At 43.0% G+C, this 114750-nt stretch overlaps 3 protein-coding genes across 9 annotated transcripts; 2 read left to right on the forward strand and 1 right to left on the reverse strand.

Moving 5' to 3' along the window:
* Positions 1–18966: 18966 nt before the first annotated feature.
* Positions 18967–36926, reverse strand: DNAJB11 (DnaJ heat shock protein family (Hsp40) member B11). Its single transcript, XM_014843343.3, has 10 exons — positions 36575–36926; positions 33791–33947; positions 29642–29739; positions 27763–27895; positions 23832–23974; positions 22972–23054; positions 22271–22328; positions 21054–21165; positions 20429–20588; positions 18967–19422 (listed from the first exon to the last, which is right to left on the reverse strand). The coding sequence occupies exons 1-10, from the start codon at positions 36640–36642 to the stop codon at positions 19358–19360; spliced, it is 1077 nt and encodes a 358-aa protein (XP_014698829.1). The 5' UTR covers positions 36643–36926; the 3' UTR covers positions 18967–19357.
* A 138-nt stretch (positions 36927–37064) lies between these two features.
* On the forward strand, positions 37065–61467 carry TBCCD1 (TBCC domain containing 1). 7 transcript variants are annotated; one of them, XR_011503252.1, is made up of 10 exons: positions 37282–37454; positions 39449–39647; positions 41969–42347; positions 45792–45947; positions 48796–49162; positions 51311–51497; positions 51648–52145; positions 56227–56380; positions 59220–59279; positions 61388–61467. XR_011503252.1 is itself a non-coding variant. In XM_070509262.1 (10 exons), exons 4-9 carry the CDS (start codon positions 42012–42014, stop codon positions 56354–56356), a joined length of 1674 nt encoding a protein of 557 aa, XP_070365363.1. In that variant the 5' UTR covers positions 38854–39027; positions 39187–39263; positions 39449–39647; positions 41969–42011; the 3' UTR covers positions 56357–56380; positions 59220–59972. The 7 variants fall into 7 exon arrangements, 5 of the variants coding, with proteins under 5 accessions (XP_014698827.1, XP_044627191.1, XP_070365365.1 ...); XR_011503251.1 differs by lacking the exon at positions 61388–61467 and adding an exon at positions 59383–59489; XM_070509262.1 differs by lacking the exons at positions 37282–37454; positions 61388–61467 and adding exons at positions 38854–39027; positions 39187–39263 and having other exon boundaries at positions 59220–59972.
* Positions 61388–67444, forward strand: CRYGS (crystallin gamma S). Its single transcript, XM_014843342.3, has 3 exons — positions 61388–61574; positions 66226–66468; positions 66866–67444. Exons 1-3 carry the CDS (start codon positions 61554–61556, stop codon positions 67136–67138), a joined length of 537 nt encoding a protein of 178 aa, XP_014698828.1. The 5' UTR covers positions 61388–61553; the 3' UTR covers positions 67139–67444.
* Positions 67445–114750: the final 47306 nt, after the last annotated feature.

Genomic DNA, 114750 nt, shown 5'->3' on the forward strand with positions numbered 1-114750 from the left:
TGGCACTAGGTCTTCCAAAACCGTCAATAGGCCTCTCCATTAGGGCAGTGATGCATTTGAACCATTCCAAGGCAGAATTCAGTGTTTCTAGTTGCCAGTCAGGAGCCAGGACAAGAAGGATCTCGGCAAGCTCTGCGTCAGAGTTGCTGGGGGTTGGTTCTGTCGGGGCTCTGCCAGTGGACACGGGTCTCGGAGAGAAAGGATAAAGCTGGAAGGGGGTAAGATATCAAGTCAGGCAGTGAGAGCTAGAAACCCAGCCTCTCACAAAACATGACATGAACACATGGACGTCACTAAAAGCCAGAGGAACAATTGGTTTTCACAGGGAGGAAGTGGCAGTGGTTGGTGTTTAAATCTTTTGGGCTGGATTCCTGGCTCTGCCCTTTCTGATACTTAAAGGGCCTAGGCCCCAAGAGGCCGAGAATTAATTTCTGAAAGCTTGGTGCTTATTCATTCATATGGGTATTTATTGAACACCTACTATCTGTGATGTTAGGTGCCTGGACACAGAGTGATGAGAAGACACCGACTTTCGTGAAGGAGCTCACCTTGACTCATGTTGCCCAGCTACATCTGGTCAGCCAAGATCTGTGTGTTACTATAAGAAATTATGATAATGTTTGTCCTGTAAAGACAGATTGGGATTTATTTTTCCAAGGTGAAACATTGGTCAAGGGAATGTAAATCACCCTTGTCCAAGGACCCATCAGGTTTCTTGTGAAGGTAACTTAGCACCAGTTGCCCTGGAAATAATTTGGAAGAGCCCTTTGTACTCAGGGACAATGCACCAAAGTTAAGAGACGTGGGCCTGACCACAGTGGCAAAAATTATTAAACCACAGTGATTGGAAGTGGTTACTCCCTTTCTCTGGGTGGAGAAAGGGCTTGGCAAGCTTTTCCCCAATCCTGCCCGCATAACCGCGACCTGGCTCTGCAAATCCAAACCTTGAAAAGAAACACATTTGAGAGGATAAATGGAGAAGAGTAGGGCCTGGACCAGGGTGGGGCAAGGGAGAGGGTGAAGGTGAAAATTTAAGGAGGTCCTCATCCCCAGGGTCGCACCTCCTTAAATTTTGTGCCTTAGGCCTCTCCTTTCTCACACCTTAGTCCCTGCCTTGAGGAAGAGGCATAGTCTAAACCCAGAATAGAAAAAAAGTTTGTACTTCATCAAATCTTCCTACTTTTTTAAGGAAAGTTCTTTATCATTTGGACTGATGATCCTATGTATGAAACTGGCCTCAAGAATACAATGACCCTTGCAGTAGGCTTTTCATGATCACATAAGAAACGATGGGAAACTTTCCCTTCTCTTTTGTTTGGAAGAAGACTCCTTATTCTATACTGTTCAGTGTGGCTTTGACAACCACCCAATCATTCTATCTCATCAAAGAGAAAATCACTTTAGGGTTAAAGAAAGGATGGGGGGATTTGGGCTTTCTGAGGCTGGAACAGCTCCTCCTCAGGAAAACATCATCATCATAGATAATGTTATTGACTCCTAATTCTATAAAAGGCATTGTGCTTTAATCTTCATGACTCCATGGGATCTGTACCATTCCAGCAGAAGAAGCAGATGCTCAGAGAGGTTCTGGAACTTGACCACACCACACAGTGGTGGAGCCTGGATTTAGTCCAATCACTTTTTCTCTATTAACCGCAAACTGAAAGAATATAGGCCCCAAAGAAAGCTGAGGAGGTTGGTTGCTGGGCACTGCCTAAAAGTGAATAAGTCATTCTTCTTAACAATAGGAAACATGTCTGTGCACTATATTTGAAGAAAAGCAAAAGAAATAGAAAAGTTTATTGAGTTTGGTTAATAGTTAAAAAAATAAAAAAATTAGTTTACCCACATAGCTTCAGTCAGTGGAAAGTACCTAAAAATCAATTTTGGAGAAGAGACTTTGACCTGTTGACTTCAGTGATGACTCAGCTGGTGTTGAAATTATCTCTACTTCAGGTTTAGAAGGTAAATAAAAGGTAAATGATTGCATTATTTCTGGTGAAATGTTTTCCAGGGAGTGATAGTCAATGCAGAGAATCACATCCATCTCTCCTGTTGGTTTCTGTCATCAAATTTTGATATCTTCAAAATGAGGTTAGTGGCACTCTTTAGACAAGAAGGAAGATGAGAGGTGAAGCCATTGTCTTCTAATGAGCCCCAGAGTGTATTATCTGGGACCCTTGGACATAAGGATGTTCAGAAGATCTGTAGCCTTACCATCCAAGAGTTTTATGGTTATAACGAAGCCACTGGAATCGAGTAACTCATTGCACCTTAGTAAATTTGGGCACTGCTTTATCCATCATGTAGATTACTGGGGTTGGAATGGGTCCTTTTAACAGTGAGTCAATATCTTAGAGTCTGTGGATCCATTTACTGACAAGTATTAAGTATTCTCTGGACACATATCCATTAACTTCAAAACTAATTTCTTACACTGTGCTAGGTGCTTAGGATCCACAGATGGAAGGCATAATTCTTCCAGATGCTCACTGTTGGGTCTGGCTCCATGGCACTATGTTTAGCTATTATGAGCACGTGAGAGAAATGTAAGCTGTGGTTCCTGCCCTCATCCTACGTTAAATACAGAGAAACACAACCCCTGAGTTGGAAGGGTTCTCAGAGGATAGCAGTGTCTATGTCATTTTCAATCTTGTATCCCCAGCTCCTGCTTTCTGCTCAGCACAGACCAAGCTCCATACATGATCACTGAGGGGCTCTAGGCCAGCCTTCCACTCAACTATGAGGCTCCCTCCAGTGTCTGGTGTCTGCTTGAGGTTGTTCAGATATAGGACTCTCTCCACCACCCTGGCAACCCATTCTATTGTTGAATCCTTCTAGTAACTAGGAAGTTACTAGTTTCTTTCATGTCGAGTCAACATGTCCCTACCTTGTAATCTCACCAATGGATCCAGATTCTCCTCTCAGGAACTACCTAGACTAAATCAGTTCCCTGGCCTATAGGTTGGGTTTTAGGTAGTTAAGACATCTGTGTGCATCATGCTACCCTCCTCTGACTTCCATTATCTTTGTTCCTTCAGTTACTTCTCAGATGACTTCGGTTTTTTTTTTTTTTTGAGGAAGATTAGCCCTGAGCTAACTACTGCCAATCCTACTCTTTTTTCTGAGGAAGACTAGCCCTGAGCTAACATCCGTGCCCATCTTCCTCTACTTTATACTTGGGACGCCTACCACAGCATAGCGTTTGCCAAGCAGTGCCATTTCCGCACCGGGGATCCGAACCAGCAAACCCCGGGCTGCCAAGAAGCAGAATGTGGGAACTTAACTGCTGCACCACCAGGCTGGCCCCCGCAGATGACTTAGTTTTGAGACCACCTCATCATCTTATTGAATAGGCAAGACTGGCACCAATGGGTAAAAATGGGATGAATCATCTTGTGATTGAGAATCGAACTATATAGCTATCTGAGTGGGTGTGGACTTGTGTGTGCACATGTGTGCGCCAGTGGGGGACAAATCAACAAATACTAGGAAAGGAGGTAGGAAAGGCCAATTGCTACTCATGGGACAAGAGGATTTCTCCAGGTTTCCAGAGATTGATCTGGACTCTCAAAGGATTGACAGTGAAACCAACAAACAGAGAGGCCATTCTCCATACATCATCTAGATCAGACTTCTGGACTGTTGAGAGGGAAAGTGTATGAGGCTAGTGGAAGGCCTGTAAGAGGGGACCAAATCTTCACTCATCTGGAATCTAGCAAGGCTCTCAGCTGGTACCATTTCTTTAGTACTTGTTGTCTGATCTCTAGAAAACACTTAGGGATGTGGAACGTCTGCTTCTGGTGTTCTTAGGACATTAGAAGGTGACAACTTGAAATTGAGAAGGTGCTGTTCGTAGGGCCAGGGCAGGTAATGTGGGCAAGTTTCTCTTTCTGCATTGGAATTTCAGCTAAATCATTTGGTGGGTTAAGCAACAATTGAGCCTCAAGGACTCAGATTCTAATGGAGTCTGAGGCAGTGGGTGGATGGATACTAGTAGGAAGGTGAGGGTGAGTAAGATGGAGAGGGGCCAGACGGGTTGGGGGCAAGGGCATGGGGGCAGCTTAGCTTGATTAGGAGCCCCACATTTAAAGTCAGGACAGACCCTGATGCTACTGTTTACCAGCTATGGGACCTAACTAGAGATTTAATCTTGCTAAGCATTAGTTTCTTCGTTTGTTAAATATGGGCAATAAAACATGGCTAGTAGAGGTGAGCTAAGGATTTAATGAGATAACATTTGCAAAATGCTCAGCGTAGGGCCTGGCCCATGATAAGCTATCAATAAATAGGAGTTCTTAAGAACACCAAGAACACACAAGTACTGAAAGCAAAAAGAGGTACCATCCAGACACAGTGTGACTAAGATGTGGTCTTTGCCTTCAGATAGTCTATACAGTGGGAATACAGGCTAGCGGCTGAGAGGAAGGGCTCCTTAACTTTATCATCTTTGACAAGTTACTTAACCTTGCTGAGGTGGTTTACTCATCTGTAAAAGGCATAATAATAGCAGTGCATACTTCAAAGGATTGTTGAGAACATTAAATGAGATGGCACACTTAACATTCCTGACATCAGGTAAGCATCAATATTACCCCTGAGTCAGAGAGAAGAAATAGAGCAGGTAGAAGAGTATGAGTGCATCTTTTGTACCAACATGCTGCCAAAGAGGCGTCGTATGTTGGCAACTTCTGGTTACAGGAGGGAACAGAAAGAGAAAGGGAGACAGTGGTATTGTGGAAAATATCTGATAGATTCTTCCCTGTTCCTTGTGCTAGTGGCCAACCCATGGAAATCAACAAGGCAGACTCAGGGATCAGGGGCAGTGGGCATAGGTCAGGGTGGCTGGGGTGCTCAAGGAGCAGAGCCCTCACCTATGTGCCAGCGAGGTGGAGAGCCAGGCATATAGGTGCTGGAGTGCTGAAACGGGGCTCAGTAAGGTTCCCTGTGAGGAGATTTGCATGGGCATTTAAGCAGTTGCATTTGCCCAGTGGGCCTCTGTTTCCCCTGGAGTGTCCTAGTGTAGCCATCTGGCCAGCTGACCGGGCATGTGTTAGAAGGGCCCTGCACTTGGTATAATGCTCTGCTGTAGCCATTTTGAAATTCTTAATATTTTTTAACAAGGGGCCCTGCATTTTCATTTTGCATCGAGCCATGAAATCATGTAGCGGATCCTGTTAATCATAAGTGGTACATAGAGGAGCCAAGCACTGTAGGTATCCACGAGACAAGGAGAGAATCATTCCCAGCTGAGGGTGGGCGGGGGAGAGCAAAGAAGGTGGCATAGATGAAGACGCATTTTGAATTTGACCCTGAAGGGTGGGAAGGATTTGGACAGGTAGAAATGAGAGTATGGCTGTCTGATTGGAAGGAATATGTTGGCAAAGTCAAGAGATGGAGAAGTATGGACTGCATTTACGGAATGGTAAGAAATCCTTGTGAACTTAGAGTCCTGAAAGCCGCTGCCATGGGCTCCTTCAGGGCAGCCCACGCTCAGCTGACCTTTCTGGGGCAGCCTTTTTCTCAAGACCTTTCGTAGTCCTTTCCTCCCAGTGTCATTCTGCTAGGTGCCTGTCCAACTAATGTATTAAATCTAGCCACTTTATTCATAGAAACCACAAGCAAGGCAGCGGGTGGGGAAAGGTAGATTTAACAAAGAATCAAATAGAAATTCTTAACTTAAGGGTATGGTTATTGAAATAAAATGAAAAATACTTAAATAGGTCAATATTAGATGACATACAGACCAAGAGAAAATTCACTTGGGAATCCCCATCATCCAACTTCTTCTCTCTCCATCTTATACAAGATGTTCTGTATATGCAAGTTCTGTGTAGGGATTTGCCCAGCAGGCGAGTGGTGAAGGCAGAATTCCAACCAGGTGTACATCCTGTCCTCTGCCCCCTCCCCTACACTGTCATGGCCCCTATTTCATTGCCTATTGGTGGATTTCCCCAAACAGGAGGCTGGAGGAGTCCAGAAAAAAGTGCAAGCATTGGCACTTATAAACTTACCTGTAGCCACACCCTGGCAACACACGAGAGACAGCACAAAAGAAAAAAGGCCTTTTTCTTTTACACATCTCACAATCTCTATCCTCAATCTTACTATCCTAAGATTTGCATTTAAAATTTTATTTCTGTCAACAACATGAATCATGAATGACACACCAATATGCAAGTTGTTGTATTCCTATTTGATTTGCATAAATATTAAACTTCGCCATTTGATCAACATGCTTTGATTTTTCTTTTCCAATATAAATGTCTCATGGCTTCTAAAAGTTGGAGCCCCCTCTCCTAAATTACATGGGACAGAGTTGCACAGAGAGCTAATAGATTTTGTGTAGTCCCAGAGCCGCAGTCTCCTCCTAGGCTGTGGTGCTGTGTGTCTGGGTACTGGTGGGACAGACCACCAGAACAGCATCTGCAGGAGGGGCCAGGAGCCTTCTGGGGCAGACCCCACCTCCTTGCACTAGAACCAAGACCTACAGGCCTGCATAGTCCGGAAGGCTCCTCTGTGGTCAAAGGGAACAACAAAATAGTGTCTGTCACTCAGATTTGTCTCCTGGCCTGGCCCTGCTTTGAACTCATTATCTGAGTCTTATTTCAAGAAAGAACTGCAGAGCGGCTGTCCCCAGAGGACCTCAGGAAGGTCAAGCATTTCTGTTTTGATGCCTGTTGACAGCCTTTAACACAGAAGAGCAAGAAACCGTCTCCCACATCCGGCACGGAATGCAGCAAAGCCCTGGATGCTCCATGGCCGCAGCTGGGGCAGGAGAGGGCAGAGTCCAGCAGTTAGGGTGGTACCCAGGACAAGGACCAGCAGTGCCCAGGGCAGGCAATGGTGCCCTGCGGGAGAGGGTGGTGCTCTCATAGTCCCTGTCATTTGATCACTCTTAGAAAACAATATCCCCTCACGGTCAATAGCTAATATACAGTATATTTTGAGAAGTAAACAGAGAATATGACAGTTAGCCAAAAGAAATTTGGGAGCATCACATTTAAGAAGGAATAGGAAAGTTTAAGCCAACAAGACCACATGTAACCGAGAGATGGTAGAGAGAGGGGGTGGTGGCATTATCTCTTTGTAAAATGTCCAAAACTAACAGTTCAAGGTTGATTTACTTTCTGATGTAATGAAATGTAAGTCCAAAGTCAGTTTGTTATTCCTATATCCTCTGTCCATGAGCTCACAGATAAGTCCAGGGAAAAGTTATTGACCAGAGAACCCGAGGCAAGGGGGCAGGAGGGAGACAGGGTGACCTGGAGTGGATGGCATGGGGTTTAGGCCCTAATTTCCATCAGCACTCCCCTTTCTTGATATGAATGATTGAGGTTTCCTCAGTCTAACAAAAAATGCAACATGAAGGCCATTTTATGACAAGTCAGCTGTTCCCCCCACTACCCCAGTCAGGTTACCCTGAGCCCCACCACTGGGTGGAAATCTTACCCCCCAGGGCCTACACGCCTCTGTTCCACCTCTGCTCTGCCACTCTCTGATGTGTCACTAACACTCTGAGGCCAGGTGTCCCACTGTGGTGAGGGGAACAGCCACAAGCTCCAGGGAGGAGACCATTTCTCTCTCTGTCTCTCTCTCTCACACACACACACACATACACACACACGCACAAACACACACACACACACACACATACCTCTTCCACTTATGAGGGTGGAGCCAAGGAGCTGCTGCTCTGGAAATAGGGCCATAATCATGGAGGCTGTCATTCTTGCAAATATCTCATTGCTTAATTTTTTCCTCAGTAAAGGTAATTTGCTAAATATTTAAATGTCTGATTTAAATTTCACACCATTCTAACACTTTCCATTATCCATGGTGATAAACTCACCAACCTGGAAAAATTCATCTTTCAGAGTACATGTGGCGAATTTACAGCAGTCACAACTTGTCCGCTGCCCCTGACGACACAGGGGCTGTTTGCCATGGCACTTCTGCTCCAGCCTGCTTTTTGTGCTGTGACAGGCAGTGGCAGGTCTAGCTCTGTGCCGTATTACATCAGAGAGGCACACGGTAACATTTTCAAAGAAGAAGGCGTGTGAAGGAGAGAGAAGATGATGGAGGCCATGTTCCAGGAGTGGAGGAAATGGCCCAACTCTGGACCCAGTGTGTCATTAGGAATGGTCTTTCCAATAGGACCGTCTTCAGCAAACACTGGGCCAGGGATGGCCCAAGGTGTCTCCTTGTGTGCCCCTGCCTCAGTAGATTGAAAAGCCCTGCTGGGGCTCTATGTTGGAAAGGAGTCTGAGCGCAGGGGTCAGTGGGCAGGGCGTGGAGGGAACAAGACTGTACCGGGCTGGGCACTGGCTGGGCTTCTCCATGCAGGGCTGGCCTGTGGACATCATGGTTCCCAGGGCCTCCAAAGTTCATGTACATAGTGACTGCTTAATGAATCAATAGAATATATTGTTTTCCTTTTATGTTTCCACTTGAAAAAGTCGGCAATTGCTCCTAATCATTTTTCCATCAAATTTAACCTGTAAAGTCTTCCACAATCGAACTCTCTCTCTCTCTTGATGTAATATTGTCCACTCCTTCTCTACACCAGAGACTGTGGGATTTCCCAGGGTGAAGAGAGTACGCAGCCCCTGCCTGAGTCACATGGGGAAGGGCAGGTGTGCGTGGCCAGTCAGTAAAGCGAGCTAAAATGACTCATGGAACAAACTGGAAACCTGGCAGCTGTCAGTCCAAGTTTCCACACCTGACACCTTAGTCTGCAGAGTGTACATCAGCCCTGTCCCCTCCATGGTAGACAGTGCCCTGTTGTGGAAATACAGAAATCTTCTAAAAAATGTTCTTTGCAGGTGCTGGGACTTCTCTCTGGAGGGTTTTTGCTATCTGTGCCTGCAAGCTCAGGCTGAGACAGCAATCTGAGACCAGCCGGCTGGCTGTTGCCTGCCATCAGTAGTCAGGGCAGACTAGAATTCAGAAATGGAATAATACCACTGTTCACAGAAATAGGTAATACTTTTTATTATGTAAAAGGAAAACACCTGGGCTGGCCCAGTGGCATAGTGGTTAAGTGTGCACGCTCCGCTTCAGTAGCCTGGGGTTTGCAGGTTCGGATCCTGTGTACGGACCTACACACTGCTCATCAAGCCATGCTGTGGCTGCACCCCACATACAAAGTGGAGGAAGATTGGCACAGATGATGCACTGATGGCTCAGTGACAATCTTCCTCACCAAAAAAGAAAAGAAAGAAAATGTGTCTTAAGAAGGTGCCTGGCTCAAGACTCAAAAAATGAATAACCATGCAACAGACAAAAACAGACAAACAGAAGTAAAAAGAGAGTAAAACAAACAAAGGTGGGAGATTTCACCAAGATACATTTAAAACAAATAACTTGAAAGATCTTTTTAAAGGACTTTAAGCCCAGAACCATATAAGTAGCCTATATTCTTAGTAAGTATGAGTGGATAGTTATTAAAATAAATGGGAAACTGTACAACGAAAGACAATTCAATTAAGCTTACATTTTAACCATACAGTCAGTACATATGACAATTCCTTTATCTTCAATGTAAAGGGTGAGATGCATATACAACTTTTACCAAAGAAAATCATTTTCTCCCTGTCCTGTACATAAATGACCAAAGTGGAATGTTGTTTTCAACATGTGCCAATCTGTGAACTGGCTGGGAAGGACCGAGCAGGATCTGGCCTGCCCCTGTGCACACCTCCATAACAGCTGCGCCATGGCCCTGCCCCTCTCGGTCTCCTTGCACATTTCCCGTGGATTTCTCCTTCATGGAACATTCTCAGGACTCGGCCTTGTCCCAGCCCCTCCGGTCCCTTCAGTCATCGCTCTGCACTCACTCAGGGTAGTTATGAAAGACATGAGCTACGGGGGCTTCCGTGCAAGCTGCCCCTTCAGTGCTTTACCTTAGGGTGACCAACCTTGTCTGCCTGAGACTAAGAGGTTTCTGGGGTGTGAGACTTCCAGTGCTAAAACCGGAAACAGACAAGTCTCAGGGAGACAGGGATGAGTTGGTCACCCTTGTGCTGATGGGGTCACACCAAATACTTCGAATCTTGACTGTCAGAGCTCCAGCAGTGAAGGCCTGAGAAATCTGTGGTTTTCTGCTGTCTAAACACCCTGCCAGATGGCACATCACAGGGCCGCTCTGGAAACATCTGTGTTCATTTCTCATAAGGCTCTGGGGTTGGGTTGCCTTTTCCCCTTTTAACGAATAGTACGTGTCCCTCCTAGCAGTTCCTGTCTTTCTGGGCTTGGAGCGGACTGAGAATGTAGTGTCAGTTTCCATCAGAAATCCTTCATCAGGGACATTCCCGTTTTCTTCCAAAGTCTGTGGGGAGGGTGTCACAGAGTCAGAAATCCACACATGTGCAGGCCCATGAAGGTTTTTTCACTGTTTAACATTCGGGAAAGATAACCTGTTTAGTGTTTTTCCAGGATGAAAATTGCTTCAAAAACAGTTTCATCACATTTATTACATAACGATAATAATAAGTGTATTAGTCGGCTCAGGGTAACAAATTGCCATGCACTGGGTGGCTTAAACAGCAGACACTTATTTATCACAGTTATAGAGGTTGGCAAGTCCAAAATCAAGGTGCCAGCGGATGCAGTGTTTGGTGAGGGTATGCTTCTGGGTGCGGGTGGCTGTCTTCTCATTGTCTCCTCACGTGGTAGAGAGAGATCATCTCTCCTGTCTCTCCTTACAAGGGCACCAACCCCACTCATGAGCCCTCCACCCTCATGACCTGATTACCTCCCAAAGACCCCACCTCCGAATACCATCACAGTGGGGATTAGGGCTTCAGCCTATGAATTTGGTGGGTGGGGGGGGGACACACATTCAGTCCATGACAATAACTAACACTTAAAGAGTGCTTGCTACACAGCAGGTACTGTGCTAAGTACTTTAAATACATCATGCTGTTTAATCTTCAGAATATAAGGTAGGTGAGGAGACTGAGGCTCAGAGAGGTTAAGATACTTGTCCAAAGTTACAGAGCTGATAATTGGCAGAGCCAGGATTTGAATCCAGACGGTCTCACTGCAGAGTCAGCACTTGGACTCAGAACAGAAGACCTGGAGCTGAGCACGATCACACTTGTGCAAACCGATGAGAACACTGCAGTTTCACAGATTGCTTTCTGGGCAACTGCAGGGGATAGCAGTCAGGCTGTGTTACCTGAACTGCTACAGACAGTTACCTGTCCGTGTTACAGAACCTGGGTCTGCATTACTGATGGCGCTCTCAGTTTCTAGACTGAGAGTTAAATAAAAGATAAGATATCTGCGCACGAAGGGAACTCAGGAATTGCCCAGAGTTTCGCCAGACAGTCTGAAATTGCATGACCATTCTGGGACTCATATGCTATCACCAAAATTCCAGGGACAACACGCCCATGGCTAGTGGCCCGTGGCTACTTCTCAGCTCAGTTCCTCTTGAAAGTGAGTGACACTGATAAGGCCCAGGATCGAAACTTCAGACACATCCTAAGGTTTGTGCTTCAAAGGCCATTCAAGAAAAAAACCCCTCATGGTATGGTATTTTGACAGTCTGAGTTTGTATGCCCTTCTTTGATCAAATTCTCAACACGCCCACACATGCCTGGGTTAGCTGCATTTTGAGTTCTTCCCTAGAGTTTTGGGTTCTGCATCTTCAAATATCACATCTATGAAAAAGTCTCTTTTTAAAAGTTAATATTATGAGTTTGTTAGAGAACTTAATTCTCAACAGTCTTGATTTGAGTTTTAAAATCCCTTCCATTTTCTAAAATTTAAATCAAAATCAAAGAAATCTTCACATTTTGCTTCAATGTCTTAAAAAATGTCCCCTATAAGGACCGTGACCACAAGTGAAGGAGACACAGCTTTAACCATTGATTCACGGAGCAGACTGGACCTTCAAGGTTCACGGCACAAACCCCATGTGATGAGTGAAGCAGAGAAGCAGGACGTCGCCACGTTCTCTTTTTTTGGACAAACAATTGAAACGTTCTTCTGTCATTGTTTCATCATAGGTGCTCCATCTGTGGTAAAATAACTCAGCTTTCCATATTTCACTAAAACATTTTAAATTTCCTACTGGCCAACGATTAAGACTTTATTAGTCTTGAGTCCTGGCTAATTACTTTTCCTTGTAGTTTTGTTTTGTGTGTGCATGTGTTTTACATTAAAAATCTTGTCTGGCCTTTGTACAGTTTGTGTGTGTTTCCCAAGCTTTCTGCATTGAGTATGAATTATTTGGTTAGGAGGTGGGTGTCAGTGTTGGAAACTTTTGCACTAGAATGTGAGGCCCCCAATGCTAAGAACCACATTCTAGCATCTTACATTCCCTCAGCACCTAGCACAGCGCCTGGCAGCTAGGAGAAATAAATTCAGTGTTCACATTATGTCAAGTTCTATGGCATAGTAGAAGATACAATTGACTTTAAGAGACTTTTCTTGTACTATTCGGTTTAAGAAACAATTAGTTGTCCTCTTTTCCTAGAACTGGATTCTGAGAGATTTCGACAGCTGTAGTGAGAAACCAGATCTGTCCTCTGACGTCCCTCTCAGTATGAGTGGCGACAGGTTCGATCAGCATCCCTCATGTCCTTATTGAAGGTTTCTGAGGTGTAATCCACATTTCCCAGGCCCCCCAGTAGAGAAGGGTATAACCCACAGGCCAGAATGGTGTGACCTTTGGTTCGGGTCCCATCTCCAAAACTCCAGCTCCCAGAACACTCCCTTCCTTGATGGCAGGGGCAGGGGTGTTTCTCACAGACTTGCAAATAGTCACTTCCTTCTTCCTGAGTTCCCCTGCCCTCTTTCATGCTCCATACCATATGGCTCTTCCATTTCTGCTCTGACATTGTCCCCTGGTCACGGGTGCTGCTCTTACAATCGCCTCACGTGATCACCTGGGGCAAATTGTATTTTCCCAAAATGACTACAGCAGTATTTGCACATCCACATAGTCTTTTAGAACCTTGAATTTTCTTTCACCAAAAGGTTGAGTCAAATTCCTCTCGCCTGGAACATGGGTGAGCCTTTGTGGCTGCCTCCATGAATAGAATGCAGCAGAAAGAATGCTGCATGACTTATGAGGCTAGGTTCTAAAAAGACATAAGGCTTTTACTTTGTTCTCTCTTTCTTTGAGGACTTGTGTCTTGGGAGCCCTGAGCCAACGTGTCAGAAGTCCAGCTATGCTGAAACTGCCATGCTGCAGAGACCACAGAGGGATAAAGATTCCCAAAAAGCCGCATCCTTCCAGCCTCCAGGTGATTGAATCCTCCGAAGATCAACTGCCAGACATTTGAGCAGAGATCCTTCAAATGATTCCAGTTCCCAGCCTTTGAGCCGTTCCAGCTGACACCACGTAGTACAAAGGAGCTGTCTTCCTCAAGCCCAGCCCCTACCACAGTTTTGCAAGAAAAATAAATGTTGTTGCTGTTGTAAGCCACTAAGTTTTGGGATAATTTGTTGCATGACAATAGTAACTGGGACCTCATCCTCATGGCATCAGCAGGCTGTTGACCTTGATTCTTGTGAGACCCTAGCTTCTCTTTTGTAGCAGTTGCTGAGTAGGATTAGGGGAAGCTCTCTGCTCCCACCGGTGTCAAAATCTCCTTTACCAAATCACAAAACATAGAGGCATTTCACTGTTACAATGTGAAGTCTTACAGCTTCTTATAATGGCCCTGATGGTATAAACCTTTTATTCAACTGGCTCTTTAGTTTGTTACAGTTACACCACACTCAAAATTTAGTGGAAGTCCCCTTGTGACTGTGTTGGGACACGTCAATTCAAGAGACACCTTGACAGTGTTGCTGCCAAATCCTGCCTCCACATCAGTGCTGCAGATGAGGTTGGGGCCCCCCAACCCTCTCTCACCAGGTTAAGTTGCTTCTGCACCCTAAGCACTGTGCCAGAGTCAGAAGCTTGTCTGCAGCTTTCATGTGAGCTGCCTCTCTCCGGGGGCTTTTTGGACCCCAAAGCACACAAGTGTTGTGAAAACTCTGTGATTTACACACACAGCAAGCACCTGGCATTATAAACTCTGTTCCTGGATGCTCGTCACCAATAAAAGTATTGAACAGATGAGAACCGAAAACGTAGCTCTGCTTGATGTCAACAGAAATTAACCCCCCTTCCAGGTTGACATTGATCCACTAGTCAACAGCATATTCAACCATAATTAGTGAGTTATGAATCCAACTGTATGCCTCCACTTTGTCCCTAAGTATATCACGAAATGAATTATCAAATGCCTTACTGAGATGCTTGTCTATCACATTTCTCGTTCTCCCAGTTTAATGACATGATAGAAGAGGCAGAGACTTTAATTACATGACTTGTTCCTGATCATCTGTCCTGGCTCCTCACAATGATTTCCACAGTGGTTATTAGTTCTCGGAAGCCATCTTTTATCTATTTTTATCTTTATTTTTGGTTAGAGAATTGAGCTCTAAATCAAAATCCAGCCCATGTGAAATCTACTTTCTCTACATTAGGATTAAATCAGGCTAAGGGAGGAGGGCAGACACAGTCAAAGTACATTATCCATTTGAGTTTGTTTTGAAAATTATTATTATTTTTGTTTTACTTAATAGCTTGATTTTTAGTGGTAATACCCAGAAAATAACTTAAAAAAAAAAAAAAGCCTGGAGCCCCAGGGCTGATTTTACAGCTAGCACAGCATTATCTTAGTGCCACCTGGAGACAAACATCATGCATTACAAAGGGAAAGAAAGAAAGAGAAAAAATCATAAACCCTCCAAACTTTAGTTAAGCAACGTAGAGATGCTAACTTGCTCCTTTTGCCAGTCTGTCCCCAAACCAGGCATTCCAGTTGCAACTGTCAAATCATTTGACAGCCCCATGAAATACGTACTCTAATTATTACCATTTTACAGTTGGAGAAATTGAGGCACAGCTAGTAAGTGGTAGAACTCGAATTTGATTCTGAGTAGTTTGATTCTAGAGCATATGCATTTTAACCACTGTGGTATGTAAAACATCCCATTTTGTGTCTATATCCTGTCAAAAAGAATGACATTTGAAATATAAAGGGTAGAATGAACATCAGTAAGAGGAAATGAAAGCCCAAGAGGGAAGAGATGATGATAAGAAACACTTTAACACTTCAAAGGAAATCATGTCTTCTGGCTTGGACAAAATCCCAGAGTCCTGAGCGAGTCTAGAGCAGGTTGCTAAACATATCTGTGGTTTCGAGGCACACACACTCCGTAGAAGAGTGAGAGGCTGAAAGACTGGAGATGGGCAATTTTTCCAAAAGATAAGACCATGACAGCCAACTTAGGCATCAGTCGTAAACACCTAGACATGAAAGTGCTGATCCCTAGGACTCAGTATGGGCTCACTGAGAATAAGTCACATCAGACACACCTCACTTCCTAACAGGCTGTTGTATAATCATATTTCAAAAAGGCCTCTCAGCGTATCAGCCTGGCCATAACAAAAAATATGGCTAGATGCAAAATTAGTTATTTCATGGAGGTTGATATGATTTTACCTGATGTTTTGATGAATGACAATCTGGAGAGAGGCTTTACATGGCAAAATAGAAGGATCGGCTTTCGCTTCTTTGGTGGGCACTTTTATTCACCGTTTGAATGGAAATCTTGAAGTGTCAGCCAATACAGAGGACGAATAACAGCAAATGGAGAGGCAAAGACAAAATAGTGGGTGATTGAGTTGGGATCCCAAAACATCTTAATAGTCTTGACCATTGGGCTGAATTTAATGAGAAGTAATTGAATAGGGATGACCATGAGTCCTTTGATCCCAAAGTACCAGTCAACTTCTCTCATGTTGAGGAGAGACCTGGCAGCAGTGCCATCAATAGAAATATAATGTGAGCTACACGTGTAATATAAAATTTTCTAGTAGCCACATTTTAAAGAGTAAACAACAAAACAACCACCCTCAGGTGAATTTTAATCACGTATTTTATCATTTTAATATTGTATTTTATTAAGTATACCCAGAATACCATCATTTCAACATGTAATCAATATGTAAAATTATTGAGATATTTTACATTTGTTTGGTACAAAGTCTTGAAAACCCAGTGTGTATATTACACTCATAGCACTTCTCAATGCACACTAGCCATATTTCAAGTGCTCAGTAGCCACATGTGGTTACTGTGGTGGACAGTACAGCTCTAAAGGGTTTTCATTGACACTCAGTTCTGTGACCACACTGCCCTCCAGTTATGTCCTTCTCAGGATGGCCGCATTAATAGAGGAAGAATGGCTAAAGTTATAACACCCGTAAGTATTGATTTCTTTTAGTGAAAGAGAAAGGGTCTTAGCACTGACATACAAATCATTGTGGAAGCTGTACTGATGCCCACTGCCTTGACCTGATTTCATCTCTTGATCATGGTATAACTTCAGTCACTGAAAGACTAGAAGTTTTACAAAGTGAACACTTACCAAACTGCTGTTTCTTCTCTGCTTATCTCCTGGAGTCCTTGGATCTGTCTTCCTGTTCGTGGTAGATGTCGTTACTAGAGCTAGTGGCAGCTCATCTTTTGTCAAGGAATAGAATAAACATCCTCCTTCTATTCCCATTTCTAATAACACACAAAGCAACTTCTCAAATTCATTCTAAGTTTCCATATCCTATTCCCTTCTCCAAAAACAGTGATTTCTGAGCACTAACACCTATCTAGGATCCAGGAATCTTGCAACCTAACCAATAGTGAGTGCAGCTGAGGACCAGGAAGTAAAAATAAATAAGTAGAATGTCTGAATAGGCAAAATAGGTTTTAGAAATGAACAAAAGCTCAAGTTCAAAAATATCACCCTTCATTATCCCCATTTTGCAGATGAGAAAACTGAGGTTCAGAGAGGTGAACTGGCTAGACCAGTGTCACAGAGATCAAGTCTGATCCCCAGTCAAGCACCTTTTCTGCTTCATTACACACCTCCCTGGAATGACATTTTTCCTTACAGGACTGAAGATACTATTACCTGTTCTCCTACCATCACTACATAGAATCCTTCGTCCACAGTGTTCATTTTCTCTACTTATGAATTTATGGCAGATGAGAGTATATTCTCTGGAGCAGACTGCTTGGGTTCAAAGGCTGGTCTCACCACTTGTAAGCTGGGAGATGTAATTCAATTTCTTCATCTGTAAATTGAGGATAGCAGTTTCTAATCCATATAAATGAGCTCATCCACATAGAATACTTGAACAGAACCTGGCCCCTATAAGCTCTCAGTAAATATTTTTCACTCAGTAAGAGACCACGTTTTCATAGCTCTACATTTAAAAACTCTGTAATATTGCTGGCTTGAAGGGAACTTACACATTGACTAACACAACTTCCCAAGCCCAGGAACGCCCTCTGCAACATTCATGGAAAGATGGATATCTTCAGTCTACTTGGTCAGGAGCTGGCTGCCTCAGGGTCCACCACTACATTTTTGGATAGCACTAACTTCTGCACCATGGTACAAAAAGCTTCGGCTTCGGAACCTGGTTTTAGGATCTTCCCAGCATCTCCACCACCACCAACCTGGCACTAGGCTTATTACAAGAAAACCCATGGAACTTTGATACAAATCTTCCTACATTATCATGTGCTTTAGATAAAGCACTTAAAGTGAAGTGAAGCTCACACAGAGTCAAATGATGAAAGAATATTCTTTTTTAACTGGTTGAATCACGGCAGTCTGGACCATAGATAAACAGGAATGACAAAGCCCCATTAACACTCTTATTTGTAGCAAGAGCATTATCTCTATGGGGTCTTTCTGGCCAAGACTAGGATCTCTAGCTCTTAGCACGTGACTGACCCTTGGAAAAATCTTGGGAAAAGGGAGATTAGCAAGGGCAAATAATGATCAAGAGCTTTCCTGAGCTAAGATATACAAGGGAAATGTTGATGATTATTTCTAAGAAATGCTCAACTGGGACAATTCAGTACATAATGATTATTAAAGGTACAAAAAGTCCACTAAACTTACATATGCTTTTATGTGGTTTTGTTTCATTTCTAAGATTTTCAGCATTTCAAATAAGCCTTTTAATTTTGTTCTCTTCCTTCACAAGTGAACACACAGTCGGACTACTTGAGTCCAGATAGCGTCTGGATGAGGTTAAAAGGTGTGCTGCTTTTCACCTTGTTCTTACTCTCTGAATTGATGACATTTCCACCTTTCCTTTTTCCACTCATTTTCATAAAACGGGGAAAAATGCAATGAAAAGGCAAATAGCAGCATTTCCTGCTGTACAGCCAAAGGTGGGAATGCGCCCGGAACCATACTGATGGCTGGAAGGCAGCTCCACACACGTGGCAACAGCAATTGTTCAACAGCTTTGAAACATTTCCTAGCTGAGGCACGAAGTCGAAGAGTATACGAAAAGTAGAGTGTGACATGACTGTACAATGCAGAAAAACGGAGGAGGGTCAAAAGGCAAATAGACTCAAGTTGTGTACCATACGAATAGGTGCCACTGGGAGAGGCAAATGTAATTTGCAATTCCACTTTAAATTCACTTTCTAGGGCCAATGGTAATCCTAGTTTCTAACACAAACCAAAGACTTTTTAATCATGAGGTCAACTGAGATTGTATATATGAAAAGTACTTTCTAAACAGTAAAGCATCCATATCAGATTTTATTATTCCCAAATTAAATGAGAGGAAATATATTTTCTCAAGGACAATTAGATCTTTGTGTAACCTTGATTCATCTACCCCAACCTCCAATCTATTCAGTTTCTTCAAGCTCCTTTCTAGCAGATGCCATGTGCGTTTAATTGTGTCTGGGGACTGGATCTTTATCACTCTTTTGCAGGTTTGTGTGTCCATCTTGCTTGATGGGAGGACAACACAACTAGCTCACAGCAGCAGGGAGGGACACTGGCCAGACCAAGGGAAGATGACCAAAACGGAGATGGAAGAGATAACAGTGTAGCTAAACCAACAAGAAACAAGAGTCAAGAAAAAAATAACAACAAATTGTATTTAAAAACAGACTTCTCCAGTTGGCATTTTGAATGAGACAGCTAACAGTTAACTCTAACCCTTTATATTGTGTTTCTTTCACTCCTGGAGTCCTCTTGCGGCTTTAATTCTTGAAACTCAGGCGGCAGCACCAGACATTGAATCCCCAAAGGGAGAGGTATTATTAAACCTTTTGCTGGTCATTTTTTTCTGAATGCAAATGGACAAATTCTTAAGCCCTCTTAATCATTTCATGACGATCATTAGAAGAAAAAAATTAAGCCAAACTTGCATATTGAAAACAAAAACAAAATACACACAAAAAAACCCCTGCAGATAATAAATATCGCTGATTCACTTATTTTAAACAAAGTCCAATTTTATTCACTATTAATATCCTTGCAGTCCATTGTATACCTTCTGCACTGATCCTTGCTTCAGTAGCTGTTTGATACCTGAGGAAAGAATAAACAAATGACTCCATTAATGAAAAGGTGACTTCCCTGGAGTTTAAGGAGCTTGTTTCCTGGGGAGGCTCACAAAAGGCCTTATGACAACCCCGGATGTGAACTGAACAAGTAACTACCAATGTTCTTCATCCACATGGAGACGCCCACACGCGCACATGTACATCCAAGATGATGGCTTGTCTCTTTCTCTCTCTGAGGCACACATACCACACACATCCAACAAAACCTTATCAAACGAGAAATCAGAGAGGCAATCGAAATGGAAAGAAACTCTTCAGCTCTCTTCCCTTCCTCCTGCCTTGTCCTCTTTTCAGTTTTGACCTCTTTCACCATTCTTTCTCTCACTATGTAGGACCCACCAACTGGGCCCTCTTCTCCACAGACTTCACCCCTAAGTCTCGAATCCTTCTAATGTATACCTCATCTTTCCTTTTACAGTTTGGTCCAGCCAGTTTGCTTTAGGTGATTCTGTTTCACACCCACATGACCTATCACTGCCCAGGTTTCAGAGCCCAGTTTACACAGCCTTTTGCAACACAGTGACAGAAGGACTTTTAATACTGCCTTTCCAGAAAGGTGAGTTTATTGCTAGTCTTGTGTTCACTAGTACTAGTGGTTGATGTCTGCTGTCGCTGGAGGTTTTTGTTGTTGTTGTTTTTTGGTGAGGAGAATTGGCCCTGACCTAACACCTATTGCCAATCTTCCTCTTTTTGCTTGAGAAAGAGTGGCCCTGAGCTACCGTCTGTGCTCATCCTTCTCTATTTTGTATGTGGGATGCTGCCACAGCAAGGCTCAGTGAGTGGTGTAGGTCTGCACCCGGGATCTGAACCCATGAACCCTGGGCTACCAAAGTGGAACATGCCAAACTTAACCACCATACCACCAGGCCAGCCATGTTTTTATTGCCTGTTTGTTCTCTTTCACTATCCTGTTTTCCCACTTATGTTTCACACATTCACACACTCTCTCTTCCTCTCATCATACCCCTCACCTTCTCTTGCTTCCTCTGTTAACTGTTCTTTTGGAAAATCCACATCAAATGTGATTATCAAAGAGCCTTTGATGTTGTTATTGTCAAAGCTGGGGAGCCCTTCCCCTTTCTTCCATAGCTTGGCTCCTGGTCTGGTGATCTTATCCCGGGAAATATGTACCTAGAAAGCAAAAGGGAATGGACTGGAGTGGGACTGGTGCTCTCGGAGTACAACATGCAGCCTCCAGTAAGCACTGGTGCCCAAAGCTCACGTCCCAACTCAGCAGAGCAGCAAGGATGGGGGGGGCAAGGGAACCATCAGTAGGACAGTGAGAACCAAAGAAAGAGAAGGTTTTCAAAATAAAAAGAAAAACTATAGCCACAAACAAGTCAAAAAGTAAGGTTTGTGCCAATGGAGACCGTAAAAACAAGACTGCCAAAGGCTGTGCAATTGACTCTGAGGAGCAGGAAGGTCTGTGGCTCATGGGTACTGCTGGCCGTTCAGCAGTAGAGGGAGAGAGGAGGCAGAACAGAGACGAAGAAAGGAGTCCCCGTGGTTCTCAATGACTGAAGCAGCTGAAATAATCGCAAATCATACACATGAAGGCTTTAAAAGGACAGGAAGCAGGAAAACTGGTTTGTTTACCTTGTGACCATCCAAGTGAGTGATATCCATGTCAAAGCCCACCAGGGACTCGACGAGTGAGACTGTCACGTTCGTGTATAAATCATCCCCCCTCCTTTCAAATATTGGGTGCCTAAAAACAGAACAAGGTAAAAATCCTCAACTTCCATCTTTCTTTGGGAAGAGTTCAGAAAGTTTTTAGAAAAATCTTGGAAAAGGATGAATACCATTCTTTCAGACAATAAGCATTTACTAGATACTCCTGTGTTACAGTATTAATGGAGATTATGAAGTTGTGTAAGATTTATCATTCTACTCTTAGGGAGCTTATAATCAGCAGAAGCCAAAGCACATAAGTAAAACTAAAGTAACTAGATTATGGAAAAGACAGAAAGACCTTCTGGCAGTGGGGGCTGAGGGAGATGGGCATCAAGAAGGGATCTGGGGAGGTTTCCAGAGCAGCTCTAGAGATGCAGATGAGATGGGTGCAGGGGAGGATGGGGAGAGGTCGAGAGGAAATTCTGGCAAAGACAAGGACTTGAGAAGGTATCAGGTTTATTCAGGGAAGAACACATGTTCAGTTTCTCTGGCAAGTGATGAGAAAGACAAGGTTGGTAAGGAAAGCTGAGGAAAAGATCTTTGAGATTAAAGAGTGAGAGAAAAGTCCTAGACAGTGGGGCCCATGTCTCCATATTTAGGTGGGACCTTTGTTTCAATGAATCTTTAGAAGCAGAGGTATCGCTGCTTTCCAAAGTGGTAACAAGAGAGAAATACAAAGAAGAAAGCCTGAGTCCCAGGCAAAATTCTTGTCTAAGCGGCACTTCTTGCTGAAGAGAAGCTAACAAAAGAAGAGCTCTCTCTGCACAGCAGCTGCATATTATGTAATAGAAGGTCCTTTCTATGGAAAAGTCTCCCATTCTGATATGGTACCATACTTCCTCAGTTAAATCCCCGATCTCTTTGATTCCCTATTCTTGTTTCCCTCTCCTTTACAACTCTTTACTTGTCTTACCAATTCTTTCCTTTCAACATCCTTTGGGTCTGTGGGCCCTGAGTAAAAAAGTAACTGGGCTCAACCCCGGGCCCCAGGGCAAAATCTTCAGTCACAAATAATCATTTACGGTATTAAGGGGATGAAACAGAAGAAAAAGTCTGGAAATGCCCTGGTGGCTACCCAAAATCTGACTCATCTGAAAAGCAGGGGCTAAAGAGACGGCCTCTAACATGAACTCACTTACTTGACAACTTTGATTCGGAACCGTAAGTCTCCTGGTTCCCCATCCACGTGAGGCTCCCCTGCTCGGAAGAGACCAGACTGTAAGTCACACAAGTGGAACGCTGCAGCAAATCTGTTCAGCAGTTGAGAGAATTTTTTAAAGCCACTCCCTCAGGCGCTGACTATCAAGTCTATCTGTGAGGGCAGTGTTTCTACCCGGTTATATGAAGTTTCAGATTGTTAGTGAAGATTACCTGTGCCTTAGGCACAGCAATAAATAACGTGACCTATTTCCCAAACAAAGAATGATTCACTGATTTCCTGAACTTTTTTTCTTTTAGAGTTTTAAATTTAACCCCAAAGGTAAGGTCTGAAGGCATCTTATTAATGCCAACTAGAAGTACATATCTTCTTTGATTGCTGAGTTAAAATTAATCCATTAAAGTCCAAACACTATAAATTTTGATGTAACTTAGGGTACTTGATAGTAACTTTTGGCTATGATATTCAAAGGATAAACAATAACGTTATTGCTTAAGGTGACGAACCATGATGGTCATAAAAGGCTTTTTGTACCCTAAAACTTACTGAAGAGTGTTGGAAATGATATATGCATTTACTGTGTGGCCAGGAAGATATGGAGTGAGGTAGGGGTGGGAGGTATTCACAAGCAAGCAGAGAGCCGAAAGTTATGACAATAAAACATCAATATCAACATTTCACCTTCTCCAATAAAGGGGTACTCCATGCCATCTCTCACCCCGGGTTCTATTTCTACCTCCAGGGTTCGTTCTTCATTCACTAGTCTGAGACAAAGAGAATTTAAAAAGAAAAAAAATGAAAAAACAAACCACATCCCAGGTACAGACAATTAAAGGTTTATCTGTTCTATCAGAGCTTTTTCTTGGAAGACTATCCTGTAGCTTTAGTTGACACACAGCCATCTGATATCCATTTACGTCTTCTACATGTGAAAAGCCAGGGCAAAGCTACTATGTATTATGTAATCATGCAAGTGCTGCCTCCAAAAGGGCCTGCAGTAGATGATTACTCTGAACTGAGTGATCACTAACAGAGAAAACTACTCACATGCACATAAATCTGCACCTGGAAGGACAAGGTCATGTTTATCAGGAATCCAGCAGGAGAGTTTATCCTATCTGATTTTTTCCTGATCCCACAAATAACTGATCCAGTTTTAATATATATAATTTAAGCTTCAATTAAATAGTTGCTTTTATAACATAATCAGTAAATAGGACTTCTCTAACCTGAAATATTAGCTGGACATAAGACTGTTCTAATATTGCAAGTAGGAAAAATAAACATCAACATTTTTTAAGTATATTCAGAAATAAAGGGCACTGCTTACTAGTTCAGAAACATAAAAGAAGACAGAAGAAATACTTTTGGAAAAACAAACATGTACATTTCTTTGCTCTATCCTCTCATAGAATATGAGACAGAGAGAGAAGGGTGGGGCAAGGGAGGGAAAACAAATCTAGATATGGACCATTAGCACTTTATTAGACTGATGAGATGGTTCAACCGTCTCTTGGTAGAACAAAGGTGCTTTCACTCACTTGACATTGGGGCACTCATCGCAGACCACCTCCTGGGTCATTTGGAAGCGCCCTGGGCCCAGCTGGGTGGTCCGCATCTCTTGCCGACAGTTGCATTTTCGTTTGCCAGGAGCCTGCCTCGCCACAGGCTTGTTTCTAACGACCTGAGATGTACACAAACAATGTCAGCTTCTCTCTCATGTAAAACAGCTTTTGATTTCCTCAAGTGATTAGGGCTCTGCACACACACATACCAGAGCTGGAACTTCCCCTGCTCTGGCCAGCTACCCCTCAGGGAGACTTAAAGCTGACAGAAGTCTCTGAGGAGTTACACATCAGCCCCCAAACAAGAACGAAGCAAATGGATATTTAAATGACTCAAATTCTAAAACTGGAGAACAGAGAGGGGAGTAAGAAAGAAGAGAACAGAAAAATAATGTGTATGATATCAGCATTTCTAAGCCACAACTAAATACTACCAAGTTAAAGTAGTTCACAGAATTACCATCTTTCAAGAAACCTGAGCCGTGTCAAAAATAACCCCTGAAGAACAACCACGGCCTTCAAAGGCTGGTATGTGGCTGTCAGCATAGGCTTAGTGATAACTAACCAAATGAAAACAACTCCTTGTTTCAGGCACCTCAGTCTAGGACTGTTTTCCAGCGCAATCTCTATTCAGATACTCTAACATGTAAGAAGAGACGCATTGATCACCTCTTTGTGGCTGACTGCAATCAAACATTCTGGTCCCTCTAAGTATGTGGAAATTAATACATATGCAGAAATGCATTCCTGGTTTTGCCTGTTTAATTAGTCAAACACCTAATCACAAGGCATGTGCTCATGCAGCAGGAAGACACAAATGCTGGGACAGAAATCCCTCGAAGCAGACCAACACAGGCAAGCCCAGGTCAACAGAATAGATAACAACAAAAACAGGAATTAGAGCAAACACTTTATAGCACTTACTATGTGCCAAGCAACACTCTCATCACTTTTACATATATGAACTCATTTAATCCTCACCACAACCTTATGAGGTGGGTACTGTTCTTATCTCCATTTTACAGAGGAGGTAACGAAAGCACAGAAAGGTTCAGCAACACGCCCAGGGCCACATAACTAACACACGGCAGAACCAAGATGCCAAGCCAGGCCATTTAGCTCCAAAGTCCACGCTTTTAACCACTACGCTCTCTCAAGGAAATTTTTCTTAAAAAAAGAATTTACCATGGGGCCATTTAAAGAGCAAGGACACTTACATCCTGTATAAATAATTGGATTTAAAAAGAGTTTGTTTAGGAACACACTAACTGCAAAAAGTGATGTCTCCTGTGCACAAGCGACAAGTACAGACAAGGGCTCTGGAGGGGAACACAGGCTCACCTCTTCTCTCCCACCTGAACAACCCATCCTGTTCTTGAAGGAGAGATGGCCCAAACATTTTAATGCCCTTTTCTCCCATTCTTCAGACTGAACAACTGTATTACAAGCCAGTTGCATCTTCTATAATTGTCTAGTCCTCTTCTTTCAACTATTCAGAGCAAAAGCCAGAACTAAGAAGAAAATGCTTGGCGGCTGGCGCCGTGGCCGAGTGGTTAAGTTCGCGCGCTCCGCTGCAGGTGGCCCAGTGTTTCGTTGGTTCAAATCCTGGGCGCGGACATGGCACTGCTCATCAAACCACGCTGAGGCAGCGTCCCACATGCCACAACTAGAAGGACCCACAACGAAGAATATACAACTATGTACTGGGGGGCTTTGGGGAGAAAAAGGAAAAATAAAATCTTTAAAAAAAAAAAAAAAGAAGAAAATGCTTGTTGTCAAGATGGCACATATGCAAAGGCTACTGGCTATCTCCTCTAAAATCGTGGAAAAACTATAAGAAAACATGGATTCCAGGAAATAACAATAACAGAATTTGTGAGCAAAATCCAGAGACAGAAGGCTGTTTTGACCTGGCGTGTGTACAGGGTGGTGGCTACAACCAGGGGCAGCAGCAGCTAGTGGGGGCAGTGAGAAGATGTTAGAAAAAAGCATTTGAAGTTCTGCTCCTGCCTCTCTCCTGAACTGTCTCTGGAGAAGCACTGTCTGGTCCCTCTCCATAGAAACAAAAGACCTCAGACACCAAACAAAAACAAAAAAACTCCAAGAAAACAAACAAAACACAGTTAAAACTACTGGGCAACAGCTCGCGCTAATATACCCTATCAAGGAAAGAGAGTTGCCAATATCCATAGGGGAAATATGTGCTCAAAGGCCAAAATAGCTGGAAACCTGAGGAGTCCAACTATCCATAGTCCCTGAAGACAACCAACTGGATAACACATGTATTTTAAGGAAGTACATTAGAGAAGACAGGCTAAGAAATTAAAGGCACAGTAACACTTAAGGAGATAAGGGAAAACATTAACAAAATGAAACAGTATAAGAAATAATATAAGAATAAGTAGAAATATCATGGATAAAAATATGAGTTGAAATAAAGACACAGCTGATGGGAAATTACTCAAATGGATATAGCTGAAGACTGATGTAGAGACCAGAGTGAGGCACTCTCCTAGAAGGAAGCAGGGAAGGATAAAAAAGTAGAATATTTTTTTAAAAACTTAGAAGAAAGTTAAGAGCAGACAGAAGTAGAAGGGCCAATGAAAAGGATTAAATATTTGAAAAAATAATGAAAGTTATTTTTCCAGCTTTAAAAATAGATGAATAACCTCAAATTAAAAGATCGCAAAGTTTTAGTAGGAAATATAAGTGAACTTATATTTCACTTCTGATTTTAGGGCAGGGAAGAATTTCTTAAGCAAGACATAAAAACCAACCATAAAAGAAAAGACTGACAAACTCGACCACATTAATTATTTCTGTTCATTTAAATAAATCTTCAATATAATGAAGAGACAAGTTACAAACTGATAGGATATATTTGTATCACATACAGCCAACAAAGCATTAGTAGTACGAATAAACTTTTCTTAGAAATCAATAAGAAAAGGACAAAAACAAATGAGCAAAAGACATGAATGGACATTTCATAAGAGAGGAAACAAACAAGGCCAATAAACATATGAAGATGCTTATTCTAACTATTAATCAAAAAAGTGTAAACCAAGACCACAATGAGATAATATTTTATACCCATTTGATGGGCAAGAATTGAGAAGATTAATAATTCAAAATATTAGCCATGTGGCAGATTTATAGGATCTCTTATAAATTGCTGGTGAAAGTGTTGGTATCAATCAATTGAGAAAACAATATGGTATCATCTTGTACAAATGAACATTGGTTCATATTACCCAGCAATTCCACTCTCACATATATCCACCCAAGAGATTCTTGCTCATGTGTACCTGGATGTGCATACAAGAATGTTCATAAAAGCACTTTTTGGAATTCAAAAAATTGGAAATATCCTACCTGCCTATTGATACTATATGGTCACAATGAAATTCTATTCAGCAGAGTTATTGCTATAAGTAACAACATGGATCAATCTTGGTAACATAGTAGTGAGCGAAAAAAGCCAATCCCAGAAGATAATGTATGGTATGACACCATTTTTACAAAGTCAAAAACAATGAAAATAAACAGTACATTACTTAGGTATTCATATATATGTAATACAACAAACAAGAGTGGCAAAGGAACAATAAAGAGAAAACTCAGGACAGTAGTTCCCTCTGGAGGGAGGCAGAGGATGGAATAGGGAAGTAGCACGCAGGGAGATGTAAGTCATGGTATTGTTTTATTTAGTTCTTGGGCTGGGTGGTGAGTTCATGAAACAATAACAGTGTATCATGAACCAAGGATTATGATTAATTCAATTCTATACATCTGGTCACTCTCCCTGCCCCATAAAAGACAGAGAAGATACCAAGAAACCTCTTGGTTTTAGTCAAAAGAACAAGTTCTGGGAGTCAATATGAATAGCTGTGTTGTTTGAACTTACTTCCACAAAATTTCCTGCATACACTTCTTCCAAAGTGACTTCTAGATCTACAATAATATCACTTCCTCTTGGAATATTTCTGTCTTGCTGACGAGGGGTTCCTCCAAACATGAAACCAAAATCTCCAAAGAAGCTGTAGATAAGTGTATAATCATCAGGAAAAGAAATCAGAGTTCATGTCTTGCAATTATTTAGTATTCTTCACATTGATAAAATATTGTACCCTACCAACGTGTTGTGCAAAACTGAAAGACCTTTTGAATACATGGGAGCCATACATCATACACAATTCTTAATTTATACAATATCAACTATATTGTTGCCCCACCACAAAAATTTACTTTTTAATACAGTGTTGTCTAGATATATAGTACAGTGCATATATACAGTTTGCCAATGAATTCAAAGTTGGGCTTAATCAATGAAATAATCAGTTTCAATATCGAGGAGTATCAGAATATTATGGACTTACCGAGAAAGGGGATAGTATATAAAACCCATGTAATGCTAAACCTAATGGTAATTTTGAACATTTGTAATGTTCACTTTATATGCTTTTTAGAAACTAACTTTGGTGAAAGAAGCTATTGCCCTGTACAAAAATCTTCGGTACATAATTAAACTAACAAAGCATCAGTCTTAGCAAAACTCTAGACCTTAAGGAAAAGGAAGTTCTGGTCTCTACAAGATCAAAATTAATTTTTCTAAGTAACAGAAGCATCACTTTGAGATTAATACAGTGACCTTCGAATGTGCAGGTGTTCCAACCTTAATGTTAATTTTTGGTATTATTAAGGACCCTCAGATCTTAGCACAGTAATGATGGCAACTATATAACTCCCTCCCCTGCACCAGCCAACCAATCTTAGTGAATGGATTCCCTAAATCTTAAATAAAAACAGCAACGGAAGCTTTTGGGGGAGAGGGGCACGAATGGAGCTTTTTCTCTTTCTGGCATCCCTCAGGATAACTTCCAACACCCAAGGGGAACAGGACACTTCCCCAGTGGGCCAAAACAGTCAAACCAATCCTGAGGAAGAGAAGGATTTCCTAATCATATTACTCACACATCTCCATAAGTCCCGAAAATCTACTGTCACCTCCACACACTACGTGAGCAGAGCTATTGCATGCAATGGGGATTCTTACTTCTTTTAGGGGAAGGGTTTACAAAACTCTTTGGGATCTGAAGAAAGGAATGAACCCTCTCCCCACAGAAATGCACACTCAAACATCTTTTGTTTATAACTTGACTTGAAACTCCAGATTAAGATCTCCTAGTACACAGCATCATTGGGGCATATGGAAATTCAAATGCTCAATAAAGAGGGGTTCAAAGAGTTGGAAGGAAAGGTGTTTATTATTCCAGCCACTCAGCACTCCCAGAAAGCTGTGCACAGCAGTAGATAAAGTGCCTCTACCCTAATTCCTCCCACCAATGCTGATGATCACAATCGTCCCTCTCCTGTTGAGAGCATGAAAGAGAAGCAGCTCTGGGTTTGGGAATACGAATTTCTCTTTCTCTCTGCTTACAAGAATAACTTTGCTCTTTAAATAGTTTGCAGATTCTAAGACAGCAAGGAGGCGAGGATGAGCTGATTTCCAACATACATCCCCCAAACACTGTGAGGGTTGATCTGACTGACATGGTTGGCCACATGGAGAGCCCTTCCAGTGCTACCTATCTCTTCTGGAGCTTTGTGAAAAGAGAAGAGGACATTCCCACAGTGAGGATGATGATGGGCCTTTAGGTCAAGGATCAGTTGAGCTGCACTCTTCAACATAAGCTTCTGAACAAGGGAGCAAGGATAATTCTTTAATGATCACTAAGTGATCCACTCTCAGACACTAATGCTTTGCACACAGGTAAATTACTTACTGTGAGAAAATGTCTCCATGGGAGCTCTGATGGCCATCTTTTAATCCCTCTTCACCGTAAGTATCATATTGTTTCCGTTTCTCACTATCTGACAGAACCTGGGGATGAAGGCCAATGGAGGAAAAGATCACGTGTAGGTCACATTCAGTTTAGGTGTGTTCATATTTATTTATTTTTTAACTCTGATACTGTGCCTAAAATTTTAGTGGAATGTAGTTTTCATTATGTATGGTATTAAGGCATATTTATAAAGTCATTTTCTTTAACAGACTAAATTCTTTGATGTATTATTCATTTCATAACTTCCAAATTGCTCAACTCGTTTTTAATTTAAATTTATCAAAACTCAGCTAGTCACATAAAAATCATATCAGAAATTAGCAATGTGGCCATGAAAGTGAGGGCAGTAACAGGAAAGAGGCGAGAAGAATATCTCAGGTTTACTTCCCATGCAATTTGACTCCAGTGCTTATGCTGTTAACCAGTAGGCTATATTTTCTCTAAACTATAAACCAGGATAAGACGAGGATAGATAGAAGCAGTAAATTAGGATACACTTAAAATTTGTTCAGCCCTACATTTCCATACCATACACCCCCTCACACACACATTAGTAGATTGGCAAGTCAAAGAAATCAAATGATAGGCCTATACTGCTAGATTTTCATATTCCCTTTTTCATTCATTGGTTTACGTAGCAATCCATTTGTGGAAGAATGCTGTCTGTCATATCCACGTTTAAGTTCATACCACCTAAGTTTGAATCACAGAGAGTAAAAAGGGATGCTGTTCTGTGAAGGTTGCTCAAGGTCAATTTCACAGCTTGAAAAGACTTTTTGAAGTTTTAACGGTTTAAGAAAACTATAGTCACAGTCATAGGTATATGTTTTCTCATTAGGTCCACTCCATATACAATACCAATGAATGTAAACCAAGCTAAGCTTCCATATTCTTCAAAATTTGCCTTAAAAAAAACAGAGGGGCTGGCCCGTGGCTGAGTGGTTAAGTTCACGTGCTCCGCTTCAGCAGCCCAGGGTTTCGCCAGTTCAATCCTGGGCACAGACATGGCACCGCTCATCAGGCCATGTTGAGGTGGCGTCCCACACGCCACAACTAGAAGGACCCACAACTACAACATACAACTATGTACTAGGGGGATTTGGGGAGGAAAAAAACAGCAAAAAAAAAAAAAAAAAAAGAAAAAAAAGAAGATTGACAACAGTTGTTAGCTCAGGTGCCAATCTTTAAAAAAAAAAAGAGCTTCCTGTCTATTTAGAGCAATCTGAAGTATATGCATACATACAACTTTAAAAACTAAATAACTTTATACCCTCTCTTTGATATTTTTAAACTCCTATTTAGACAGCAGACTGAAAGAGAAAGTTATTTCAAACCCATACTTGTGTTGGCTCAGGCAAAGAGGTTGGAAGTAGATGGGGCTGTAGATTCAGTAAAAGAAAGGGAAGCTCTGATTGGCATATGTAAATAGGACACACTTTCGGCTCAGGGCCTGAATAACGTGTAAGAAGCCACAGCAAAAAATGTATTAACATTTAAGGCATATTTAGAAGAATACTAAGAAATTGTGTGCAGAAAAGAGTGAGCACTCTTAAAAGCAGACAATGAGTTAGTCCAGAAGTTACCAGAGTACTTGACTAAAGCCACTGTGATAGACCAGGTGAGAGAAAAAAATGTTTTCGTAAACATTTGAAAAAAATAACTACTTCGGGGAAACAGAAGTGGGCAGAGTTAACTTAAAAAGAAAACCAAAATGGGGCTGGCCCTGTGGCCTAGTGGTTAAGTTTGGCATGCTCTGCTTCACCGGCCTGGGTTCAGTTCCTGGAGGCAGATCTATACCACTTGTTGGTGGCCAGGGTGTAGTGGCAACCCACAGACAAAATAGAGGAAGACTGGCACACGTTAGCTCAGGGCAAATCTTCCTCAAGCAAAAAGAAGATTGGCAACAGATGTTAGCTCAGGGCGAATCTTCCTCAGCAAAAAACCCCCCAAAAAACCAAAAAACAAATAACTCCTCACTATGCAATCTGGATTTCCAATATTTTCACTTTCAAGCCTACTTCTGTGGTCTTGTTTTGGCAAAGAAATGAATCCTGCATTTGGGTCTATAAGAAATACCATTTCAGAACTCCCTAACAAAGACTACTTTTAAGTCAGCTTCTTTTTGGATATCAGAGGCTTCTGTAATAACTCCCCAAAAACTACCCTTAAAGTTATTTATTATCATTCACTTCCTCCTTACTTCTATTCTGTCTAAACAATGCAATTTTATTTCATGGTCTTGGAAACGATTTTATTTTCAAAAAAGGTTCTTAGTTGATTGGCCAACCAACCCAGAGTCTCAACTAATTAAAATGCCAACAGTAATCCCAGCTCAGTAGAGAAGACAGATTTGTATTCACAAAAGACTCTTCAACTTTAATGGGATTCTGATTTGTGAACACTAATTTACCTAAGGACCAAACGCAATAAAGTGAGTGATACAAAGAAACAAGAAAATTTGAACTAGATTTGAACTAGTGACTAGAAACGTTCTTAGAGTTAAATAAAATGCAATCTCATGAATGATCTCTGCATAGCCAGCCTAGGTCACGGCTAAAGAACATGGCAGATTCTGTAAAGAGCATGGCAAATTCTTAGCAACAATTTTCCTAGAAAATATTTTTGAGTACTGGGTTCCCACCAAACAATAGGAATATTCATGGGAAATACAGTGCAAAATATGAAATCCATATTATCAACAAGAAACAAAATGGTACATATAATTTAAGAGGGTCTGCCAACCCTCTCAAGTTTGTTTGTGGGCCTCCTGTTAGGAATTCCAGCCCTACAGGGTCCCTGACGGTGTCAAGAGAAGAAAGGGGGACTCCATTAGTTTGAAGTTTCACCTGTATAAGTCACTGCTTTAGCTCACTCTCTTCTTTAATCTAGGAGGCTTTGGCATACTTTCCTTTTGTTTTTTTTTCCACTACTAAAATATTTTTCAGATTTGTTTCCAGCCTTCCCACTCTACAAGGATTTAACTTGAATTCAGAAGTTTTGGCTCCATGACTTTTGGAGTTAAATTATTTTTTTCTGTGCCCTTTTAGAAAATGGGAATAAATGGTGACTAGAATTGGTAACACTGTATTGTATTACTGAAATTTACTAAGAAAGCAGAACTTAAATGTTCTCACCAAAGAAAGAATAAGTATGGAGGGGATGGATGTGTTAGTTAACTAGATGGGCAGAATCCTTTCATAACGTATACATATACCAAATCATCATGATGTACACTTTAAATATCTTACAATTTTATTTGTCAATTATGCCTCAATAAACCTGAAAAAAAAGTTAAACTAGAGATCTCTTATTCTATTTCTAAGAAAGATGAATTGCAACACATACAAAAGAGCCAACTCCTAAATTAATAGATATGAAAGATTATCAATAGCTTATTTATGGAATTTTTTCACCATAGTGTTGAAAGGTTCTGTGTATAACAGTTTTTCAAAAAGTAAATAGTTCATTAAGCATTCAAAAAATATTCCTTAGTTACCAAAATTTTACAATCAGGAGAATTGACATAGAAATCTGGATTTCCACTACTCTTGAAAAATTAAATGACTGGCAACACAGTGTTTGCATTTGTATATGGAAAAATTGGCTAGGGTCAAGCAAGAAATGGGGCAAAGCCTTCAGTTTATCAAAGTTCTCATCAATTCCTATCAATTTCCAATACGGAGGTAAGAATATCCACTATCATGTTTTATCTTACACTTGCCCTGCATGTTATTTATCTGGTCCCATGGGCATGAGGGTTTGCAATCCTCATTTAGATTTTGTTTCTGTTTCTAGCTCCAGCTCCCAAACTGATTGATTGATGATCAATTGCTTATTAATCTATCAATCTTTCTTTCTCTCACTCATATTTTTCAACATTATTGTCAATAAAACAAATACTAATATGAAAAATGCAGGAAATGGCATCTAACATTACTGTACAATAGTGCATCAAGCACTACTTTTACTTTTATCTATTGTCTATATTTAAAAAGCAGTGACCTGAAAGAAGGGAGTGTTACTCCGAGTTACATGGTCTCTTCTGTATCTCTAGGTTTTATGCATACTTGATCCTTTTTCCTGACCCACCTCATAAGCAGCACCCAGATCCTGGAATTTCTCCTGTGCTCGTGGATCATCAGGGTTCCGGTCAGGATGCAGCTGCAGGGCAAGTTTCCTGTAGGCCTTTTTAATATCTTTTATAGAGGCACTGCGAGGCACCCCCAAGATCTTATAGAAATCTCGCCTGGGGTGGGGAGAGGAAGAGGATACTTCATTAAAGAGTTACAAATTACATCTTTAAAGTGAAATTTTTTCCTTTACATTTAGGTTTGCATCTGAGCAAAGATGTAGGAAAATGAAGGTAACAGGTGACATATACACATAAAAAAGAATGATTAAAAAGAGAACATACCAGAACTTGCAATGAGTCTTATACATTGAAGAAATCACAATGAGAGGCTATGTACTTTTTGAACAATGTTAGAATTATTCAAAATATCTGTGGTATTCTTCTCTTAGAACTACCTTCAGTCAAGAAAACCATTTCCCTATTTTATGGCCACATATTATTTTCAACCAATAACTATATAACCAGACTAACTCTCTCTTTTTTCCCCCTATTACTGACTTCAAATGACTTTTGGCTGTTTCCAAAGGTCAAATAACCCCAAAGGATGATTTTCTTTATTCAAAAAGATTATGTCACATAAATGTCTTGACTACCAGTAGCACTGTTGGAATGTTAAAGATAGAGCGACCGAATTAATTTAGATGTTAACATGGAGGTTAACACAAAGTCCAAATAAGAACCTTGAAGAAAGAATTACACCCATTTGGACGCATGAGTTGCAGGGTTTTTTGCTGAAAGAGAGAAAAAATATCAAACTTGCAGTCATTGCTAGTAGTTATAAAAGTTTGGCTAGGTCAGGTCTTAATTACAGACAGCTGCTAAAGCCCATACGCAGGCGCCTATAAGTCTCGGCAGCTGCAAATATGCATATGGCACGAGTAGGGAGATAAGGTAGAGATCCACTGACCTCCTTGCCAAGGACTATGCTGGAGTCAATTTAATTGTAAAAGGAATCTTTGCAAGAAGGGCCAATGGGAAGAGAGAATAAGACTCTAATAAATTTTCAGGGCAGGGACTGTTTCCAGGCCACAGAAGACACCAACGAATATTCACGGAATGAAATAAATAAATAAGCAGGCTCACAAAAATCTATTCCTTTTGCTAGAGTCACTTTAGCTACCAGAAGCTATTCTGAAAATTCATTCTCTCAACAAAGGGGATGGGAAAGTTATTCACAACGGAGATGCTAATGTAGTAGTGATGGTCATTTTAAAATGCAGTGGGGAAAAAAATGCACTGGGTACCAAGTTCCCGGTGATATAAGACAGAACATTAAAAAAATTATTTCATAAGCTCTTAGTCACACTTTAGGAAAATCATTTAGTCATTTCGTGTATAAGTTTCTAAAATTATCACTCAGAAGGGGTTCCATGAGGATTAATTAGGTGCGTTACCCTCCCCCCAAAAATGTGCAAAAACTTGACATCTCTTGCAACAAGAACTAAAATTGAAAGGTTCACTAAAATTTATAACAAAAGAGCTAACTGTATAAAGAATGAGGCTTACTTAGAACATGCTTAATCAAAAAATGGTTAAGAAACAGCTCAGAAAGATGCAAGGAAAAGATGGCTAGCACAGCTCAGTGTCAACATTACAGTTTCCAAGAGACTCCTTTATGAATGACTGAAATTTAAAGCTACAGTATTAACACTATTTATACAGACATTTTGTTTAAACACCTTAGAGTACTTGTTGCTTTAAATGCAAAAGGTACTAACAAAAACATACTAAGATAAACAAAGTATTACCTAGGAGAAGTTAAATTTTTTTTTAGAAATGTAAGATGTTTCACAGAAAAAAATTACAAAGTTTAAGCATATAAGAACAGGGAAATAACTTTTAAGAGAATAACAAACAGAAATTTTAAAGCTCTGCTAGGTAGTATCTTCTCCATTTAGAACAACCCATACATTATTAGAAGCTAAGACCCTACCTGCTCACATTCTAAAATATGAGCCTTGCATATCATATCCTGTGGTCACCAGGCTTATAGGATCATGGATCTTAAAGGCTGGAAAGATCCTCAAGAGTTCAGGTGGTCCTACTCCCTTCATACAGGTGGCGCATTACTATCCTCATGTTACACATGAAAATTTAGGTGGTTCCTTCAAGGTCATGTAATTCATAAATGGGGTGGGAGTGTGGGGGCTACAATCCCAGTCTACTATCTGTTGATGAAATGCTCTTCCCATTCACAATATCATTCAGCTTCCCAAGAACGTATCATGGAGAGAGACTGGGAGGCACGATGAAGTTTAGGCTCATTATCTTAAGAAGCTGGGAAGTACAAGGGCTCTCCAAAGTGCCTGCCTTGCTCCCTCAATGCAATTTCCTTCAGTTCCAGGATGGCTTCCCTACCTATTCTCCCCTTGCTTAATCGCCCTGGCATCATAACCCACCCACTTTAACGTCAGCCCCTCAACGGCTCTTTGCAGGATCAACACTGTATCGTCCTCTTCTCCAGCTCAGCATACCCCCTCCCCACCCAACACACACACGTTGTGTTTGGCACTGCATCTAACTCCCACTCCTCTGAGCAAATCCAGCTCTTTAGGGCCCCTGGAGCTAAGCTCCTCTCACTCGTGTCACCCACTGCTCTCCTCTCCATCGCACTAGCTTGGCCCATATTACCCATTCCTATTCCCCACTGCCTTACCACAGCAATGCCCCTCCTTTCTCCAGCCTCCTCCCCAGCCAAGCCTGACTCACGGGCCCCTTGCCCACAGGTGCCAGTTCCTCACCCGGCGATCACAGCCCCGATCAGGTACAGCAGCAACAGGCAGAAGGTGCCCAGGTTCTGCGGGGCCATGATTTCTCTGTGCCGGCCCCTGTGCCGGCCCCTGTCCCTCGCACTCCTCACAGCCTCCTCCGCCGCCGCGTCGCCTCGCCAGCCCACCCCGTCCTGAGAAACCGCCTCACACCGAGGTCTCCTACTAGGTCCGGAGCGACATCTAGTTTGCCCTCTCCTCTGCCAGTCTACTTCCCGGGAGTCCCCAGTCCCGGCGAGAGAAGCCCCCCGCAGGCGAGAGCCAATCGCTGCTCAGGACATCACACGAGGCCGGCGCCCCGCGGCCAATCAGCGCAGTACACTTCACCTCCGAGGCGGCGCGGGCGGCCAGTTAGGCTTCGGAACTGCAGCCGCACCTCCCAGCCAATGAGAAGAGGCAACGTCAGAGAGTCGCGCCGCCGCAGGAATCCGACAGCCCCGGCATCCGCGAGTCGTAGAAAATTACGTAAAAGGGTGATGGTGGGGAAAATGGTGCCAAGAGAGGGCACCCGAGGTACGCGAAGTTCCTCCCGCCTGCCTCCTCAGACTCTCCACCAATCACGAGGGTCCTTCTCTAGCCCCGACCAATTGCGGGAGGGAGGTTTTATCTCGGCTGCAAGTCTTGGAATTTCATTCATAATGAGCTGCTTGGTGGAAGCGGGTGGGCGGGGGGACCGGGGCGAAATGGGCGGGGACAGTTCCTCCTTGCCAACGGTATGGCGGATGCCTCGCTTAGGAGATTTTATTTTACTCTCTCCGAACAAGCCCAGGAGAAGATTGTCTCGGTTTCACAGAGAAGAGGCGTGGAGGCAGAGAGACTTAGGTTCGGATTCAGCTTCCACCACTTCTTAGCGGTGAGAACATCCTTCTCCCTTGTCCTCCAGTCTAACCTAAGCTTCTCTATTTACAAACCTGAGGCAAAACGTTTACTGGCAGTGTTGTGAAGTTTTAAGGGGAGAAAAATCTGTAAACCGTTTGTCACACCGTAAGCACGCAATGAATAGTAGTTATCACAGTTACGAGAACTCTGATTCCTCTCCTGCATCCCCTATCTATATCTTTGCTCTTAAACTATATCCTGAATCTGCTCACTACTGTACATCTCCACTACCTCCCTGGGCCAAGTCACATCATCTCTTACCTGGCAAGGGCCTCCTAACTCATCCTCCTGCCTCCATTCTTAATATCCTAATATCTCTTGTTCACTCTTGCCCCTCACCCCATGATTTTTTTTACAAACATGACAGATCATGTCATTCCCCTGCTTAAAAGCCTCGAATGGCTTTTCATTACGCTTAGAATAAAATCCCAACCTTTTATGCTAGTTTATAAAACCTTATATGTCTCAAAGCTGGAAGAAAATTTTTAAAAACCTTGTATGATCTGTACCCTCATCTGGTATACTCCTTACCATGTTCCAGCAAAACTGGTTTCCTTTCTCTTTTTTGAATACACCAAACTCATTCCTGCCTAGGGCCTTTGTTCTAGCTGTTCTCTCTGCCTGAAACACTCTTCCCTTAGATCCTAACATAAGTGCTCCTTTTAAAACTCAGATAGCAGCTTAAATGTCACTTCAGAGAAGACTTCCCTGACCAACCAATCAAAATTAGCCTGTGCTGAGTCCTTTATTCTTACACCATCCTATTTTATCTTATTGTTTCCACCTCTGCCCTCCACACTCACATACGCTGGAATGCTATCTTCATGAGAGTGCGAATCTGGACTATTCTGTTCACAGCTGTATAGAACAGAACTTTATTGTTTTATTTTTAGAACAGAGCCTGCCACGCAGTAAAATTTGCTTTGACTGTGATCTTCATCTGCTGGCTCCTTATTCTTCAGGCCTCAGCTCAAATTTGGCACTGATCCCCTTCTCCTCAAACTTCATAGCGTTTATTAACATCTGAAATTATCCTGCTTTATTTCCTTAATATGTATTATCTATTCTCCCTGTTAAAGTATACACTCCAAGAAAACAAGGACCTATCTGTTTTGTTCACTACTGTAATCCTAGTGCTCAACACTGTGCCAGATGCACATTGGTGCTCAGTAAATATTGCTGTTGCAGAAAACGAAGGCATAGAGAGATGACAGAATCTGCTTCAGGTCACTGAGCTACTTAGTCGTGCAGTTTGGGTCCGAATGCAGATCTATTTGAATCCAAAGCCCCTGCTCTTTACCGCTTGACTCAAGCAGAGGTAAGAGGAACACAAGGTTACTGTTTTCAGGAAGTGCCTATTAGGTGGGAGAGCCACGTAAAGGAGGAACTAAACTTCATTTTATGGCCCTATTTGCCTTCGTATCTCCCACATCTAAAGAGGCCATAAACGAACGAAGAAAGCAGGAAATGGCCAAAACTCATGAAATGGAGACTTAGAGAAGGAGTGAGGTCTTCTGCTGGGTGGAATCCAAAACAGCTTCTTGAAGGTGGTAACATGGCGGGAAAGCTAACCGAGTTAAGGAGCTAACTCTGGGGGCTCTCGCTGGCCTGCGTTTGTCCCTTGCTGTGGCCTTAGGGGGTGTGTTACTTTGACCTGTCTATGCCTTAGTTTCCTCATTAGTAAAACAAATGTACTTAACTTAAAGGGCTTTTGGAAAGACTGAGATACTACATACAAAGGGGTTTTACACAGTGTCCAGCCCATAGTAAGCTCTCCATAAAGGTAAGTTGTTATTGTTATTATTGACCAAAGCGTGCTGACCTTCTAGCAGCTATTGGCTGACCACAGTTCTGTGGAGTAATAAAAAAAAACCCTTCCTACTCCCCTGAGTTGAAGGGCGCGGCACCACAAAGCGGCGTCGGGCTCCAGGTCCCGGAATCTCTCGGCGTCAACCATGTTTTTCTCAGCCCAAGGGAGAAGCAGTTGGCCGCTCTAGCAACACGGTCCTCCACGTCTCGGTGGTGCGAGGCCTCGCGCTTGCGCGGTGGGTACGGCGGCGGGTGAGGGGCGGACCAGGCGAGCTGGGCGCGGCGGCACGCGGAGAGGTCGGCGGAGCGGCGCCCGCCTTCGCAGGTACCGCGCACGGTCCGGCGCCGGGGAGGAGAGGTGAGCCGCTTACGCTTCAGACTCGGGCTGATGAGGCTGCATACACGCTCGCCAGGTCACCGGTCCACGAAGGACCCTGACGGCTGGGGCTTCGCTCTTCTGAAGTCCAGTCGGGGCGCTGGGGCGGCCCATGCCGCGCACGACCGCGGACAGCGTCCCACCGCGGACATCATCCGAGGTGGCGGCGGATCCTCAAGAGGACCGACTTGGACCTCACGCCGATCTTCCCGCCCGAAAAGCCCTAACCCCAGCGCCCCTCGGGGAAGCGTCTGAAGAGAGAAAGAGCCCCGTTTATGTGTGTTTACGAATTTAGCCCTCTCGAGTCCCGGAGTGAGAATAGGCGGTTCATCCGCAGGATCTGGCTTTTAAAGCACACTTCGGGGACAAGAGCTCAGTCCTCACAAAGCAGCCTGTTTCCATTTGGGGGCGAACTAAGATCTTCCTCACATAGCTTTCGTCGTCCGATTTTACTCGGAGCGACGCTAAGCCATTCCCATCTTGAAAGACAGCTGCCATTTGCCCTCTCACACCCTTCTTTCGGGTTCATGCTCCCGTGTTCCTTCACCTGGCCCTTATATGGCCTCACGTCTAAGGCCACTCATTCTGGTAATCCTCTTCTGGATCCACGCCCGGTTTTCAGAGATTCTCCCAAAACTGGGTTCCTAAAGTACATTTGTAAGTAACACAGTTCTTAAATCAGACAGACTTGAATTCTAATCCAGGGCTGTGCCAACTTAAGTATGTGACTTTGGGTAAGTCCCTTAACTTCTCTAAGCCTCAGTGTTTTCATCTGAAAATGGGATAATTGTGTGTATCTCCAAGTGGTTGTGAGGATGAAAGGAGGTGAAGAACACAAAATATTTAGCATGCTGCCTGGCACATAGTAAGCACTCAATTGATATCGACTCTTTTTAACAGAAAATTCCCCAATGAAGTACGATTTCCTTAGAACCGAATGCAAAATATAATAATAGCAATAAAACATTTTTTCATCACTCACGTAAGGATGGTTTTTAAAGTGATGTTACTCAATGCCGAGGAGTGCTCACTGAAGAGGGTACCTTGGTCAAGTGATGGTACAATTTGGTGCGAGCATTTTGGAAAGCAATGGAAATATATGTCTGGAGCTTCAGAAATGTCAATTACTTCATTTCACAAATGCACATTTGAAAATTTTCTCTGGAAAATTAATCATAATGCAGAAAATATGCAGAAAGATGGTAATTATAGCATTATTTATGAGTGAAACATTTAAACTTTTTATAGTGGAAAATTTTAACACACACAAAAGTAGTGTAGGTAAATGAACCCCCATGTAGTCATTATCCAGCTTCAACAATGATCAATATTTTGCCATCTTGTTTTTGTGAAGAATTTTAAAACTACTAAATGTCTGAAAATAGGATGACAGTTGAGTAAACTAAGGTACATTCATTTAGAGTGCTATGAAGTTTATAGAATAATACAGATTGTATATATATAATAATACAGCTGTAATTATCACAGCTATGAAAATTCAAAAATTTAACATCGAATCTGTGTAGAAAAAAAGACAAGAAGGAAGTACAATAAAGTATTAACTAGATTCCCTTTAGTGGTGGGACTGTGGATGATTCATCCCCTTCTATTTTTAGATATTTTATAAATATTCCATAAAATAGTGTATCGTTGTTATAACAAAGAAACAACAAACAAAATCTAAAAATATCCCACCTGAACTAAGCACAGTAGAATATGCCAGAGTAGGTTCACTGTTATAGAGAATAAAGATGCTTTAACTTCCCTTGATCTGTTTTTGCAGCCTACATTTACATGAGCATTCCTGTCTGCCACCTGTTAGCGTTTCATGTTGAGCTTATATGGTCAGCTAACACGTCCAAATCTTTAACCAAATCTTTAACAACCATGTCTATGTGTAAGTGATTTGACTCTGAAGTTTTATTGCCCTTGTTTTGACTAGTATTCCCCTCAGGGTAGAGCAAGATTTCCTATGATAGGCCGACTCTTTTCCGCATTTCTTCTTTTCTTCTTGTCCTGAGCAGAGATCCACCTCATACCTCATGCATTTACACACTCTCTCTAAAAACAACCACTTGGAACAATTCAAGTAAGATAATTTTGTTTTATCACAAAATTTTTCTTGCTCAAATAGGTTGTAATGAGATCCGACAGAAGATCTGTTCTGCTCTTGGTTGATGAACTAGATCTGCTTTTTAAACTGACAGTATATTTAAAAACAGTTAAGGGAGGGGTCATGTTACAAGAAAATGTATAAATGACTTTTGTTTCAAATCAGTTTGTGAAGAAACTTTGTTTCCTAGGTATGCAAAGAAGCCTTTTCACACGGATGTCCTTAGAGATAATATGGATCAGTCCGGAGTGCTCCTCTGGGTAAAAGCAGAACCCTTTATGGTGGGTGCCTTGCAGGTCCCCCCTCCATCCAAGTTCAGTCTTCACTATCTCAGGAAGATATCCACCTATGTGCGAACCCGGGCCACAGAGGGAGCTTACCCACGCCTGTACTGGTCTACATGGAGGCACATTGCGTGTGGGAAACTGCAGCTGGCTAAGGATCTGGCGTGGCTTTACTTTGAAATATTTGATAGTCTTGCAGTGAAGACACCGGAGGAGCGCCTGGAATGGTCTGAGATTCTGTCCAACTGCATGACTGAGGATGAGGTCGAAAAGCAAAGAAATCAGGTCTGGATTTATATGTATATGTATGTGTGTTTAGTTACTTTGGGAAATAAACTATTTTTAATTTTTGTACTAGCTATACACTGTGTAGTTTTAGGTATTAACCTAACCTAACCATGGTGATCCCAAAGAACTATTTGAGTTTTAGCAGTTCCAGTTTGGCAATATTTAATGAATTAGTCCTTACTTAGTAATCTTTATTCACCTATTTCCAAAGCAATAATGTTACAGGAAGCCTGCAGTTGAAAGAGGGAAATATTTTCATTGACTTTAAAAATATTTTGAGGTGAGTGAGTGCTTAGGAACTACTGATATCTTACAGTCAGAGCACCTGACTGTTTTTTAAGTGAGCATCTGCTATGTGCTGGGATTCAAAGATGATTAGAACAGTGTCTCTGCCCTTATGGAGTTCATAGACTAGTAGGGGAAGCTGGTGTGTAAAAAAGTGCCATTTAATAGTGTGGAATGTACAATAATAAAAGTATGCATAAAGTACAAAAGTAGAATAGAGAAGAGAATGATTAATTCTGATGACCAGGAAAGACTTCACAGAGAAAGTATATTAATCAGAGGAGGCTAATTGCAGTAGCAAGCAATTCCAGCATTTCAGTGGCTTAGCACAATAACAGTTTATTTCTCATTCATGCAGCCGTCAAACACAGGGCATCTGGTCAGATGAGTCCCTAGGCTGCTGTTGTCCAACCAGTGACTCAGGGATCTAGGTGTCTTCTATCCTTTGGAGCCACTCTTATATTAGTCAGCTTTGTTGCAGTTAAAAACAAACCAACAAAAATGAGTTCTGGTAACAAGGGTTTATCTCTTGCTCATTTTACATGTAGGCTGCACCTTAGCTTGGCTATCTTCCAGGCTGTGGCTTGGCTCTATGTGTCTACTCATTTGGGGACCCAGGCTGAAGAAACAGCTTCTGTGTAGGTCATGCCTATTCTTGTGACAGAAGGGAAGAGCAACAGAGCAGGATATGCCTCTTAAAACTTTTGCAAAGATGTGACATAAACTACAACTACTTTCATTGCATTGGCTAAAGCTTTGGCGCACATCCATGCCTAAAGTCAATAAGATGGGAAGGTAAACTACCTCAGAGGAGTTAGGGAAATCCCATGGCCATGAATAGGGTCGTATAAGCCTCTTGGAGGATAGGGAAGTGAACAATTGCAAATATAATACAATTTGCCACATCCATGCCCACTAGGACCTCAGAGTCCTTCACTTCCTTATCTTTTGGGAGAGTTTTGGAGAGGCTTGAAAGTGGTATATGTAAATCCATCCGCATTCCATTGACTATAACCCAGTTATTCCATATTTAACTTCAAGGGAGGCTGCGAAATGCCATCTAATTGTGTGCCCAGCAAGAAAAGAAAAGGTAATTAGCATCTAGCCAGTCTCTGCCACATGGGGTAATATCTGAACAAGGCTTTGGAAATTGAAAAACCATTTGGCCAGTGACTAAGAGGGGAGGGGCATTATAGTTATTCATTAATTAAACATTTATTGAGTGCCTGCTGTGTGCTAGGTACAACAGTGGATGCTGTGGATGCAGAGATTAATCAAACCTTCGAGAAGCTCCAAATGTTTTGAGTCCTTATTGTGTGCTATATTCTATGCTAGTTACTAGGAATATAAAAATGAAAAAGACAAGGATCTTATAGTCTCATGGGGAGGCAGGTATATGAAGGAATAATGATAACAAATAATTGTTAAATGGAAGTATGTATAAAATCAAGGAATTATGCTGAGTGGAAAAAAAGCTAATCTCAAAAGGTTACATACTGTATGATTCCATTTATATAACATTTTTTTTTCTTCTTCTGCCCAAAGCCCCCCAGTACATAGTTGTCTATTCTAGTTGTGAGTGCCTCTGGTTGTGGCATGTGGGATGCCACCTCAGCATGGCCTGATGAGCGGTGCCATGTCCACGCCCAGCATCTGAACCAGGGAAACCTTGGGCCACCAAAGCGGAGTGCGTGAACTTAACCACTAGGTCATGGGGCTGGCCCCAATATATAACATTTTTGAAATGACAAAATTATAGGGATAGAGAACCGATAAGTGGTTGCCAGGGGTTATCGAAGGGGTGAGGGAAGTGGGAAGTGGATATGGCTATAAAAGGGCAACATGAGAGATCCTTGTGTTGATTGGAGTGTTTTGTACCTTGACTGCATCAATGTCAATACCCTGGTTGTGCTTTTGGACTATAGTTTTGCAAGATGGGAAACTGGGTAAAGTGTACATGGGATCTTTATTAGTTCGTACAACTGCACGTGAATCTACACTTATCTCAAAAAGTTTAGTTGGGGCCGGTCCCATGGCCGAGTAGTTAAGTTTGCGCACTCCACTTCTGGTGGCCCGGGGTTTCCCAGTTAGATCCTGGGTGCAGACATGGCACCACTCATCATGCCATGCTGAGGCGGTGTCCCACATACCACAACCGGAGGCACTGGCAACTAGAATTTACAACTCTGTACTGGGGGGCTTTTGGGAGGAGAAGAAGAAAAAAAGATTATCCACAGATGTTAGCTCAGGTGCCAATCTTTAAAAAAACAAAAAGTTTAAGAAACTAAAAAATTTTTTAAATATGTAGATTTGCGGGGTTGCACACAGGCAGTTGATCGAATAGATCTAGGTGATCCTGAGAATCCGTATTTTTAAGTTTCTTAGGTATAGCAATTTTTAGCCAGGTTGGGAATCAGAGTGAGTATAGCTATAGTGCCAGTTGTTTTTCTTCACTTTTTTGGCTCTCCTGTGTGTGTGTGTGTGGGAATGGGTATATGAAGATAATCATGACCGTCAAATCCTGAGCTTCAGACCACACCCTTCTTCAAATAAGGAATGATTTACAAACGTCTGTCAGGCCAGTAGTATTTTTTAAGTCAAACATCCCTTTAAGAATTTGTTGAAAACCTGAGGCCTACTCCTCCACAAAATGCACATACACCAAAAAATTGCATAGAATTTCAGGTATTGCATTGATATCCTAAACTTTTTTGATAAGTCTGTGAGCCTTAGGTTAAACTAACCTCTGTATCTTGACTAAATTTCATTCTTCCTTTCCTCTATTTATTTATTTATTCAAATACTGAGGGGTTTTCTTTAAACTATAATTTTAAACTGCTGAAATAATGTACTCTAAAAAAGCCCATCCTTCATCCTTTCCTCTTCGTCAGTTTTGGAAGAGAATGTCTATGGTCATAGATGCTACATAACTTTCTGAAAAGGTAAATGACTCCACTTTAATTAGTTTTAGAAATCTTATAACTGGGTATCAAAGACATAACGTTACAAATGCTAGCAATGTTTCTACATTTGTCTTCTAAGGATCAGCAAACTGTTGTGAATTTGTTTTACTATATCTACTTAGTAAATAAGTAGATATTTATTTAGCTACTGGTTTTAGGACATGTGCTCATCATTTATTTTCTTCTGGGACAGCTTTCAGTGGACACCCTACAGTTTCTGCTCTTCTTATACATCCAGCAGTTAAACAAGGTCTCCTTGAGGACATCTTTGATTGGAGAAGAGTGGCCTAGTCCTAGAAACAGGTCTCAGTCTCCTGACCTGACAGAAAAATCCAGTTGTCATAATAAGGTACTGTTTAAATTTTAGCTTTCTTCTCTGAAAGGGACAATTTGTGAGAGAGATGGTTTGTTTTCATTAAAAATTATGTTGGGATTACTTATATAAGCCAGTGATTTGCGGGCTTGTTTTCCTTTTTACATTTTTTTCTGATTATAAAACAAAATCATATGTGCAGTCTTAATCAAACTAGAGAAGTGATTTCAGTTCCTTCAACAACACAGAAATTACTTACATGATTTTTGGGCAAATTATTCACTATACTCTTATTAGCATTCCCATTTTTCAAATGTTAATGAATTTGAATCTACTTCTTTGACTAAGGATAAATGAGAAGATGTAGTGTTTGCAAAGTCTTTTGAAATATACTGAAAAAATTTCTATAAAAATATCTTCTTGTATGTTTAAGTAATATGCTTAAGTATACTTAAGTTCAGCATACTTAAGTAATTATATATGATATGACCTAGAAGTTAAATTTAATTGCTTCACATTGTGAGTTTCAGAAAATGTTATTCTTTCTGTTTTTGTAAAGAATACCAAAATATTTTTACCGATTTAAGTGGAAGTATTTTGAAAAACTTTATTTTTTATTTATTTTTTTTAATTTTTTTAATTTTTATTTATTTATTTTTTGAGGAAGATTAGCCCTGAGCTAACTACTGCCAATCCTCCTCTTTTTGCTGAGGAAGACTGGCCCTGAGCTAACATCCATGCCTATCTTCCTCTACTTTTTTTATATGTGGGACGCCTACCACAGCATGGCTTTTGCCAAGCGGTGCCATGTTGGCACCCGGGATCCAAACCAGTGAACCCCGGGCCGCCAAAGCGGAACGTGTGCACTTAACCGCTGCGCCACCAGGCTGGCCCCTGAAAAACTTTAAAATGTAGATCTCAGTGTTACTGTCATGTGCAGGCTCTTTAAAAATGTTCTGAGGCTAAAAAAAACCACCTCTCTGATATTTGGCACTTTTATAATCTACTTTTTCAAATAAATCTGTCCACCCTTATATTCCATGATGCTATTCCCTCCTGCTTCTGCTTCTTATTTTTCCCTCTCGCTCGTCTTCATGGGCCTGCCTCCCACTGACCCTTACAGTTCACTGTTTCCCCAGGATTCTGTCTGTGACCATTTTTTCTTCTCACTCAACATATTCATTCAGTGTAATTCTTTCTCTTCCCTTGGCTTCATATATTTCTATGGCTACTGACTTTGTCTCCATTCTAGATCTCCCTCTTCACAAAGATGCCCTGTCTATACCTTACATTCAGATTGTCCGAGTTCAGATGTATGAGAGATGCCAGTCACTGCCTGCTCTTTTCACACGTAGTTCCTGCTGAATGGGCACCGTGTAGAGACAGTGTTTTGAACTAAAGTAGCCTGTATTCATATTGACTCTGCCACTTAATATCATATGTTTTTAGGCAAGTCAGTTAGCTTCTCTAGGCCTTGGCTTCTCTTCTCTAAATGCAGATGATAATACCTATTTTGGAATGGCTGTGAGAATTCAGTCATGACATTTGTTACATAGTAAGCACCAGTAAGTGGTGACTCCAGTTTGTGTTACAGCATGACCTCTGCCAACAACTGATTGGACCAGGGATGGATACTTGACTAGAGTAACCCACTCATAGGTATATATTTAAAATTGGTCTGATTTGAAATGATTACCTGGCCCAATCAGTACCCCCAGGGGAGGAAGAAATTACACAGTTGGTGATAGGTGCTTGAGCTGGCAGCTCATGTGGCATTGGAACCAGAATAGCCACTATGTTCATGAGTGACCTGGAGTTATGAGGGATTAGAAACTCTGAGGTAATCAAAGAAAAAGAAGGGAATGGAACAGACATGCAGAGAGACACTGGCCCCCGAGAGAGAACCAGGTTCAAGATTCTTTTCCAGTTCTGATGAGGCCTACCTACACTTCAGTTTGGGAGATGACCATGAGTACCTATAGTAAACTCTCCCTTTACTTGAATTAAGTTGTATTCCCTATGCCAGTGAAGGGTACCACCAGCCACCCATGCTCTCTCTCTCACCGCCCGTACCTAGTTAGTTGTCAAGTCTTACTGATTCTCCCTCCAAAATAACTCTTTAAAAATCTCTCCCTTTTCTTCCTCTTTTATAGGCCCTAATGACATTTTTTTTTTGCCTTGAGTTCTGTAAGTAAGTACTACCTAGTCACCCTGATTTTAGTCTATATTCCACCTACTATGCTGGACTTTCTAAAATGCAGATGGATTATATCCATTTCCTGTTCAAACTCATCAATGAATTCTCATTGTCATTGTTGTTTTCATCTTATACTCCATGGACCCACCAAAGGGCCTGCTATGGGGGAGGGGGATGCGGCAAGAGGCAGGAAGAGCACTTGAGGCTGTGGACAGCTCTACTTTGATATGTTCTTTGTCATCCAAATGAGAGCTTATTAAAAAGAAAAAAGGTATAGCTATTTAGAAAATAGTTTGAAAGTCCCTGTCACACAAAATAAAGTCCAGATGTTTTAATATTTCATACAAGGCCTTGCATGATTGGTCCCTGCCTAAAATGGGCATAATAATGGCATCTATTATAAGATTGTTGTTAAGGTTAAATACATTAAATTTTGTATAACACTTAGTGCTTGGCACACACTAAGGGTTAGCGATTAGCATTACTTTTGAATTAGCTAAAGTGGAGAGAGAATCTGTTTATACCTAGTAAATACACAAAAAATCTTTATAAGGTCTATATAGCCACCTCAAATGCTTTTTTGGGGGTGAGGCAAAGTATAAATACAAAATAATTAAAATATAAAAGTTTCAGGTCTTGCTGAATCTCTTTGCTCTGTTAAGAGTGCTTTATTTTGATATTCTTTAGAACTGGAATGATTACAGTCACCAAGCTTTTGTCTATGATCATCTGTCAGATCTTCTTGAGCTGCTTTTAGATCCAGAACAACTCACTGCATCATTTCATTCGACGCATAGTAGTCTAGTCTCCCAAGAAGCTGTCGTGGCGCTCAGCTTTCTTATTGAAGGTACAGCGAGTAGAGCCGGGAAGATATATCCACTTCATGAACTTGCATTGTGGCAACCACTGCATGCAGAAAATGGCTTCTCAAAGATCTCTAAGACCTTTTCTTTCTACAAGCTGGAAGCCTGGTTGAGAGCCTGTTTGACTGGGAATCCGTTTGGTACATCTGCTTGCCTCAAGTCTGGAAAGAAATTGGCTTGGGCTCACCAAGGTATTTTTTAATATTCTAATCTAGAGTCAATTGAATGGCAAGTTAAGGAACCTAGTGTTTTCTGGTGTATTAATGATTACACATCTTCTGCAGAAGACCTAAAAAATATTGCTACTGTAAAAGAGAAAAAGAAACCTCTCTATTTTGTATACAGCTTTTTGTGTCAAGGCAGCAACAGTCTCAGAGAGTTGATTTATTAGTCCAAATTGTTTAGGTTGCAGTTAACAAACCCTAACTTCAGTTAGTGCTCTCCTTGCTCTGCTTTTCTATCTTCTGACTCTTTCCCTTTTGCTCTCATATGCTCATTTGCTTGAGGCTTTCCTATTTTCTGTGCACCACAGCAGAATTTAGCTATTCCACAGTTACAACCTCAGAGTTGGTGTAGAGATGAGGTTCTTTTTAGCTACACAGACACAAGCAGATGAGATATTTCTAAATTGAAAATTTATATTTACAGTAGGGAGAATCTGGCCTTGGTTGCATCAGGTATCTATTCCTGATAGTCCAGCGATGGCTAAAGGGATAGTTTCAGGTGCTATATGACTTCTTGGGGCTCAGGCATAAGTTTTAAGAGAAGAGGAGGCCAAGTATAAGTTTAAAGAGAAGTAGGTGCCTGTACTGAGGCAAATGCCAAGCAAAATTAATGAAAGAAACTAGAATATACTTCCACAATCTCTGAATTTCAAAGATAAAGAGAAAATAGGTTCTGTGAAAATGTAAAAAAAAACCAGTTTTGCATCAAATTTTTATAATGCTAAAAAACAGAAAATGGTTGAACAACATCAACAGCATATTGAGCAAAAAGATGGTGATCTAAGAACTCTGTATCCAATCAAACTATTGCTCTAAGTATGAGGTCAGGGACTTTCAGATACGTAAGGCTCCCATAAGTATATAGGAGATACTACATAATTCTTGATGTTGATAAAAGAATATAGGTTCAAGTAAGTTTTTTAATGTTGTTAGGGTAGGCACTAGTAGGGAAAAGAAGGATATCTAACCTCTTAGGATTATACTAGAATGTTAACAGTGGTAGATAGTAGGATTACAAAGAATTTTTATCTTCTTTTACTACTAGTGTTTAAGACTTTTCTACAATAAGCATGTATTACTTATCTAATAAAAGGAAACAATAGAATTGTTTTAAAAGAAGAATAACAGCCTGCTTTTGTGACCTCTCCACATTTGGCCAGTACTTTTTACAAGGGTGTCCTGGTGGCTTGCAGGAAGTACAGTCTGAGAAGCCAATCACATAATAGTGGGACTGTGTTAGGAGGGCAACAGATAACTTTGTGTGTCAGTTTGTGCAAGGCATTTGTGTACGAGAGGAAGATGTGCTCACGTTAGTAATGATCTTGGGAGTAAAGACATGAACCCAAATACATAAATAAATAAATACATATATAAATAAAGACATGAACCAAATATCATGGACTGATGTGGTAATTAACCTTAGGAAGGGTTCATAATTAGTATTATGGCAATTTAAAGAGATTATTTAAGGGGCCAGCCTGGTGGCACAGCAGTTAAGTTTGCACATTCTGCTTCCACAGCGCGGGGTTCGCCAGTTCGGATCCTGGGTGCGGACCTACACACCACTTGTCAAGCCATGCTGTGGCAGGTGTCCCACATGTAAAGTAGGGGAAGATGAGCATGGATGTTAGCTCAGGGCCAGTCTTCCTCAGCAAAAAGGAGGATTGGCGGCAGATGTTAGCTCAGGGCTAATCTTCCTAGAAAAAATAAAATAAAAAATAAAAAGATTATTTAAGTGTTGGGATGATGAATTAAGGCATCTTGGAGGACAAAATACTTGAGTTGGGCCAGCTCTGCCACCTACTAGCCATATGACCTTAGCCACATTACTTAACTTCAAGGATAGACATGAAAAAAAGTCTTAGATCTATAGGCAATCTTGAGTGGATTTTAAGTTTTAAAATTTTTTTATAACAAAAAATTATGAAATATTGCAAACATACAAAAAAGCAGAGAATAGTATAGCAAATACCTCTTTACCCAACACGCAGCTCTCACATTTTTTTAAACCTCACATGTATCTAATTTTAGACATGTAGACTGTGTAACCTCATATGGTTGTTTGTTTTTCTTTGATTTGAAACTCTCTCATTTATTCATATTTTTCTTAAATAGTTGAAGGGACTACCAAAAGAGCCAAGATTGCTTGTAATACTCATGTGGCCCCTAGGATGCACCGCATGGTGGTGATGAGCCAGGTTTACAAGCAGACATTGGCCAAGAGCTCAGATACTCTGGTGGGGGCACATGTAAAGATTCATCGTTGCAACGAATCTTTTATATATCTGCTCTCTCCCTTACGGTAAGCACAGTCTTTGTAGTATTCTGATATTTTCACATTTTCTTTGGAGTAGGATTGATCCTTTTTCTGCCATCAGAGAATTATACTGTAGTCAAATATTTTTTTCTTATTCTCATTCAGATGAATTTACCTCATTTTTTCGTTTTTCAGATCTGTGACAATTGAGAAGTGCAGGAATAGCACCTTTGTTCTGGGCCCTGTACAGACTGCTCTTCACCTCCACAGCTGTGACAACATTAAAGTCATTGCTGTTTGCCATCGTTTGTCCATCTCTTCTACAACAGGTTGCGTCTTTCACATTCTGACGCCTACACGCCCACTTATTCTCTCTGGGAACCAGACAGTAACTTTTGCCCCTTTTCATACTCATTACCCAATGCTGGAGGACCATATGGCCAGGACCGGCCTTGCTACAGTGCCTAACTATTGGGATAAACCAATGGTTGTGTGCAGAGAGAACAGTGACACTAGTGTCTTCCGACTCTTACCACCTTGTGAATTCTACATATTTATTATTCCCTTTGAAATGGAAGGGGACACAACAGAGATACCTGGGGGTCTTCCATCTGCATATCAGAAAGCACTGGGTCAAAGAGAGCAGAAGATACAGATCTGGCAGAAAATTGTGAAGGAGGCTCGTTTGACAAAGTGAGTGTTTTCTGGAAGTAATAATTAGTCTTATATAAAATTCTATGGGAAAGCAAATTAACCTGCTCATGTTTACAGCTGTGCTAAAGTAATGAAAAAGATATAGTGTGTCTTTTATTAAGGCTTGAGTTTCAGGTCAGTGTTCCAAGCACTGTTTGCTTGGGGGATAGGAGCAAGTGTATACTCAAGTGTTAGACTCCCTTCTTTTAAGAAGCTTAAGTTTCCTTGGCAGATATAAGACTCATATGAATGAAAATATGCCACATAATCCAGTACTTAAATGGATTGGTTTTAGTTTTTAATTTATTTCTCTACAGTATACTGACAGTTCTCAAACTTGGTTGTATATTAGAATCATCCAAGGAACTTTTTAAAAATACAGATTTCCTGGCTTCACTACACTACAGACTCTCCAAGGGTGGATCCCTAATGCTGGTCCATGGACTAATGCCAGTTTTTGTCAAAGTTTTCCCTAATCCATGGTAAAATGTGAAAAATAAGTACAGTGTTTTTAAGTAAAGCTAAATTTAGTCAATTTAAAATGTTGTCTTTTAGTCTGAAATTATTTCCTTCCTACTTTTGGGGTACTGAAATATCTTAGTTTTAATAACATGCTTGTGATAGTAGATGGTTGTGGTTTATTATGTCCACCACAAAATTTTACTTCAAATGTCTTAGTCTTTGAACTCTGGAAGCCAGGATGGTTTATGGAGATTCGGAAAACATCAGTGTGGGTAGTCAGGGAAGATTTCTGGAGGAAGTAGGATTTGTGTTGGACCTTGAAGAAGGAGCAGAGTTTGGATAGGAAGTGAGAACTGGGCAGAATGCTTTTCATAGCAATAGAGGAGCAGATGTGGAAGTAGAAGCAGGCCTTAGGTATTCTGGAAATTAATTGCTGAAATAAGATTCTGGGTATAGAATAGTGGTATTTAAAGTTGGATGGGTAGATTGAGCCAGACTATGTAGAATCTTGAATGTCAGCAGTGAAACTTAGGTTTAAATTGAATTAAGCAATAGGAGCCATCAAGGACTTTTGAACAATGGACTGAAACTCATAAATCCATTTCATCTATTCAGGAATATTTATAGAATGCCTATAATATGCAACCCCTTTATTAGATGCTATGGCAGGTTAAAAAATGTGATTGGCACATTTGAAGACCCTGGTTAAGGGAGATTTGAAAGAGAGAAGTCAAGGTGATGTTGCAATAGTCCAGACTAAGAAACTGGACTAGAGTGGAGAGAAAGGGGGTGGAGACCAGAAATATTTTGACAGGAGGCAGGACTTGGTGCAAGATTTTGTGAAAAAGACGAAAATCAAAGATGACTCCAAAAATTGGAGCCCAGCTTAGAAACTTTTGGTTAATCAGTTTTCTTCGGGACAGAGGAGCACATACAACTTAAAATTAGTGGATGCTCAGAATAAGTAATTATTGTTCGTACAAGTATTTTGGTATTTAATCAGTTTTGTTTGTTAGAGATTTTAGGAGAGGAAAGTAGGAAACATAATACCAAAAGATGGAGGGTTGCTTCTTCCTCAACATTGTCCATTTCAAAGCTGGAGCTAGTTTGAGAAAAGGGTATCCATTTCCTTTTTGGAGATCTTTACATGAAATGTCGTATGTCCTGATGATATCTTGATCATTATGACCCTTTTCCTTAAGACTTAGAAGACCTCTTACTTTAATAATTGGATTCCATTTGCCTGGTATTAGTTGTTTTTTTCTGGTTGTCATTGGCTTGAAAGCAGTCATTCCAAAATGTTTTTATTTCTGATGATCCAGAACTGCTATTTAATGTGTGAGCAAAAATGCTTATTTTAATTAGCTCTTAGTTTTGTTAGATTTTTAAAATGTGTTGTTCTTGAAAGTATTCAGACTCAGGAATTAGCACTGACTATGCCATTTACTGTGTTACACTGAGTGTGTCATTTAACCTCTTTAGTTCTTAATTGTATCATATATAAAGTATATGTTTATTTTCCACCTGATGAGATCCATGTGAAGGTTTAAGCAGATAGGATATAGTAGTAATGTGTGTGTATGACTCTGCGCGGTGGTGCGTGCTGCACTGTGTGTAGTAGTATGAGTGTAAGACACTCTGTTTAGTGATGTGTTTGTGAGACACATCTTCTCGGTGGGATTGTTCACCCAGAATGTCTGAGACCTGACCTGTTAGAATAGAACTTCGTAAGAGAAATAGTAATTGAAAAAAGACTTAGTCCAGCCATGGTATTTTTTGGATACTTTCTCATGGCTTTGTTCTCATCATATAGATTAAGGGATGAAATATATAATATATAGTTACACAGTTGCTTTGAGACTCTTTAAGGCAGTTGCTACTTGCTGAAAAATATAAAGGTGAGTAACAGTGAAAACTCATGCTTTACCTGGGAATTCATTATGGTAATACTGCTGTTATCTGTTACAAACATTCCGCCTGGTTTGTATCTCATGGATTGAGCCACCAAGATATTAATACTACACACCAGTCATTCTCAGTTCTGTAGAATAATGAAGATGGCTGTAGTAACAGGTAATATGTATCGGGCACTTCCTATGTGCCAAGTACTATTCTAGTCGCCTTCTATGTATTAACTCATTTATTCTTCATACCAATACCCTATCACAGAGGAGGAAACAGGAACAGAAAGATTTAAAAGTCATCCAGGAGCCAGGACTCACACCTATTCAGCCTGGTTGCAGAACCTGAGTTCTTAGTGTAGTTAGTGTTTTTTGTGAACTGTTGTCATATATAATATATAATATAATAAATCATTATAATGCTTTTACTTAGTCATTGCTCTCTGGCCAAAGACCACCAGGAATGTATCTGTAGACTAAAGCTGGATTTTATTACTCATTGCAAGGAAGAAAAGAACTTGTTTCATCTCAGTAAAAGCGTGTTGAAAAGAACTTATAATTGGATTTTGGCTTATGGTAGGTAATTTTGGAGAGGGTTCTAGGAAGCAAGGCTTTGTTGTGGATTGAATGCTATTTGGAAGCAAGGGTAATTCTATGATTTGGAATCTTAATTTTTATATCAAAGGTAAGAGGAATAAAGTGGGGCTAAAACTATAATTTTAAAGATGCAGCAGTCACTCATTAGCCAGGAAGGGGTGATGTTTGGTCATTTTTGTGGTTTGGACCACAAAATGTTTGTTTTTTTTCTGGACTGAGGTATGATTATGGGGTGGTCTTGTTCTTGCCTCGATCTATCAGCATCCCTTGGTGGCCTTATCTGATGTTAGTGTTCTGTGGAATTATGTTCTTTGTGTTCACCAGGAGAACACTGCAGCCAGGCCAGATCCAGCTACACCGAGGCCTAGCTGAGAGTGCTGAGCTAGCTCCTGGCTGTCAGGAGCTCCTATTCTTTCTTATTTTGAACATGTTAAATATGCTCTCACTTTAGAGCCATTGCACTTTTTGTTTCCTCTGCCTGGAATGTTCTTCAGATATTTATTTTGCTTAGTCCATCACTTCATTCAGACCTCTGCTTAAGTGTCATCTTAGGCTTTCTTAGTCCATTCTTTTTGTAAAATAGCATTGCCAATACTCTCCATTCCCTTACCCTGCTGTATTTTTTCTCCAGAGCACTTATAACTACTTAAGTTTATATATATTTATTTTATTTATTGCCTGTCTTCCTTACTACAATATACAGTCCACAAGGAGCATAGACTACATAGATCACAGTGTGAATGGTGCCCTCTGGAGTCACACAGCGCAAAGCTGCCCAGACAGAGCTTTCTCTTTTCTTTACACGTTTATCCCCATTGTCAGAACACTACCCAGTGTCACTTGGTCCTCAGTAAATATCTGATGAGCGAATAACCACAGTAGAACAAAATATGTAATTACTGGTAAGTCTTTACAAAGAAGGCATTGTATCTAAGCAATCTTTTTTTTTCTTTTGGTGGTGGTGATCCAATGTATAGAACTGAACAACTATTTGGAGAGAACAAATGGTTAACTAGAACTAATTTAATGTTTATCCCATTAAAGTGTTTTATAATCACTTCGAGTAAAATTCATATGAGTTAATGCTGCTACATTCTTTTTGATCTCAATTACAATTTTAGGGATCAAAGAAAGCAGTTCCAGGTACTTGTGGAGAACAAGTTTTATGAGTGGCTGATTCATACAGGACATCGCCAACAGCTGGACAGCCTCGTGCCTCCTGCAGCAGGCTCCAAACAAGCAGCAGGATGAGTAAGGCTCCTGCATCACACACTGGTAGGCATTTATAATGTAGGCCACCTAAAACAGATTATTTTGGGGAAATCTTATAAGCTTACAAAAAAACTGCACAGAATATCATGTTACCAACCATTGCCAATTTTTTTCCACTAATCCCACTAGTGGTGGCATATACAGACCTTTACATACCGATATTTTGGCATTTTATAGTGAGAAGACCAGAATATTCAGGTGGTACCTATAGAATTATGGGTAAATATAACAGCCAGGTTTTGTCTTTTTCACTTCTTGCCGGGCAAAAGTTGTACTGTCCGAAGATACTACTTTCCCCATACATAGCTTTAAGTTCTCTTCCCCCTTTCTAACACATCTTTCCTCTTTCCCATCACCCCACACACAAACCAATTATTAAATTAGGTGATTTTTGTTAATTGCACATATGAGCATTAATAAATTATCAGAATTAATCCAAATGAAGATTTGAGGGGCTAGCCCAGTGGCGCAGCGGTTAAGTTCACACGTTTTGCTTCTCGCCGGCCCTGGGTTCGCCGGTTCGGATCCTGGGTGTAGACATGGCACCACTTGACAAGCCATGCTGTGGTAGGCGTCCCACGTATAAAGTAGAGGAAGATGGGCACGGATGTTAGCTCAGGGCCAGGCTTCCTCAGCAAAAACAGGAGGACTAGCAGTAGTTAGCTCAGGGCTAATCTTCCTCAAAAAAAAAAAAAGTACAAATGAAGATTTGAATACTGAACTCTGGAAGATCACAGACTCAGTAGAAGAGAATATGGACACAGGCAAATTTACTGGAAGTTGTTTAATCTAAATATGTAGTATTCATTCTTTTTTTGTAGAAATTAGTTTATTGGGCTATTTTAAAGTATTTTTAAAGACTAACAATAGAAAAACGGACAAAGGACATAAATAGGTAGTTTATATAAAACTACTTAGAAACACAAGAATGTTCACTTTCACTCAAATTAAAGAAATATAAGATACTATTTTTCATCTATCAGATTGGCAGTAATGAAAAACTGGTAGTATACAGCACTGGGAAGACATTTTACCTCCTACTGGAGAAAGTGCAAATTTGTGCAACCTCTTTGGAGGATAGTTTGACAAAATCAAAATTTAAAATGCACAGATTCTTTGACTTAGCAACTTCACTTCTTAGGATTTATCTTACAGTTGCATGCAGGTATGTAAAGATCTGTTTAAAAAAGAAGTTCAGAGCCAGCCCTGATGGTCTAGTGGTTAAAGTTTGGCACACTCTGCTTCGGCGGCCTGGGTTCAGTTCCTGGGCATTGAACGACACCACTCGTCTCTCAGTAGCCATGCTGTGGCTGTGGCTCACATAGAAGAACTAGAAAGACTTACAGCAAGAATATACAACTGTGCACTGGGTCTTTGTGGGGGAAAAAAAAGGAGAGGAAGATTGGCAGCAGATGTTAGTTCAGAGTGAATCTTTCCCACCAAAAAAAAAAAAAAAAGATGTTCATTGCAGGATTATTTGAAATAGCTGTAGACTGGAAACAACCCAGATGCTTCTCAGTAGAGGGCTGGTGCCTTATGAACTGCCTCATCCATGTCCTGGAATGCATCTGTGAAAGGAACAAGGTGTGTCTGTATGTGCTGATACTAAAAGATCGCTAAGGTGAGGGGTTGGAGAGTGAAGGCCAAAGGGGGGGAATAAAATGTTGCCTTGTATGTTTGAGAAAAGAGGGATTATCACACATTTATATGCTAATTATGTGCCTTAAAAATTTCTGAAAGGATATAAAGAAATTATTAATAGTGTCTTTGAGGCATGAGACTGGTTGTCTAGGGTGGGAGAAAACTTGTTCTTAATTTTTATTGAGATGTAAGTCACATACCATAGAATTCACCTTTTTAAAGTGAGGATTTCAGTGGCTCTTATTGTATTCACAAGTTTATGCAACCATCACTGTTAACAAATCCAGAACATTTTTGTCACCCTAAGGACAAACGCCATACACATTGACAGTCACTCCCCGTTCCTCCAACCCCCAGTGTCTCCTCTTCCCCCAAGACCCAGGCAACCACTCCTCTACTTTTGGTCTCTTGATTTGTCAACACTGCACATTTCATGGAAATGGAATCATACAACATGTGGCCTTTGTGTCTGGCCTCTTTCACTTAGCATGTTTTCAAGGTTCATTCGTGTTGTAGCAAGTGTCAGTAGGTCATACCTTTTGATGGCTGCTAGTGTTCCATTGTATGGATCTACCACACTTTGTTTACCTGTTCATCAGTGGATGGACATTTGAGTTATCTCCACTTTTAAGCTGTTGTGAATAATGCTGCTGTGTACTTTTGTGTACAAGTCTCTGTGTAGACATGTTTTCATTTCTTTTAGGTGTATACCTAGGGGTAGAATTGCAAGGTCACATATTTAACTTTTTGAGGAACTGCTGAACTGTTTTTCAAAGCTGCAAAACTTTATTCTTTATAGTTTACTTTATGTATTGTTTACATTTTTAAAGTGTGTATTTTAAAGTGTATTGTTTTTATAAAACAATAATTTTATAATATTTAGTTAATAAATGCTGAGGTTAAGAATTGGAAGTCTATCAAAGATTATGTAAAGGAAATGGGAACTATAAGAGGATAAAATTTTAGTTTAGACTAATCCCCACACATAGCCTGCTACATTTTTTTATCTATGTATGAATTTCTTTTCTTCTATTGTGAACTAATGTGACCCTCAGAAAAAAGGAATATAATTAGCTTTAAACTTTGTGTTTTGTTACTCTAAACTATCATCTGACCTTGATTTAATAAATGCATGGTTTTTTCTTATTATTTGCATGAAAGCAATAGAAAATTGTTAATGTTTTTCTTTTGTTACCTTTAGGGCTCTAGAAACATGAGGACGAATGGAAGATGGTACACATCTTGAAACTAAATTGAGAAGGTGCTCTTGCTGCTTAAGAGACTTTGGGGCTTTTTCTTTTATTTAAGACCTTTCCTTAATTTCCATTCCATACTTATTTACTACTGTTTACATTGAATTTCAGCTAAACTTCTGACTGTCCTATAAACATATTATTTATAGAGCATCAGAAGGCTCATCTTTGTGATGCCAAAATGAAAACCTGGATGAAGGCAGTCCCATTGTATGTATGTTAATATTAAAGTTATTGAGTATAGATTTACAGGTAAACTTCACATTTTAATTTCTATGATGAAAGGGTTTCATCCTTTCTAGAGTTAAATAAGAGTTTTATAGTTGTTTGTAACTATTTAAAAGGAAGTTGTTACTCCTTTAAAAAAATAATTGGGATGAAAGTATGATTTGTTGGTGTATAAATTGCAGAAATAGTTTTATACAAAGATATTTTAGTCCTTAAAGTATGAAACAATGAAATTGTTTAGAATCTTTATTTTTCATTTTCTGCTTTAAATTTTCAATAAATAAACTCTAAAAAGTAATTTTCTCCTTTTAATGAAAAGACAAAGCTTTACTTTTAAGTCTAGAAAAGGTTTCCAATGTCATTGTGTGCTGTTATATCAAAAATAAAGTTTACATTTGATTGGGAAAGCTATGTTCTTTAAGATAAAGGAAAACAATGATCAATTTAATAAAATGAAGCTGATTGCTGATAAACATTGTTTCATATGCTCACTGGCCATTTAGTTAGTAATTATATCAAAAAAGAGCTTGATTTTTATTTCTAAAGTGAAAATTAACCCTCAGAGTATGTGTTAATTCTAATTGAGGTTTTCATAGTTTTTATATTAAGATGAAATTCAAGCAAGCAAAGCATTACCAGATAAACACTGGAGTAGCAGAAGTATGTTTTGGAAATTGCTCTTGGTTAATGAAATTAGTGGTAATAGAAATTTTCTTTAATGTTTATAAAATTCATAAAACTAAGCATATAACTTAATACTTTATTTATCAATAATCTTCATGTCCAGGCACATTTGCCATTTTATGAATTGACCATAATATATCTCAGGGGCATCCCATTTATAAAAGTATTTGTTGGATAGCTTTGTTAGTGGGAAGAAAAGGAAGTCAGACTTTTGAGAAGAATATACTGGACTAGGAAAATTAAAATGGAGAAGAGTCACTTTGTTGTTTCTTTGAGTTTCCGTAAGACATAATCTCATTCCTAAAGTCAGAGTTGTATTAAGTGCCAGAAAATGTTCTCTAAACAGGTCCCAATATGATATCATGGCAGAGAAATGCCACCTAGCAGGTGGCAAGTCAGGCTTAGCTAAATCTTTGCAAATTCAGGATTCTGCAGTAGCTTTCTGTCTTTCAGTCTACATACTGTAGCACCCTTTCTTGTGGATTAGAATTTACGTGTGTGTGTGTGTGTGTGTGTGTGTGTGTGTGTTTTGAAAACATTTCAAACTTAAAGAACAATTGCAGGAATCTGAATTCCCACATACCTTTTGTCTAGATTCATCAATTGTTAACATTTTGCTACATTCACTTTACCACTCTATATAGTATTATTATTTTATTTTTGCTCAACAGTTTAAGAGAGTAGGTTACAGACATCTTGGACCTTAGTCCTACATACATTAGCATGTATTTCCTAAAAACAGACATTCTCTTATGTAGCCATAATGCAAATGATTAAATTCAGGAAGTTTAACAATAGTACATACTATTATCTAATACACAGTCCTTATTAAAATTTTTGCTAATCACCCCAAAAATGTCCTTTATAATGACTTTTTTCCCAAACACAAGGTCATGCATTGCCTTTAGTTGTCACATAAGTTTTGTTGCCTTAGAACGTGTCACTTTTGTTGAGAATTAGTGGGTGGTCTTTTGACTCATCTCCTGCGAGCTTTGTTGAAGAAAAAAAGGACGTGGGGGATTTCAAGGTGGCTGCTTGCTAGAAAACCAAATTGCCCAGATCAGAGGGACTTTTTTAATCTTGAAAACTTTGTCTGGGTTTTGTTGTCTTGACTCAGCAAAGTCTATAATGCAGCAAGGCTTGGTAAGCATTAAAGGGGGTACTGAAGCTTTGCTTTATTTCATAATCCCATTTGTTTTTCTAGAAACCATCAATAGCCTCTAAATGACTGACTCAATTTTTGGATCCTATTCTCATGACTAAGCAAATGTTTGATTTGAAACCAGCCCAGTATAAATGTCTCTGTGCCTCTAACTCTCTCTGGCTATTCCTGGATTTCAGTACTGGGGAAACCAATCTATGCTCCAAAAATGTCTAAAACTGGAACCAAGGTAAGAAAACGGTCATGCTGATTTTTGGCCTACCCATCTTCTTTTCACTTAATAATACACTGAAGGAAACATGGAGAAAAGCTTTTGCTTCTTTGCCTAGAGGTGAGTATGATAGTGGTTAGAAGGCTGGAATTGGGAGAAAAGATTAAGAAATGCTTATTATATTTTCTACTCTAACTGAATTACCAGTTTATTAAGGGTTTATCTTTATGGGTGGTGTTATGTTGAATAATATACAGGTATATAATGTATAAATCATCATGATTTCTGCCTTCCAGCAACTAATATTCTATGCATTTCCATAGACATAGTACGTGCTGATAAGAGGACTCTGTGGAGTAGAAAACTTTTAGTATTCAATATGTTTTGTGAAATTTAGCCTCAACCATTACTATTCTAAAAGGCCAAGGTGGATGGACCAATCACGTGAATTAAACGCCACATATCCCCTGTAGGCAAGCAGTTACCTGTATCCCTTTCCCCAAATAAAGTGCTTAAGTTAGGAAAATTGCCTCTAAAATACTTGATTCACAATTGTTGGACTGGAACTTGATCTCTCAGGCGGGCTTTGGGAAGAGGGCAGCTACCTTCATTCTCTGTTAGCTCTTCCACTGAGCAGAGTGTCTAAGGCAAAGCCTGATCTCCCCCCTTAACTTTGAAATTTTTCAAACCCATTGAATCTTAATAAACAAGAGATGTTGAACAAATACTTGTATATCCTTCACTTCTGTTCTTCGACTGTTGTCATTTTGCCCTATTTGGTCTCTCTCTGTCTCTCTCTTTTTACTAAACCATTTGAAAATAAATATCAGACAATACTTTTGCTGTAAGTATTTAGACATGTATCTCCTAAAAACAAGGGCATTCCCCATATAAACGTAGTATCATTGTCATGTCCCCTAAATTTATCGTAAACATAATACCTAATATTCAGACTATATTTAAATTTCCAATTCCTGCCAAAAATGTACCACATGACTGGCTTTTCCCCTGATCTAGGACCCAATAAAGGGTCATGCATGGTATTTCACTGTCGTTTCTCTAGCCTCGTTTTTTTCCTTTAGTCTCTTTTATATAGAGTAGTCCTCCTACCTTTCTATTGTTGTTTGAGACATGGAACATTTTTCAAAGTCTGGATCAGGTGTCTTAGGAAGTCCCAAAATCTGGATTTGTCTGATTTTTTCCTCTTGTGTAGACTCAGAATAGTCTTTGGCAAGAAAGTTACACAGGCAGTGTCAGGTACTTCCCATTGCGTAATGTCAGGAGGCACCTGTTAACTTGTTCCGTAGCTGGTTAGTGCCTAATTTTTTTTCCATTTAGAAAATAGAACTAATAATCATGCTTGTCATCTAGAAAGTTTAGAGAGAAAGATGAGACAGTGTCTTTAGTGCTCTGAGGTTCTTGAAAATATGCCATGCAAATCCCACTAAAAAGAATTTGAAGTCCATAGAGGGATATCCGTATGCTCGAGGGAAAACTGTTCCAGAACCATCTATGAAAACATCCCCAGCTTTCGCAGATTTCTGTAGTAATAGTGTGCTCTCTGTTTCTTGTAGCTGGGCTGTTCACTTAAATAACTTTTGCTTGCTAGGCTAAAGGAGATAGTAAATTATCTCTTACTGTTTCTCTTACTGCTTCTCCCTTTGCTAGCAATTTAATCAGAAGAGTTATCAGCTTGGCAAAAGCAATACGTTTTACTAAGTTTGTTTTTGTTACCTTTGGGATGCTCAAGACATGGTTCTTTCTCTGTGTTGGATTAGTAAGCTATTTTTCAAAAAACTTGAGAGGAATTTTGTAATAATTTCTAGGAAAAATCTCCTGCACATTTCTTAGCCTTCTCTACAAAATTTTTTGCCCAAGAGTCCAGACCTTCTCTGGGCTCACCACGGAATGAATTTCATGGTCCTTCTACAAACGGAAATTGAGTGGAGGTGCAACATTCTCTGGGCCCTGAGATTTGGAAGGTCTCCCACTGGAAGGAGAGCCTGGTCCTGGTGCTCAGTAATGGTTCCGTGTGCTTTGTTTCAACCTTGGGATGGTCGGCTGCTCTGCTGGAAGGATGAACAGCAAGGGGGCCTTATAGAACATCGTGGATCCTTCCACTTCTCAGATACTGATGTCAGTCAGGTGCATGTGCAGAGGCAGTGAGTGAGAAACAATAAAGAAGATGATATTAACTTAATTTCCTGTAACATACCCCTTGCAAAGCCTCTTTTTTGGTGAATAGTTGACCAAAAACCAAAGGTAAATTGAATGAAGGAGTTTAGAATCTATCTGTTCTTAGAGAAGTTACCTTGATTTTCCTGAAGGTCTTCCCACAGGTTTTGAGAAAAGCCTCACAGACTCAGGGTCAGTCTTGTTCCACTTCTAAGAGAGTAGATGGTGTGTGCTGACCAGAGCTAGCCGTGCAGGGAGGAAGACGGCAAAGGGAGATAAGGTAAAATAAAATGACCCACAGATTACTAACTAGGAGTTTTGCACTGCAATCCACTCACTTGCAACTAACATGTAACTAGTGAGTGACCTTAGGCAAGCCATTTAACTTCTTTATCTGTAACAACTATATTGGCATTATTGGCAATTATGAGCCAGCTTTAAACTAAGTGCTTTATCGGCATTGTCCCACTGGACCCTCAGAACAAGCTTCTGCAGTGCATATCGTTATCCAGTTTACAGATGAACAGCCTGAGCTTTAGAGACGTTCAGTGGCCTGTCCAAAGTCACAGAGCTAGTAACTATAGCTAGTAACACAGTGGTGCTGTGGTTTTGTTTTCTTCATCTGTAAACTGGGATCCCATGTACCTCTAAATCTGTGCTATGCTGAAGTGGGAAAGTGAGATGGAAGAGAGAAATTTGGGGAGGGAAGAAACAGATGAAGTACATGATTTAGGATCGGGAAGGGGTAAGGAAGCTTTTAGGGACAAGAGAATGGAAGAGTTGAGAGGAATGGGAAGGGTGGGGGGGGCAGGGAATTAAGGTGGAAGGAAATAACTATTAGTGTTATTATCTAGAAAGACTCACCTGGGGTAGAAAAGAACGAGGTTTTAGGCCCGTTTGCGAGCCATTCTTTGTTTCTTCCTCTCCCTCATTCCCTACATCTAATTAGTCACCGAATCTTACATTTCTTCTGCTTCCTCATTGTCATTACATTGTAGTGCCCTTTGGTTGGCCCTCATCATCTCTCACCTCGCCCATAGCAACCATCCATTTCCAGGCACAGGCACAAACCTCTACACTACATTTCCAACACAATCACCAGAGGGATTCTCGCATGGCTCTGTGTCACTTGTCTGGCTGTATGTCCTAATACTTCACCACATACTCAGTATGCACGAGGCTTAATGAACTATTTGTCCCTATTAAGGGCATGTCCTTTCACTCCTTTCCTTTGAACAGGCTGTTCTTTTTCCTTTGCCTCTGAAAAACCTCCACTTATCCTTCAATGCTCACCTCAAAGATCCTCTCGCGACTCAGCCTGCTCCTTTCGTCTGAAATGGCTGACATGGTTTTGTCCTTTTAAACCGATAAAGTAAGTTAGCCACGAGGTGGCAGCATAACGCCAGGGAATTAACTGCTGGACTCAATTACACCTGCGATTTCAGTTTAACTAATAGCCTAATGTTGACCTCAGTTGTGGAATTATAGAACAAAAAAGGGCAAACTCTGTAGTCCATTTGGTCTAGTGGTTTTCAGACACTGCTTCATGAAGCCCTAGGAGTTCTTGGGAATTCCATCTCTTGTTTCAAACAAAAAAGTTTTATTTTGCAGCCAAGGCTTCCAATCTAGTCTAGTCCTTTTGTTTGACAAATGAGAAGCCGGAGCCCAGAGATATGGCTTCGCTAAGTGATGGAGCTGCCTGATTGTAGAGCTGTAGCTCTAGGGCACAGGTTTATTATTTCCTGTTTCTTGGGGTTGCATATTTTCCAGTGCTGTCAGAGGTCTCAGAGGTTTACCCCAAAGATTGTGGTAGAAACTTGGTAAGAGTTTGAAACAAAGGACATTCTTGCCTTGTCATTTTGTTACTTTGCAACTGCTCTGTTGGCAGCAAAATAATAATACAGAAAATAATATGATATATTTTCATGTGTGTGTTCTATATCCATCTAAAATAAGCTGTCTAAGCTAAGGTCTATGTTTTATTTTTTTCTGTATATCTTCCATATCACCTAGAACGAGTTTTTGCATTTGGAACTCACTCGTCTTCATCAAACATTTACTGAGGGTTTGTCAAGTGCTGGGAATGGGTCCATAGCTTAAATAAGGCTTGATCCTTGCCCATGGAAGAAGTCTAGTAGGAGGCTGATGGGAGAGACAGCTATATAAGTGGATAATTTATGATGTAATGTGGTAAGTACAGTGAGCTGTGGGAGCAAAAAGAGAAAGCAATGAACTGGAGTCTGAAACTGCTGGTTTATGTTAGAGCACTCTTTCGTTTTGCTTTATTTTAAGCCTTCAGAAAGTACTATTGTTGACAACCACATTTGTCTGCCAGAAGGTAAATGTTGTGAAGTTAGGTAGAACTAGACCTTTCCTCCTCAAAATTGAGCAGAAAGGAGTGTATAAAGTAGGAAATGTGTTCTTAATTTTTATTTTCCTATGAATAAAGCCACCCAACTCCTCCGTTCTTCTCTTTATTTGCCCTGTACTTCAGATTACTTTCTATGAAGACAAAAATTTTCAAGGCCGCCAGTATGACTCTGATTGCGACTGTGCAGATTTCCACGTGTACCTGAGTCGCTGCAACTCCATTAGAGTAGAAGGAGGCACCTGGGCTGTGTATGAAAGGCCCAACTTTGCTGGGTACATGTACATCTTACCTCGGGGTGAGTACCCTGAACACCAGCATTGGATGGGCCTCAACGACCGCCTCAGCTCCTGCAGGGCTGTTCGCCTGGTGAGTCTGGAGGGTAGGCTTGCTCGCACGTGCTTGCATTCTCTCTCTCTCTCGCTCGCTCTCTCTCTCTCTCTCTCTCTCTCTCTCTCTCGCTCCCTCCCCTTAAGGGGTGGTTGTCTTTTGTTGGCTGCTAAGGCTTAAATAAAATCTAAGGTCAGTTCATCACAGACTGAACATACTAGTCATTTCTATGGCACCTCCTCTACCTCTTGAGTATTTTAAAAAATTAAGTTTTTCTTATTGAAAGTCAGCTGTTTCACTCAGTGCAGAGTGAGGACAGAAGTTCAGATCCTCTAGCACTCGAGATGGTGGGTTCTGACCCATGCTGTTCTCTGAGTCCTTGACCTGCTGGTTATTTCCATAATGGTTGCTGTTCATTTCCTCCTGTGTTTTTCAGTCTAGTGGAGGCCAGTATAAGATTCAGATCTTTGAGAAAGGGGATTTTAATGGTCAGATGTATGAAACCTCTGAAGATTGCCCTTCCATCATGGAGCAATTTCACATGCGAGAGGTCCACTCCTGCAAGGTGCTGGAGGGTGCCTGGATTTTCTACGAGCTACCCAACTACCGTGGCAGGCAGTACCTCCTGGACAAAAAGGAGTACCAGAAGCCCATCGATTGGGGTGCAGCTTCCCCAGCTGTCCAGTCTTTCCGCCGCATTGTGGAGTAATGACATGGATGGGGCCAAATGCTGGCTGGCCTTGTCATCTAAATAGGCATCATAAATAAAACAATTGGCATGCATTCTGCTGTTGACTGTAACGCCTCTCCTTAAACGCTTAGGGACCAGCAGAGGAGCGCCCACCATAGTGGGCAGTTACACAAAGCAGCTCATCCTTCAGTTTACCAGTCTGTATCTTTGTGCCAAATGAAATGGGACTGCATGAAAAGGCTAGAAAATCACAGTGCTGTGTAGTGGCTCTTGTTACTTAAGTTCTGTATTAATTCAACAAGTACAATAAAAATAGCTGCCATGATTGAATGCCTTCATTATTCCATTTTCTCTTTTCAACAACTATGTAAAGAGGTGGTTTATCTGTATTTTACAAATAAGGAAACTGAGGCTTAGAGAAATTAAAAACTTGCCCAAGTTCACCAGCTGGTGAATGGAGGAAGCAGGATTTTGCCCAGGTTATTTATGTTTCCAAAGCCCTTGTTCTTTTCTCTTTATTTCCAACTCATTCATTCAACACACATTGGCTGAGGATGTGTGTGCATAATGTAATTACGAGATCCTGAGAAATTAAAAAGGTGGAAAAGACAGGGTCCCCCTGAAGGTCTGATTGAGGACACAGAATACCTATCAAGAACAGCCAGGGAAAACAGGGCTATGAGTGTAATAGTAGAGCCAGGAGTCACCTACTCCTTGTTGAAGATCCAGACTCCTGTGTCAGTTACTTCTCAACCCTTAAGTTCAGTTTTTCTGTAAAAAGAATTTGTCCGTACTTTACAATAATTGAAATGGAGTTTTGATGCTCACTTACTTTGGGTAACGCCTGAGGTTTTATCTTTCTCATCTTGATGAAGAGGAGAATGATGAGGGAAACGCAGCCTCACCAGGAACATTTAGTGAGCATCTGAGTGAACCTGGGGCCCTACTGAATACACCTTTTTTTTTTTTTTGCTTTATCTCCCCGAATCCCCCCGGTACATAGTTGTATATCTTAGTTTCAGGTCCTTCTAGTTGTGGCATATGGGATGCCGCCTCACTGTGGCCTGACTAGCAGTGCCATGTCCACGCCCAGGATCCGAACCAGTGAAACCCTGGGCCGCCACAGCGGAGTGCACAAACTTAACCACTGAGCCACGGGGCCGGCCCCTGAATACACCATCTTTAAAAGAGGTGGCAAAGCCCATACCTCCCGGGAGCTTTCCTGAAAAGGACAAATTAGAATTGCTAAGGATGTTCCCTTTGTGTATGCTCTACTCTCTAGTGTCTAGTGCATACTCTCCCCCAAATATTTTTATTCATTTTGTTAACTTCCTCTGCCTTTTTTTGTGTTTGTCTTGAGTGAGAGATTTTGAGAAACTTGAATGAAAGTAAGCGAGGGAGACACGAGGGAGACCATTTGCTGAGCTGCAAAGAGCTCTGGACCTTGTCGCCCTGCCAGGAAGCTAACTTTCCTTATCTCCAAATGCTCACTCAAGTCCCGTTGAACAGAAACATTCCAATTCTTTGAAAGCCAGAAGGAGGACACTGAAAGACTAGCTGATGTCCAGACTACTGACGCTCATTTTTAGAGGCACAATTTCTGAAAGTGACCTGACAGATCCTGCCCTTCCTTTTCCACCGAGGAAACTGAGGCCATGGTCACAGTGAGAGTCAGTGCCAGTCTCTTCTCACGTATCAACTGTTTCCATGTTCCAGTCTTTGGTGAGTTGGTCACAATCTGTTCAAAACACCCAGAAAAGCAGTTCTGGCAGCAGGAGAGGAAAACAAATGTCAGAATGACTAATGGCAGTCTCAGAGAAGTAGAAGATGGCCTTTGACAGATCAAACAGAATTATCGTTTGGGGATGTTATATGCCTCTTGGTTCGTGCCCTGATCCAGAACAAGGTTGCCACCATTATCCCCAGCTATAGACACATCAATCAACTTGCACTTAAAAGGAATTTTACTAGCAATTGATATTAGAGATCAAAAATACTTCATGCCCTTATCTATCAATCAATCCCAGTTCTGGTAGAACATTCTGCTGTTAGAGCAAGAAGCTGGCATCCCATCTGTCAAGCGCATCTAGAATAGCACCTGGCTTGTTATTCAGAGTTACTAACTTTCTTTACCTTTTATTGCTTTGTCACTCTGGAATGGGGACTCTCAAGAAATTAGGGCAAGGGCTTACTTAGACCATTTTAGCCCTGTTCCATCCCAAGCATTCCTATGAGACAAGTCTTCGAATATTTCCCAAATATAGAGCCCACTTCCTCAAAATGCAACATCAGGAGCTCCTATTTAAAGCTTCTAGGATAGGGTTGCCAGATTAAATACAAGACAGTATCAGCAAATCCCAAGTATTGGGACAAATATAAATACAGTATAAGTATGTCCCATGTATTGTCATTTGTCTGAAATTCAAATTTAACTGTACATCCTGTATTTTTATTTACTAAATCCATCAACCCTATACCTGAAGGCCAAGGCAAGTTACACATGAGTGTCATGGGGCAAAAAGCACAGGAAGTGGTGCAGGAAAACTGGAGACATGCCCTACAGAAGGGCATCTAATACAATTTTTAAGAAGACACTGTGAGCCCACAAAATGTGTCTGCAGCTGGATTTGGCCTTTGGACCACCAGTCCCCAATATAGGCTTGTTGGAGAGCTCTGAATATCAGGAAATATTCCTTACATTGAGTCAAAATCTGCTCCCTGTAACTTTCAACCCGCAATCCTAATTCTGCTTTCCCCCTGGTTCTTCATTCCCAAGATAGCCATTTCGATCTTTAAAGATCCTTCCTGTTTGCCTCCATGCTCTCATTTCTAGGCTGAGCAGTTCCTATTCCTTCCATTGTTCCTCTCTTGGTGTGGTTGGCTCCCAGACTCTTCACCATCCTGGCGCCTCTCTTCTGTGCTGACTGTGGATCAACTTTTCCCCACTGTCTTAGCTATAGTCTGACCAGACCACATCTGGAGGATTGTGTTCAGTTCTGTCACCCTCCTTTCTCAGATATATCTAGTTCTTGACTAAGCTCAACTCTCCTTGTGCCCTCCCACCAGCCCTGATATGGGCCTGGCCCCCGAGTCCCAAGAACTAGCACCCCAGTTCAAGGGTTAGAGAGTTCCCTTCCCCTTTGAGGAATTAGAGAGAAATGGATTCAAATCCTGCCACTTCCACATGGTAGCTCTAAGTCACATAATCGAACACGTATAACCTCAATTTTCTTATCTGCAAAACAAAGAGAACACTTTGTAGGCATTAAAATGAGATAAAGTATGAAAAATATGTAGCACATATGTCGATTCTGATTATTTGCAGTAGTTTTATTCTATGCAGTCTGTGAACACTGAATAACAAGTACTGAACTATCACTCCCAGAGGAAATAAACGGTTAGGTTCCTGTGAGCCTCTGGTCACAACGTTTTTGTTTACTGATTGATACATAACTTTTTAGTGTGTGTTTCTGTCTAAAGACACCTTATTTAATATATAGTGTTGATTCATTGACATCAAGCTCATGGCCAGCTCCTACCTGGATGAGGTTTGTCTAACACACGTATTTTCTCTGTAAGGCACACTGCAGGCTTCTTGTGCTTAGGAACACTAGTCAGCACCTTCAGGTCTACATTTGGGGTTGTTCTATGTAGTGAAATCACCAACCAAAAGAAAAAGGATGCAAAAAACATAGAACTAAATAGACCGCAAAAAAGACATTTTATGGTATGAGAGCTGAAATGAGAAGGCGGAGCATTTGTTCAGCCTCAGCTGGGAACATGTGCATCGGACGACTCAAATTTTTTGCTTTTCTGCGCATGTCCATGAATGACCTTGAAAGCACTGTCAGTAGTGATTTGGGGATTACAAACAAATTTTAGTGAGTGGGAGAATTCACAAATACAGAATCTATGAATAATGAAGATCACCTGTACTTTACCACCATGGCTAACATGTTAGTACCATTTCCTAGTACTTGAGTACCTCTGTTACCAATTGGTTTGATTTTTTTGTTTTGTTTGATTTTTCACGTGTTCAGCTTTTTTCTGCCTCTTTCTATCCCCCAATTGTTTTCAGAAAAGCATCTCTGCATTTTTGGCAGATGCCTCGTATCTGGGAAGAAAAACATCAGAATCATCCAACCCATCCCACTGCTTTGACAAAGAGCCACATTTTTATAGGAATCTGGCCTTCTCTTAGCTCTCCCACATGCCTCCCTCCTGGTTCCAGCTCCTACCAGTTCCAGGGGCAGTAGGTTTGTCCCTAGAGTTCACACAAATCCCCCTGTTTTCCACCTTCTACCTGGTCTCTCTTATTTGGGGTCTCTCAGGTGACAGAGGGCAGTGAATCGCCAAGCTCTCCTTCCTCCCTCTGGCTGACCAGCTTCTGGTACACACAGGAGAGAAAGATCCTTGTAGGTGTGACTTCAAGGCAACGGCAGCCTCTCTGTCCTCAGACACCACCCACCTCTACCTCTTCACGCAAGCCTCAAACTTTAAAGTCGGGGAAATTTAGAACTGGGGGGCTGGGGACTTCCCTGTACGCCGTAGCGGCGTGGTGAGTCAGGGTCACCAAGCCCAGAGTACAGACAAGAAATTAGGCCTCGGAGAAGCTAAACAAGGTGTCCAAGGTCACTGGCTCCAAAGCTCCTGCTCTTTTCACTGCATGTGCAGCTTCTGCTTCTCAGTCTTCACAAGGCAGAACCACGATACCTTGGTCAGTTTTAGCATGAGCTATTTGTTTTTAAATAGTTTTATTGAGATATAATCCACATGCCATACAATTTGCCCATTTAAAATTCACACCTGTTTAAAGTGTACAACTAAATGGTTTTTGGTGTATTTACAGATATGTGCAACCATCATTTCATCACCTCAAAAACATTTTCATCGCTGTAGAAAGACACCCTGTACCCTTTAGGGATCACCACCCTGTCTCTCCATCCCCTCCAGTCCTGAGCAATCACTAATCTACTTTCTGTATGTATATGTTTACTTATTATATAATAATTTACGTATTATACTAAAAATATATGTATTTACATGTATATAAGTATTTACATATATTTTTTTTTCTGGATATTTCATGTGAATGAAATCACATGTTGTCTTTTGTGTCTGGCTTCTTTCACTTAGTAAAATGTTTTCAAGGTTCATCCATGTTGTAACATGTATCAGTGCTTCATTCCATTTTATGGCCAAATAAATATTCCATTGTATGGATATTCCACAGTTTGCTTATCCATTCATCAGCTGATGGACATTGAGTTGTTTCCACATTTTGACTATTACAAATAATATTGCTATAACCATTCATGTACAAGTTTTTATGTGGACATATATTTTCATTTTTCTCAAGTACCTACCTAAGAGTGCAATTGCTAGGAGCGTGAGCAATTTCTTCTTAAATGCTGGCAGCATGTGAGGCCTTGAAGCCACACAGACCTAGACTCAATTCCAACTCTCCTACTTTCTAGTTGTAGTATTTCAGGCAAACACACCCCTCTTAGTCTGAGTCTTCTCACATGTGAAATAGAGATAATTATATCTACTTCCCAATGGTCTTGTTGGCATTAGATAAGACAATAAGAGGAAACACTTAGCCCAGTGAATGACCCAAAGGAGTAGGTGCTCAGTGAAGGCAGCTATTCTAAAATCTCCAAAATACAGAAGCCCCGCAGGAGCAGGCATGCGAGGAGTTGGTGGTGGTGAAAAGTCAGGAACCAGTGAGCTAGTGGTCTCTCCAGCCCCTCCCCGCTTTAATGATCTTTAAGGATCAGGGACTCAGGTGTTTGTGAGTGACTTTATGAGATCCTGTCTGGTGAGCAGGCAGAGGGAGGAGGTGGGGTCATGGAGGGGAGGCGGTGGAGGGGCTGCAGGGAGCCAGAGAACTCTGTGCAGCTGAGGGGAGGAGCTGCTTGCACAGAAAGAGGAAGTTCGTCTCCCTCACTTCATTTCTGCCAGGCCCGGTGCTGCCCGCTTGGTCTACTCTTATCTCTGCTGAACGATCTCATTTCTTTTCACTTTGGTGAAATGGTTTCCCATTTCCCCAGCACCAGTGTGGCCCTTTGTGAGTCAGCAGCCAGAGGGGCTCAGCACCCTGGTTGAGTGGTTCTGGAATTGATTAGCTCTGGGGGAAATCCTGCCAGCATTTTGCCCCTTGGGAGCACAGCAAGCAGAGATTTGTTCCCATTGTTCGTGCCCCACCTCCCTGAACAGGCCACGTTAGCCTGTCCACTGAACCGTGGGGCCAGACAATGGTGGGCCTGGCTGTAGTGCTGACCTCCGCATTTTCTCAGTACACACTGGATGGTTTGCCTGAGTTCACAGTAAACCCGATGACCTGACTAGACTAGTACTTCAGGACCCTGTACTCAGGACAGAAAGAGAAATCTTTAGACTGTTCAAATCACTTTTCCCGTGAGCAGGAGGAGGGGAGGGCCTGCCTGCAGGTTGGTTATAAAGTAGAAATAGAAGTATCCCAACCACTAGCCAGCTTTTGGGGCCTCCTCTAAAGGCCAGGGGTCCTTGTGGTTGTGAGGGAGTCATATTTTCATGCTGCTCAGCAGCAGCTCACACTGCATGTGCTATTTCAGAGTTTGTAAAGCCCTCACCATGGTTGTGTGAGACAAGGAAGATAGTTACTGTTATTCTCATTTTACATATGCAGAAACTGAGTCACTGAAAGGCTATGTAACTTTAGGGGGGATTATAGACTACCTAAACCCCCATAGTCAAGAGCAGTCTTTGGGGTAACATATGTTCATGCCAAAAGTCTTCCCCGTGATATGACAATTTTTAAAAAGCCATTTCTGCTACTGGCCTGGTGGCACGGTGGTTAAGTTCACATGCTCCACTTTGGTGGCCCGGGATTCCCCGGTTTGGATCCCGGGTGTGGACATACGTACCTCTTGTCAAGCCATGCTGTGGGAGGCATCCCACATATAAAATAGAGGAAGATTGGCATGGATGTTAGCTCAGGGCCAGTCTTCCTCAGGAAAAAAAAAGAGAGGAGGATTGGTGGCAGATATTAGCTCAGAGCTAATCTTCCTCAAAAAAATAAAAATAAATAAATAAAAAGCCATTTCTTACGTTTTTATCACAGGTATAAGGCATACTTTCAGGGTAAGTGACTCCTATGACTTCATGTAAGGTTAGTAACATACCAGCGGGAGCTGGAGTGCTGGTCTGGGAGGAACGTGTGAGTCCCTGTGAGTATGCATCAGAAAGATGAAGAGAAATGCGTTTTGTTTATTCCATGTTTTGTATTGTCTTCAACCCTTCTGCCTTCTGTTTTTCTGGTTTCCAGTTGGGCCCTGCCATAATGAAAAGACACATATGGCAGATCTATCAAGCAAAATGGAGGCTTGACATCTTATCCTTCAGGCATATTCCCCTATAAGCAAATCCAATCTGTGAAAAATTTCAAATTTGCAAAACAAGTAAATTAGGGGGAAAATATTCACTTTAAAATGGGACTATGGGACTCCTTAAAAAAATGCACATTTAAAATTTCAGCAAAAATTCCATGTTGATAGAGGGTTTACTATCAAAGAGTTGTGTGTTAATGAGAGAGAATCCATTGGGTGGTGGAAGTGGAGGTACACCCAGACTCATCAACAGAGATTCTCTAAGTCTGGGACATCCGCATCCTGTCTCAGGCCCTGGAAAGAGGACTCCTTCCCTGACTTGGGGCCTGCACGGAGGAGGCCTACAAATCACAAAATACAAAACGTTTTCTGTCTTTTCTGTCTGATTTTCTGTCTCTCTCTGTCTCTGTCTGTCTGTCTGTCTCTCTGGTTTGGTAGCCAGCAGTAAAGGGTAATCACAGGAGAGGGTCACTTGGGCTGAAATGGACCCCTAGACCAGGGAAGAGGGAGAAAATCGCAGCATCTGCCCTGGGAAACCAGAGAAAGAGGGGCCAGTTGATTGATTTACTTATTTAGGGGTTAGCTTTATTACAGTATAATTTGCAAATTATAAAATTCACCCTTTTTAAACTGTTTAGTTTGACGAGTTTTAGCAAACGTATACAGTTCTGTAACTACCAACCACAATCAAGATACAGAGCATTATCATCATCCAATCAAATTCCCTTATGTCCTCTGCAGTTAACGCCCACCCCGCTTCTGCTCTGGCAACTGATCTGTCTTCTCCCCGCCTAGCTCGCCTTTTCCAGAGTGCCGTGTAGGTGGAATCATGCAGCGTGTAGCCGTCTGTGCCTGGCTTCTTTCACTTAACATAACACTTTTCAGTGCGTTTTATGTGGTGTTGCATATATTAGTAGTTTCTTCTTTGTTGTTGAGTAGTATTCTGCTGTATGGATGTAGCATATTGTGTTTTCCCACGTACCAGTAGAAGGAGATTGGATTGTTTCCAGAAGTCCTGCTTTGTTTATAGTTGCTTCAAGTCACCCAAAGTGGGTATCTAGCCAGAGAAGTTTCCACAAGATAATTATGCTCTTTCCCCTCTCTCTACTTGGGTGACATAGTTTTGGGAGGTGCTTAGAACTGCCTGGAAATCCTGAGTTGGTAAAATGACACACAGGGAGGGGAACTTACCCGCCTCAGCTTCCTGGGGACCTTGACTGTGTCAGTTCCCTGTCCTGGGTTCAGAGGGTCTAGTCACAGCTGGCAGTCCTGGGCCCAGGTCCAGCTTGTGCCCCATCCTGCACCAGCAGATCTGAGCTGCCCCTCGGACTCACAGGTGGCAGGGCTGCCCCAGAGCAGAGCTCACCTCCTTTTGCCTCTGGGTTGCAAGGATGATGCTTGGGAAGAGGTTGGGAGGCCCTGGCTGGGAATGCAGGCTAGCTCTAAAAATAGCTTAATTTAGAGTTCCTAAATGTTCAGACATCTGGTATATGGGCCTCCATTTGTACTCTTGCTCCAGGCCTACAAATGTTAGCAAGGGCCTGCTCCTGCTTGTAACTGGGGAGGGCATCTGGGAGCTTCTTCCCACACTCTCATAAGCAAACGACTGCCTCGGCACCAGGGGCCCTCTAGTGGTTCAGAGGAATAAATTCTGTGTCTAAAAGTACCTGCTCTACTCTGAGTATAGCTTTTGTGTTGGGAGACTCTTACCTCATTATTCCATCTGGTCCCCCGAATGACAGCAGCTGTCAGGCCCGGAGAAAACAATCCGTGTTTGGCAGTCCTTCTCGGTGTCCCCAGTCAACTCCCTCACCCGCTCCCCACAGCAGCTGTCTTCTCCTCACTTCCCTGAAGCCCCCCCACCACAGGCCTGGTCTCTACAGATACCTCCACCTCCTGCTTCATGGAAAAGAGACTAGAGGGCCAGCATTCGCTCAGCCTCCTCCCCACTCCCGGCACATTGCTTCCTGTCTCTAAAATATCAGGGTTCCCTCACATTTTGTTCTTGGTCCTCTTCCCACTTGACTCTCCGATGGATTCAACTTCTCCTTCTCCATACATATGACTCCCAAATCTATGTCTCCAGAGCCACACTGTCACCTGACCTTCAGAACCCAGCCATCATCCTGTCCTCATCCTCTCTTCTCCCATATTCACTTGGTTACAAAATTCTGTCCAGTCTCCCCTCCAAGCATTTCTCCAAGCCTTCCTCTCTGCTCCCCCTCCCTGCCTTGAGCCTCAGCTCATGTCCTCAGTGTGTCCTCCCCCAGGCCTCCCAACCTCCCCTCACTCCCTGCCAATCCGTCAGCGTCATTGCTTCCAGAGGATTCTTTCTCAAACACAGTGGTGATTGTGTCACTTCCTTAATTTAAACCCTTCTAATTAATCTTTCAGGTTCTGAGTGTTTTTTGAACAAAATCCAAACTTTCCAGACCGTGACACACGTCCCTCATGATACAGTACACTGTGCCAAGGGCCTCAGTGGACAGTTGTGCAGTGTGAGCGCGGAGCCATCCAGCGAAGGGGAGGTGCTCAAGTGCAGCTGGAGCGAGGGGTCTGAGGAAGCCCCAGGCCTTCAAAGGGACGTCTTCTTTCTAATTGACATGAAGCCTCATCGCTTTCTACTCCCCCAGCTCCCTCACCACACCTCCAGTCTACTGCACTCCTAGTCAATCGTCAATCGCTGATAATTCTTCAAAGGTGTCGTGCTGTTTCCTGCTAGGGGGAATAACCCTGCATAGCTTTTTGCTGTGAGTCTTCTCATCCTGTATACCAGCTGAGATGTCCCTTCAGGGGGATCTTCTCTGACAAAATCTCCCTTTCTTATATGCCTACACACCTCCCCTCCACGCTCCTGGACATTCCACCCTCGCCTCTATCACAGTCCTTGGTATCAAGAATCATAGTTAACTATCCATGTTTCTCTTCCTCTTTAGACTGTGAACTTCTTCAGGTCACGGACTGTCTTGTCCACATGTCACCAGGGTAGTTGTTCATTGTTACACAGACATTTATCATGCACCTACTACATGTCAGGTACTTTGAAAGGCTCCCCATCCTCCAAGTCTTACAGTACACTGATGAAAGCAAAAAGTTCCTTATGTGCAGGAACGAGTTAATAAACAGGAGGGACTTGGTCAGCCATGGAATCTAAGAAAAGTCAATGTTCAATTGACAAATGTTCAATTGACAAATGAGTAGGTGAGTATGTCCCAACGCTGCCCTCAGAAGAGGAAGCCTGGCCTAGTACCTTAAGATTTCATGGTCCCAAGGGCAGGAGCAAGTAGGAGGCACGCCTACGGTGGCTGGATTCACCAGCCTACAGCTGTCAACACTTGAGTCCTCTAATTCCCCCTGTTCTGAGTCCATGTTTTCCAGACAAACTTCTGATTCTGACTTGGCTTCCAAGCAATGTGACTCTTGTTGGTCATGAGGTCTTCAGAGTCCTGGTTCCTCTGGTAGTTATTACTCACCGTAAATTACCGACTTGGATGGGCCCATCTTCACTGTGCTGACAGAAGCTGGTTTCTGGGCTCACAAGGATGAAGGCCAGATCTTGAACCAAGACAACTTTACCAAAGCAATGAGAGACATTCTGTGAAAAATCTTGGGACACAGCATCTGCAGGAGGTGGCATGTCAATGGTGCTATGTAGCTAAGAATGAGAACATTTTTTATTTAGATAGACAACCTAGTGTAACAGTGTAATGGTACAGTAGTATTACTGTATTTACAGGAATAGTAAAACTATCTACCTAACTGTCATCATTTTCTACACACCCTTAAGCCCATTCAATTCTTGTGGCAATCCTCAGCTAGAAATGCAGAGAAGTTACAGGTGAAGAAACTAAAGCTCAGAGAGATGAAGTAACAGGCCCACCATCACAGAGCCACAAGTGACAGAGCCCATTCAAACCCGACCTGCCCATTTTCTTTCCATTCCACCCACTACCTTACCATGCAAGACACCGTGGCTTCCCTCTCCAGTTTTGTGTCGTAGACGGGGACCATGAGCCTTCACCTACTCCGGTTCCAGCTGCTGCTTTAACTCAGCACTGACCTGCCACCACTGGTGGCAACACCCACTAGCAAAGGGACCCCCGCAATGGGAGCCATGCAGAGTTGGGTTCTTCAGACATTTTGATCAGCTCCGTGGAGTTGTACTCTTGTGGGCTGGCTTGTTTCTAGTGGATGGAGGTTTTTCTGCTTTTGTATAAAGACTGGCATAGACTTCCCTGTTTCTAAACAAAAAAAGTTGATATTTTAATAAACTTAAATATGATAAAAAATCATCTAAGGCTATGATAGCATGAGGTGTAAAGCCCCTGGGATGCTATTAGCAATTTGGCATTTCCATTTCTGATGGGAATGTCATTGCATTCTAGAAGCAGTGTTGTTATGATTAAGGCATTGTAACTGTAGAAAGTTCGAAGTGTGTACTTCAGCATAGGAACAAATGTAAATATCCCACCAGAACCAGCTTGTGTGCATAAGTTTTTAGTGGCTCCTCCTTCACAACTAACGTTCTAATCTCACTATAAGGAACACCAAGAGGTTTCCTAGGATCACAGGCTATTTGAGCTGCTGGGGACATGAGACCATCCAGTCCATTGTCCTCCCTTGCAGATGAGGAATCTGTGGGCCAGAGAGGATGCATGACTTGTCCCAAAGTTCATCGGGGCAAAGCCAGGAGTAAGACCCAGGTCTTCCTCTCACCAGATCAGTGCTCTTCTCTCACACCATGCTGCCTTTATGTGCCCATCTCTGAGCTTCAGTTTTCCCCTTTGTAAAATGATGTCTTAGTCAGTTCAGGCTGCTGTAATGAAATACCGTAGATTGGGTGGCTTAAACAGCAAACATTTATTTCTCACCGTTCTGAAGGCTGAGAAGTCCAAGATCGAGGTGCCAGTAGATCCTGTTTCTGGTGAGAGCCCACTTCCTGGTTTGCAGATGGCCATCTTCTTGTATCCCCACACATGGCACTGAGGACTAGGCTTCAACATATGAATTTTCAGGGGACACAAACGTTCAGTCCATAGCAAATGGGAATCAACAATAGTTCTTGGATTTCAGGGTTGTGAGGATTAAATGAGATTGTTCATGTGAGTTGCCTTGTAAACTGCAGATAGCACACCAATGTCGGGAGGCAGTAGAGCGGAGTGGAAAGAGTATGTGGTTTAGAGACAGGCCTGGTGGGAATTCTCGCTTCCCACCTGCTTATCTAAGCCCCGATTTCTGTAAAATGAGATGATCCCATCTCCACATAAAGTTGTTAGGGGATTTAAATGAGATACTTTACGTAAAATTTTAATTCTGTGTCAAAATACTAAATACTAAATTCTCTGTCAAAGACAGAGAATACTAATTCTCTATTTTTCTTTTACTCTCCACCTTTTGAAGGGAGCACTGAAATCGGACATTTGAGAATATTGCTAGAAATAGAAGAATGTTCATTGTAACAGGAATTGACCCAAAACAAACACAAGGGGCCTTTCCTTTTCTAAGACTGCCTACCATTTCCAAAGGTGTCAGCTTAGTGGAGAACAGGCAGAAATGACTTCCCATGAGGTTGACAAGATGTCAAGGGTTGACTGTCAAAATGAAAGCCTGTTGCTTCCGTATTCAAAGCAAGCGGGCTGTGCTCTTTGTGGGAGCCTTATTTGCTTATGTCAGGAAACACTCAGAGCTGCCATATTTATACCAGGGACGCTGTGGAAAGGGACACTATTGATTTCACTCCTTGGAGAGGGAGGGAGCAGGTATTGCCAGTCCTCCAGAGAGCTTTTCTCCTCCGTTGTAGGGGACTATGGTATCAGTAAGGGACGTTTGATCAGATTTCACAGTTTTTCCAACCTGTTCTTGGGCCCAAGGTGTCCTGCTTTCCTGTTATTCCTGTGTGCAGTTAATACTGTGTCTAGGAGGTTAAGAAAGGCCACGTTTACACCTAGTCCACAGGCTCTTTTGTTTGGGTCACCTGTGCCCTGGATATCAGCCTCGGCCAGAAGGAAGGTAAAGTCCACAAGTGACTCCAACCAGACGGAGGTGGGAAGGAAGGGCTAGCGTTATGAAGCTGTCTTGTTTGGGACAGCCTTGGTAAGCAGGTCTGATTCCTGCAGGAGGTGTATGTTGAATTAATCAGAGTTCTTCATGTTCTTAGTGTCAGAAACCCAACTCAAAATGGCTTAAACAAGAAAGAGAATCCATTGGTTCTCAAAGCCAGTAAGGACACAGGTGCAGCTCCCAGAGTAGAAGAAGGATAAAAATACCAGCTTGAGGGTCCAAGGTGGCCCCCAACTTCCAGTCTGTCTCTCCTCTCTTCCCGTTTGGTTCAGTGGGCATGTCGACCTCCCCTGTCTCCAGCAAGCAGACCCTTTGCAGTTTGGGGGGAAACACGGGTGCTACAGGTCAGGCAAGGATTCCTATTGGCCAGGACAGGGTCATGTGTACCCTTTGTCCAGGGAGATGATGTCCTTTACTAGGAGAAGGGGGCTGGCAACGTCCTCTCAACACATAGCAACAGTTACTAAGCCCTGTTTAATGGGCCTCTGCCATCGCTCTTCAGGGCGGCGTCCCTGCCATCTCATGTCTCTTGGGCCAAATGGCCTGCTTAAAACTTAAGTCAGAACAAAAATTTCCAGAGCTATTTTAGGAAGTTTTATGTAACCTGTTTGTATTTCACTGCACTGGCAGTTTATTCTTTCATTGGTTCATTCATTCACCCGACGTTCATAAGCACTTACCATAGGCCCAGGCGCTGTTCTGGGCTTCCTGGATACCTTGCTGAATGAATGATACCTGGTTCCTGGTCTGGAAAGAAACTCAGGCTCTGTCTCAAAGGTGTGGGGAAAGGAAATGGGCAAATGGCTGCTTAGATCATTACCACACACAGATTGTAGACAGCGGAACTATGTACAGAATGCCATGGGAAGAGAGGCAGGGAGCTCATTCTGCCCGGGGCTGACTTCAGAGACACGGGCGCCCACAGACAGAATCCTAGAGCAGGGAGGTGGGCTGGCTTGAGATATGTATTAAGACTGTTTGGGGGACGATAAATAGAAAGCACATTTAGCTAACTCAAGTAAAAAGAAGTATCATACAATTACAGCTGCATTCGGGAAATCCTAGAATCCAAGACCTGGAGGACCAAAGGCAACCCAGGCAGCAGATTCTCTCTCTATCTCTTGTATTTACTTGTCTCTGTTTGACTGTCTGTCTCTCTGTCTCCAACAACTCCTCCCCCTGAGACCAGCTTTCCCTGCTCTTCAGTCCACATGCAAGAGCATGGCATGGGGAAGGGGAATGGGGTAAAGGGAATACTGAATGGGAGAATGGAATGGAGAGGTAGACAAAGGCCACATGGAAAAGTCCAGAGTTTCATGCCGAGGATTCCTACACGAGGACTGGAGCCTCCTGGAGGCGAGGCCATGCAAGCCTGCCCAGGAAACAAAATGAGGTGGACTGGCCACAGAGTGCAGCCTGTCACGGCAAAAGGAGGACCAGTTATTTCCAAAGAAGCAGCAAAGGAAAAGTGCCTGACCTCCAAGAGGTAGGAGGATTTCCCCTGGAGGGGCCACCTGGCAGAAGACACGTCCTAGAGAGCTAAAGGAGGATGACCTTACACCAGAGGGCCGAGAAGGAGCAGAAGGCATGCAACCCTCTTCAGAGCATCTCCTTGTCACAAGCTGGTGAGTCTTGCTCAGAGTGAAGTACGATAGAAAAAAAAGGGAAAGTCTATTTACACCCACACAGCCTTGTTTCCCCAGAAGCCCAGGCCCCATAGGCTTTGGAGTCAAAGGCTAATGAGACGAGTTTCTTCAGTGGTCCCCAGATCTGACCACATGGGAGTGAGCTCGCCACAGTCACAGTCCCAATTCCCAACTGGCCACAAACTGTGTGCACAACAATGCTTAGTGACAATGAATGAACTTACCTTTTCTCAGCATTCACTAAGCCAGTGGTCTGAAGAAGGATATGATGGGATGGTACCTCTCTGAGGTCCCTTCCATGGGGATGTCACCCATACCTCAATTTGTTTACTTGTGGCCTGGATTCTGAAATCACTAAAATCTCTCTCACACACACACATACCTCATCCCTTACTGGATGATTTTCCATAATTGGGCAGAGCAAATCCACATGTTCACCAAGTTAGGAAAGCTCCCAGCAGCAGCTGCTGCTATCTATTCTTACCTAAATGATGGAGCAGGAAAAACGCTTACCCATCCTCTAGATTATCCCAATCTCAAAGGCAGAGGGGTCACCTGGGTGCTCACTCTTTATTTATGTACTAAACAATTTTGTATTTGCTTTGCAAGATTTCTTCCCACCTCTATTCGCCTGGAGCAAGGATTGGGTACCATAGGGCAGAAGGAGGTGGGATGTAAGGCCACCCATTTCAAGAGGTTCTGAAACTATCTCACTCTCCTTTGGGGTGTCTCTGGGTGGGTGGGTGGTCTCATTTCATTTCTTCTCCATCTTCTACTCCCTTCCCCCTATCCCACCTTACCCCATTGGCATGGGGCCACCAAGTTTCTGATAAGTAAGAGGAGATATGCATCTGGAAGGAGAAGGCTGTGGGGCTTTAAAATGAGGTGCATTCGGGATGCGTGCTCCGTTATTTTCTTCAGCATGGGCTTGTGAAGCCAGTGCTGGCAGGTGGAGCCCAGCACTCCAGAGACTCATGAGAAGGGGAAAACCCAGGTAATGTCAACACTTACAGAAAGTCATTTTTGAGCCCCTGGAAGAGGAATCTGGGTTCCGATCCAGCTAAAAATAATAGCTTGTATTTATGAAGCCCAGGCACTGTGTTAAGCATTTTTCATGGATGATGCCATCTAATCCTTACACATCCATCCTGATAAATAGAGATTATTACACCATTTAATAGAAGGGAAAGTTAGTGTTCAGAGAGATTAATAATTCACCCAAAGTCACACGCTTTGTGAGTGGCGACCAAGAATTCACATCCAAGCAGTTTGAACTCTGAACCAGTGCTTCACACTGTCTTACCACTCAGCTATGTTTTGGGGGGAAATTCCTTGACTCGTCTAAGTTTCAATTTCCTTATCTCAAGACATGATTATGATAATAGCACCTACATTTGGGGTTGTTGAGAACATTAGATGGGATAAGGAGTCTGAAGCAGCCAGCACTCAAGAAACAATGTGCAGTAGCAATTATTATGTGATGCTTTGTAAGGGACAAGCATCCCAGATCCACAATGGATGGAGTTTCCTTGAACCCTGTGCTGGCGTCCAGAGCTGTGTGGGCCTCAGTCCTCCGATCTCTTGAAGGGAGGGTGGCTCAGGATGGACCTTGATCCACAAAGGCTCCAACAGTACAAAAGAGGTCCTTATTAGGTGCAGTGTGAGGCCATTAGTCCAGCCAGGTGACCGATGCTCCTTCCTCTTGCTCTCCCAGGCCAAGACCCGGTGGGCTCAGAGGGGACCTCCTGCCCATCACTCAGAGGGACACTCTTGGGCTGGCCTGTGTGCTGCTGGTGGTAGGTGGTGGGTGGTCCTTCTAGCTGGAAGGTTCCTGAGAACAGATGGGGCTCTCTGAGCTGTTTGAAGGTGGCAGCTTGATGTATATTAACTGGCAAACTTCTCATCATGTAGGGGCGGCCCGGAAGGAGGCCTGCAGTTGTGTGTGGGTGAAGGGGACCACAGAGGGAAGTTGGCAAGCGGGAAGATATGGTGTAGGCGGGCGCAAGGGCAGAGCGGTGGGCTGGCGTGCTTAGGAGGTGAGGAGGTGAAACAGCTCAGCTCAGAGCTGGCTTGGCCCCGACTCCTCACCAAGCGAAGCATATTGGATAACATTTGCTTAACTGGTCTCATAAAAACAGCCTTGTAGGAGCCTGGAATCACAGTGTGGTGCCGAGAGGCCTTGCAGCTCTCTTGGTGCAATCTGCAGACAGGAAAGGCAGCCCAGAGAGGGCAAGATATTTGTTCCAGTTGCACAGTAACCTCTCTTCGTCCTGGATGATGGTTAAAGGCAGTCTCTTTATAAATAAATCAAACTATTCAGACTTTATTTTGCTTTTTTTTTAAGTTTTAAAAATGTGGTTATCAACACAAAAGGAGTTTTGAAAGAAAAGAGAAGAATTCATATTCAATACCCTAATTATGATCATTCTGTGCTTTCGTTTTCAGGCTTTTAAAAATGTATATTTTTATGCAGTTGCAATCATGGTGGAGAAAGAAAATTCTGCTTTCTCATTTAATAGCATGACATTTTCTCATGCTACAGTCTTTAGAGTTGTCACAAAAACCATACTATGTAGTTGAACAGTAAATCAATGTTCAACGACACAGAATTGAACTCATGAAATCTGACTGTACTGACTTTAGTTACAACTTCCTTGGTGACAGCTTCAGGTCTGTCTAGCGTCCCTCCTGTACTATTGAGACAGACCATATTTTACAAGAAGATAATTTGTAGCTAATTGAGAAACAAGCCTAGGCAGGAAACTGCCGGGAGTTGCCTAGAACCCCAGACATCACCAATGTTTATGTTCTGCTGGAACAATGGCTCTCATTTCTGGTGCACATTAGAATCCCTTGGGGAGATTTTGCAAAATATTGATGCCTAGATCCTACACCCAGAGATTCTGATTTCATTGTTCTGGGATGGGACCCAGGCATAAGTATATTTTTCAAAGCTTTCTGGGATCCTAATATGCAGCCAAGATGGAAAACCACTGGTGCAACAGGCCAAATCTTTAGAAAGATCCTCACCACGTGTCACATAGAGGATAAAGGCAGATTAATTAGAATCCTGTCCTATAGCAGAGTAGAGACTTTTGTCATTTGAATAACTTGACAGCTGCAATTTGCATAAAACATACTTAAAATTGTTTGGCAGAATGTAGGCTAAGAATAATGAGAGGGTTGTTTAGTGGGAATTAAGGTGACCAGAGGGACATCTGTGAGCGTGTTTTGAAAGGGAAGCGGTGACATAGATTTATTCCTGGCCCATGAAAAGGCCTTGATGGCTTTCTGATTCTGAGGTTCAACAGAAGTTAAAAGACCTGGGTTGGCGTTGTCCTGTGAACTAAGAATATATAGTTTTCATTTCAGCTGGGCCTGTTGTGGATGCCCGTAGGCCACCCTCGTGACTAAAGTACCCCAGCCCAGAACCTGCAAGAGGCTTCCAGAAAGTTGGGGGAGTGTGCTGTTGGCACAGAAGGCTCAGGTCCACAACTGTTTGTTGTCAGTGAGCAAGGGGTGACAGTCACCTCTAGCCTCTTCCATCTCTCTTTGGTTCAGTTTTTAAAAATCGTCTCAAAAGTTCTCCTTCCTTCTGGTTTGGAAAGCTTTGCCAAGATCGATTTGGCACGTTCAAGCTGACTAGTCAACACCGTGTGCTCTGGGGGGTCCTGGATGCTCTGTGTCCGGGTCTTCTTCGAGGGACTGGAGAAGGGAAAGGAAATGAACTCAATTCAGCAAGCACTGTCTGAGCCTCTCCTCTGTGCCATGAACAGTGATTGGCACCAGGGCCACGTAGATGAGCGAGGCAAAATGCTCACCCTTCCCATCCAAGTTGTGTGTCAGACTGATACGTCTCCAAGAGGCTCAAAGAGCTGTGGGGGCATATGGGAGTAGGGAATTCATCTGTCCAAGGGCTCAGGAGTCTCTGCACTAAGGAGGGGGGATTTGAGTTGTACTTAGAATGAAGTTGTTCTAGAAATCTATTACTGTGTAACAAACCACTCCAAAACTTCGTGGCTTCAAACAACAGTTGATTATACTCTTTCACAGTCCTGTGGGTCAACTGGCCTCCTTGAGAGGTTCTCATTTGGCGTCTCCCATGGGCTTTTGGTCAGATTGCAGCTGGGGCCGCTGTCATCAAAAGGCTCAACTGGGATAGGCATTTGAGCCTGGCTTCTTCACTCTCATGTCTGGTACCTCATCTGGGATGGCTGGACCAGAGAGATGGTAGCTCTCTTTCTGCACAGTTTCTCCAACTTGGCTAGCCAGGCTTCCCCACAGCATGGCAAACTCAGGGGAGTTGAAGTTCTTACATGGCACCTTACTTCCCTCAGAGCATCATTCCATGAGATCAAGAGAGAAGCCACAAGGTTGTGATCTAACCTTGGGAGTTAGCCAACATCACTTCTACTGCATTCTATTAACCAGCCCAGATCCAAATGGGAGGGGATTACATGACAGCAAGACCACGAGGAGACATGGTTCACTGGGGAGGCTCTTTGGAGTCTAGCTGCCCCAGAGGATAGAATTCCAACATCCAAGATGGGAAAGGGAAAGTATCCTTGGCAGAAGAGGCCTCATGAACAAAGCACAGATATGTGTGGAGAACAAAAAGTTGTTTTAATTTTGACAATTTTAGGTTTAAATAGAAGATAAGACTGGAAAGTTAGGTGGAGATCACATCATGGAGGAATGTGGATTTTATTTGATAGGCAATAGGGAGCCACACCATTTTACAGAGTTGGGAAATCCATGTAATCAGATCATTACTCTGTTTTGAGCACTCTTGCAGCAGTGTGGAAGATGATTTGGAAGATGGGGGAGTCTCTAGGAGCAAAGGGACCTCTCAGAAAACTAATGAAATAGGCCAGGTGAGAGAGGATGAGAGTCCACACAGGGCAGGGCAGCGGTTCTCAATGGGACAAGGGGAACGCAAGGAATGGTTCAGAATAAAAATTAACAGGATGGAGCAATTGATCACATGTGGGAAATGAGGAAGAGGTTGGAGTAGAAGTGAAGACTGGGCTTTCTAGACCAGGTGACTGGTAGGCGAGAAGCCTGACAGCTGTTATAAATCTGCAATATTCAGAATCGTCAGCCTGCAGGTGGCAGGTGGAGGCCCTGGAAAGGATGGGCTATTGGGAAAGCATTGTTACTCTAGGGACATAAGAATTTCCCAGAGAACTTATTAAAAATGAAGATTCTAGACTTTGAGCATCTGATTCAGCAGATCTTGGGGGGTCCTGTAATCTTCATTTTTAATATATACCCCAGGTAATTGTCATGCTCATCCTAAGGCCCCAGTTTGAGAAATACTTATGTAGATAATGAAGATCATATTGCTGAGTATATTGGGGAAGGTGACATTAACTTTGTAGGAGGAAGAGGATCCAGAGAAGGAGCGAGGGCAGTTATCAGGAGGGTCAGTCTTCACCAGGTCAATGGGAGAGAGGGCTCCAAGAAGGAAGGAGCAGGCAAGTGGGTCATGTGCTGCAGGGAGATTAAACAAGGTGGAGAATGTTCTCCAGGTTTTGTTTCATGAGGTCGTTTGCGGCCTTGGGGTAGTAGAAGTCAGAGTGTAAGGGACTAGGGAACAAATCGGGATAAGGATGAAGGCAGGTAAGTGTAGATGGCTTTTCCCAGCAGTGTGGGGAAGGAAGAGAAGGAGAAAGTCAAGAGTGAGCTGCAGAAGGTTGAAAGGGAGTATCCTTTCAGGATGACGAGGCTGAAGGGAAAGGAGGGAGAGAGGATGAGAGAGGGGAAGAGGGAAGACAGTAGCAGAGCCTAGTGATTAAGACTATGGGCTTTTATCTCTGGCTTCTAATCCTGATTTCCCCTTGCTAGCTACGTGACCTTGAGCAAGTGACAATCTCTCTGAACTTCAGCTCTTCATCTATACAGTGAGGACAACAGCAGCTACCCTCCTGGATTGTGGTGGCAATTACAGTGCTTGGCACGGTTCCTGGTCTCACCCGACAGGTTCTAGTGCTGCTGGTGCTGATTATGAGGACAGAACAAGGCAGCAGATGTAACAATTCCAATAACAATCCTGTCTGGTACTGGACAAGGAAAGAGGTTCACCTTTTCTTTAAGTATATTATAAAGATTTTCAAGTATATTATAAAAATCACAAAAGTAGAGATTAACATCATGAACACGCATATGCTCTCATCCAGATTTAATAACTCCTAAAATTTGATCACATTTGCATCATCTATTCTTTTTTGCTTTTGCTGAAATATTTCAAAACAAATCCCACATCCCCTCTCATCTCACCCTTTTACACCTAAAAAAACATGGTATTCGAAACATTTCTGACATCATCACGATGTAACTACACACCTCGTAAATAGTCGCTCACCCTTTGGTAGCATCTAATATCCAATCCACACTCAAGTTTCCCTAGCTGTGTGAAAAATGATTTGTTCAATTCAAGATCCAAAGTGCATCCACGCACCGTATTTGGCTCTTCTGTCTTTAAAGTCTCTTAATCTGGAAAGTCCCTCCTCTTCCTTTTTAAAACCATGGATTTATTGGAAAAATGAAATGAGTCAGTTGCTCAGCAGAATGAGTCACATTCTGGATTTGTCTGGTTGCTTCCTCACAGTGTCATTAACTTGTTTCTCTATCCCTTAAAATTCCTTTAGCTAGAGATTAACTTGGAGGGCTTGATTAGGATCAACTTTTGTGGGGACAAGTACAGTTCATGGGTGTACTTTACGCTTCCTGTGGCAGTGTCCCGACCTTGGCTGCTCATTCGAATAGCTGGGGTAGTGTTTAAATATCTTCATACCTCAGCTGCACCCCAGACCTTTTGAATCATCATCAGGGGGGATGGCTCCTAAGCGTCTGTATTTGTTGAAGCTCCCCAGGTGATTCCAGTGTGCAGGTGAGGTGCCATCCACTGTATGTTCATTTCATCCGGAGGTCCATACATTGGTTATCCCATTCTTAGCGATTTCATGAAGACAGAACAATAGGGCCAGGTGGGAGTAGCCTTATCTCTCCAGGTAAAGTTCTGCATCAACATATCATCTGATTGATGATCATCCACTGATCCATTGAAAAATCATCCACTGAGGATTTTCACCTGAACCAAATGGGATGGCAAACAGATGATTTTCTTTTTTTTTTTTTTTAAAGATTTTGTTTTTCCTTTTTCTCCCCAAAGCCCCCCAGTACATAGTTGTGTATTCTTAGTTGTGAGTGCCTCTGGTTGTGCTATGTGGGACATAGCCTCAGCATGGCCTCACGAGCGGTGCCATGTCTGAGCCCAGGATCCGAACCTGTAAAACCCTGGGCCACCGAAGCGAAGCACACGAACTTAACCACTTGGCCACGGGGCCAGCCCGAGATTTTCTAGTTCTGCATTCCGTTCGTATATTTTAACTGAAATTAATCTATTAAAAAGAACTTTCCCTTATCCACCTGAGCTATTTGGTTACCCTGAATATAATCCATCCAGGCAAGGCAAGATAAATTGTTAATCAAGAAGAATCATCACGTCTTTTTCTGAGACCTTTTGAAGGAGGCAAAGGTTGAAGATGCAAACATTCTTTGAGATGGAGATCAGAAGAGAGGAGACGGGAGTTCATATTATAAAATGAGGTCAGGTCACCCTCAGGGAGTGAGAGAGGCAGGAGGAGAATACAAGTCTGGAGTATGTGCTGTTGGAAATGTGGCAAGCAGTTAATTTTCAAGGAAAGGAGTGCTGAGTGGCCAAGGGTCCAGCTGGGATTAGAGTGTGAATTTGTGTTGGAACCAGTAGTGGCAAATTTCTACAGCAATGTTCAACAGCAGGAGGGGATTTACCCAGTCTGGCCGGCATTGGAGCTGCCAAGGTGGGTACTGAAGGACAAGTGGGTGAGTGACTGGCGTGCAGGCAGGACCATCACTACAGTACCGTTATTTCTCTGTTCATATGTATGGTTTCCCCTGCCTGCACCACTCATTTCCTGGCCATCTCCTGCTTGTCCTTCAGGTCTCATGTCATATGCTCCAGATGCCATCCCTTACTTTCTAGCTCAGAATGCCCTTGCCTGACTGAGTAGCCCCTCGTCTGTGCTCCCACAGCCCCTCTGCCGCCCCGTGATAGCTTGTATCAGCAGTTCTGCAAGGATCTATTTAGCTGTGCCCCTTGTTAGACTGCAAGTTATAGTTGAAGTCCATGGAGACCCAAAGTGGGCTGCGGAGGGCAGGAGTTGTTGACAAATGGCGGTGATGACAGAAAGAACTGCTTGTAAACCCTGAACATCACTATTGATCTTGGTAACTGAGGGGGACGTCAGACACATAAACCCATTCTTTCATGTTTTTAAAACATGGGTCAGATTGTGCCAGCTTTTCCAACACGCTTGGAATAAAACCCTGCTATCGTCTGAATGTTTGTGTCCCCCCAAACTCATATGCTGAAATCCTAATAGCCACTGAGACGGTATTGGGAGGTGGGCCTTGGAAGGTGCTTAGGTGAAGCCCTCAGGAATGCTATTAGTGTTCTTCTAAAAGAAACCCCACAGAGCTCCCTTTCCCCTCCCACCAGGTGAGGACATAAGGAGAAATCTGCAACCCAGAGGAGGACTCTCGCCTGACTGTGCTGGCACCCTGATCTGAGATTTCCAGCCTCCAGAGCTGTAAGAAATAAATTTCTGTTGTTTATAAGCCACCCAATCTATGGTATTTTGTTAAAGCAGCCCTTACTGACCAAGACAAACCCCAAATTCTCATCATGGCCCCCGAGGATCTCCATGATCTGCTACCCCCATCGCCCTTACTCACTCTGCTCCAGCAACAACGGCTCCTTGCTCTTTCTCCATCACTCCACGCTAAACCCACCACAGAGCCTCATCCTTGCTGCTCTCTCTGCCTAGAACCTTCTTCCTGCAGATATCAGCCCATCTCCCTCATTTCATCAAGTCTCTGCTCCAACATCATGTTCTCAGAGGAACCCTTCCTGCCCGCCCCATTTCTCTCTGTCCTTCCCCCACCTTCTTCCTCTACACAGCACCCATCATTTCTTGGCACTATATTTCATACTCAGCTGCTATTTGTTTACTGTCTGTCTCCCTGACTAGAACATAATGGCCATGATGGTGGGACTTGTTCTTGTTCAGCACTGTGTTCTCAGCACCTAGAATAGTGCCGGAGTTGAGGCAGAGGTCCGAAATTTATTGAATTATGTATGCACCCTTAGTGCGTTTGAAAGGCAAAGACAAATTGAGCTAGGAATGGGATACATGCTGGTCTATGTTCACTGCACCCTGACCCTCACAGGATGAAGCTCTAAGCCCCAAACAGGGAGGTGGGGCCAGGGCTAGAAGCAGCACCAGCCATCCTCAGCACAGAGAACAGGGCCGGGGTCATGTCACGGGTGAACTGGAAAAACAAGAAGTGTGAAAGTGCATGTGAACCATGGGAAGTGACTATCGCCTGGGGGTGTCAGACACGATGCATTCTTTCAGGCAGCATCTGAGGAGCGTGCTGCGGTTCAGATACTGAGCCAGGCACAGAGACACTTGGAGGAAGAAGACATAAGCCCTCTCCTCAAGGAGCCCGCAGAATAGAGGGGGACTCCAAGAAATCAACAATAAAATGACACGTGACTGGCTAGAGGCCCTAGGGTACAGTGGTTAGGATGGGAGATTGGAGCCCGACCGAAGAGACTCAGAGTCTGGCTCTGCCACCAGCTAGCTGAGTGATCACAAGCAAATTACTTAACCTCCCTATGTCTTGGTTTCCCCATCTGTAAAATGGAGATAATAATAATAATGCCTATCTCATAGGACTGCGAAGATTACATGAATGTGTGTGTATCTGTGTGTGTGCATACATACACACATCTATATAATGTGTGCATATATATACATACACATATATCTTAGGACAGTGATTGGTACATAGTAAATACTATATAGATGTTGGCTGTTATTTGTTCTTACTGTGAGAGACCTGTATACAGAGATAGTAAGGCCACAAAGTGAGGAGGGGGCAATGCTGCCCAGGCTGTGGGAGGGGGCAGAGGAGGCTCACAGAGCAGGATCCGTGGGTTGAAGTGTGAGAGGTGAGGAAATTGGCTGCCTGGGGAGGGGACCGTGTGAGGGGAGTGGTGATAGGGGCTTCCAGGGTGCTTGCTCATACGTGGAATATCAGTTCAGAGGAAACACGGGGGTGAAAACTGTTACTGGCGGGAGCAGAAGGTCAGGCCAGAAGCAGAGCACTGGCCTTAGAGAGAGCCTCAGGAGGGCCTCCCTTTCCTGGGGTCCTGATTGCAGCTCGCAGCCTGTCCAGAGAAGCGGCCACAGGATGGCTCCATGTCTCCAGAATAAGCCAGGGCCATTTGCAGGCTGATTGTGATTTCTTTTAAAGAAAGAAATACAATTTGCTGGTGCCAGAGAAGACATTAATTTTGTTATGTGGGCTGCATGAGTCATCCAGGAGCAAAGCAAGAGATATAAGTACGCTTTCCATGGCCTCTGTGTGTCACTTTGTGCCTGCCCGGGGCTGGTCATTACTCCAGGCAGCTCAGATCTCCCTGCATGGGAAGGTCCAGGGCTGGGCCCCTTTGAGCTGGAGAAACTGGGTCCTCGACCTCCTACATCCACACCAAATGAAAGCCAGTTTTGTAAGCCTACAAAAGGGTGGGACAAAACACCTGCCTCCTTCCACTCTATGGGGGGATTTTGGAGACAGCCAGGTGTGTGTCCACCTTGTCTTCTTCTCATATGACCTTGAGCATGTCCCATGACTCCTCAGCTCATCACATTTCTCATCTGAAAACGGGCTGCAGGGCGCTCTCTTTAGGGCTGTGATGCAGTTGAAATGCAACAGCACATGCCCAGGACATCCCTACAGAGGACGTGCTCGGGCAATCTTAGTTCTGCCCCTCCCAACAGGTGAGGAGCAGGGAGAAGACAGTGTCTCTTCTGCTGTCCTTTCTTGAAGCCCCTAGGCCAGCCCCTTCACCTCTCTGAAGCTCCATATGGATCTATAAGAAGGGCTTGAACTCGGTTATTATCTTCCAGCACTGATAGTCTAAAATTCTATGACTGAGGCAAGAACAAACTTGCCTTGAGGTAACATAAAGGATGTGTTTGTGCTCGACTAGTTAGAGAGTTGAATGGGTTACTAATGGTGCATAACCGAGTAATAGCTCCCAGCAGGTGTTAAATCAATCTGGGTTGTTGGTTCCAGTGGACAGGCAGTACTCTCTGGATCGACCGTGTGGTTATTTATTTAGGGTTGAATCACAGGTGTAGGCTGGAAAGAGGAACTAGAAGGGCCCATCCCCCCACCTGCCATGAAATTTCAGTCAGCCTCCCGTGAGAAGAAGAGGGGAGGCCACTAGCTGTGTCTCAGAGCAGGCAGTGTGCACTCGTCTGGAAGCAGAGAGCACAAGGAATGCCCTGCCCCCAGAGCTGCCCAAGATACCAGCCTTCTTTCAGGACCAGGTCAAATTCAGCCTTCTCTGAGAAGGAGGCAGCCTGGCCTTCTGGAAAAAACGTGTGTTTTGGACTCAGAATCTTATCCTAGTTTTCCCTCTTACTACCTATGTAACTTTGGGCAAGTTATTTCACCTTTCAGAACCTCAGTTTCTTCATCTGTAAAATGGGGGTGATAATCCGATTCCTCATGGAGTCGGATAGATTAACTGAGATAAGAGGAGTGCCCTGCACATAATGGGCAACTGTATGAAGCCTGTCTAGGGCCCCCGGTTGGAGAGTCTTTCTCTTCTCTACACATCTATAGCCGTAGCTCAGAGCCATCGTAAAGGCTCAGGACTGTTCATGGATCTGCCTTCATCTCCTGGTGAATTCTAACCTTCTAGGGAGTGAGGACTGCTTCAGACCCACGTCTGATCCCCTGTGTGCCTGCACAGAGTAGGTGTTCAATGAAAGCATCCTGAATTAAACAGAAGAAAAACTCCAAGAGTAGAAATAGCATTTCTCTCCTTGCCAGTCCAGCCTCCTGCCTTCTGCCAGCCAGCCAGGGGCCAGTGGGCATATATGAGGGTGAAGTCCTGGCCTTGGGACTGAACATGCCATGGAGACCCAGGTCAGAGGACAAAACTGGGCAGGGGGAGGGAGGCAGGCCAGCCATAATGTGCCCAGGGCCCCATCTTCTGTCTCTCTGGCCAGTGAATCATGAGGTGTTACAATCCCGCCCGCCAGACCCTGTTTAGGTCAAAGTGGCTGTTCTCCTCATTTGTAATGGAAGCATCCAGCAGAGCATCACAGCCAATTTCAGAGAAGGGTGAGTCATGCAAAGCAGCCTGAAAGGAGAGGGCGCTCATTGTAAAAGGACAAAAAGACCAGCCAGAAGGCTGCTGAAGGCCAGGGAGCCACAGGGCATTTGGGGAGGAGGGCAGGGAACATAATCACACCTACGCGGCCCCCATCATGTGTCAGGGGCCATACGTAGGTGATCATTCTTTAAACACCCTCCATTATTTTCTTTTTTGAGATTTTAAAAATATTTTAAAAGTACAGATAATAAGACAGACATCTGTATACATGATTATTTAATCCTCGTGACAGTGCTGTGGAGTGAGAGATATCAGCCTCATTTACAGATGTGAAGACTGAGACCTGGAGATTTTGTGGTTTGCCCAAGGTCACAGTGGTAGCTGTGTAATGTGAAACCAGAGCCATGTGCTACCAAAGCCCACGTTCTGTTCTTTGTACCATGGTCTGGTCACTCCCTGACACTCGTCTTCCAGCCCAAGTTCGACTGCTTCCAGCAGTGAGGTCTCACCACCTTGCAATAATAATCCTAGTGAGTACCTAGTTTTTACATAAGTGTATGTAGGTGTCAGGCACCATTCAATGCCTGTTATGAACAGTGACTCCCACCCTCACAATACCTCAGGAGGTAGGTACCATTGTTTTCTTCACTTTACGGATCAGGACAGAGAGGTTAAGAAACTTGCCAAGGTCCGCAACTGCTAGGTGATAGGGCAGGGACTTGACCCGGGTGGCTGTCCCTGAGGCCACACTCTTGTCCACTTTCCCAAAAGCCTTCCACGGGCAGTCCAGTTTGCTGCTGCACTGCTCTGTTTAAAAGATTTTCATTATTCTGATCCAAGTCTGCTGCCCTAGAGCTTCTATCACAGGTTTTAGCTTTGTCCTCTGATTCAGAAAAATCCCAACCTCTCTTGGACACAACAGGATTCGAGCTGGCTGCCCACTTCACTCCTCCACCCCCACCCCACTGTCCTCTTGCTCTGTTTCTGATTTTCCCTGACCTTCCAGTGTTGACATGCCTCAGTGGAGGGCGCAGAGCTGCCCCGACACTCCAGGCGTCATTGAATGAATTTCCAGATTGGATGAGCTTATCGGCAGTCACATCACCCCATTGGCTCTTGAGTCAGTTAAAACTTCCAGATCATTTTCTGTTGAACACAGTGAGTCACATGGCCCCCGCTGTGTGCGTGTGTACTCGGCTATGAATCGGGGGCTCCACATCCCACTGGCTCAGCTCTTGCTTCTCTCGAGGGCTCAGTTCAGCTCCTGAGCCTATGTACAAGAGCTTCTAGACCACCCTTGGGGTTGAAGCCCATTCCAGGCTTCCTGTTGTCCTGGGGGCTCTGTACAGCGCATCCTCATAGACAAGGCCAGATGAGAGCAGAAAAATTGTTCACAGCAGGGACCAGATGTCATCCTACGGTTGTAGCTGGCATCTGAAGTGGAGCTGCCTCTCACCTCAAGGCTGTACAGGAGATAGTTTAGGTCCATTGCAGGCGATGTGAAGGTGCCACTCATGGGAATACTGAAGGTGGATTGAAAGCTGTCAGATCTGGCTCCTTAGCACTTATTTGAAAGTGTCCCATGAAGTAGTTCTTCTCTCGGTCCATTCACTAAGCAGCAATGTCTTAGAGGGAGAAGGAAGGGGACAGCAGAAAGTACTTTGACTTTTTGATCTCTTGGTAACTTGATTCTTCCATCATGTTGCTTATCATAAAGAATCAAAATAATGCCAGGAAGGGAGTCATCCTTGGTTTGGGCCAAGTCCTAAAACATGATGTAAGCAAAAGGTAACTTATTGGGAAGTTATCAGGGAGCTCATGGAAGTGATGGGAAGTCCGAAGACAGCTTGGAAGCAGAACAGGAGCCAGGAGAGGAGGTACTTGACACTCAGGGTGTTGCATCTTTGCATTACACTACTCAACGTTCAAAGCTCCAGTGGGGGTCTGATCCATTGGGCTTAAGTCACAAGCCCACTTCCTTGGCTGTACTGGTGCAACAGAAGAGAAACCTGATGAGGAGGCTCCTGGACCTCCTCGGCTTGTATATTTAGGGGCAAAACACACCAATAAGCCACACACCAATCTGCGCACAATGAGGGAGCGGTAACTCCCCAAAAGGAAAGTAGGGTGTTTTTAGACAGGAAAAGAACGCTGGATAAGTAAAGTGAACATACAGACAACACAACAAGCATCCACCCCATCCATAAAACCCGGAGCTCAAATCATTAACAAATAAAAAATAAAGAAGGAAAAACCAGGATCCCCCTTCTTTGAAGACATAGAGTGCTGGTCTTCAGAGAACACAGCCATCTTATCTCTCCTCCTTGGAGAAGGAGATGTTTCATCCCATCCTGGGGAAAGCTAGATGACCTTTCAATGCAGCAAAGAAGTTCAAACAAATTGAGGTGTCTTATGAAAACAAATTGAAGTTCCAGTCCTTGCTACAGTTACTTAATCCAAAGTGCCATGGGATGTGTCCCATCTGAAAGCATTGTCGTGAGGGTTAAATCAGATGATGGAGAGCTCTGACTGAGATAAATGTTTAGTTCTTCCTATTAGTTGTTGTGTTTCCAAGACAGTGTCAATGCAAATAATCCATAACCAATCTATAAAGCAAGATTGGGGTGAGCTTATTATGAGCCAGGTCTGAGGACCATATAGCCTCTTGGTAGAGTCCTTTCACAAAGGAATGGCGCACTCCAAAGAAGTGGGGTGTACAGAGTGGTTATATACTATTAAAGAGCACGTATCACATGTGATTGAAATGTCCCTTTTACAACAGTCAGGAGAATGCCTAGCCGACACAGGATTCACGCAGCAATTGATGAGCACAGCAGGTAGAGGTCTGTGGTCTCAAGGTGGGTGGTCACAGAAGGCCAGCAATCAATCCCTAGCCTAGGGAGAGATACTTCTGCTTAGAGAGATGCCCATGTTGAGGAAGTTACATCCTTCTTTATCTTAAAGGGCATTGTTCTTGTCTTTGGGACATAGTAAATACTTAAAGCAGATGTATAATGCATGCTCAACAGCCACGTCAGGCCCTTTTGGAAAAACAAGGTCAGGCCAAATTAGTTTTATACCAAATGGCTCCCTCACGTACTCCAATATATCCTATTGCTTGTGATTTATTTATCAATAGAAACAGCTTCTCTGTCCGTATGTCTGGTCTAAAACATATCCTGATAGGAGATGTCCTTGTTCGAGATTATGGAAAGAGATGGCAGTTCTGGAGGGTTGAGTTTAGGGCCAATTTTGCAGGTTATAAGAGAACAAACTTCAGCCAGGAGACAAGGAAAAGCAATGATGACACATAGGGAATGGACAAGAGCAGTCGTTTGGAGTGTCCCTTTGTGGGACTCCCTCTGTTTATAGACTATTAGACCTCCTAGCCAGGGCACGATAAACAGTGTACATTCAGACAAGATGGGGATTGGGTTGAGTGAGCAGCTGGACCCACTGGACAGGGACCTGATGCAAAAAGGATGCTCCATCAGGAAGGTCTGCCATGGTACAATGACCCACCACCCCTTCCTTCTGGCAGATTCTGCTTGTGCTCCCATTGGCGGGGACATCATTGCAGTCCTGTGACTCAGTAGCATGTTCCCCAGGCTCAGGCAGAGCATCACATTACCAGGCATTGACTGTAAACAGACACCCGTGAGCTGAGAGCCGGACCCGTTCCGGAGAAGCACCAAGATTTCAGAGTTGGTAATGCTCAAGGGCAAGGGTCCAGAGTGTACTCTTGGAGATGCTAGTTTATATTCTGACTAGGAAGCCCGCACATACATGTTTAGCCATCCTTGTACATCACTAGCATGCTCAAAATATTGAAGATGGTTCACCGGGCCTTTTGTTGGTTCCATAACTAATATAATGCCCACCAACATATCTCACTTGGGGCATCTCTCTTCAAACTTCAACACAGATCTTCCCTCCAAAGGCCTGAATGCAGTGCTTGCTCCATTTTTCATGGCTCCGAGTGGTGGAAAGTTCTCTCAGTACCTTCTACCCTCTGGTTGTAGTTCTGCCCTGAGGTATTCCTAATTATGGCAAACCCCTCTTCCAGAGGAGGACCCTCACATGTGTAAACCCAGATGCCCCTGAGGCTTCTTTCTCCCTGCTAAGCACCCTCAGCTCTCTAATCACTCGCTGGCAAGTTTTCCAGACACTGAGCAGATCAGGCCTGGGCTCAGGAGGCCTTACTTAACCCTGACTGGCAGCAAAGGCAGGCTGTGCTGTGGCGCTACTCCTGCCGGTCCGGCTGGAAGTATTGGCAGTCAGGACTCTTCCTTGACCCTTAGTGAGCTGCAGGTGGGGGCTCACCTCCAGTTGTCCCAAGCTCATTAGGGCCATGGCTCAACCAGCCCTGCCCTTGAGGTGCCTGCTGCACGGGGCCTGCCCTCCAACCCCCACCTCCCCAGGCTGAGTACGGGTGGTGGGCAGTGAGCCATGGATTCCAGGATTGGCTCCTGCTGCCCTCATTCTCAGTCCCTCCGTATCCAGGCGGCCTGGGCTGCAGGGCCTGGCCCAGAGGCAGAAAAGGCAGTGCTGTCAGCCTCCTGCTCCTGCTGTTTGTCCAACACCCACCTGAGTGGGAGCCAGTCCCTCTGAGCCCAGAATCGTGACAGGCTTTGTGCAGCTCCGCGCGGGCGAGGCTGTAGTTCTCGTCCTTTTAGGGGCCACCAGAGGGGTGGGGAATGTGGGAAAGGGTTGTGTGGGTTGGGCCAGGAGCCACAGAGGAGCTGCAAAACTGACAGGGGCAAGTCAGAGGCATTCTGTGCCTCTAACTCAGGCACCTCCCACCCTCCTGAGCCGAGAAAAGAGCCCAGAGGCAGAGGAGGCCCCAGGAGACGGACAGGGCTTCAATTTTCAGCTGGGGACAAGCCGCAGCTCCAGTGGGCCCCATTGTCCCTGGGAACTGTGGGGGTTTATCAGAGGCTCTTGTAGGAGCTGTAATCTGCATTTCATTTTATGGATTTATATTTGCTTTGTTCTGTTCCCTTTGTTTCCCCAGAGTTGCTTTTGGTATAAATGTTTTCTTTTGAATATTTTTCAATACCACTAAAGAGAGAAGGCGTCCTCCCCAGCAGCCCCTGCTCTATCCTGATGACTCCTCGAAAGGCTGGAGGGACTAGGCAGCAACACCTTCCTCCCACCCCACCAACACCCACCTCGCAGAGGGTGGCAGCAAAAAAGAGTCGCAGGCCAGAGGGGAAGGGCAGGATTACCAAGCCCCTTGTAAGCAACAGGCGTCCCATGTCCATCATCAGGCTTCATTCTCAGTGCAGCTCTGCACATAAGCTTGCTTATTCCCACTTTGTTTTTTCAGATGAGGAAACACTGAGGCTCAGAGAAGTTGAGTCACTTGGATTACCCCCAGCTGATAAGTGGCAGAACCGCGATGGAAACTCAGGTCTGACCCCAAAGCCTCTCTCGCCCCCATGGTGCATTGGGGATCAAAGGGGAGTGGCAGGCTGCTCTACCTCTCCAGTCCAGAGTGGACCCCCCAGGACCCCTTCTTTTCTCACCCCTTGGAGGATCATGTGTTCTGTGTCTACGGGCAGGGCCCCTCCTAGGTGTGTGAATGAGCATTCTCAGAAGTAAGACATGTCAGTGGGAGAACAGAGAGGAAACAAGATGTCTGAGTCTGGAGGACCCAACCTACCTAGACAGACAGGCCCCTCAGCCGGGCTCTGTTCTCAGGGCCACTGGGAAGGACATACCTTTTGGGAAGTTTTCAGTGGGCTTGGGGTGTTCTGACTGGGCCAGGGATGCATCTCCAGGTTCAGCTGCAGGAGAGAGTATTGTCCAAGGAGCCCTGTGCAGGTGGAGTTAAGTGTGGCTGATGCCCCTGGTTACTCTATGTGTGTCTGCTCAGCCAAGCCAAGGGGTCTGAGTGTGTGGGACTGACCAAATGACCCGACCCTGAGGTTGGAGGGTCCTGCCCATGGTTACGTAGGCTAGATGAGGTATGAAAGGTTGAGAAGGAGGAGCTGCCTTTAGAGGGGTCTGTACTCTCCAGTTCACACAGTCCTCACTAAGCCCACTTCTCACCTTTAGGTCACCTGTCACTCACCTGCTCCTACGCTTTGTCCAACACTCACCCAAGGAGGAGCTAGTCCCCTTGAGCCTGGAGTCATGACAGGCTTTGTGCAGTTCTGTGTGAGCAAAGCTGTAGTTCTCATCCTTTTAGGGGCTACCATAGGGGTGGGAAATATGGGAAAGAGTTGTGTGGGTTGGACCTGGAAACCTAAAGTTTGCCCCTTCATGGTAATGTCAAGGACCTGGCCAAGGAGTTCAAAGAACAGGATTCTAGGTCTGGCTCTGAGGCTAACTGTGGACCTCTGGAGAAATAAGACATCCCCACACCAGCCTCATTTTCCTCCCGGGACAATGAGAAGTTGCATCCAATGGTCTCCCACCCTTTCTCACTCTCATATTCTGGAGCCCTATGACTCACTGGTGGTAAACAGGTCGTAATCAGCTGGTGTCCTCCACCACATCCATACAGGACCTGGAGCATAGTGGGTGCTTAATAGAGATTTATTGTCAGAAGAAATTAATTCGGAGGTTTAAGCAGGACTTGTGGGAGTTTGTTTTGGTTAGAGACTGACTCAAGGGCCACAGACATGTAGGAAAGAACAGATGTTCTCCTCGGAGATCTGTTACATCAGCAGCTTATTTAAAGCACTGTCTCAGAACTTTGCTTTGTCACGTGACACGTGGCCCTGTGTGAACATGTGCTGACTTGAACACCAGCCAGCTTGAAATGAGCAGTTGGAGCTGGTGGAGGGAGGTGGCAAGGGAGGTCCTAAGGTCTCCCCATTGAGTGTGGGGACGGAAGTGGGAGCTAGGAGGGAGGCACGTGGCCTTCCAGACACAGCCTGGGTATGGTGGGCTGGTTTGGAGACACACTCTAGGGCCATGCTGATTTGAAAAGAGCCCTTGACTCTAGGGGTATATTGTGAGACAACTTGAAAGGACTTAATTACAGGGGCTTGTGGGAAGGTAGAGGTGGCTTCACGGAAGGATACGCTTGAGGTAAGGCAGTGTTGGAAGGAATTCAGGGATTTTTCTCGTGGCTGAGTCAGTCTGTAGTTTTCTAAGAGGGGCAATTACTGCCTTCAGGAATGGGGGCTGTTATTCCAGAGCTTAGAGCAGACCCTGGCACATGATGGATGCTACTGGGTGTTTACAAGCTATCAGAAGTCCGCGGAGTCTGTAGCTGGCTTCGCAGTTGAAAGAACTTACAGTAGGTTTTTACCAAAGCCTGGATCACTCGCCTGGCTCTACCTCCCTAGCTCTGGGACTAACCTGAGAGGAATCAGTAGCAGCTTAACACTGCATTATGCTTTACAACTACATAACATTAATATTTACGTTCTTCTTTATTCTTTTGTGCCTTCTCCAAATTCTCCACCTTGAAAGTAAAGTTATTTTAGATTCAGAAAATAATCTGAATTTTAGAAACTTGATTTTAAATGGGAGAGAGCCAACTCACGGACCAAGGTGGTTTATCATCCATCCAGTCATGGAAAATCTCAAGACAGCTGCCCTGTTTTCTTCCTTTCTTAGGTAACCATGCTCCTTACTCCACCTGTTGACTGAAAACTTGACATTGAGGAGCTTCCTATTGTCAAAATATGCCAAGGGCTCAGAATAAGGGACCCTGCTCTCACCCCCGGGCCCAGGCTGTGGGCCAGGCCTACTTGCGTCTCAGCTGCACCAGCCGAATCTAGAAGGCAGGAGGAAGACCTCACCACGCTGAGGTTGGTGGCTCAGGTCCAGAGTACCTGGAGTCAGTGACAGCAAACTTCAATCCCCTAGAGCTCACACACACCTCTGAATCAGAATCCTTGTCAAAGCAGGGCTGCTAGAGATGCCTGTGCATAGCAAAGGAAGATTCTCAGGGCTGTGTCAGCATGAACCCAGTAAGGTGCCAATGCCGCACTCTCGGCAAACTAGTAACAACGAGGCCCCAATATCCACGATAACTACTTTAACGAATGGTTATTCTGTGAGTTGAAGCCCATATCATCATAGGGTCAGCCATACCAGTGGTTAAAACATTGTACACTTCCATACTGGTTGATAAATAGACTCTTCCCAGTGCTCCTCAAATGTCTCACAGCCTGTAGCCCCAGCTGCCTCAGCACCCCTTCCATAGTCCAGCTGGGGCCCTCCACGGCCCAGGTCATGAGCAAGGACTAAGGTCCATTCTCTTTGCTGGTGTGGATCAGCTTCCCCAAAGTCCTGCAGGATACCACCTTTGGCTTCCCGATGTTCCTAGAGGACCAATCTATGCCTTGCTTATGCTGGCCCTAGGGAACCCCAGGATGGTACCTCGTGGGACTTACTTTGGTATTCACCAAACTGTTGGCCTGTGAGCTAGCCCACTGCAGCTCTCAGCCCTGTGTCTCTCCTGGTAAAAGTGGGCCAAACCCCGGTTCCTGGTGCCCAGCTGATCCCTAAGGCTTCAGCTCCCCATCATCAGCCAGTGTTCCCTGGAGTCCTCCTTAGATAGTAGCCCATTGTGCAAAGCCTCTGAGAGACCTGGACTCTGGGAGAGCTGAGATGACAAGAGAGAGTTTTTATTGTTACTCTTGTATACGTAGGACTTTTGCTAGTGCAAGGAATAGAGACCCAGGCACGCTAGCTTGAGTAAAGAGGACTTATTGTAAGGCTTCATGTAGAAGACCAAGGGAGCCTCCAGGAAATCCAGGCACAGGAACCATGTTAAGGTTTTTCCTCCATAATACTGGAACTTTGGGAGGCTCTGGATTCAAGGCAACTCTGGTTTCTGAGAAGCAGTTGCCTTCCTCTAATTCAGGGGTAGTGAGCACCAATACCTACATGTGCCAGGCAGGTAACATACATGTGAAGCTGGCCAGATAGAGCATACGAGGGTGTGGTGGAGGCTGGTAGATGGGAAAGCACATGGCCCAAGCAAACTGGCAGCTGCACCCCAGCTTCAGCTGATTGCAGCCATGCAGACTCTGTGTCACTGTTCTGGCTGGCCTTTTATGCAGAATCTCCCCAATTTTACAGATTGGTAACAGATTCACAAAAATGCCTACCATTATGTGGTCCTATTCCATGACAGTCTTATTCCATGACTGCCAGTTATGCACCTTTTCAATTGCTCCACCATTGACCTGATGTCCCGTCTATCAGCTGGTGAACTCCTTCTTTAGTTCCTCTTCAGGCTCCTAAGAAAAGAAAGCTAATTGGCCTGGCTCATCCTTTTGGGTCAGATCAGGCCAGGCCATAACTGGTGGCCTGTAGGTCAGGTGCCTACTCCTGACTAGTCCAAGCAGCTGTGACCAACAGGCATGAGGGGATCCAGGGGCAAAATGTGGTTTCTCACTCAGCACGTATATGGACAGGTCAATTCCCCCTTATACAGGCTGCAGTTGGGCAGGCCCAGCAAACATGTCCAGTACACATATGTAATCTCAATCCCCAAATGGCCTGTATCTGTCAGGGCTTTCCAGAGAAACCATATATATAGAACACATATATAAACAGGATATAAACACATGTCTACATAAATAAAATACATACACACACACACATATAAATATATGTACATACAATCATGCACCACATAATGGCTTTCAATCAACAATGAACCGCATATACAATGGTGTTCTCATAAGATTAGCACCATATAGCCTAGGTGTGTAGCAGGCTATACCATCTAGGTTGTGTAAGTCCGCTCTATGATGTTTGCACAAGGACGAAATCACCTAATGACACATTTCTCAGAATGTATCCTCATTGTTAAGCAACACATGACTATATATAGAGAAAGACAGAGACAAGATTTATTTTAAGGAATTGGCTCCTGTAGTTGTGGGGGCTATGAAGTCCAAAAGCCATCAAGCAGGCCAGCAGGCTGGAAGCTCAGGCAGGAGTTGATGTTGCCATCTTGAGTCAGAAATCCACTGGGCTTGCAGGCTGGCAGGCTGACATTCAGGTAGGAGTTAATGCTGCAGTCTTGAGGCAGAATTTCTTCTTCTCAGGGAGACCTAGGGTTTTGCTCTTAAGGCCTTCAACTGATTGAATGAGGCCCATGCACAAGGAGTAACCTCCTTGACTTAATGTCAACTGATTGTAGATGGTAACCACATCCACAAATTACCTTCACAGCAACACCTAGATTAGTGTTTGATTAGATATATGGGTACTATAATCTAGCCAAGCTGACATAAAAAACTAACCATCACACAGCACTTGAGGTAGATATTGCTTCTCCCATTGTATGGATGAAAAAACTGAGACTTAGAGAGGTTAAGTAGCCTGCCCATGGTTGGAAGGGTGGTGAATGTCGGAGCCAGGTTCTGCACTTGGCTCTGTATGAGTCCAAAGCCCACCCCTTACCTCCTCTGCCCTCCTGCCTCTCAGTCAGGTCAGAAGTCTGAACAAGTCTGAGGTGGCTTTGTAGACTTTCTACTCTCCAAGAAGGTCCTTGGGGAAGAGGTATTTCAGTTTCCTTCCGAGGTAGCAGTTTGCTTCTCCTTTTTTTCCTTTCTTTTCCATGTTTCCTTGCATTTCTCCTAGCCTGCATACCAAACTGGTAGAGTGGTTTCCTTGCTCACTAGTACAATGAAAAAGATGATTTCAACTGTTCTCTTCTTCTCTTGAAAAAGCTTTCTCCCCATCAGTTAGAAGAGGGAGGAAGAATAAAAGAAAACAAGTCAGCATTTCTAGCTTCTCAAGCTGCTTTTCAATAAGGAAAGAGGCAAAGAAAACTCCAGAGATGGGCACGCACTGTACTAAAGATATTTCCTCCAGGGGAAAAGCTACTGCTTCCCAGAGAGGGCTCATTTATTCATTTAATCAGCTTACTGAAGCACCTTCTCCAGTAAAATATTTTGAGTTAGAGTGGCCCTGAAGATGGGTCTAGAGTTTAGTGCTTACTGTGCTAACAAAGAGGTTGATAATAATGCTACTTTTATATGTGTACCTGGTGCATTTTACGGTTTAAATGGCACTAACTCACACAGTGTAGGCATGCTCCTTTTCACTCCAGGATTTCTCTCATCCCAAGATCCTGTCTGAGTTCCCAGCAGGCACGCTAAGAGAAATCTCTGGTGCCTTTGGGAGATGGAGGACAGTCCATCTTGATTCATAAAAATTCCTAGAATGTAGGAACCAGAAGGACCCTCCCCTCAACTGCTTTATTTCCAAATGAGGAAACTGAGACCCAGAGAAGTGACTTGCCAACGTGTAATGACTGGGAGCTGTACCTCAGGGAAGACTGGTCTGTCTTTCCTGTAAAACTCTCCCGTCAGAGCTGCTTTGAGCTGACAGAGAAGGACGTGCACCCTGTCTCCAGGGGCAGGCAGCAAGCTCTATAAAAAGGATGATCTGTGTGTTTATTCTGCCTCCTGTTATCTTTGGCGTGGCTTTGCATGCCAATCCTTAACCCTTTGCAGAGCTCTGGGCAGTGTCTCCACGGTGGATTAGGAAGAGGGCAAGGCAAGTCCTTGGAAGAGCAGAAAATGTAGAAAGTTCCTAACAGAGTGTATAGAAGGAAATGGGCTGGAGGAGACTGCGAGAAGGAGTCTGAGGGAGGGCTAGGAGTCGAGAATGCCGGCTGTCAGGGCTCCTCCACCAGCCCAACAGCACTTTTAACAGATTTTCCTTATTTGTCAGTGAAGGGGATTTCAGATCATTCAAGATGGACTCAAGTGGTTGCTAAGGCAACAGTGTTACCGTCGTCACTGCCATGGAAACCTTTTGTGTGGCATAATATAAATATTTTCTTTTAAGAATGAGACAGGGAGTTGAGTGGGTGACAAGTTATTTTCTTTCTAATGCTTATGGGCTGTGACTAGAGCCTGCAATGGATGAGGACGGAGAGGACCAAATTAGCTCAGATTCTATATAGTTTACAGAACAGGCTGCTTTTATTTGTTTTTAGATATGAGCCAAAAAAATTAGAGGGAGGGGCAAAAATATCAATGAAAATAATCCATAGTTCTGAAGTGGAGAGAGGTAAGAATTTCCCATTTTCTCTTGTTTTTCTCAGGAATGGTCTGTAAGAACAGATCCTTGGAAGAAGTGGTGAAGGCATTTTGAAGAGTTTCCAAAGCCACCTCTTCCTCCTCAAACCTTCTCCAGTAGAGGAGGAAGCTTTAAGCAAGCACATGAGCGCCGGAGACTCCTGGGGAGGAGTCGTTCAAGTAGTGGCTACTTAGTGGCCAGGGAGAAGGCAGTTTTTAGCTTCACGTGCTGTTTCAGAAGTTAGAGCCACAAAAGTACTTTTTACGTTTGCTACCTTGGGCATGTCCCCACGTTCACAAGGTATTGCAGCCACGCCATCGCTGCACTCAGCTTCCCCAGCAGAAACACCTGTCTCCTGGGTGGGGAGACAGGACCAGATGATCTCCAAGGTACCTTCCAATGCAAGATTCTAGGATTCCCTGATTCCCCCTCTAAGGGGCAGTGGTTCTGTATTCAAAGATGCTCTGATTTTGTTATTCTAAGAGCCTGTTATTTTAGTTGAGTGGCAAAATGAGCCCCGAGGGCAGCAGGTGGGCGGGTTGGAGGAGCTGGTCTCTGCGCTGCCGCTGCACTGGTCTCTGCATCATCCCTCCCAGGCCCTGGAACGCTGATGTCAAGGCCTCCGCCTGGCTCTCCTCCAGGTGGTTTCTGTTGTGGGAGTTTTGCTGGCTTAAGCAACTGGTGGGGGAGCTTATGATGAAACAGGCTCACAGAAGGCACAGCCAGGCTGCAGCGATGACTGGGCCCGAAAGCAGCCAGCACCATCACTCTTGAAAGCTTGCTGGCTGGCCTGCGTTTCTTTTCCATGGACTGGTGGGAGGAGAATAATAGTGGTTCTCTAATCAAGGAGCATTTGTGGAAGGGCCTGGCCCTGTAGCCTGACCTTTAGCTCCCCTCCAAAGAAGAGCAGACGGGGAGCGTGGCTTTGCATGGAAGCTCACTGTGTAACAAGATGAAGAAATTGGCCTGGGAGACTGAGAAGGATAGAAGTGTCATTCCGGTTTATCTCCAACTCCTGGGGGCTGTGTCTGGGAACGCTCTCAACTGTGTGATACTGACCAGGGGCTTTAACCTTCTCAGCTCTGGTTTCCTCTTCTGCAGTGGGGGGATAGCACGGTCGATGGAGCAGACAACAACCAAATCTGTGAAATGATCTCAGGTTTAGAAATGGGGTATGTATACTTATTAAACAATTCTCAGAATGCCGAGGCACCCTCCTTATAACAAGGGAGAGGGAGCATTTGAATATAGAAAAGGAATACCACCTCCTTCATCACAGAGTGAAATAAAGGAAGATGTTTGGTCCAGAAAAGGGTTGGTTACTAATTTTTTTTTAAAAGAAATCATCAGGTTAGATTCATGGATGATGGAATCTTGGCAAGATTTTTTTTTTTTCCTCTCTGTGAAAACAGTTTTATTGCTGTTTTGGTTTATATAATTAATACACGCTCTTTGGAATAATTTGAAAAACATATAGAAGGGTAAAAAAGAATTTAAGGGGCCAGCCCAGTGGTGTAGCGGTTGAGTTCCCACGCTCTGCTACAGTGGCCCGGGGTTTGTGAGTTTGGATCCCGGGCACGGACCTATATACCACTCATCAAGCCATGCTGTGGCAGCATCCTACATACAAACTAGAGGAAGGTTGGCACAGATGATAGCTCAGGGACAATCTTCCTCTCCGAAAAAAAAAAAAGAACTTAAAAAATCACTTAAAATCCCACTACCCTGAGACGATCCTATTAACAATTTGTTGACAGTATTTTGCATATACATAAATATTGTATATACACACACACATGCACCATTTGACATAAATGAGACCATTTCATGCATACTCTTTTTATTTGGAGAGGCATTTTTTTATGAGGTCTTTTGCTGTCTGACCTCCCTGCTTCCTTTCTGCCTGCCTCTTCGCCTGCATCAACCCTCCTTCGCATTCCAGGTAACCTGTGATGAGCACCTTGTGTACCAGGCTCCAAGCTAGAAGCCAGGGAGTCAGAGGAAATACATGAAAAAGTATATTCTAGAAAACTCTTCAAGTCCCCTATCCAGATCCAACTCCTTCTTTTATTAGTTTAGTCCCTGGTGATTTGTTGGTTTTTGTTTATTTATTTTCCCTTTGTCTGGATTTTAATTGTGTGTGTTTTTTGGCCACTTGGGAAAATGTCATCAAATAGATGATCATTATATCCCCATGGACTCTGGCTTCTGTTTCTACCAGACAGATTCTAAGGAGAAGGACTGTTGGGTGAAAGTATGTGGACTTTTTATTTTAAAAGATAGAGGGAAGTTGATCTCCGAAAGGGTTACTCTCACATCTCTACTTAGAATGAAAGGAGGCATTTGTAGGGAGCCTCGCCCCAACTTTCTCATAAGCAGTAGTTTTTCTTCTCTTCTACTTTTTGTCATTCTGGTGGAGCTAAAGTGATATCACATAACTTGTAAATGTTGCATTTCTCTGATTTTTAGGGGTGCTGGGCATATTTTCTTATGTTTTATTGACCGCTTTGATTCATAGATTTTGCCTTTTCTTCTCTATACTTTTTTTTTAACTTTTTAATTTGAAATTGCTTCAAACTTACAGAAGATAGTCACATGATATCATTCGGGATGTCAACCTGATCACTTGGCGAAGGTGGTGTCTGCCAGATTTCTCCACTCAAAGTTACTGTTTTCACCCAAGTTAAGGGTTTCTTTTGACCTCAGCTGAGCCACAGTGCCTGACTCTCAAGTCAAATCTAAGTATTGCAGCCGACACATGAGAAACCCCCGCCAGTTGCAGACAAACGCCAGTCATGGACAGGGAATGATCTTGCAAAGTCACTAGCTGCTATGCTCACTCTTATAATAAGAATAATTGCTGACACTATTTGAGTGCTTACTATGTCCTATAAGAGCCAATGGTGTCTTTTTGTTGCTGTTCTTCGTTGATTTCAAGCATGTCTGTCTCAATCCCTAGCAGTGTTCTTTTTATCAAAAATTAATTTTTTTTATCAAAGTAACACGTGTTCATAACTTGAAAGTTAAATGATACTAAAAGGCTCATTTGGCAGCACCAATCCCTTACCCATTCTTTGCAACCCTTGCATCCTTCAGTCCTGCTCACTAGAGGTAACTACCCACAACTCTTTTAGCTAGCTCTTCTAGAATTTACCTCCAATTCTTCTCTAATTCTTAATCTCTCTAATTTTAGTCATTTCCTGACATGGTAGGTAAGGAGTTAGCTCTCATATACCAACGTTCCTTCCCATTATCTCTCCCCCATCTCCCAAACATAGTTACATTATAATGTTTGGGTAAATCGATACTCTATATATTTCATCATTTTGGTTATGTGAATATTTTTCACTGTGGAGCCAAGTGGTGAGTTAGATTATGCTTCCCTTGTCGTGTGGCCCTTGGTTTTTCCTGGAGTTTGTTTTACGTTTCTCTATTTTTCTACAATCTACTTTTTCCTCAAATGTTCCATCATTCTTGACTAATTCCAATGAATTAAATTTTCCATATGCTTGACCACATCAGTTCCATTTATTTTTTCCTAGAGACACCCCTGTTCTAGGATTGGTCCTTTCTCATAGCACCATGTTCTGATTTTATGATGCAATATCCTTTTTTATGCTCCCTGTAGTATCTGTTTCCTCCAATTTCCCTTAGTTTTTGAAGGATTTTGTCTCTCCCATGTTGAAAGTGTTCCTCACATGTCGTATCCTTGGCTGTCTATTCCCTTTAAAAGTGAAGCACTAAAAAGCTACTGGAAGCTCCAGGGTATGTGGATAGAGCCTGTGAATGATTGGCTTTTCTTTAGGATTTTCAAGCACTGAGCTGGAATGTTTACAAGGGTAGATGCAAATATCAGTTTTCTGGCTCTGTGGCATGAGGAAGGGACCTGGAATCCCAACGCAGTATATGCAGGCTTTCAAACAAGGACTCTTGTTTTCCGACCAGAGCCTCAGCCCTTTTTCTCAGTAGAACCTCCAAACCCTGAGTCTATCAGGAGTCTGTGGGTTCTCCTTAATGCCAGAATTTTCTACAACAGACCCTTGACTTATAATTTTGTCCTCTCTGCTAAGTCAGTGACCGCTTTTTCATCTGCTTTCCATTCTCCAAAAATTCATTTAAATGTCTTCTTTGCTGTTGCTCTCCTGTTCTGTATGTCCTTGTGTCCATTTTATTCCCCTTTTGCTATCATTTTGGCAAAATTTTAGTGAGGCAAAGAAATGAACACCTGTGGCCAATCAGCTTTTTAAAACTGAAACTCATCACATGAATTCTAAAGACATTAAGCCTCCAAAAAGAAAGCAATTAGGGACTTAATTCCTTTCTCCCAGAAACCTCCTTGCCACCTCCGCAAATTTGCCTACTTACTTCCAGTGAAATAATTTCTCTAGACCAAAAGCTATGAGTGGGTAGACTTTAGCAACTAAAAGACATATCCTGTTATGTTAACAAATGGAAGGGAAGAGGAGGGCAAAAGGGGGAGAAAACCAAATGTTGGAAGGCCTTGAAAGGAAGGGAGCCAAGGAAGTAACGAGAGATTACATAGACTAGAGGAGATGAGAGGAATGAAGAGTTCAGTACCACCTTTATTCCTTAAGTCTCTTCTGCTTTCCATTCTTAATATCATTGTCTTAATTTACACTTATAATTCCTTATACCCAGACTGTTACAATGGTATCCCAACAGATGTCCTTCCTTTCACTCTTGGCTCTCATAAATCCATCTTTGGTTATGTCACTCTCTGTGTCTAATCCTTTTTTGGCTCCCCAGTGCCCTCAGGATGAGGTCTAAGTTGCTCCCATGACATACTTGGTCCGTGTTTGCCTCTCCAGCCCCATCTTTTCCTACTTCTTGCCACGAACTCCTGCCATGAATTCTGCTCATGTTTTCCCTTCAGCCTGGAATGTTCCCTGCCTGGTTAATGCCTGCTCATTCTCTAAGACACTCAGTCATTGCTCACCATCAGGAAGTCCCACCCCCACCTCGCTCCCTTGGCTAGGTGCTCCTCATTGGGCTCTCATAACAACCAGTGTCTCTATATCCTCACTCGTCTGTGTGTGTGTGCATGCGCACGTGTGTGTGTGTGTTTAAATGGTTATCTGTTTACTATGTGCTCCCTAGCCTGTGGAGTATTCAAGGAAAAAAACTGTGTTGGTCTTTGAATCTCTATCACTTAACAAAGTACCCTTCACATAGTAGGCACAATATTGAATAAATGAATGAGTGAATGAGTGAACAAATTTCAGAAGGAGTCATCTGGATGGGGCACCTAAAAAAGCTTTCAATCAGGGGGCTTGTCTACAGGTGAGACAACCTGGGTCAGTGCCCGTACAGTCAACCATGAAGGACCTTGCTGAGTAGTACAAAACAAGATATTGTCGTATCTTATTTCACAACAAATTTCTGATGGGTCAAAGACTTAACTTAAAAGAGAGAAAGGGCCATAAAAGTACTAGAAGAAACTATGTGAGAATTTTGTATATAAGAGTGGAAAATGTTTTTCTAACCATGAAATAATATCTAGAAAACTTGAAATTCTGATGGTTCATCTGTATACTCTTTTTAACTGCATGAAAAAAATGCTATAAATAAAGTCAAAAGACTAACTGGGAAAACTGCTTGTAGCAGGTGTAACAAAGGGCTAATTTGCTTGTTACCTAGAGTCACTCCAATGATGACACTTACAATCCAATAGAAAAATGGGCAAAGGACGTGAACAGAGAGTTCACATAAAAGGAAACATAAAAGACATTGGAAAGATGCTCAACTTTATCTATAATGAGAAAAATATAGATGAAATATTCGGAGATCCCATCTTCACTTAGATTGGCAAAGATCAAGCTGGTTTGGCAAGGATGTGGTGAAACAAGCAGTTTTACATATTGTTGGTAGGGATGTAAATGAATACAACATTTCTGGAGGACAATTTGCTGATATCTATTAAAATTGAAAACGTACGTACTTTCGATCTGGCCTTTGCACCTCTAGGTACACCTTACATCTAGGAGTATAAATTTAGATGCATCAGGATATCTATTGCATTCATTAACAAATATTGAGTGCATGGTATGTACAAAGCACTGTGTTAAATGCTAGGGATATAGTGATGGGCAAAATGACAAGGCTCCTGATCTCAGGCAATTTGCAATGTACTGGGGCACAGAGGCATCAGTCAAATAGCTGGATTACCTAGGCGACAGATACGAGGGCCTACGAGATATACCTAAAAGGAAACTGACAGGAATCCTGGAAGGTTCCCCTACATAGGAAATATTGCCACTGTGAGCTGCATTCAGAGGGTTCAAGTTTGGAGAGATCAAGTTCAATTGTCTATGGTGGCAGTTTGACATAACACGAGAGATTCAAGTAACACTCGTTCTTATTCTATACATCCTAGATAGAATAAGGTCTATCCTTACTCTAGAAGGTAGAATAGTCTATTCTTTTCCACCTTTTGTACCTTGTCAAAGACTAATGCAATTTAAAGAAGGAGGGAAGGAAGAAAGGGCATTTAGCTTCTTTGAGCTTCAATTTCATTATCTGTAAAACGGGAATGATAACATCCTGTAGGATTACTGTGAGAGTTAAATAAAATAACAAGTGGGTCCCCAGCAAGGAAGAGCAGTGAAAGAAGACTGACTTGTTCACCCAAAGCATTTGAGGCAGGATAACTGATTAAGAACGAAGAACTCATCCTGCCCTTTGAGAAAACCACATTTAAAGTATTCCATGCAGGGGAGAACTTTTCCTTCTTTTGCGATCTCAGGAGGAAAAGCACACAGCGTTTTTTGATAAACCCACCCACAGTTAAAAAGTAAACTAATTCTCAGTGTGTTAGAATAATCAGATCTTACAGCTAAAAGCCTAGAAAATAATAGAACACAGGGAGCAAATCTAGGAACTTGCCTGAGGTGCCCCCATTGGTGAATGGGGGCATTCTTTCTCCATTATTGTCTGTTTTCCTCATGGTTAGCCTAAATCTTTCTGGCTGACATTTTTTCCTTTGTTAAGAATATTCCTGTGACCTTCCATATACGCCTAGGCATTGGAGGGGGCTGGAGGCTGGAATAAAATCAATATAATACGTGCATTCTGCCTTCGAAGGCTTTAAAATTATAGGTGCAAGAGGCAGACAAGGGGACAATTAGTAATCAGTTGAGCACAGTGGGTAATAAAGTGCTTTCTTGAGTGGCATGGGAAAATCTTTGAATAAAAGTTACCCATTGACCTTCTCTAGACAGAAAGACAATGCCTCATTGTCATTTCAGGTGTTATTTGGCTTCTGATGTCAAGGTCAGAGTATTTCCCTGAAACGCTCTCAGACAAATTTCTAAAATACCAGGCCACGTCACAGAGGCCCTCAGGGCAAGCTCTGGGCATGTTTAGGGCATAATACAGTGTCTAGAACACAGCAAGTTTTCAATCAGTTCTTTGTGGTTTGTGATTGGTTGGGTTTAACGCCTTTCAGAATTTGCCTTCTTTGGTAGTAATCAAGGTCTATTTTATATTTATAATCTAGTTTCTCAATGTTTCCGAGTCAAAATTACACTACAGCCCAGACAGCTTTCAATTCACAATCTCTTCGTTGAATGACAGGAGAGAAGGATAGGAGGATAGGAGGAGAGAGCTGCTCAAAGGCTGCAGGTAAGAGGGAGAGGGCTTGGGGACAGAGAGGTTCTCAATGGTAATTTGTCTCACTGGTTCACGCCTATGGTTGAAAAATGCTTCTTTGGGGTGTACACTGGAATCACCTGGAAAACTTCTTAAAAATGTTGATTCCTAGGTCTCAACCCAGATCAATTAAACCAAAATCTCCAGGTGTAAGTCCCAGGCGTCAACATTTTTTAAAGCTCCCCAAGTAATTCTAATATGCAGTCTGGGTTGAAACCCACTGGCCATGGCCTTCACTTTCCATCCATTCATTCAGCAAATAGTTTGAGTGTCTGCTACATGCCAGGCACTTCTCTAGGTGCTAGGGCCTGAGCACTGAACCGAGCAGACAAAGGTCCCAGCCTTCATGATGGAACTTGCCTTCTTATGCTGCACCCACAGGTGCTTGGAGTGCCTCACAGGATTTAGGGGATGGGCTTTAGAAACAAACAGACCCCCTTCTAATCCAGGTCCCACCATAGTAGGGGGCGGGTGGGGCCCTTGGGCATATGCCAGACACTCTGTGTCTCTTTCAGTGTTTGCATATGGAAAATAAGGATCATCATACCTACTTCACAAGGTAGCCAGGAGCTTGAAGAGAGATGATGGATGTGATGGACCAGCTGGAGGAGGGCAGGGGGAGGGGGCCAGGCA

The sequence above is a fragment of the Equus asinus genome, chromosome 5 (assembly GCF_041296235.1).
Source record: "Equus asinus isolate D_3611 breed Donkey chromosome 5, EquAss-T2T_v2, whole genome shotgun sequence".
Lineage (NCBI taxonomy): Eukaryota > Metazoa > Chordata > Mammalia > Perissodactyla > Equidae > Equus > Equus asinus.

Excerpts from the sequence above, each read along its gene's own strand:
- CRYGS (XM_014843342.3), top strand. The coding sequence starts at position 61,554 with ATGTCTAAAACTGGAACCAAG. Across the intron at positions 61,575-66,225 it reads TGTCTAAAACTGGAACCAAG|ATTACTTTCTATGAAGACAA; the intron begins GTAAGAAAACGG and ends CCTGTACTTCAG. Across the intron at positions 66,469-66,865 it reads CCTGCAGGGCTGTTCGCCTG|TCTAGTGGAGGCCAGTATAA; the intron begins GTGAGTCTGGAG and ends TGTGTTTTTCAG.
- TBCCD1 (XM_014843341.3), top strand. The coding sequence starts at position 42,012 with ATGGATCAGTCCGGAGTGCTCCTCTGGGTAAAAGCAGAACCCTTTATG. Across the intron at positions 42,348-45,791 it reads TCGAAAAGCAAAGAAATCAG|CTTTCAGTGGACACCCTACA; the intron begins GTCTGGATTTAT and ends CTTCTGGGACAG. Across the intron at positions 51,498-51,647 it reads TATCTGCTCTCTCCCTTACG|ATCTGTGACAATTGAGAAGT; the intron begins GTAAGCACAGTC and ends TTCGTTTTTCAG.
- DNAJB11 (XM_014843343.3), bottom strand. The coding sequence starts at position 36,642 with ATGGCCCCGCAGAACCTGGGCACCTTCTGCCTGTTGCTGCTGTACCTG. Across the intron at positions 27,896-29,641 it reads CATGGAGACATTTTCTCACA|CTTCTTTGGAGATTTTGGTT; the intron begins GTAAGTAATTTA and ends ACTTATCTACAG. Across the intron at positions 21,166-22,270 it reads TTCCGAATCAAAGTTGTCAA|GCACCCAATATTTGAAAGGA; the intron begins GTAAGTGAGTTC and ends TTCTGTTTTTAG.